At 37.9% G+C, this 144,179-nt stretch overlaps 1 pseudogene; it reads right to left on the bottom strand.

Moving 5' to 3' along the window:
- Positions 1 to 37,312: 37,312 nt before the first annotated feature.
- Positions 37,313 to 134,738, bottom strand: LOC143569899 (uncharacterized; annotated as a pseudogene).
- Between the last annotated feature and the right edge of the window lie 9,441 nt (positions 134,739 to 144,179).

Raw genomic sequence — 144,179 nt, 5'->3', positions numbered from 1 at the left:
CGCACATAACTCCTTTTTATTTAATGCGGGTAGGTGCGTAACCTTCTCGTAGTCAGGGACGTTGAGTTTCATTTGTAGATTCTCCATGAGGTCTTGGTATTTCAACATAGTGATCAGTTATGTTGAAGTCAATTCCATCTTGGAGCTTCAAACAAACTAGCTCTCAATGTTCCCGCCAGGCGGGGAGGTTAGTTCCCTTTTTCCGCGCGCGCATAAATGATTTGGGTCTCAAGTAGGAAATTAGGATATTGTTTGAACATAGTTTTACTTATTGATTATTGAAGAGGTATGCAACCCATTAGACAGAAACGACATAAAATTAAGTTGTCATGAAAACACAACAAAAACCTGTGCGCGTGGCGCATATAGCATATGCCCGCGCGGATCCTAACATGGTGCGCATCGCATCCGTGCATGGCGCATATAACATATGCCCGCGCTGATCATAACATGGCGCGCATCGCATCCGCGCATGGCGCATATAACATATGCCCGCGCTGATCCTAACATGGAGCGCATCGCATCCGCGCATGGCGCATATAACATATGCCCGCGCTGATCCTAACATGGCGCGCATCGCATCCGCGCATGGCGCATATACCATATGCCCGCGCTGATCCTAACATGGCGCGCATCGCATCCGCGCATGGCGCATGTAACATTCACAATCTCCTAATAATTAGGTTGGTTACTTGGTTTATGGGATTGGGAAATTACCGGGTGTCACAAAAACACATGGCCACCCCTGCCCATGCACTCCCGTTGGCATTTAACAGCCACTTTACCCCAAGTATGTACTATGTCTAACACCACATAGCAGTATGTAATAAGTTTAAATGACAATGTGCAACTGGGTTAACATGTTCCGGCATATTCCACCGGGGTTTTCATCAGCAAGAGGGTATTGATTACACAGAGGCATATGCTCCAGTTGCAAGATTAGAGTCGATTCGAATCTTCCTGGCATATGCTGCTTATAAGAATATCAAGGTCTATCAAATGGATGTTAAAAATGCTTTTCTCAATGGTGAATTACACGAGGAAGTGATTGTTTTACAACCTCCTGGTTTTGAAGATCCTGATTATTCGGACCGTGTTTACCGATTAAACAAGGCCATGTATGGTCTACATCAAGCCCCGAGATCTTGGTATGGCACGTTCGCCGACCATCTGACTGATAATGGCTTCAAACGAGGGACTGTCGACTGCACTTTATTTCATAAAACTGTTGGTGATGATCTTCTCCTAGTCCAGATTTATGTCTATGATATTATTTTTGGGTCTACAAACGACACATTGTGTAAGGAGTTCGAGAAGTCCATGCAAACAAAGTTCGAGATGAGCTCGATGGGAGAGATGAATTTCTTCTTAGGGTTGCAGGTTCACCAGTCTGCTCATGGAATTTTTATTCACCAGACTAAGTATGTGAACGACGTCTTGAGATGATTCAAGATTTCTGCCGGAAAAATCCCTTCTACTCCTCTTCCAGTAGGGCACAATTTATCACCGGATGAACTGGAGGATTCCGTTGATCCTACCCTCTATCGTGCCATGATCGGTTCTTTAATGTATTTAACGGCTTCTCGCCCTGATATTATGTTTGCTGTTTGTCTTTGTGCTAGGTATCAAGCAAGTCCACAAGTGACTCACCTAACTGCAGTCAAGAGAATTCTTCAGTATTTGAGGGGAAATCCAGACATCGGGTTGTGGTATCCCAAGGATGATACTTTTGATCTTACTGCCTATTCAGACTCGGACTATGGAGGTTGCAAGATCAACTTCAAATCAACGACTGCAGGATGTCAATTTTTAGGAAACCGGCTTGTTTCCCGGCAGTGTAAGAAGCAGACAACGGTCTTCACTTCAACCGCCGAAGCTGAGTATGTTGCAGCCTCGAGTTGCTGTTCCTAGGTTTTGTGGATACAACAACATCTTCGCGACTACGGTTTGAAGTTTCTTACTACTCCTATTTTGATTGATAATTCTGCTGCAATTTCTATCACAAAGAATCCCGTACAACATTCGATAACAAAACATATCGAAATTCGATATCACTTTATACGGGATTGCTTTGAGAAGAAGTTGATTGACCTTGAGAAAGTACATACTGACTTTCAGAAAGCCGATCTGTTTACTAAAGCTTTTGACAAAACGCGTTTTAAATTTTTGCTTGATTTAAACGGATTGAAGACCCTCGCTGATATCCTTAAACAAGGAAGACTATCTTTATTTTCTGTCATATTTTTCTTTTAAAATTTATTTTGGTTTTAGGGGGTGAAAATCTAGAAAATACAAAAAGAGTGTGTTTTTCGTTTGTATTGATAAAATCCAAAAACATTAAAAAGATTTCAAAATTCAAAAATATTGTGATTTCTATTCTTTAATGTTTTTCTTTTAAATATTTAGAAAAATCAAAAACATTTTAAAATTTTGAAAAACCAAAAAGAATGTGATTTATGTTTGTACAGAAACATCTGAAAATCCAAAAAGATTGTGAAGTTTTTTTGTTTATAAGAAAATTGAAAAAGACAAAAATATTGTGTTTTTAAAGTTTGTATAGAGAAAAACCAAAAAGTTTTTGCATGCGTTTTTAGATTATTTTCTCGCTGAAAATTATGTCGGTTATTTAAGTTTGTGAAGCATGCTTGCATGTCTTGGTCCTATTATTCACTTGTGAATTGATGGTTAGCCATTTATATGTAAACTTAAGTTAACTGGGGCGATTAAATTTATCTTTCTTTATTTTATGCTCCTCAAAATTTTGAGTTTTTGAAGCAAAAAGAGAACATGATAGTACATTAATTATCTTGACCCCAAATCCAGCAAATAGTAAGCTTAAAAGACTATGTGCTTAATTGTATTGGTGCATTGGTAGGTCTTAAAACAACCCAGTAGAGTAAAGTATGTGATATAAACATAAAGAAACGCCAGATTGAACGGGGTGTTAGTCTCCAGAAAAAGTCTCGGTGAGGATGGCAGAAATGTAATAACCAGTCATACTCAAGCCTTATATTTGTTGATCACCCAAAAATAAAATAAAGCAAATAACAAGCGTTAGGATTCTGGTCACTGTGAGTCTTTATGCGGCTTAATCATCTGGGTATTCATAAGCATGAATATTTCACTCGCTTTCTAGAGCAAACCCAAAGACATTAAACTTGATTACCGCTGTACTTAGTACAAACTTCCAAATTACTGACTTGATCAAAATCCGCTGTTAGTCATACATTTGTTCCTCCCTTGCGCGCGTCTTAATACCATTAAGAAACGGACCCCAGGGGATACAATTTATGTAAGCCGACAGATGGACTCGTGCATACTCACTCACAGTAAAGGAAACTTGATGCATTGCTCAAAATTTCAAAATTGGTATCAAAAATTTAGATCAACAATATAATGGTTTAAGTCAAGTTGGGGTGATTTGGCAAAAATCAAATTAAGCTTGAACCGAGATTAGAGGCTGATAGTTTCTGATATTCTGTGCTTTAATTGAACAAATTAATCATATCACAAAAATACTTGAATGTGTGTTATTAGATTTATGTGGATAACAATACCAATGACCGACTTATCGCCAGTCATAATATCGCTGAAATATAAAACTGTGATGGAAGGGCAATTTGGTTAATATGATTCTTTGCTCAAACTCAACAAAAAATACAAAAATATGTTCTGTTTTTGAAAAATTAATGAAAACACAAAAAGATTGTCTATTTTTAATTGTTCGGATATTCTTTTGTAAATACATTCTTTATTTTTTCAAAATACCAAAAATATTTTCGTTTTTCTTTGTACATATTTTTTTAAGTAATGTTTCGTAAAAGTGAAACGTTTTTTTAAAGTATTTAATTATCGGGATAAAAGTTTCTAGGTAATTTGTTTTAAGTTAACTCTATTTATTATTTAATTAATTTTTAATTATTTAAATTTAAAATTAAATAAAGATTTTAATTTGTTAAAAGCTAATTATCGGGATAAAATATTTTATCTTGTTTTCTTGATGTACCCTCGTTTCCTACAGCTTATTATTCAAGAATTGATTCCGAATTTGGATATCGATCAGACAAGAGTGAATGATGTACTTCATCAAGAACACATGACTGCTGATACCGTTCATCGTATGTTAATTTATAGAAAGGAGAAACCACAGGATAAATGGATGATTGGTCATATAATCAATCCGAATTATGTATGTCCTCCTAATGAGCGCTGGATCCATGATGATTCAGATTCTGAGCGTGAAGGGGGAGAAGGTGGGAACGATGATGGTGGAGATGACGATGGTGATAATGATGGGAATGATGGCAGCTGACCGTCATAATCAAGAACGACGAATGATGAGTTATATTTCTTTATGTCAGAAGGAGACTAAGTCGTTGCGTACGATTGTTGAGTCTCAGGGGGTGAAATTAAAGGAACAAGAAGAGTTGATTTTACAATTAACTTGTAAAGAAGATGCCCTCAAGAAACTCAAGAATGACGATGATGATCCTGACGAATCTGGTGCAGGAGGTGAGCCTAAACAATCGCATGGTTCATCCTCTGGTGCTGGTGCTAGTTGCGGTGATGATTCGAGCAAACAGATTTTTATTTATCAAGATCCAATAGCTGCCAAGCCAATTGAAATGACTGCGGCTAACACGGTGATATTTATAGATGTTTCGGGGTTGGTTCGTAGTATGGTGAATAGGGATGAGATAGAGGTTGGGGAGTTTGTAGAAAGATCCTTGACACGGGAGCAGATTTCAATACTGCTTGGGCTGAATGACGATCAATTGAATGTGTTAGAGGCTGAGCCCGATGTTTAGGTTGTTAATGAAGAAGGGTTGGATGAGGATCCGTTGTTTATGAATACGGATTTTATTTATGAGAATGAGGACATTGAGATGGAGGATGTGACTGCTGATGAGTAGGGTTGATCAACAAAACCGGTTCCTGGAACCGAACCGGTGGACCCGAACCGGACCCGAACCGGTTCCTACCCATTTTTTGTAGGAACCGGACCCTATCTGATTCAACCCGATGATCTGTGACCGGTTCTTGCATTTCTGAGTGGGGGCGGGTAGGAACCGGAACCGAACCGGAACCGGTTCTGGAACCGAACCATCCGGAACCGGTTAGGAACCGGTTCTAGCCGTTGGATCGATTATAGCCGTTGGAAATCGTTTTTTTGGCCGTTTTTTGACCGTTGGGTTAAAAATAGCCGTTTTTTGGCTCCCCCAAGCACCCCACTACTAGTATAAATAGGTATTTGGTGTCATGGGTTCATCACAACACTCAAAACGCAAACCCGAACGCAAAAAAATACAAAAAAACGCTTTTACAACGTTTTGAGTTCTCTAATCTCTTTTTTCTCTTCTTCTATATTCATATTTGTTGTTATGGCTGCCTCACAATCATCGGTTGGTCAAGGTTCCAACGCCGAACCAAGTTTCTTTCGTATTGTACCTCATAATCGTAATCAAGAGATTTGGTGCAATTGGGATTTGGTTGAATTGAGTGACCATTCATTGAAGGCTCGGTGCAAGTTTTGTGGGGTTTATTTAAACCCACTTTCGAATTCAAATTTGAAGAAACACATCGAAAAACCGTATTGCAAGGCGTTGAAAAAGAACGTCGATTCGCAACAAACGCAAATGGATAGTGAAGGCGGAATATTTACATACCAAATTGATCGAGTTCAAGATCGTATGGCGAAGTTTGTGATTCAAGAAGCTTTGCCGTTTAGCCACTTCGACAACCCTCGCTTAACCGCCATGATTCGAGATACGCTTCAACCACAATACACTCACGTAAGTCGTCATACTCTTAAACGTTATTGTTTAAAATTGTGGAAGAAGGCCAACGAGGTACTAATTGCATATTTTGAAAATATAAATACGGGAATAAACTTAACTAGTGATGTTTGGTCGGCTCCACATGGTCTACCCGAATCTTATCTTTGTGTCACCGCTCATTGGGTAGACCCGTCATCGTGGGAATTGATGAAACGCACCATTGCTTTCGAACTCTTTGAGTATCCACATACGGGAGATAATTTGTTTGAAATTTTAGATTATGTTATAAAAACTTATAAACTAGAAAATAAAATATTTTCAATGGCATTTGATAACGCGTCGAATAATACATCGGCGGTTGATAAATTAAAATTAAAATATACGCCGATTTGCAATGGTGTATTTTTTCCCTCAAGGTGTGTTGCACATATCATTAATTTAATCGTGCAAGACGGACTTGCTTCGGGTGAGGTTACATCGGTTATAAACGATTTTAGACTAATGATACATGAAGTTTTTAAGAAAAGTAAAAAAAGACAAATGGAATATAGAAAATTTTGTAAAGATACGGGAAGAAAAGCTTTGGGAGCTAATTGGGATGTACCTCATCGATGGAATTCTACTTGCATAATGTTTCAAAGTGCTTTGGAACAAAGAGAAACTTTACAAATGTTTCATTCTAGTCTTGCCGAGAATGATTTGGCAATCCCCTTTTCAAATGAGAAATGGGAAATTATCAATGACTTATCGAATTTTCTTGAAGTTTTTAAAACATCAACTACGAAACTATCGGGAACGTATTATCCGACAAGTCCCTTGGTTCTTTCGGAGTTATTTTTAATGGTTAACAATCTTAAAGAATTTTAAAATAAAAGTCCAATGTTTTCAAACATCATATTACCAATGAAGTTTAAATTAAAAAAATAATTTCTTGAATTGCCACCGGTTTTTACTTGCGCCGCCGCTTTAAACCCAATGTTAAATGATACCGGGGTTGAATGTGTGATAGACGAAATTTTTTCAGCCTTAGATATGCATAAAGTTGACCCAAACTTTTCAACAGAGGCAAAAAATTATTTTAACTTGAATTTTAAATTTATGTATGACTTTTATTTAAATAAATATGGGTCAAACATACACATGCCTATGCCTGGGGGTCTTCATCAAGTTCAAGTGCTACTAGAGTACGAGATCCCATGATTAGCCTTATGAACACCGTTCGCAACGTAACGGCTAAAAAACAAAGGGGTAACACACCTTCAAGCGAACTAGGAAGGTATAGTGCAAATGATTACTCTACCGGTTTATCCGAAGAGGAATATGGCACTTTTGATGTTTTGGCTTGGTGGAAGGTAAAGGAAACCGAGTTTCCGATTCTTGCCACCATGGACCGTGATTTACTAACCGTCCAAGCTTCTACGGTAGCTTCGGAATCCGCTTTTTCTCTTAGTGGCAGGGTAATATCGGTGAGAAGAACAAGACTAAATTCGGAGTCGGTGGAGATGTGCATTTGCTTAAAGGATCACTTGGACTCAATCGATTGTATTCAACACGTAACCACACTCGAAGATGAAACACCACTTGATGTTCGAGTGCACGACGAACAAGAAGGCATTTCTACAAGTAATTCCGAGGAAGAAGTCGCCGCTCAATAATTACGACGAACAAGAAGGCTTTTCTAGAAATAATATGTCACAACTTTATATTTATAAGTTTAATGTTTTGTTAGTTTGTTTTTGAAGATTTTAAAACATGTAACCTTTTTTTTTTTAACTTCATAAAGTAAATAAAATGAATTTTATGTTAATTGTTTTTTTTATTTTTCATGTTATACAAATACGAATCGTAGTTTAGAATCCAAATCGCAAACGAAAAACGACAAAAAAAAAATTTTACACTGTAACCGGTTGGAACCGGTTACAGTACTGGAACCGGGTTAGGAACCGGTAAGAACCGGTTAGATAGGTTAGGGGTCCGAGGGTGGGAGAACCGGTTCGGTTCCCTAACCGGTTCGAGCCTGGAACCGGTTTAAAATGGGGTTTTGAATATAGGAACCGGTTAGGAACCGGTTCCGGTTCCTAGTCCCAAACCGTTTTGAACATCTCTACTGATGAGTACCCGGACTTGTATCAATACACGAACGTTGATCAAGGTGCTCCGGTATTTCAATAAGAGGTGTTTAAAGAGACTGAGGATGAATTGGAAAAGGTTGTGCAGCGAACAGTACCCTCACTCAAAGAAGTGACTGATGAGGACGTAGAAAGATGGTTCAAACGTCATAAAGTGGGTAAAATTATCAGTGCTTATCGTTATGTAGATCAAGAAAGAAAAGATATTGCTGCTGCTTGGGTTAAGGCTAATCAGGTGACTACCTTCAAGACCGTTTCAAAGGTACACGGTGACATTGTTTCATGAGCTTATGATTCGGACCTTAAGGTATGTATAATCAAATGGGAGAAGGGTGTCCAGTATTATGAGTTTATAAGAGACGTTTTAACTCTACTGCGTTGGGATGTACGAACCCTCGCGAGACGTCCGTTTATAAATCGTGGGGGTCACCAGCATGCTGATATGTTTCATCGCATCTTCTCTTTGAGGTCAATCACGGCTTCAAGTTCTTTAAGCCTCAAGTCCCAAGAAGAAAGCGCAGCGACGAGATTGATCCGAGGACGGGCTGGAGGAAACTGGTCTTGAAGGTGAAGCCTCCAAAGACTATGAAGCAGGTTCCCGTGAAGACATTGCCACAAGATATGTATCTGTCTTTCAACCGCTGGTATTATGACAACCACACCAGCGAGGCCGTCATTGTTCTGGGAAGAGGTCTGAAGACTAAGCTTATCAAGATAATCGACCCGATGTGGTTGGTTAACTTATCAGAGACCGACAATGATGAGCTCTTCAGGAAGCATATCTTGTTCGAGCGCCAAGAAGATTACGACCTGGCAATACAATTCCAACGAGTCGTTCGTGTGTGTCATGAACATGGAATTCATAGTTGCAGAGACTGGCAGTCAAAGCGCTTCAAATTAGTTAAAGACAAAGAGCTCAACACGAGGGGGTGTCTGTTAATGCACGATTTTGCGTCTAGAGTCTTTGTATTTATCGTTAACGTTTTATTTATGTTTAATGTAATAAATAGTTTGTTTATTAACTAGTTCGTTAAGTTATAGGCTAGTTCGCTAGGGGATGTTAGCGAACTAGACTGTTAATGTGTTCCCTCCTGATTCGTTAGGGGATGTTAACGAATCAGGGGGTGTTTCGCTATGTTAATGTATGTAACGAAGGAGAGGCTGGTTCGCTAGGGGATGTTAGAGAACCAGATCACCTTCTATATATAGTTAACCATGTTCACTGTTTAATAAAAAGGTTTTAGATAGATTAATTAACGAATGGTTGTCCAATCTCTCTCTCAAGCTTCACACTAATCTTATACAAACACCAATACTAATATATTGATAATAGATACACATATATAACACTGAATCAATGTTAATTATGAGCTAGATCCTTAATCGTATTAATAGTATAAACACAGATCTGGGATCTGTTCATTGTTATTGTTATTGATAGGAGTCATACGGGTTCAAACACCATAGTTTGGCAACACCATACCATCCTCAGACTAGTGGGAAGTAGAGGTCTCGAATCGGAAAATTAAAAGGATCCTCAAAAGAACTATAGGAATGAATCGCAAAAATTGGGCAGAAAAGTTAGGTGACGCTTTGTGGGCCCTCAGGACGGCCTACAAAACCCCCATAGGAACAACACCCTTCAAACTTGTTAATGGGAAAGCACGTCATCTACCTAAAGAACTAAAACACAAAGCTTACTAGGCTCTCAGAGCAATGAACTTTGATCTAATGTCCGCCGGTAAAAAACGGGAAAATCAAATGCATGAGCTAGAAGAACTAAGAGCATTGGCATATGAAAATTCCTGGTTTTACAAAGAAAAGACTAAACGTTTACACGATGCCCATTTAAAAGGGAACAAAAAATTTCAAGTTGGCTATCGTGTACTGTTATATAACACACGCTTACGTCTTTTCCCATGAAAGTTGAAATCTCTTTGGACAGGTCCACACATAGTTGAATTAGTTTTTGACTATGGGACAGTCGAGATCTCAAATTCTGAAGGCCAGAAGTTCAAAGTTAATGGACATCGATTAAAATCATACATCGATGGACTATTCAAGACTGTCTCGGAGGTACTAATCCTCCACCTAGATCAATGAACATTTTGGAAGTTGGGTCTGGCCAAGACACTGATTAAACTAGGCTTTAAAATAGGTTATATATATATATATATAATAAATAAAATAATAATAATAATAATAATAATATTCAATATTAATATGCTTTGGATGTTGGTTGGTTGTGTGCAGTTTTTTTATAACTTAGGTACATTACAGGAGAATGGATGAAAAACAGGGGATGCTCAGTCAAAATTTCGTTAGCCTGTAGGGAAGTTCCTTTACATTTTACCCACCATACTTCATATGAATCTTATTATGAATCTGTTTATGAATCTTTTCACATTGAGGACTATGTGAGATTCAAGTGTGGGGAGGGTAATTACTTGACCAATTGCATGCTCAACTAATTATAAAATTCTCTAATAACCAAAACTTTTGTAGCAAACAAAGACTATTTTTGACAAAACCAAAAGCATATCCAAGAAAATATTTTGCAAATAACCAACTTAAAATCTACGATAACCAAAAAAGTGAAAAAGTAAAAAGAAGTTTTGTAATAATGAGAACAAATTTATGCAAAATATAGTGTTTATACCCAATCCCTCCGTTACTGTGAGATAAACTTCATGCCATATAAATATTTTTTCGGAAGCATTGAGTGAGTCATATGTTTCGTGTGATTTAGAACTTGTCGCAATTATTTATTTCAAGACCACACGAAGCGTTGTATAAGGAAGAAGGTAATATTGTTACAATCCCATCAAACCATTTTCCAAATTACAAATTCCAAAAATCCTAAACCAAAACCTTAACACTTTTATCCCTCTCATTGGTAAAATACAACACTGGTCTTTTACCGGAAAACCCTAAAGAACTGGAAATGCATTCTTTCGATTTCAATTTCCTTTGCTGCATACATTTCGCAAAACCTAGGTTGCCTTCAGAACTTAGGGAGAGAATCTTTCTCTTTAGCAATGAGATGAGGAAGAAGTGGCGCCAATACGAGCAAAGGCCACCAATTTGTGGAGTTTCCAAAAGCACAATTAAAAGAAGAGCAAAAAAGATACGAACGATGCTTAGGATACGGAAACTGGTCCCACGAAGGAAGATGTAGAAAAAGTCAAACTTAGTCTCAACATAAAAATACCGAACAAATGAGGGTGGGGGCTAATAGGCTCAAAGACAAACGATCCATTAGAGTTGGGAGTTATGTTCAGAGTGGGATTGAGGAGTATTGATCCACATCCTCGACAAAACTGGTCTTGACGATCTGACCTTCAAAGAGTCACTAGGTTTAAAAAAAATAGCAATCGGGAGAAAGAGCAAACCGTTGAAGACAACTTAAGACTCCCGAAAATCAGCAGAAGTTGTATTTACCGTCCTCATCCTCATTAGCCTAAACCCTTAAACCACCATAAAACACCAAATCCCTACTCACACAAAACCAACCCATATTACCTTCTGATCTATGCAACCCTTCGCAAAGGTGGAGATTTGAACTTGTTACAAGTTTATTTACCACAGGTCACATTTTGGCTAAGAGTGTTCACATACATACATCACAGGTATGAATAGATATAAAACCGAGTGTGAGTGAACATTGTGAGAACGTGACGTTTTGCATAAACGAAAGCTCATAAAAACAAATCACCTTTTTATATATCACTACATATATTCCTATGATTTAAGGTTGGTTATCTTGTTCCCATTTTCTTGGAACTCTTTTGGAGATGTTTAAGCTATGGTCCTAACTTGCTATTTTTAGAGAATATTTATAAGTAGCTTGCTTGAGGACAAGCAAGGTTCAAGTGTGGGGATGTTTGATGTATATAAAAATATACATCTTTTTAGCATCAAATAATATCTAAAAACTGCAACTTCTATCGTATAATATAGTTTAAAAAACTACTTATCATGTTAAAATGTATTTTCAAGTGAATCCAAGCCTCAAACGAAGAAACGAATGAAAAGGTAAAGAAAAATCAAAGAAAACCAAAGAAACAGCAAAACAAGGGGCTGTGCTTCAGAAAACATGGGGCTTTGCTTCAGAAAACATGGGGCTGTGCTTCAGAGTACATGGGGTTGTGCTTCTAGAAACACGGGGCTGTGCTTCAGGAAACACGGGGCCGTGCTCACCTTTCAGAAAAGACAAAAATCCACAAGAAAAGACAAAATAGTGGACATCTTGACACGGGTCGTGAATCAGAGGACACGGCGCCGTGGTCACCTTTCAGAAATGACAAAAAGTATTAGCACATGTCACTAAAAAGCACGAGGTCGTGCCTCAGGTAGCACTCCCCCGTGCTGAGTCACCATGTACGATCTGACAAAACATTTAATAAGACTGGACACGTTGACACGGTGGCGCGCCTCTTGGAGCACGGGGCCGTGCCTGAGTGCCCAGACATACTATAAATAGAGGATCATGTTGCACTCATTTGGTGTGCCTTGAAGAGAGTTCTATATGGTTTTCACTTATAAAAACAGCCACTAACACTCATATTGAAGATCTTGTGGAGAGTTTGAAGGCTTGGAGATCATCATCATCATCCATCATCATCATCATCATCATTAAGGGAGATTCATCAACTTTTGGTTAGATTATTCTAGTTTTATCATGTGTTTGTTATCTTCATCTCTTTTGATGTCATTAACCATCCTCATTATGAGCTAAACTCCATTCACCATCTAAATTCTATGAAGAAGCTTTCTTTTACTTGATGATTATATTGAACATGTAGTTTAGTTTAGTAAAGTACATGGTTATTTTGCAATTATCCTTTGATGGAAAATGTTTTATCACTTTAATTCAATAAATCAAAGTTGATGATTAACAATCATTCATGATTTACTCATGTTCTTGGAGACTAGAAATGGTAAAAAGAATACTTTTATAGCTTATTTAAGAGAAAACATAGATCATTATATTGTACTTAGAAATGATGAGATATAAGCTATGACTATTTCTCTATTTTTGATAATTCTAAAATAACACCGTTAACACGATCGCTTAGGTTATCATGCTAGTTAAAGAAATCATATGTTAACAGAATGTGTAATTATAGCATACTTAAATCAACCAAGGGGAGGTTGTGTGACTAAACTATAACCACCCGAAGTTGTTAGAATTGGTATTTGAGAAATCAAAGTCAATCCAAATCTTTCTACTTTACTAAACTACTTGCCAACTCAAATTGACATTCTCATGGTAGCATGACATTAGGAAAGGGTTGACTTTAAAATGCGCATGCTACTTTCTTTTATGTCATAGGATATGCTCACTTAGAAATGATGGACTATTCTATCATGCATTATTATGGCAAGTTTATCACATGTTCACTTTATAATCACCAAGGACAAATGGAGTGGATTCTCAGATTTAGATGGTAACCTTCATATAATTGAATTACTCATTTAGAATTTCTCGTCTTGGTCACCTATATATTATGTATATATTATTTTATAAAAGTTAAAAATCAACCCCAAAATGATTAAAACTCTCCGATTAAACTAAAACAAAGATTCCTTATTAGAAACCTTTGTGTCCACGGATCGATACTTGGTTCTTACAAATACTATTCTACATATACGATAGGTACACTTGCCTATTTAATGTGTGTTTAGTTTTAGTAGAAATCACTGTTATAAATTTAAAACACGATCTTGTGCGAAAGCTAAAAACTCCAGTCAGTTAATATTTTACCATCACATGCAGCACACATCAGTGGTCTTTGAGCTCTGAAAGACTGGTAGTTGTGTTTTGTTTCCAGCAGCAATAGCCCTCCTGTTAATGGAGGAGGCAAAGTTCTTGATAGGTGAGAAACTGATGAAGGTATGATTGATGAAGCAGAAGATTTTTGAGAGGCCCTTGATGGTGGTATTGAAAGAAAAAGTTGAAAACTGATAGGGTATTTTTCTGGATTATAACACCAATTTCCCCACGGTGGGTGCCAAATTGTTTTGGTAAAAAATCAACTAAGGATAATGTAACCAAATTCGTGAATGTGGGACTTGGTGTTTGTGATTGAATATGTATTATATCGATGAACACAGAGATTTATAAGAGGAAAAGCCATTGATCTTTAAAGGATTGTCGGCATAAAAACCTCGCGTGATGATAATTGTCGATCACCACTTTATTAATCAAAAATCGGATTACAAATGGTGGAGATTATGACCAGAAATACAATAGTTGCTATGTGTGTATGTGTATGTTGCTAGAGAGAATTATGAGCACTACTGAAGTGTGTGAGGTGATAAGTGTGTAACCCTAGCTGATCACAATCTCGTTATAAACAAAAAAAATAACAATAACTAATGTCCTATTTATCCGCTACCTTCCCACTAGCTTGGTCCATCACTTTTGACCACGTGCTGAAGGAGCCTTGTAGCAAAATCTTAGGTAGACCAGGTCCTGTAGCCGTTTTGTCTATCAAATATTAACCTACACATGAGAAACAATCGTTAGCAATATCAATTACTGAGGATCCTTGATCTTGAAAGGATCTGGAACACATGCTAAGGATAACTGATCCAGACATATGCCAGGATAACGTATCCACAGTGTCAAATTTCCGTGCCCTAACGGCTGGCATCTGAAGATTTGTCAAGATGTTTTGATACTATCTTTTATGTTATGTTTTAAAAGACAATTATGAACGTTTGTAATGAATGGTTGACTATTATTATTTTGCGAAAGTTTTAATTAACTCTGATATCTAGAAATGTGTTTATGAGTAAATCCAACGTCTTAGTAGGGCACCAGGATCGGGGCATTACAAGAACTCATCTTAAAGAGAGAACTAGAGAACCACTAAAGAATTATTTTTAACTTTTTTAAACAAAATATTTTTTTGATTTCTTTTTATTTCCTCCTTCTAACAAGTTGATATTGTTCCAAAAAAAGATGTCGATGCTAGCATATATGCAATAATGTGTATTTTATATATACAATAGTATTTTATTGCATATAATACAATATAATTGCATTATACAATTCACATTATTGAATATATGCAAATACAACACTATTTATTGTATGCAATGCACACTGATGGATATACGTAATACAACATTAATGCACATATGCATTATATCGATTTTTTTTATTTTTGTATATAAGATAACACTATTGCGAATATACAATACAAACAACTGCATATATGTTATTCAACACTATTTCACATATTAAAATACATATTATTGCACATATGCATTACAAAAAATTCGACGTGTTGCATATATGCATTACAACGAGGTTTATTTTTAATTTTTTTATACTTTTATATTTTTTTTTGGTGAAAAATAAAAACATACAAGAAGGATGAAACAAAAAAAATTTAATATTTTTTAATTTAAATTAAAAATAATTTTTTATTAGTTTTTTAGTTCTCTCTCTAACAATGAGTTCTCTCTTGGTTCTTTCCCTATATATATAGGGAAATGATTAAGAGATAACTCCTTGTTAATTATACATACATACATACATACATACATATATATATATATATATATAATTGATTTCTTTTAAGAACTACTTTGAGTTTTAAGAACTCGAAAGGACTCAACGTAACATTTTTTTTCTTTCAACTTTTTACACACATGTAATACGCAAGTGTAAGTAATGTAAAAACAATTACAGTATTTTTTTACACACCGAATCGAATTATTACACATGTGTGTAACTACCATTTAAACTAGTGTAATTATCAAAAATCTTTATTCTCTCTCCTGATTATTTTTTTAATCGGATTATTCTCAGCCACATATTCAACGCACATTTAATTGATTGTGTGGTTCCTATTGAGTTTTTAAGATTTTTATAACTCACAACGTTTTCATATATATATATATATATATATATATATATATATATATATATATATATATATATATATATAAACCCAATCCTATGGAGAGAAAGTGACTCCAGGAGGAGAAGACGTGTTGGCAGCTGACAAAACCAAGTATCAAGCCAAGACACCTGGTCGGTTTAAGCAAACATATAAACCCAACCCCACGGGGTATTGCAATTACCACAAGAGCGCCGGTCACACCACCAAGAATTGTGTTCAGCTGAATAGATTATGGGAAACAACCTTGAGGACCGGACAGTTGCCTCTGCCAACCAAAGAATCTCCCTCTAAAGTAAAAGAGGAGGACGAAGACAGACATTTTGTGGACATGATACGAAGAAGGGACGATGGAGAAAGGAATCCCTGGAGAGCCCTGAAAGTCGGAAGAAGGGAGTTTCCCCCGATAAGTACGGCATGGATGAAAGAAGAAGTATGCTTCCCCGGCATAACCGAGGAAAAGGCCAGGGAGATGCCCCTGAACATATCGACCAGCTTAGCGGGACACATGGTATCCCGAGTACACGTGGATAGGGGTAGCGGGGTGGAGGTAATGTATGAACATTGTTTCCTGAAGCTGCAAAGGGAAATCCAAGAGAGGCTGGAAGAAGACAAATGCCCTCTAACGGGATTCTCTGGGGAGGTAGTGGAGCCGTTGGGATCTCTCAACCTACCATTCACCCTCTGAGATGGGGAAAAAGCCCGGACAGTATGCCTTCGCTTTTCCGTAGTCTGGCCCCGTCATAGTACAACATCATTTTGGGCAGGCCGGGTATGAAAGCGCTCAGGGGGGTTCCCTCCACCGTACATTGGTATATGAAGTTTCCCACTCCCAAGGGAATAGCCACCATCCGGTCGTCCACAGAGATTGTGGCTGGTATTGGCAGAGGAACTAAAGGAAAGAAAGGGGTGGAAGAGTGGGTACTCAATGGGGAGCACCCTGAGCAAATGGTAAGAATAGGATCCCAACTCTCTGACAAGGGCAGGGTAGGTCTGAAAGAGGTACTGTTGCGCAACACAGACGTGTGTGCTTGCACACACCAGGACATGACTGGAGTCCCGCGAAACCTGGTACAGCATACCCTCGACGAGTTCCACTGGATGGAACCCGTCAAGTAAAAAATGAGGAGTTTAGGCCTACAAATAAGCCAAGCAGTCCGGGAAGAGACAGCCAAACTTGTTCATGCGGGGATTGTACGAGTAGTCAAGTATCCTCGGTGGATATCAAACCCCGTGATGATCGCCAAATCAGACAACAACTGGCGGATGTGCATCGATTTTAAAGACCCAAATAAGGCTTGCCTGAAAGACTCCTACCCCCTCCCAGAAATTTAGAAGAATATAGAGTCTATTACCCAATACCCATTACGATGTTTCCTCGATGCGTACAAGGGGTATCACCAGATCCAAATGAACCCTCATAACGAGGAGAAAACCGCATTCTACACCAACGAGGGGACTTTCTGCTACACCAAAATGCCTTTTGGCCTGAAGAACGCTGGAGCCACATACCAACGATTCATGGACCGTTTGTTAGATCAACAAAAAGAAAGGAACATGGAGATTTATGTAGATGATCTGGTCATCAAGAATACGGATGAGGAAAGGATGCTCGACGATATCCGAGAAACTTTCAACATCCTCCGACAAGCTAACATGAAGCTCAACCCCAGAAAATGTTCGTTCGGAGTTGAAGAGGAGAATTTCTAGGAGTTTGGGTCACCAAGGAAGGATTCCGAGCAAATATCGAAAATGTAGAGGCATTGGTTCGAATGGAACCCCCAAGGAACATCAAAGAGGTACAGAGGCTAAACGGGCGGCTAATTGCCCTCAATCGATTTCTCTCGAAGATCGCGGATAGAACTCTCCCGTTCATGGAAGTCTTGAGAAGATGCATTAAGAACAACAAGTTCTGCTGGGACACGGAAGCAGACGAGGCTTTTCTAGAATTAAAATCTCACCTATGAGAGCTTCCTTTTATCACCTCGCCACGACCCGGGGAGGCGCTGACTCTCTACCTATCATGCACAGACAAAACAATCAGCTCCGCACTCATGGTAGAAAGAAAGGAGGCTCAGATCCCTATATACTTCTTTAGCTTGACGTTGAAGGGTTTGGAAGAAAGGTATTCTCCGATTGAGAAGCTGGTATTGTCTTTGGTCTACACGGCATGGAAATTTAGGCAGAACTTCCGGGCCCATGAGGTTCGAGTGCTGACTGATAAACTCCTCCAACGGATATTGATGAAGCTCGAGATATCAGGGCGATTGGACAAATGGGCAATAGAGCTGGGGGAATATGCCATTGAATACAAGCCACGAGCAGCCTTCAAAGGGCAGGTAGTAACTGATTTCCTTACCGAGACTCTGCTGCCCGAAATCAGGGAGTCTCCACCCCCGGACGAGCACCGCGAGAACGGGCAAACCCCACCCTAGGGGAACACGAAAGTGCAAGAAAGCGGCGAAGAACCTGTCTGGAACCTCTACACCGATGGGGGCCTCCAATGAAGACGGAAGCGGGGCACGCCTAATACTCGTTAGCCCCGAAAAGATAGAATTGACATATGCTATACGATTAAACTTCCCCGGCACTAACAATGAATCCGATTATAAAGCTTTGTTAGCCGGTCTAAGGGTGGCAAAAAAGATCCCAGTAAGACGTATCCGAGCTCACGTGGACTTGTTACTAGTTGCCAATCAGGTTAGCGGAGATTATGAGGCAAAAGATCACAAGATAGAATATTTGAAAAAGACAAGGGAGTTACTGCAAAGTTTCCAGGAAGCAAAGGTGGTACACATCTCTCGAGGGTAGAACAAGAAGGCTTACGCATTGAGCAAACTAGCATCGGTAGCTTTCGATCATCTCGCGAAAGACGTTAAGGTGGAAACTATCAAACAACCGTCGATTTTAGAAGAGACGGTCGCAAGCGTGGAGGCATCCAGATTTCGCTGGATGACCCCTATCATCTGATACCTACAAGAGGGGATAGTTCCCTAGGATAACCAAGAAGCCCGTAGGCTAAGAATCAAGGCACTTCAATACGAGGTCATCAACGGAACCCTGTACCAGAGGTCCTATCTAGGCCCTTCACTGAAATGCATTGTTTACGAGGAAGCTAAGTATATCACCCGGGAGATCCATGAGGGTATATGTGGGATGCATATTGGAGCTAAGATGGTCTCAGCCCGGGCTATGCGAGCCGGATACTACTGGTCGGCCATGTTCTTGAGCGCCCTCCAGGAAATACGGAAATGCAACAGCTGTTAGATTTATGCCCCGGTGACTAGAAAACCTAAACTAAACCTCGTACCGGGTTAGCTCCTCCTGGCCTTTCTAGATGTGGGGCACTGATCTCGTGGGTCCGTTCCCGGAAGGGTTGGGAAAGGCCCAATTCCTCATCGTGGCTATCAACTATTTCACCAAGTGGGTAGAGGCCAAACCCCTTACTAGAGTTGTTTGTCTCTTCGGGCTTCCTCACACCATTGTGAGCGATAACGAGAAGCAGTTCGAAAGAGGGATCTTCTGAGATTGGTGTGAACAATTGCATATCAAACAGGTCTTCACGTCAGTAGCACACCCCCAAGCGAATGGGCAAGTGGAAAAAGCAAATCGAAGCATAGTTGAGGGCATAACCAACCGTTTGGGAATAGGACGGAGTTCGTGGGTCGAGGAATTGCCACATGTCTTATGGGCTCACCGAACCATGCCCAAGGTCAGCCACAGGGAAAAACCCTTCATCCTGACCTACGGCACCGAGGCAATGATTCCCGTGGAGATAAAAGTTCCCACCAACCGGATGTGTTTGACTGAGAAAGAAAATGAAAACGACCTCAGGTTGAATTCGAACTTCGCCGAGGAGAGAAGGGAGGCAGCAGCACGGCGAGAAGTTGAATATAAGAAGGCGATGGAGAAGTATTACAACTCAAGGGTCAGAGAGGTCAAGTTCAAGGTGGGAGATCTAGTACTCCGGGAGAATGAGGCAAGCTGACAAGAAAGCCAATGAAAACTAGGACCTCGATGGGAAGGCCCTTATCAAGTCATCTGGGCAGGAGACAAGGGAGCCTATAAGCTGGCATACCATACGGGAGAGGAAGTACCCCGTACCTGGAACGCCATGTAACTAAGGAAGTATTACGCTTAAAAACCCCTACAGGGGGAAGAAGAAAGGGGAAGACATGGGGGGCATACTCTGACATTTTGTGACAATCGGCCACGTATTCCCTTGAGGAGAATTCCCAATTCAATAATCACCTCTCCGAGAGGAAATTTGTGTAATGGGTCATTGATAATTCCCTTTTTGTAATGAATTCATGTAATATGACCTAGTTATAATGATATGGAATGTGAAGTTCGAAATGTTCGCTACACTTTCTCTGAGAAGGTAGATCAGCAAACTTAAGGCGTCCGTCCCCGAGACGACGACCAACTAAAGCTAACAATACTTTTCCGTCACAAAAGACGAGAAGAAGGCCTCGCCGATAGGCTACATGGTTAACCAAAAAAACTCATTAAACTAGTCCAAACGATCAAACAAAGGCAAACTGTCTAACAAAGTCAAAGCAAGACTAATATTAATCCGGTTTAAATAGTGGAACTACCAAGTCATTCCCATGACAAGTTCAACTCCTAAGAGGAAAATAGCGATTACACCAAAAGCATGAACCCTCCGAGGGTAAATAAGTACAATTATCCTTATAAACCACATTAGATGCGAAATTGAAAAAACAAAAGGAGTCATTAAAAAGCTTCAGCCACCCCGGCACGCTAGCGATCATCACGGAGGAGAGGGGTGGGAGGATCAATCACCGAGGACATACCCTGGATCTCGTTCACCGGCATGTCAGGGGTAGCGGAGAGAACGGGGGTTCATAAGCATTGTAGGCAACAAACACAACCTCAGCCTCCGGTTCAGCAGTCTCCGAGTAAGTGGGCACCTCAGTAATGGGGACATCTTTAGCATGATTATCATAGCCGGCCCTCAGACCATTTTGATACCTCGATGAGAAGACCGCCCAACTCATGGCATCTCGGACCAGACAAGTTTCACGGCAAGATCGAGCCCGCCAGTAAACTAGTTTAAACCCCTTCGTCATCATCCAAGTCCAGTCGGTTTTGAGACTGCTGCACTTTTGTTCCAGCTTATCACACTTCTCGTTAAGATCACCAATCAATCGATCTTTATGAACCCGGATCGCCTCAACCTCACACTTCAACCTCTCATGCTCCTCACATACCCGTTTGAAATCAGCTTCCAACTATCAACAAGGATACCAAAGACTAAGCGATTTGTCAAAAGCAGAAATAAGAAAACGAAAAGGGAGGAGATGAATACCTCCAAAGCTTTCTCCCGATTAGTCTGTACTTTAGACAACTCTGTGGTCAGCCGGGCAGTCTCATCCTGTGCTTGCTTCAGACTAGCCTTTAGACCAGGCACCCCCAGAGTTTCCTCCTGAGCCAACAGGACTTGCTGCCTCAGGAGTTGGATCTTCTATTTGTTCTTCTCATTAGCAAGCTCAAGTTTGTGGATCTCTTCTTTTAGTTGTTGATGTATTTGGTCGTCATCAATCACGGTTTGACGGGCAGCCGCACCCAAAGCTAAAGCTCGGTAAAGGTGAGTCCCAAAATCATTGACCAGGCGATTTTAGCTCAAGGCACGAATGTGGGCAGAGTCAACGGGAGGAATGGCTCCAGTGAGGAAATCGTGTGCCTGCTCAGGTGTCATGATGGATGATCCATCACTTAAGCTCCACTTGGGAACAAACACGGGTTCATGAACTGGTTCACCCGTGTTGGGAAGTGGTAAACCTTGAGGAGAGAGAGCAGGTCCCTCGAAACATTCACCTTGAAAACCGAATTGGACCAAGCCTGACTTAGCGTGTTTACGCGTATCAGCATGTGTGACAACCGGAAATTCAAAGTCAGCATCCAAGTCAACAAGCTCTGCAGAAGAGACCACCTGTCGAGACGAAGATGATTGACCGAGATAAGGACGTTTGGAGCTCCTTAAACGGTTTTTCATCAAAGCGTCAAAGACGTCGTCCAGGGGGTTCTTGCGCTTGGGAGTGTTCGATGCATCAAGGATGGGAGCCTGAGTAAGTCGATCGGAAGAAGCTTTTTCAGTCTCTGAACTCGCCACGAGTGTTACAGGAAGAGGCACAAACGCAGCAGTCTTCAAAGGGCATTTCAGCAGGGCCTCCTTCAAACTCATCTATGCACAGAGAAAAGAAACAAAGTTACAAATACCAAAATAGGCAATAAAATACTTATTAAGAAAATAAGAGGTTGGGAACCTCGGTTGCCCTCAAATATGGCCGGACGGGTAGAAGGATCTGGCCATATCTGGCTCAAACCAGCCATGTACAACAAAGGTTCGGGGTAAGTCATGGCCTCGGTTGGGTTGCTAACAAGCAATCCGTATAGATCGTCTTGAGGTGTCGGAGGACAAGGAGTCACGTCGCGAATAGGGAAATCTATGCGGCGACGACTGAGGAGATCTGGAGCAAATTTGGGAGACACGAAGAAAAAGTTGTTCTTCCACTCCTTAGGATGAAATCCTGTCAGCATCTTCGAGCAACATGAAGGATGTTTATTCACAGGGCGACGTTCAAAAGTGAACCAGTCACCGTCCACCTTGAGGCGATAGAACCTGCGAAATAAAGGTATGGTTGCAAAGCCCCCCATAGCCCGGCAGACCACCTCAAAGTGGGTAACCCGCAGGAAGCACAAGGGGTAGACTTGAGCAAACCCTAGCTTGTGAATTTTCAGTAGAGCCATTTGGAAATCGGTTAGAGGATAACGAATGTTGGCACACTCTAAGTTTTTGGTGTACAATGCGAGTAGCTTTGGACGGATGATGGCCGTCTCATGAGGCCCGGGTAAGACAGGAGATAGGGATAAAGGAATACGGTAACGGGTGCATAACTTAAGAAATTTTTCTTGGGTAAGGATGGAAGTTGTCGAAAATAAGCCCTCGCGACTCATGATAGAAAAGAAGAGACAAAGCAATAGGAGGAATACTAACCTGATCGGAGAAGACGGACAGACGGGAAAGGAATAGTCACAGGAAAATATAAAGGAAGAGATAAGGGAAAGTAAATAGGGTAAATAGTTTATGAAGATGGGACGTCTACTACAACACTTAATTACCGTGTGGGAAAATGTGCGGTTCTGTTTAGGCCACACGTTTTTACCACCTCAACAATAAGGACAGAATTGGGCCGAGACCTGGAAAAGAGATATGAGAACATGCCCATTCTAAGTTATCAGCCCAGATAAACAGGGTCCAATGCGAAAGAGGCCAGAAGAAAAAAGATAGGTGGATTTGAACCTAAGTCTATCACTTATGTCATAAATAACACAAGTAATAGACTGTAGGACTTGAAGAGACTACATCGAGTCCAGACCAAGTAAAGCCCAAAGAAGCAGAGCCCAGAGAAGCCCAGTACACTTCAAAACAAGCTCTGGAGTCAACGGCTGACGGGTCCCTATTAATTTTGACGCCACAGAAGACCGAGGATGACGCATTCCTGAGAAAAGGGAAGCGTCAGGCGGATAATAGAGAGTGCCCTGTAGAAGTCAGATGAAGAGAGAAAACCAATGGGTAATAGGGTGAGCTCTAGTTTCAATGGTCAAGAGGGAAAATTCCCTCTTCACCCTATATATGTAAACACTTATTTTATAATAAAGCATAGACAAAAGGAATACAATTGATTATTACTATCTCCTCAGTCATTTCAAACGAAATCCTTTACCAGGAACCTCACGTTCACACTTTATCATCTAACTCACTGATCCACCCAATATTTGAGGTTTCTACATTAACATATTACAAATTTTATTTGATTAGATTTGTGACTTAACCTTCGTTTGTTGAACCTGATTAAATAATGTTTTTATGGTTTGATGAACGACGCAGAGGCGTAGCTGCGGCTAGTACTTACGATTTCTGTAGTATGACGGTCTTCCGAACATATAACGGTCTCGTGATTTGTGACACCGGTAAATTCCCAATCCCTTAAACTAAGTAATCAACCTAATAATTAGGTGATTGTAAATATTATGCGCGCCATGTTAGTCAGCGCGTGCATTTGTTATGTGCGCCCTGCGCGAGCGCGCCATGTTAGTCAGCGCGTGCATTTGTTATGTGCGCCCTGCGCGAGCGCGCCATGTTAGTCAGCGCGTGCATTTGTTATGTGCGCCCTGCGCGAGCGCGCCATGTTAGTCAGCGCGTGCATTTGTTATGTGCGCCCTGCGCGAGCGCGCCATGTTAGTCAGCGCGTGCATTTGTTATGTGCAACCTGCGCGAGCGCACCATGTTAAGAACCAGCGTGAGCATATGTTATATGCGCCATGCGCGAATGTTTTGGCTTTATGTTTTCATGTAACTTGAACGTTATGTTGTCTATGGGTTGACCATCCCGCATGATGCTAAGGCGGGTGCATCCTAAATCGTTTATGCGCGTGCGGAAGGGAACTAACCTCCCCGCATGGCGGGAACATTGAGAGCTAGTTTGTCTGAAGCTCTAAGATGGAATTGACTTCAACATAACTGATCACTATGTTGAAATACCAAGACCACCTGGAGAATCTACAAATGAAACTCAATGTCCCTAACTGCGAGAAGGTTACGCACCTACCCGCAGCAAAGAAATGTCCTTCACGCAGAAAGCTATGCGCACAAAGTGATGCGCACAGAACACTTAGTCTATTCTCCAGACATAAGGAGATTACTCCCGCCCAAAAGGAAACAGTAGCGTGTTTCAGAGATTTTCCACTTTTTACTGTACACTGACAAAAGTACCTGAAAAAGCACACTGTAACATGAAAAGTCAACTGTCAGCCACCCTATTCTCACCAACCCCAGACCTGCATGTCCTGTCCAAATCAAATCAAGATCTTTTGTCCACTCCTCCACTTTTAAATAAACAATAAACAATAATAATTTCCATACTTTATCATCATTACCCCTAGATATGAAAAGATTACAATCCCCTAAAGCAAGGGATTGTGTTCCCTTGAGTTTGCCTATAAATATGTAACCTAAATTATCACTCAAAACACACTCCAAAGAACTGCAAACTTGCACTAATCATCTCCCGAGCATCCGTTATTTTCGATTCCGATCCAGTTACTAGGTAAGCCGAGGTTATAAACTTGAGATCTACTTTCCAAACCTTATATTCTCCTATTTCTTGATCTTAATATATATACTTCTTGTTATTTAATCGTATTCTAGACCTTCGATTCCGGGACCAACACCAAGAAAACCTGAATCTCGATTAATCCCTTAACAAGAACCACAGGTGAGTCTCACAGCCCCTATTTTCACTGTTTTCACTATTTTTAAACTGTTTTCGGGGCGAGGGACACGTACTTAAATAATGTTTTATCATGGTATACTTACAAGCTATGCAAGCGATTATGTGTTTAAGTTATGTTTCATGATGAGTAATGCAAACGGTTATCTAAGGTTTTCGATGTATGTGCGCTAGAACTCGAGTAAGTGATCACTTTACCATTGGAACTCTAAGGGTAGGGACTGCTGGTTTGATCCACCCACTCGTAGGGGTCGCACCTCTTTGCATGGACGAGTGCCTAGTATGGTCATGGGGCAGTACTATGGGTTTGAGCCCGCTCGTAGGGGTCGCGCCTCTTTGCATGGACGAGCGCCTTGTTTTCCGGCACAACGTCCGCGCGTAACCCGCGGGACGGAATTATTATTTTAGCTCGTAGTGGCAGCGCCACTTTGCATGGACGAGCACATGTTCCTGAAACGTTCGCGCGTAACCCGCGGGACGGTATTACTTATTTTAGCTCGTAGTGGCAGCGCCACTTTGCATAGACGAGCACAGTTCCCAGAAATGTTCGCGCGTAACCCGCGGAACGATTTTATCAGAATATGTTGATAAAACTATGTTTTACCAAGCATGTGTTTTAATGATGCTATCAGAATTATGTTTCAGAATGATTTGTATCATGATTATGATACAATACGATTTATCAAGTTACTAAGACTTGTGAACTCACTCAGTTTATACTGATTCAAATGTTTTTACGTGTCTTTCAGGAGATAACTAGGTAGCGCATGGAGTCACACTTAGAGCACCTCATGCTGAACATCTAAACTAGCTTTTTGGAAGATTTTAGTTCTATCCCTTCGATGCGCGTGGTTGTTCCCGCCGCGCATGGGGATATGGCGTGGAAATCTTCAACAATTTTTATACTTGGATGTTTTTATGTAATTTTTAAACAATGTAATGTATTTGTATTAAACATTTCATGCGCAATGAAAATCTTACTTTGAATGTTTGCAATGGCCCGTGCTTAATTATCAATCCCCACTCGCGCGCGCCCGGCTGTTTCCGCCGCTCAGGGCCGGGTGTGACAGATTGGTATCAGAGCACTGGTTATAGCGAACTAGGAAAAGAAGTTTTAACCTAGACTATAACCGTTGGGGAATCGCATGAAATATTTTTCAAAGAAAATATTTTCAAAAGAAACTATACACACACTTAGGAACACGGGTCACACTAGTAAATAATGATAACATTATGTGCTCAGAGTACATGCGCTAAGTCTGATATATTTTCACTCTTTTAAAGCAAGAATGCCTCCAACTAAAGCCAAAGGAATTACCATGACACCCGAGGAACTCGCGGAAATAATCGCGCAAGCAATCGCAACACATGAGGCCAGCAAGGCCGAATCTAGTCAGGGTCGTCAGAACGAGACTCCAGAACCCGAATCAGGAGCCTTGGACAAAGGATGCTCCTACAAGACATTCATGGCCTGTAAGCCTTGGCCATTCAAGGGTACCGAAGGAGCCATTGGGCTCTACAACTGGATTGACAAGATGGAGACAGTTCTCTCCATTAGCGGATGTAGTGAGAACCAGAAGGTCCTTTACGCGACCTGCATGTTCCAAGAGGCAGCTTCGTCTTGGTGGAAGCTTCAAACGAAAACATTGGGGCGAGAAGTTGCTCTCCACAAGACCTGGGAGGAACTGAAGGAGATGATGATGAGAAAGTTCTGCTCTCGCGCAGAAATCCAGAGTCTACAACAGGAATTCTGGAACCACACCATGGTAGGAACGGATATCGACGCCTACAACAACCGGTTCAACGAACTTTGCCAGTTGGTGCCAGACATGGCAAACACGGAGGAAAAGAAGATCGAGAGGTATATTTTTGGGTTACCTCCTGTTGTTAGGGTTCCGCTCAACGCCGCAGCGCCTCCAACCTTTGATGAGGCGGTAGCGCGGGCCATCACCCTTACAAGGGATACGATCCGTGCGGGTATGTTGACTACGCGCGGAATCGAGCAGCGAACCTCTGATCCCAAGAGGAAATGGAACTCTCACCACCGAGGGTCCGACTCCAAGCAGCCACCGTTCAAGAAGCAGGAAAGCGCAAGGGTTTACGAGATTCAGGCCGCGGAGCCACCACGAAAAGGATACAGCGGGCCTCGCCCATGGTGCAACAAATGCAAGTATCACCACGAGGGTGAATGCGCAAGAATCGAATGCGCCAAATGTGGCAGACCAGGGCACAAGACGATGAATTGCCGTGTCAGAGAAGCGGGAGCAAGCGACAACTGCTACGCATGCGGGAAGCCAGGGCATTTTAGTCGGGATTGCCCGCAAAAGGGGAACCAAGCTCGCGGGAGAGCTTTTGTGATCGGCGCAGGCGAAGCTAAAGAAGAGCCGAATGTGGTAACCGGTACGTTTTTGCTTAACGGACATTTTGCATCTGTCTTATTTGATACTGGCGCTGACCTAAGTTTTATATCCGCTGAGTTTAAAGACTCCCTAGGCCTAGCAACCAGTAGACTAGACACGCCTTATACTATAGAACTAGCCAATGGTAGGCAGTTATGCGCGAACGAAAAAGCTGAACAATGTGTTATAGTCATGGGAGGTCACGGGTTCAATATTAACTTGTTGCCAATAGACTTGGGAAGTTTTGACATTGTGGTAGGTATGGATTGGTTAGTCGAGAACCGCGCGGAAGTTATTTGCCATGAGAAGCAGGTTCGGATCCCACTGTTGAACGGAGAAACCTTGGTAATTCAAGGGGAAAGAAGGGGAGTTGCGACGAAACTGATTTCGTGCCTAAAGGCGCGAAAGTGCCTAAGGAAAGGGTGCTACGCCTTCCTGGCGCATGTCGTAGAGAAGAAAGGAGACGAGCGAAGAATTGAAGACTTACCAGTAGTGCGCGAATTTCCAGAAGTTTTTCCTGAAGATTTGCCCGGATTACCGCCGCCGCGACAAGTCGAGTTTCGTATTGATTTGGTCCCAGGAGCTGCGCCAGTAGCTCGAGCGCCTTATCGATTAGCTCCATCTGAGATGCAAGAGCTATCCAATCAGTTACAGGAACTATTGGATAAGGGTTTCATACGCCCAAGCTTTTCACCTTGGGGAGCTCCAGTACTGTTTGTTAAGAAGAAGGATGGTTCGTTCAGAATGTGTATTGACTACAGGGAGCTGAACAAGCTGACAGTCAAGAATCGGTACCCCTTACCGAGGATTGACGACTTATTTGACCAGTTGCAGGGATCCAGTTATTATTCGAAGATAGATCTACGGTCAGGATACCACCAACTTAGGGTCCATGAGGAAGATGTGCCGAAAACAGCCTTCCGAACTAGATACGGCCATTATGAGTTCTTAGTGATGCCTTTCGGGCTAACTAATGCGCCGGCTGTGTTCATGGATCTGATGAACCGCGTGTGCAAACCATACTTGGACAAGTTTGTGATTGTGTTTATAGATGATATTCTGATTTACTCACGGACCAAGGCCGAGCATGAGCAACACCTGAGATTGATTTTGGAATTGTTGAGGAAAGAAAAGTTGTATGCGAAGTTTTCCAAGTGCGAGTTTTGGCTTAGAGAAGTTCACTTTCTCGGTCACGTTGTAAACGAGAAAGGAATTCACGTTGATCCTTCCAAAGTCAAGGCCATCGAAAACTGGGAAGCGCCAAAAACCCCAACTGAGGTGAGGCAATTCCTAGGACTAGCTGGCTACTATCGACGCTTCATTGAGAACTTCTCCAAAATAGCTCTACCCCTGACCGCGCTAACTCAGAAAGACAAGAAGTTTGTTTGGGGCGAAAATCAGGAAACAGCATTTCAAATGTTGAAACAGAAGTTATGTAGTGCGCCAATTTTGTCTTTGCCCGAGGGGATGGATGACATTGTTGTTTACTGCGACGCTTCACATCAGGGACTTGGATGTGTCCTTATGCAGCGAGACAAAGTCATAGCGTATGCCTCACGCCAACTCAAGACCAATGAAAAGAACTACACAACGCATGATTTAGAACTTGGAGCGGTTGTCTTCGCGCTAAAGATTTGGCGCCATTACCTCTATGGTACAAAGTGTATAATCTTTACGGATCACAAGAGCCTTCAACATATATTTGATCAAAAGGATTTAAACATGAGGCAACGAAGATGGGTGGAGTTGTTGAACGATTATGATTGTGAGATTAAGTACCACCCTGGAAAGGCGAATGTGGTAGCAGACGCGCTAAGTAGGAAGGAGCGAATAAAAACGCTACGAGTCAAGGCTCTAAGGTTGACCATTCACGCAGATCTCTCTACCCGCATCCGAGACGCTCAGCAAGAAGCCTTGAAACCAGAGTTTGTTAAAAACGAATGCCTTGGGGGTATGGTTAAGAATTTGGAACTTAAAGAGAACGGCAATCTATATTTCGCTAACCGCATATGGGTCCCTCTCAAGGGAGGATTGCGCGAGCAGGTATTGAACGAAGCTCACAAGACGCGGTATTCCGTACATCCTGGCGCAGACAAGATGTACCAAGATGTTAAAACGCTGTATTGGTGGTCCAATCTTAAAGGCGCCATCGCGACATATGTCAGTAAGTGCCTGACGTGTTCGAAGGTGAAGGCTGAATACCAGAAACCATCAGGGTTGCTTCAGCAGCCAGAAATTCCCATGTGGAAGTGGGAACAAATCTCTATGGACTTCATCACCAAACTGCCAAGGACACCTGGGGGTCATGACACAATATGGGTTATTGTGGATCGGCTAACTAAGTCAGCGCACTTCCTGCCGATCAAGGAAACCGATAAGATGGAAAAGTTAGCCCGACTGTATATTCGAGAAGTAGTTTCAAAACATGGAGTCCCAGTGTCCATCATTTCTGATAGAGATAGTCGGTTCACATCAAGGTTTTGGAGATCGTTACAAGGGGCTTTAGGTACTCGTCTTGACATGAGTACGGCTTATCATCCTCAAACGGATGGGCAAAGCGAGCGAACAATCCAGACATTGGAAGATATGCTACGCGCGTGCGCAATCGATTTCGAAGGTAGCTGGGATACTCATCTCCCATTGGTGGAATTTTCTTACAACAACAGCTATCACACAAGCATTAAGGCTGCGCCGTTCGAAGCTTTGTATGGGCGCAAGTGTAGATCCCCACTGTGCTGGGCTGAAGTAGGTGACAAACAAATGACTGGTCCAGAATTGATCCAAGAAACAACAGACAAGATTTTTCAGATACGGGATCGCCTTAAGACAGCGCGCGACAGACAGAAGAGCTACGCAGATGTGCGAAGGAAACCATTGGAATTTCAAGTAGGGGATAAAGTACTTTTGAAAGTCTCTCCATGGAAAGGAGTCCCCCATTTCGGCAAGCGAGGAAAGTTGAATCCGCGCTTCATTGGACCATTTGAGATCCTGGAAAGGATCGGTCCGGTTGCTTATAAACTCCGTTTACCCGCCGAACTCAGTGGAGTTCATGATACGTTTCATGTGTCCAACCTCAAAAAGTGCTTATCTGACGAAACGTTGATTTTGCCGTTGGAAGAGATTCACATCGACAAACAGCTGCACTTCGTAGAAGAACCTATAGCAGTAACCGATTGGAAAGAACAAAAGTTAAGCAGGAGCAAAATCAAGTTAGTAAAGGTTCAATGGAACTCGAGGCGTGGGCCTGAATTCACTTGGGAAAGAGAAGACCAAATACGCAAGAAATACCCACACCTCTTTCAGAGCATGGCTTCTGCCAGCAACGTCTCCTAAATTTCGGGACGAAATTCGTTTAACGAGGGGAGAATGTGACACCCGGTAAATTCCCAATCCCTTAAACTAAGTAATCAACCTAATAATTAGGTGATTGTAAATATTATGCGCGCCATGTTAGTCAGCGCGTGCATTTGTTATGTGCGCCCTGCGCGAGCGCGCCATGTTAGTCAGCGCGTGCATTTGTTATGTGCGCCCTGCGCGAGCGCGCAATGTTAGTCAGCGCGTGCATTTGTTATGTGCGCCCTGCGCGAGCGCGCCATGTTAGTCAGCGCGTGCATTTGTTATGTGCGCCCTGCGCGAGCGCGCCATGTTAGTCAGCGCGTGCATTTGTTATGTGCAACCTGCGCGAGCGCACCATGTTAAGAACCAGCGTGAGCATATGTTATATGCGCCATGCGCGAATGTTTTGGCTTTATGTTTTCATGTAACTTAAACGTTATGTTGTCTATGGGTTGACCATCCCGCATGATGCTAAGGCGGGTGCATCCTAAATCGTTTATGCGCGTGCGGAAGGGAACTAACCTCCCCGCATGGCGGGAACATTGAGAGCTAGTTTGTCTGAAGCTCTAAGATGGAATTGACTTCAACATAACTGATCACTATGTTGAAATACCAAGACCACCTGGAGAATCTACAAATGAAACTCAATGTCCCTAACTGCGAGAAGGTTACGCACCTACCCGCAGCAAAGAAATGTCCTTCACGCAGAAAGCTATGCGCACAAAGTGATGCGCACAGAACACTTAGTCTATTCTCCAGACATAAGGAGATTACTCCCGCCCAAAAGGAAACAGTAGCGTGTTTCAGAGATTTTCCACTTTTTACTGTACACTGACAAAAGTACCTGAAAAAGCACACTGTAACATGAAAAGTCAACTGTCAGCCACCCTATTCTCACCAACCCCAGACCTGCATGTCCTGTCCAAATCAAATCAAGATCTTTTGTCCACTCCTCCACTTTTAAATAAACAATAAACAATAATAATTTCCATACTTTATCATCATTACCCCTAGATATGAAAAGATTACAATCCCCTAAAGCAAGGGATTGTGTTCCCTTGAGTTTGCCTATAAATATGTAACCTAAATTATCACTCAAAACACACTCCAAAGAACTGCAAACTTGCACTAATCATCTCCCGAGCATCCGTTATTTTCGATTCCGATCCAGTTACTAGGTAAGCCGAGGTTATAAACTTGAGATCTACTTTCCAAACCTTATATTCTCCTATTTCTTGATCTTAATATATATACTTCTTGTTATTTAATCGTATTCTAGACCTTCGATTCCGGGGCCAACACCAAGAAAACCCGAATCTCGATTAATCCCTTAACAAGAACCACAGGTGAGTCTCACAGCCCCTATTTTCACTGTTTTCACTATTTTTAAACTGTTTTCGGGGCGAGGGACACGTACTTAAATAATGTTTTATCATGGTATACTTACAAGCTATGCAAGCGATTATGTGTTTAAGTTATGTTTCATGATGAGTAATGCAAACGGTTATCTAAGGTTTTCGATGTATGTGCGCTAGAACTCGAGTAAGTGATCACTTTACCATTGGAACTCTAAGGGTAGGGACTGCTGGTTTGATCCACCCACTCGTAGGGGTCGCACCTCTTTGCATGGACGAGTGCCTAGTATGGTCATGGGGCAGTACTATGGGTTTGAGCCCGCTCGTAGGGGTCGCGCCTCTTTGCATGGACGAGCGCCTTGTTTTCCGGCACAACGTCCGCGCGTAACCCGCGGGACGGAATTATTATTTTAGCTCGTAGTGGCAGCGCCACTTTGCATGGACGAGCACATGTTCCTGAAACGTTCGCGCGTAACCCGCGGGACGGTATTACTTATTTTAGCTCGTAGTGGCAGCGCCACTTTGCATAGACGAGCACAGTTCCCAGAAATGTTCGCGCGTAACCCGCGGAACGATTTTATCAGAATATGTTGATAAAACTATGTTTTACCAAGCATGTGTTTTAATGATGCTATCAGAATTATGTTTCAGAATGATTTGTATCATGATTATGATACAATACGATTTATCAAGTTACTAAGACTTGTGAACTCACTCAGTTTATACTGATTCAAATGTTTTTACGTGTCTTTCAGGAGATAACTAGGTAGCGCATGGAGTCACACTTAGAGCACCTCACGCTGAACATCTAAACTAGCTTTTTGGAAGATTTTAGTTCTATCCCTTCGATGCGCGTGGTTGTTCCCGCCGCGCATGGGGATATGGCGTGGAAATCTTCAACAATTTTTATACTTGGATGTTTTTATGTAATTTTTAAACAATGTAATGTATTTGTATTAAACTTTTCATGCGCAATAAAAATCTTACTTTGAATGTTTGCAATGGCCCGTGCTTAAGTATCAATTCCCACTCGCGCGCGCCCGGCTGTTTCCGCCGCTCAGGGCCGGGTGTGACATGATTCCAGCCGCGGTTCTCACAGTCGTAATCATCAGATCATCATCAAATCCATAAATATCTTCATTGCCATTTTTCATCGTCAACCCCCACCCCCAACCCAACATTATCACATAACCCACCCACCATTTGTTTTAGCAGAAGAATGACCATATTGATAACCTTTATACTGGCGGCTCCATCGTTGACTCTTACTCGAGCAAGATCCATACACTGATAAAGCTAATCAGCCTCATTTTTCCGACGATATTATGATGAAATTGAAAACAATAACAAGAAACTATAAACCTAAATGTATGAAATCGATAATAGGAATGGAATGGTGATCGAATAGAAACAAGGATCACGATCAAGGTGTAGATGAATCATGGTGATGTTGTTGTAGCTTCGCCGGAAATAGGAGAGAAAGAATAGAGAACGGCTTGAAAAAAAATTGTAAAGAAAGAATAGGGAACTTAACAAGAAGGAATCAGCAAATTATGGAAATCAGGAAAATACCAAGTGTGTCAATTTACAAAGTTAACCTTTTAATTAAAAAGGAAATTTCTAATTGGTTGATAGGAGTTTTCATAGTTTTCACAAAAATAACAGGTTTTCATTTCAACCCTCCCATATATATCTATAATCTATCTACAATATATATAAACGAAAACATAAAAATCCTACGCGTCGCGATGTGGTTGCTCCTCTTTTTTTGGAGTCACCAAATTTGCTTGATTTTTAAATGGAGGCTTCGCATGCATTTGACCTGAATTCACGGGTATGGGTCTTATCAAAGCCAGATATTTTCTTAAACGGATTATAACATCTCATAAGTTAAAAACTAATCTCACCAAATATTTGATATAAAAATCCTATAAAGTAGGAATATACTAAAAATTAATATATGATTTATTTAAAAAAAGATATATATAATTTATAACTAAAAAATCGATTTTGTATTAAAAAAATAAACGGCTTGGGTCTTATTGACGTGAGGTCGAAGACTCACTCAAAAACAAACCGAATATAACTAGATAGATAGCGGTAAGCGGGTATCGAACACAGGGAGTTTGTGGAAAATGCGTTATTAAGTAGCATAGTAATTACTCTATATGAAACAAAATGCAAAAGAAAATTCAAAGATTTGGTTTTTTGATTTGTATAACGAAAAGACTAAAGCAAATAAATGAGTTTTAATCAATATGAGAAAATATGCCTTCCCTCGGTTTCAGGTTTCTATGAATGCCAAAGTTAATGTTTAAACTGAGATGAACAATAAATAAAGTTCATGCTTATGTAAACGATTGCGATAACTGAGGATCAAGTACTTGGATTATACAACGCAAGGTAATCACTCAAAAACCAATTAGTTTATCCAACCCTAAAGCCCTCCCGATTAATCTCGATTACTTAAAGTACCATGAACTGATGGTTTAGAACACAAAATCGAAAAATTAAAAATCTATCAACCAATACACAAACACCATATTAACGAATTCAATAAGATTAAATATTAACTCAGAAATTGTCTAAACATTCAACCAAACAAACATAGTAAACCTTACAATCCGAGGGAAAACACAAGGGAATTTAGCCACACATGTTTCGGTTTGTCATCCCTTCAATTATAATTGTCATACGAATTAAAAACAAATATCTAATGATTACCGCACTCAAAATTGATCAATGATCTCCAAAAATCTCCCTTGGGCCGTCACTAGATGGAAATATGTGATAATCTCAGAGACCGTCCAAAATACAAGTAAATATGGCAGTTACGAAGTGCAGCGACGCGCCCACCGTAAGCTACGGTGGCCACCGTAGCTTACGGTGGACTCCAAAACGCTGACGGTGGTTGTTAACTGCCTTACGGCAGTCTTTTTACTCCAGCGCCCACCGTAGCTTACTGTGGCTTCAATTTTTTTCTATTTTTGTTTTTGCCATAACTTCCTCGTTCTAAGTCCGTTTTCTTTACCGTTTCCGCCCAGGTTCTCGTAATTCTATCTTCTCATACCTGCCATTTTATGAGTCAAGGTAGTTATTTAATTCAACAAGATAAACCGATTAAACGTATGAATATTAACGAACTTAAACCACTTAAGGGTTGTGCCATGGACCACCCATCACATTCCCACACTTACTCGTTGCTTTCCCTCAAGAATACCTCAAACAACAATTTTTTTTATTTTTTTCAACTTGTAGCCACCAATCTTACCACAATTTCGGTTCGGTTAAGGTCCCAAGTCATACCATATTACCTTATTTTTATCGGTTTCACTGGTTCACTTGACGTTCCATTTAAACCAAAGATTGCTAACCAAACCTAACATGCTTTCGGTTTTTACCTATACATAACACACATCTACACGTTAACCTTTCCTTGGTGATCATACATACATTTTCACATTTAATCAATTCTCCTCGCATACGCTTGTACAATCATCAAATCTCCACCTATGTATATGCCTTGACATGAATGCAAATCAAGAGGGCTTAAAACGGGTTATAATGGGGCCAAGTGTAAGGGTATGGAAGGGAATATTGAAAATATCTCAAGCGATCCGATCCGACTTATTACAAACAAATCAAATAAACAATGAAATAAACAACTATATACATCACTAACATCATCATTTTTTTTCATCATTTTTTTAACTTATATAATACTTGAACATTGCATAATTAAACTTTGCAACTCTAATACAATTTTTTTTGTAAGCATGATAAAAATAATGCATAACATATCTAATTGATAAATACCAAAACAATTACATAGAAACCTATTAAGTCGGATCGTTTCGCAATATAACACCGTGGTTGATTAAATAAGAATAGGCCCGGTAAGGTTTTCTAAAGGAACCAACCCCCCGCCCCTCTCATATCCACGATCATATATGTAATGTATGAGGCCCAACCCCCCAAAACCTACACTCTCGCTCATCCAGACGAGGCTTAACCGAAGTGCCTCTATCACTTTTGCACTCATGCCACGCTAAGATCTCGAAATGCACTAATTGTACAAGTTCTATCGGAGAATATCAACCATTTCACCAATCCTTGCTTTCTCAATTTTCAAGTGTAAACGAACATGTTATGCAAGTTAATACACCGAAATCATGCTAACCTTGGTTAGAAAACTACATAATCTCCTTTTAAAAAAAACAACTAGGCACATGTTATTTAGGGAATTGTGACCATGAAAAGGGACCAAAACTTCACCCCGCCATCTTACCACTTTCCGGTTTCTTTTAACACATTTTTTTAATTTTTCTATTTTTTTTTCAAAACAAACGAAATTTTCCTTATCCCCACACTTGGAATACATTGTCCCCAATGTACGGTTTTGAGAGAAAATTAAAATGTAACAAACTACTTCAAAAACACAACCTTCAATTCAACACAACCCTTAATAATGAATCAAATGTACTTGTCCACCACCCATCCACCCTAAAACAAATAAAATCACAAAAGATAACAACTTATACAATAATATACCATAATGTTGTTCACCAGGTAACACGAGATTCCATCAGAAGTAGGGCGGTCAGGCCGGCCCGAAGATGGACGTCGTCACATCCGAGAACTCACTGAATCCAAATGCGCCTTGATCATCACCACCTTGCTCACCTCGTTGTCGCGAAGCGCCATGACTAGAGCCTTGATTTGGGTCCACCCACATGGAATGATGCAATGGTGGTGTCAAGTATAACACACTACTATCATACGGTGGCAAAGTGGTGTAGTCCACAAATGGCAGGTCAGCCACAACCGGCTGTCCCGCATTCCACGCGTCATGTATCCGTCGCTGACGATCATCAAGGTATCGGTTGTTCATGTCATTCTCAAAGGCATATGCATGGGTTCGATTCCACTGCTCTTGTTAATCATAATTTTGCTTTAATGCCCTTTCCATACTCGCCCCCGTGAAAGTTTGTTGATCAAAAATGGTTTGGGAAGATTCGGACCAATTCCCAAACGTAGGCGGTCTTTGTCTTTCTACCACCTCTTGCATCGTTCCTTGATAAGCCTAATTCGAATCATATTGCCTTTGTGCATAGTCAAATGCACTTCCCACATAACCCGACTGCATCCCCGGTTGCCTTCCATCCCAACTCGGTCCTGCTTGATCCGTTTCCATGTGAGCTACATTTGGATCATCTTGATACGCCTCATCACCACTTACCTCATCTTCACTTTCTGGGTCATCCGTTTCACCCGCATTCAATGGTCTTGCATCTTCCTTTAATATTCTCCATCTCCTCCCATCAATTTTCAATTTATGGTACCGTTCGGATTGTGAGTATACCCACCCGGACCCCAAATGTGTAATGTAGAAAGGTTTGAACCTCTTGTAAGAACCTTTATCACCTACACCAATAGCCCCATATTTCTTTAAAAATGCCGCGATCAATCGACAGTGAGGTATGATTTTTCTATCCACACTGTTTTGGCTTATCCATATATTACTCATTACCAAGAAACGGTATCAAACGACATTTTCACTTGAACCCTATTCACAGTACCGATTAACCTGTCCTTTGATGGATGGTTACTGTAACTCGTCGTAAGGTAGCCATCCATTCTTGTATCTCTACATCAAATAAGTTAGTTGATTCGTTGTCCCAACACTTTAAGGCTGCTCTCCAACCCAATGCTCTGAGTTTATCGGTAACCCCAAATGGACCAAAATCCTCTTCTCTAACTTCTTTTTCGCAAATAAACGCATCAGTTCGCTGCCTCAACGAGTTCATTTGCTCATGAAATAGTGTTGCTTGCCATTCCTGAGGCTGATCTGCCAAAGACCCTGACTTCCAAATTGGCGTTTCACTTATTTGATCTTTTTCCTCTTCGTCCATATCTGCTTGAAGAACTAATCTTCTTCTTTTTGGTTGATTAGCAGGTTTGCTTGAGGACCCAACCGGTTCATTCCCTTTTCGACCCATTCTGAACACACAAACAACAACAAAAGAGCAAGTTATTCACTTTTCAACCTTAAACATCCACACACTTGCTTAACATTATGATTGAAGATGCTACTTAGACATATTATTCAATTTTTCAAACAATTTTAAAAATTTAAACATTATATCCACTATACAACCAACAATATGCCCATTATGTTCCAATTCAAGCTAATCATCTTCAACCATAACCCATTAAAACTCATTATTCATATTTTTCAACAATTCAAGCAAGTGTGGATCTATAAACAATTATGAACAACTTACAATTCCATTGCAATACTCCATCAAGAATGAAAATAAATTACATACCTTGGTGTTGTAGAAGATGAAGATGAACAAAGATTCAAAATACACCAAAACCCTCAAATTTTTGGACCTAATTGTCCAAAATCGACCAGCAAAACGAGAGATTATCTCAAATACAATGGTATAATTGAAACCCTTGTGAAATTCTAGCCAATTTAGACCAAAAAATCGATCGATTTGGTTAAAAAGTGAGAAAGTTATGATGGTATGAAGTGAGAGTTAGGGTTTGAGGGTTTTGAGAGAATGAAAAAGATGTTGGTGGAATGAGTGGTGAAAGAGATAGAATATCATGTGTGGTGTAAGTTAATTGTGAAAGTAAAATATTTTATTTATTTATTTATTTATTTATTATTTTTTTTAATAAAACCGATACCCAGCTGCGCAGGTCCCACCGTAAGCTACGGTGGGTACCGTAGCTTACGGTAAACCTCAGGTTAAAATCCCACCGCACAACAGTTCCCGGCCAGCGTGTGTTATTTAAATCCCACCGTAGCTTACGGTGGGTACCATAAGTTACGGTGGCACCTGTAGGTTTTCAATTTTTTTATCATTATAAAAACGCAAACAAAAACTTACAAAAACCAAAAATTACACAAATTACCCTACCCCCTTTGAAAAATCCGAGTTGTCCCCAACACGGTAAAGAAATTTGTTAAAATTTCCCGCACTTGAGTCAAACTTACTTAAAGACGAGAACGGTAATTTTTTTTAAACCAAATTTAATAAAAACTAAGTTAACCTAAACTAAAATATACAACATACCTTGGCCTCTTAATTTGATTCCTTATCCGGTGAGCTTAACAAATAACTCACCTTATCCACATCAAGGACAATGATGTCTTTTCCTACCAAGTAGGGTTTAAGTCTTTGACCGTTCACCATTTCGTTTGGTCTTGAACATCTTCTACCTCCACATCACCAAAATGACCCACTCTTTTGATGATATATGGACCCATCTACTTGCTCTTTAACTTACCCGAAAACAAATTCAACCTTGAATTGTACAACCACACCTTTTGGCCCACTTCAAAGGTCATTTTTCTCAATTTTGCATCATGGACCTTTTTTAGATTGTCTTTGTATGTGGAAGCACATTCATACGCTTCATCCCGGATTTTCTCAATCTCATTCAATTTCAACTTTCTCAATTCACCCGCTTCCTTATAATCTGCATTCACATTCTTGATCGCCCAAAATGCCCTATGTGCCAACTCCATTGGTAAATGACACCCTTTACCATAAACTAACCGATAAGGAGTTGTGCCAATAGGAGTTTTGTAGGCGGTCCGATATGCCCACAATGCATCATTTATCTTAGAAGACCAATCCTTTCTATCGAACTGCACCGTCTTCATCAAATATTCTTTAATTTGGTAATTGGACACTTCAACTTGTCCACTTGTTTGTGGATGATAAGGTGTAGCAATTCGGTGATTCACATTGTATCTTTTTAAAAGTTTCCCAAATTTGAAATTCTTGAAATGTGACCCACCATCACTAATAATAACCCGCGGGATACCAAACCGAGCAAAGATGTTTGATTGAACGAATTTGCAAACTACCGAATGGTCATTGGTTCTTGTTGCTACCGCTTCTACCCACTTGGACACATAATCGACCGCAACCAGGATATATAAAAATCCATTTGAATTTGGAAACGGGCCCATAAAGTCAATTCCCCATACATCAAAAATCTCTAACACCAAAATCGGTTGTAATGGCATTTCATCCCGTTTCGAGATACTACCCAACTTTTGGCAATTCAAACAATGTCGGGCATACTCACTTGCATCTTTAAAAATGGTTGGCCAATAAACCCCACATTGAAGCACCCGGTAGCCCGTCTTTTGACCACTAAAATGACCCCCACACGCCGATGCATGTGCATGAGTCAAAACTTCCAACACCTCGGACTCGGAAATGCATCTCCGTATTACTTTATCTGAACCAATCTTGAACAAATCCGGTTCATCCCAAATATATTGTTTCACTTGAGCCATGAACCATAGCCTTCTTTTCTTCACCCAATGACTTGGCATTTCTCCCGTGGCTAAATAATTCACAAAATGTGCATACCACGGTGTGGTCGATATGGTTAACAGTTGTTCATTAGGAAACCGTTCATTTATCTTTATTGAATTGTCAATACATTCAAGTGAAATCCAAGACAAGTGATCCGCCACTACATTCTCACAACCTTTCTTGTCCCGGATTTCAAGATCGAATTCTTGCAACAATAACACCCATCGAATCAAACGCGGTTTCCCATCTTCCTTTTCCATCAGATACCGGACCGCACTATGATCCGAGTACACCATAACTTTACTTCCCAAAATATAAAACCTAAATTTATCCAAGGCGTACACTACTGCAAGTAACTCTTTTTCGGTAGTGGTGTAATTTAATTGCGCCTCGGATAAAGCTTTGCTTGCATAGTATATTACCACCGGATTTTTCTCCACTCGTTGACCCAATACCGCTCCAACCGTGTTATCGCTAGCATCACACATGATTTCAAACGGGCTTGACCAATCCGGTGATTGCAGAATGGGTGCTTGTACCAACTTCTCCTTCAACCTGTCAAAAGCTTGCATACATTCATCAATAAACTCAAATGGGACATCCTTCAATAAGAGATTACATAAAGGTTTTGAAATTGCACTAAAACCTTTAATGAATCTCCTATAAAATCCGGCATGTCCCAAAAACGATCTCACCCCTTTAACATTTTTCGGGGGTGGTAAATATGAAATTACTTTTATTTTAGCTTGGTCAACTTCCATTCCCCTACTTCAAACCACATGACCCAACACAATGCCCTCTTGCACCATGAAGTGACTTTTTTCCCAACTCAACACAAAGTTTGTTTCAACACATCGTTTTAAAACTTTTTCTAAATCAACGAGACATGACTCGAATGTTGAGCCAAAAATAGAAAAATCGTCCATGAAAACTTCAAGTGATTCCCCGACCATGTCAGAAAGATGCTCATCATGCATCTTTGAAAGGTGGCCGGGGCATTACACAGTCCAAATGGCATTCGCCTAAAGGCAAAAGTACCATATGGACACGTGAATGTGGTCTTATGTTGGTCATCAGGATGAATTGCAATTTGATTGTAACCCGAATATCCATCCAAAAAACAATAATATTTTTGACCTGAAAGTTTTTCAACTATTTGATCAATGAATGGTAACGGAAAATGGTCTTTTGAGGTTGCATTATTTAATTTTCTATAATCGATGCACACTCGCCACCCGGTTACCGGTCGGGTGGCGATTTGTTCACCATTATCACCTTTTATTACCTGGATGCCGGCTTTCTTGGGCACTACCTATGTCGGGCTCACCCATGCACTGTCTGAAATAGGATAAATGATCCCCACATCCAACCATTTGATAACCTCCTTTTTCACCACTTCTCGCAAATTCGGGTTCAACCGCCTTTGAGTCTCCCTTGTGGGTTTAGTGTAACGATTCCGACGAAACCAGGTATACCCTAACCGGTAGACGATAGTTACGTCATATGTAATGTCGGGTACAAGAGTTACCATGGAAATTATACGAGAATACAAGGTTCATTGTATTGATTGTACGTGAATATATAATTCACCGTATTGAATATGCGATCAAACGATCGATAGTTATTGAAACCCGAATGAATCGAGGGTTCAATTATAGACGAGATATATGATATTTAGTGATGTTACGAAGTATTAAAGCTTCGGGATAAGTGGATTAAAGCACAGAAAAAGGATTTCGATTTAATAGTACGTCGGTACGTTAAACGAAACCTTTAATACCAAACCGAGCATGAGACGATCGATCAAGCCGAAAAAGATGCGTAATAACTAATAATATGACGTTTTAAGTTAATAAATGTCATGGTTTAAGTTTTTAAATCGGTTTTATATAAATTTCAATTTTTAGACCAAAAACGACCGTCTTAGCCTCGTTTTAAGCCGAATTAAACATTTAACCGAGAAACGAACTGAACCAGATTATCCAAAACATTATCCAGATTTCGGAAATCCAAGTTTGTGGCCAAGAATGAACTTGTGGGTCCCACCCCACCCCATTAACAATTCCGATCGGCCTCTTTGGCCTCCATTTTTCTTTTTTTTCTTTTTTCAATCAACAATCCACAAGCTTCATCAAATCCTCTCAACTCCTTGATCAAAAACCGAGACTTTTAACAAGAAAAACCAAGGTAAAGATCGAATTATATACGTTTTCATCTTCGTTTCTTGAGTTTGTTTGCAAGAAAATGAGGTTTCAAAGATGAAAACCGATTCTTGCATGATCAAGTGATGTATACGGGTTATACAAGGGATCTTGGTCCAAGAAAGGAGTTAAACGAATCAAAAACGAATTTTTACGGTTAAATCTTTGTTTTAGTATCATAACCGTAACCATGAAAGAAATGGCTAGATCGTGAGTGTAACTTGCTTGGTATTGTGGTATGTTGTTTCTAGGCTCGGTATTTAGTGGTAGATAAGGCGGAAAGATGAGTTTGTAGCTTGTAGTGGCGGAAAACGAAAGGTATATTCGGTTATGTTCGGTTTTGGGAAATTTGGACAAATTGTTGATGCTTTAGAGTTAGGTCATGAAATTTTAGAGAGGTGTTAAACACATGAAAAGATGAGTTCTGTGAATTTTTGGTAATTTTTGGATAAAGGATGAATATTTGGTGAATTTAATGCTCGGTTTTGGCCAAAAATGGTGAAAAATAGTTAAATATCATGAAAAATTCTGGGAAATTTCAGATAAGTTTTTCATATCATGTATAAGTCACACACAAAATTTGAGGTCCATTGGAGAAGTCTAAGTAGGCTTTTCGGTTAAACGAGTTCTAGGGATTTCTAGCTCGGTTTTGGAAAAAGGGCATGTAAAAGAAGGTTTTGGTTCTGGAAAAATTACAGGGGACTATGTGGATGGTAGGGGACATCCAGGAAAAATTTGGGATTTTTCTAAGGTCGTTTGGTATTTACGACATATTTAGTGTTTAAATGATGTTTAAAAATAGATAAATAAATTTTAAATATAAGAATTAATTCTGGAAATAATTTTATAAAATTCCCCACTATTAAAAAGTGATTTGTGCAAAATTTCAAGATCCGAGAGTAAACGGATAATTAATCGTGCTGATTATCAAACTTTTAAAGTTAAAACGCGTAAACCGGTGAAGTTCGCTTAAGCGAGCTGACTGGTGTATAAAAACCTTAAAATGGACTATTTTCATATAATTGAGTTAAACAAGTAAAAATGAATCATCCGAAAATAAGTCGGATGATTTGGGTATTTTTAACCGATTTTAACGGTTTCCGGTACGCCAAAGACGGAAACGAGTCCCGCGGCCAATCGGGACGTCTTAACCGAGCTATAATTTCACATTTTGAATTAAATTATCAGACAACCACTATTTTCGGGTCGTGTGTGACCAAACTCATTTTTGAAAACATAAAACGGATATTCGTGCTAGGCACGCAAAACGAGAAAACGACTAATATAAATTGTGACCATGGAACTCTAAACGACATCACAATCTTAGTCCGGAGAAGTATTTCTGGGTTAACATTGCCCCCGGAACAGGTACAGTACTGGGTTAACAGTGTCCCTAGATGTACCGATTGATATGGTTAAAGATTATATAACCAATAATTGTATAATAACGATCGTAGGGATCATATTACAGATTGGACGTGTTAATTGATAATGATTGTTGTTACCTGCTTGCATGTGCTAAGGTGAGTTTCACGAGCCCCTTTTTATTGAACTGTTTTAAATATTTTCCCGGGGAGGAAAGCATGTTTTTATCAAAGTGTTTAAGTACATGCCGATCGCATGGAAATGAATGTATTTATATAATGTTTATTGTACGGAAATCGTACAGTAAGGTATTAAGATAGTAATTGTCTGAGTTGCTAATATTGAAAGGTCCCGCAACAGTGTTCTGGGTTAACAGTTTCCCCAGAGGTTATTGAAAGTGTTCTGGGTTAACAGTGTCCCCAGAGGTTATTGGAAGTGTTCTGGGTTAACAGTGTCCCCAGAGGTTAGTGGAAGTGTTCTGGGTTAACAGTGTCCCTAGAGGTTATTGGAAGTGTTCTGGGTTAACAGTGTCCCCAGAGGTTATTAAAGGTGTTTATTTTTTTAACAGTGTCCCTAGATAATATTATATTATGATATGAATTTATCATGGTTTACTAAAATTGTGAAGCTCACCAACTATTCGTAGTTGACCCGTTTTCTCACATGCTTTTCAGGTACAACTAAGATAAAGTGATTGATTACGTGCTAAGTGCTTGATGTGTGTAAGGTTTGCGTGCTGGACGTTAGGATACATTATAACAGATAGAATTATGAACCGTATTGTATGATGTGTGTATCACCTAGACGGTAATGAAAGATGTGATAATGTAATTTTGAAGTATATTAATGCATTCGGTTTTCTTTATAAACAATGTGGTTGATATCAGAGGTGTCTGTCGCATCCCGTTTACGTTTCCGCTGCGGTCACGGGGTGTTACATTTAGTCTCCTCATCAGTAATTATTTTATGCGTAAAAATCGAAGGACTAATACCCTTTAAATCCGCAAGCGTCCATGCAATGGCAGCCTTATATGCTCCCAAAACTTTTACCAACGCCCTCTCTTGTTCTTCTTCCAAGTAGAAGCAATGATAATCGGAAGGGTTTCATTCTCCCCTAAAAATGCATACTTTAAGTGACTTGGGAGTTCCTTAAATTCAACCTTTGGTGTACACTCCAAAGACGGCTTTGTGTCCGAATTGATCTCCGTTGGCAAACTCTCAAATTGATGTGTCCATGGTGGCCTTCCCTATTGCATAGCTAAGACATCCTGTTTTTGTTCTTCCATCCTCAAAGCACACACGTGTACATGTTCAGAATCATCAAAATTACGAGCTTCTACACAATCTTCATCATATTCATGAGGAATACAATGGTTCACCAAATCTGCCATAAAACATTCTTCACCACTCAAAGAATTAGAAATGTTAGTAAAAACATTAAGGCGCATTTTACGATTACCAAACTCCATGTCAATGGTACCAAATCTGCAATCAATGATTGCATGAGCAGTGTTCAAAAATGGTCGACCCAATATAACATTTTGTTGTTGACTTGGGTCACCCGAAGAATAGTCTAACACCAAAAAGTCCACAGGATAGTAAAAATCCTCCACTTTCACAATCACATCCCGCACGATTCCACGGGGAAGTTTATGAGACAAATCCACCAATACAAATGTGGTCTCAACACGTTTTAAAGGACCAAAGTCATATTGATCATATAAACCCCCCGCGAGAATTCTTGCTCCGGCCCCAAGATCTAGTAACGCCCTAGACATTTGAAAATTGCCTACTTGAATATTAATTAAGGGCGTTCCTGGATCTTGAAGCTTAGGAGGAAGGTCTCATTTTAAAACCGCACTTACCCGCTTAGTTAAATCAACTCATTTAGGCACTTTTTGTTTCCTCTTTTGAGTGCATAATTCTTTTAAAAACTTAGTATACGCGAGCACTTGTTTTATTGCCTCAAGTAGAGGTAAATTCAGTTTTACCTGTTTAAACACTTCCCACGTCTCCTCTTTTTGAGGAACCCTTTTAACAATTATACTTTTCTTACCCGGGTCAAGCAAAGCCGAAGGAAACGGAACCACACTTGGTTCGATTTCCTTGTTTTTATCATTTAAATTTTGAAGGTTGACCCGGATATTGTAACTGTTTTTCAAAGTGACATATTTAGTGAGTTTATTAGTTTCAATTTCATTATCACTTTCATTACCCGTAATGTCCTCGACTTCCCCATCAACCAAACCCGGTGATAAATCCTTTTTGTATTCTTTACCACTTCTTGGCACACTAACATGATTTATAGGGACATTACGAGATGAATTATGGGACGGGTTTACCTTAGTGTCGCTTGGTAGTTGACCTTTATTGTTCTTCAATTCTGACACTTCCGTTGCGAGTTGACCCATTTGTGTGGTCAACGATTGGATGGCCTTATCTCTAACTTCATCCTTTTGCATTCTCACTTCATCAAGTTGATTTCTTCGTTGCATGTCTTGGTGCATAAACTTCAACATGTCCATAACTTCATTTCCACCTGATGAACTTTGACCCGTTGACCCACTTTGACCGCCACCTCCTTGACCTTGAAACCCTTGATTATTCCCACCATGAAAATTACCTTGGTTATTATATTGTTGGCGAGGAACATAATTTCCTTGATTTCCTTGAAAGTTCGGGTTGGATTGAGTAGCCGGATTTCCATAACAGAAATTCGGATGACTTCTCAACCCAGGGTGGTAGGTTTTGGAGTTCATGTTGTAATTCCTACCACCTCCCCCTTGAAGTGCATTCACCTCCTCCACCGGTGCTTGACCTACCGCACATACCTCCGAAGCATGACCCAACTCGTTACAGTTTGTACAAACATCAATTACTTGATTAGTGGTTTGTACGTTTCCTTCTTCCACGGCTTGCACTTGCGGTCTACCAATCGCCGGTCTTACTCTTCGTCCGGTTTGGGCTTTTCTCTTTGAAGTAACCGCCATTTGTTCCAGATATGCCCAATCATCTTGTGCATAGTTAGTTCCAAATGAACCATTTGTAATCGACATTAAATTTTGTTCATCTTCTACACTCAACCCTTCATGAAACGCATTCAACTACTCCTAAAGAGCAATACCATGATGAGGACAATTCTTAATCATCATATTAAACCGCTCAAACGCTACATGAAACATTTCGCCTGATTGTTGTTGGAAAGATCTTAGACTTCTTCTTGCATCGTTAGTCTTTTGAGCCGTGTAAAATTCTTCCAAAAATCGTTGTTGCATATCAGCCCAAGTGTAAATTGATGTGGAAGGCAATGTGTAGAACCATCTCTTTTCTTTATCTTCCAACGAAAATTGAAAAAGAACCAATTTCACCTCATCCGCCGAAAAACCTTGACCCCAAATTATGTTGCACATAGAATCATATGCCTCCAAATGAAAATACAGTTCCTCCGTTGCTAACCCCTTACGCTTTGGTATACTTTGGAGTGCATTGGTCCTCACTTCAAATGTCCTCCCTTGTTGATTGTGAGGAATAACCACAGGAGACAGATTATTGGTAATTATCGGTCGGAAATGGGCTTCAATCCCCCTCACCATTTCTCTTGCATGCCTTCTTGGTACCCCCATTGGTACTCTTGGTTGACCCATTTGCCTATAAACGGGCCTTGACTGCGCAAATTGTTGTTGAAACTGTGGTTGGGGCATTTGTTGTTGAAATTGTTGACCTTGAGGTTGCCCTTGTGGTTGTTGAACAATCGGTGGCGGTTAAACTTGTTGATGAACAACAACCGGTGGTTGTTGTTGAGCTTGTTGTTGAATCGGTGGTGGTTGAACGCTTTGTTGGAGAAACAGCGGTGGTTGTTGGCGATTAAGCTCTTGCAACGGTTTCGCTTGTTGCCATTGACCATAACTGAAATTTCTCGGATTTACCCTTTGCTTCCATCACCTCCTGTGTAGTAACCTTCCACTTCATACCCTTCAAATTCATTGTCAAACCCATACCCGTAACCGTCACCTTGCGATCTTGAATGTTGAATGAAAGGCGGGGGTTGATATTGGTAACTTGATGGTGGTGGTTGAAATGTTGGTTATTGGTTTTGTTGAGATAATGATGATGCACCAAAGGTAGGAAAAAGGTTGGAAATATATGGCAATGTAGATGATGTTGAGTAGGTGTACTGAGCAGGGATAGGTTCGGTTATATGAGTTGGTCTCAATTCACTTGATGCAGTGAGTATGGTAGTAGTGATTGGTGGAGGTGTGGTTGGAATTGTTTGACCCGAAGTGGGAGCTGGTGAATCCATGGTGCTGTCTAATGTAGTTGGAGAACCAAGAAGCTTGTTCTCCTTGAGTAAGACTCTATTTCTTCGAAGAATTCTGTCAATCTCGAAATCAATTACTAGTGGTGATGACCTGTTAGATCTTCTAGTATGCATACACTTGTAGGTACCTGCACACTAACACAACCAGCGTAAACCCGAAAATAACAAACAAAAACTACTAAAGTTAACACACGTTGCACACTACTCCCCAGCAACGGCGCCAAAATTTGACGTGAGGTCGAAGACTCACTCAAACATAAACCGAATACAACTAGATAGATAGCGGTAGGCGGGTATCGAACACAGGGAGTTTGTGGAAAATGCGTTATTAAGTAGCATAGTAATTACTCTATATTAAACTAAATGCAAAAGTAAATTCAAAGATTTGGTTATTTGATTTGTATAACGAAAAGACTAAAGCAAATAAACGAGTTTTAATCAATATGAGAAAATATGCCTTCCCTCGGTTTCAGGTTTCTATGAATGCCAAAGTTAATGTTTAAACTGAGATGAACAATAAATAAAGTTCATGCTTATGTAAACGATTGCGAGAACTGAGGATCAAGTACTTGGATTATACAACGCAAGGTAATCACTCAAAAGCCAATTAGTTTATCCAACCCTAAATCCCTCCCGATTAATCTCGATTACTTAAAGCACCAAGAACTGACGGTTTAGAACACAAAAATCGATAAACATACACAAACACCATATTAACGAAATCAATAAGATCAAATATTAACTCAGAAATTATCTAAACATTCAACCAAACAAACATAGTAAACCTTACAATCCGAGGAAAACAAAAGGGAATTTAGCCACACATGTTTCGGTTTGTCATCCCTTCAATTATAATTGTCATACGAATTAAAAACAAATATCTAATGATTACCACACTCACAATTGACCAATGATCTCCAAAAATCGCCCTTGGGCCGTCTCTAGATGAAAATATGTGATAATCTCAAAAGCCGTCCAAAATACAAGTAAATATGGCAGTTACGAAGTGCAGCGACATGTCCACCGTAAGCTACACCGTAGCTTACGGTGGACTCCAAAAAGCTGATGGTGCTTGTTAACTGCCTTACGGCAGTCTTTTTACTCCAGCGCCCACCGTAGCTTACGGTGGCTTCAATTTTTTCCATTTTTGTTTTTGACATAACTTCCTCGTTCTAAGTCCGTTTTCTACACTATTTCCGCCTACGTTCTCGTATTTCCATCTTCTATCTTCTCATACCTGTCATTATACGAGTAAACGTAGTTATCTAATTCAACACGATAAACCGATTAAACGTATGAATATTAACGAACTTAAACCACTTAAGGGTTGTCCCATGGACCACCCGTCACTTTTCAAACTCATATATTTTTTATACCGGGTTTTAACATCTCATTTATTTGTGAAACAATTTACCATCAAACCATAAGTATATTATTACCTTTCATACAACAAAAAAAATAAAATTCAAAAATTAAATAAATATTAAAAACAAATAATATAAAGCAACCCCCGTAATACAGGGGATAAAAACTAGTGTATATATATATGTATGAATGTATGTATGTATGTATGTATGTATAGAAAAGGGTTAAAATAAAAATACATAGTTTTGTAGGAAGAGAAGGAATGACACAAACTTTAGAGTTAAGAAACTATGTAGGATAAATCCTTAATACTAGGAAACCATTTGCTACTTTAAAACTAACAATCTCAAACACTAGATCATAGGTTTCAACGGCCTAGATTTATTCTTACTCTTCCTAGAAAACTGTTTCTTATTATAATAACCCACCCACATATATATATATATATATATATATATATATATATATATATATATATATATATATATAATATATATATTGTGCATGTGTGTGTAAGTTCAAGAGAGAAATCAAGTTATTGCGAGAAGTGTGAGAAGTCAATCTAGCCAATCAGAAATTGTATTTTAGTTTTATTATTTATTTAATATTAAAGGTATATTAGTCTAATGATTTAGTGTTAGATTTGGAAACTCATACAAATTAATTAAGAGTTATAAATCAGGTATTTTTAATGGATCTTTTTATTCAAAATAATTCTTAATCGAAATGAATTCAAATTTCATATATACAACTAATCCAAATTCTAGTATACGATCATAACTGGATTTCATTTTTTGATTTTGATTTTAATAAGAAATAAACATATGTTTACTTACACATACAACTAACAAAAGAAATAATCCAGATTCTAGTATACGATCATAGTAACTACTACACATAAGAAATAAATTGTGTTTACCTGTTGGGACTTATATTTTAGACCGACGCATCGAATTAATCTTTGGGTGAAAAATATATTATTTTGGTCTCAACCAAAGGTGGATGGCTTGAAGACCAAGTCATGCTAGGCTAGTATAAATAGATGTTTTTATTCATTTGTCTAGTATGAGTGACTGTATTGTGTATGTGTGAGATTTAGGGTTTTATCCCTTTGAGAGAGTCTCTGCCTCCAGGATGAGCTCTCCTGGTGGCGGCTGAGATATTTCTTAATTAATTGTATGTATGAGTGTTTCATCTTAATGAGAATCATTCGGCTAATATTTCATACTACCGTTTCTATCTTGTTTGTGTTTTGATTACAATTGTTCATCCTACTTTATTGTTGATTGTTAATCAAATCAGGCTCTCTCCCAATACACCTCATCCGTCCAACTAACATCATTCAAGAGTGAATACAAGTTATATTCGATCCTAACCCTAGATCCGAGCTCCACACTGTTGATTGGTATTGACTATTATTCACGCTTCCGCACCGGGGCTCGGTTATCACATTACCCCACATACAACGAACAAAAAATATATTTTATCTATGAATTCAATTATATGCCTACATTTCCTACACAAATCGTATAATATATAAAACTTTCTGTGATAATACCATCATAATGATTAAAATCTCTTTGTTGTAGTCCTACACTAAAAGCACAAAACATATGGTGAAAATGAAGGTGTGTTGGTGAAAAACACAAACAAATGGTGAAAATGAAAGTTATGTGTCGATGAAAAACACAAATAATGATGAACTAACAATTTTTGTACACAAATCTGAGTTATGTGTAAGTTAATATTAGTTATTTATCGGTGAAATGAAAGGAACTATCAATACATGTAGGCAATTCGTAAACCTACACAAAACTAACAACCTGTGTAGGCAATATGTGTACTACCTACACAGTACGTGTATAAACCTACACATAATAAAACAAACTATGAATCTGTGTAGGCTATACATGAATCTAGTATTTGACGAATTATGAATGAAGATAGATATTTAACTAAAATAATTTTTAATTCACAATACTTTTAATTAAAAAAATGGATTAATAAAAAAATGTGATTAATAACTTTTTAGTTAATTAATATGTAATAAATACCAATTAATGTCATTAGTTACCAATCTTGACAATGAAATCATGATCATACTACCCTTTTCATTAAAAACATGGTCAACTAATTTTCAATTAATTACAAGTTTTTCATTTTTATTTTGAACCATTGATTACACTTAATTAATGGTTAAGATTCATTTATCGCATTAATATCATTTCTTTCCTGAACCATCCCCTATATATATATATATATATATATATATATATATATATATGTATATATACTAGTAGGTACCCGCGCGATGCGGCGGCAACATTAACAACACAGTTTTCTACGGTACTTATATAAACGCTTGATACTTGCGTTTGGTTTTCTATTGTCATATAAATGATATTATTTGATAATTCACAAAAAGATAGTGTAAATTAACACAAACTTTATAAATCTTTATATTTCATAGCTAAACATAAAAAAAATATATTCTACAAAGAACTTAAAATCAGCTACTTCACAAACCAAGCCAGATCCTCTTTCGTATCCCTTAGGAGTACCATTTAATTTTGACATAATTGAAATGCATCAAAAATATCACCAATTGCTTGACTTCAACCACAAAACGAATCATGAACATCATTATTAACCTCTTGTAGCGTAGAATCGTTTTTAGGGTGTACAGTCTGAAAGATAAGAGAAATTTGTCAGATATATGATCAGATTATGTGTACCATTGATGATTCTCGAATATTATTACGTGGCGCTTTCACCTTTGCGGCCTTTCAAGTTTCACCATTTTCATTGTCATGTAATTTCGGGAACGAAAGACTGACGAAGTGAACCCTAGAATCAAAGGGAAAACAAGTAACTTACTTTTGTTGGCAACCACTGGGACATCTATGTTCAACTTTTATGCGATCGGACCCTAGTTATAAAATCTAGCCAAAAAAACAATGCAAGACGAGAGTAAGAAGCTCAATTCTGATTCATATGAACACCTATATGTTAGGCCCCGTTACCGGTACCTGACATTTGGACGTTGGATTTACTCATTAACATAGTTCTAATCATCAGAGTTAATAAAAACATTCGTGGAATAATAAAACTTTCATAAAATATTACTTTAATCCATATCTTGTTTTAAAGAAAACATCTTGTCTTTCAAAATAAACAACCGTTAAACATAAAACGTCTTAAGTCTTCGGATGCCAGTCTCTTATTCGTCCACCATGTTCCCGCTCAAGCTAGCTGCCTCATCCTACTCACCTGCGTGCATACTAAAAGTCAGCTACGCTGAGTGAGTTCTAGTTAATCAGGCGACATATAGTAAATACACATATCGTACATACATGCATATCCGCAGACACATATCCATACTAAACCAGTTACCTTTCTATCATTCATACTTACATACTATCACTTACCTTAGTCCACCGAGAGTATGTTCATACTCTGCCGTCTATACCTATACTCAAGGTCGTGAACACAAAAAAGGTCCGCAGTCCTTACCTATGTTCACCATTTATGGTACGTGCAAGGTCCGCAGTCCTTCCCTATACCATCCTACATCCACAACACGTACAAGGTCCACTGTCCTTCCCTATGTTGCAAACTAGTTTATAGCACGTACGAGTTCCACAGTCCTCCCCTATGCTACCACATTACAATTACAGCACGTATAAGGTCCGCAATCGTTTCCTATGCTGGCTCCTATATGAAGTACGTATAAGGTCCACAGTCCTTAACTACGTTCTCATCTATCATCTATAACATGTATAAGGCACACATTCCTTAACTACTCCATTACATGCTAAGTCTATGTCCAACGGAAGTTAGAGAGATTTGTCATCCTAATTACTATGTCAGACGTAGAACTCATTTGACATTCCTATACCTGCATACACTTACTTTGCATATACATTAATTACATCGGAACATAAGAACACACTAAGAGTTCTTCACATCATTCATTTAACAATCATACTCCTTGCCGATACGTGCAATATCCGGAGATCGTTCACGCCCTGAAAAGCATTCGTTCATAACGTTCACACATCATCCTTACATTACCAATAACATTCAGATCTTTAATTATAACCTAACAGTACGCGCAATATCCGAAGATCGTCACACGTACCGACAAGCAATCATTCTTACCTTTCACATATATCACATATGGCATACACTTATAACTTAGGATAAGTGTATTAACAATTCACATCGAGTATGCACACAGCCCCAAAAATATAACAAGGAAGTGGGGCTAGAAACTCACCTGGATCCTGTTTCTTTCTCCGTTAATTGTGATTCTATTCTATAGCTGAGCTCTGATAACTGTATATCGGTTACACGTATTAATACTCGTTCTATTGGTATTTCAATCAAAATAGCTAAGTCTGGTGTAGTCTAGTGGTATTGTTTTAGATGACTTTATAATTAGTTTATTTTACTCCTTTAACCCTCATGTATAAGACTTTGATAACTTTAATTATTCTTTTCTTTTCATTTTTAGGCCCGAGCTTTGGTTAAATCTTTCATTCTTTATATTCCATTAGAATACTTTTATGCGATCGAGTTAAGACATTGTATGCAAGCATACAATACAATCGAATATTAAGCTCGTATTCGAGTCTTAAGTGTAATCGGGTTTAAATGTAAGCGAGGTATACATGCACGCGAACCGATGCATGTGAGTTATACATGATCGATTCCCTTATATTGTAAGCGGTATAAAAGTGATCGAGTATGTTGCTGTAAGCGAGTAACAATTGTGATCGAGTTACGTGTGAACGGCCCGATCAGTTGTATGCGGATATATACATATACATATACATTACATGTGATGCATGCATGTATAAATTACATATGCATGTGAACCATGCATTTATTCAAGTTCTCATATGTAGCCTGTTGTATACATGCAAATGTATACGAGTTCTTGTAATATATATATATATATATATATATATATATATGCGACCGGGTTATAATGTAATTGATGGGATGGTGTGCGAGTCTTACAAATGTATACGACTTCTTGTAAGTGACTAATACAGTAATTAATCGATCATGATTGTAAACGACTCACCATTGCGATCGAGTTCATTGTACGTGAGTCACCATTTGCAATCGATAGCTCAGTGTAATCGAGTTCATTGTAAGCGACCCTACTTTATATATATATATATACATACATATATATATATAAAGTGATAGATTCATTGTTTATGAGTATAGCGGTGTAATCGAACTAACATATTGTAGGCGAATGTAGGATTGTAATCACTTATAATGTAATCGGGTTTTCGAGGTAAACGAGTCTCCTAATCGTATATATATATATAAAGTGATCGAATTCACGTTGTAATCGACCCCATGTATACGGTCCTCATTGTAATCGATTCATTACGTGTACTCGAGTTTGATAGATTGTATGCGTGTTCGTGTGTATATATGTTTGTTGTATGCGAATATATATTCATATATATATATATATATATATATATATATATGTTGTATGTATATATATTAAAGTAATCGAATGGCCTGTATACCTATATTAAAGTAATTGAATGGCATATATACATATATATTACGGTAATCAATGGCATGAATATATATACTAAAGTAATCGAATTTTAAAGTAATCAAGCTTAAGTAAAGTAATCGACCCTCATATGTTCAGGACTTGTAAACGATCTTGATGTGTTCGTAACAGATCTTAAGCTTGTAGTTGAATAAAACCATTGCATCCGAGTCATGTTGTAATCGAATGTCGCAAGACCGAATACAATGTATGCGATCTCGTTGTAGGTGGATTGTAAGCGATGTATGCTAGTATAAAGTGATCGACTGAATCCAAGTTAGCAAGTCCTTCAATGTAATCGAATCACTATATTGTATGCTATATTGAGCATGTAATCGAATAAGCCAATTGTATTCGTGTGGCTCAAATGTAATTGAGCTACAAAGTAATCGACTCGTATGGATAGCTCCCTTGTGATCGGCTGTATATATGTAACTGAGTGTCTAAAAGTGATCGACCCTCCTCATATTATTTAATAAGGCTATTGTAAGCGAATTACAATGTAATCGAGCTATTCTTGGTTTGCGATTAACATGGTTGTAAGCGAACCATGTATGCGACTGGACATGATTGTAAGCGAACCATGTACGCGAGAAACAGTTTAATCGAACCTAGCCATTGTAAGCGATCAATTGTAATCGAGTTTAGCTAATGTAAGCGAACAGGAGCTTGAAATGGACGAGGGTCTTGTAATCGATTTCGAGGGTGTAATCGATTGAGCTGTTGTTCAAGTCCAATCATATGCATGTGTTCACTGTTTCCATCTTTATCCATTCTTTTCTTATATTTATAACATTTATATATTTTAAGCATGACATTTTATAAGTCTTTAACTGTTTCCTAACCCCAATCGGTCAAGACTTAACTCGTGCATTTGTAAAGTTTGGCCCTTTACGTATAAAAACGTTCTTTAAGCTAGATCTAGGGTTTCTTTAAACGAGTCTTTCATGGTTACGAGTTCGTTACGTTCCATTTTAACATCAAGTTTTCAACTTTAATGTTCGTTTATACCCGATCTACTCTCGTTTTAAGTTTCAAGGTTAAACGTTAATGAAAACATAATTTTTAAAGATCAAGAACATACCTTTTCGTGTTCGTTTGTTATCGTTTGGCTTAATTATGGACTTTAAACCTTGGATCTATCTTGCATATGGACGAGCTAATAATATTTAGTGTTCGAGCTTGCTTCTTCTTTCTTTCTTTCTTTCTCTTGACCGTTTATTGTAAGGTGTATGTGTGTGTTCTGAATTGTGTGTAGAGATTATGGAAAATGGAAATGAGAAATTAGGGTTTATGGGTGGCTTAAGGAGATATTTATACTCCTTAAGGACCATGGACCTAAGCTCATCCCACCATATTAATCCATTTTAATTACTCTAAGTCCATACTTCTTTTTATTTTTCATATTAATTAAATCTTAACGCACGATCCGAAGTATAAACTTCTTTTATTTATTTCTAAAATTAGGATGTTACAAGTCTTCCCTCATTAAAGAGGGTTCGTCCCCGAAATCTAGCTTATTCCTTGTAAAAGGAACATTTCCCGTATTCACGTACTTTCTTGGATCATCTTTGCATTCTGGGTTATCCTTCTTACACCTGACTTGTAGTCACTGAGCGGTGTTCATGTTCTTTAGCTATTCGAGGTAGCTTGTCCATGAGGCCCTCAATGCACCAAGTCTCGTATTGCCTTTCCAAGGGACTTTGTTTCGTATCATTTAACGCTATTGTCTAAACGACATTTGTAACATAAATGATCTTTCATAACCAAACTTAATATATTACACGTGATAGATAAACATAAGCTTTAAACCTTAACATAAAACAAGTTCTTAGGCAATCATACTTAAAACGAAGTAAAACTACTACGTAAGCAATTATTCCTTCATCGAGTGTTCCCCTCTGCAGTTTCCTAAGTCTTTACCCTTTCACACCTCCCGCCTCCATTTCCTTGCAATCCCTAGCCATGTGATTAGCTTTACCGCATTTGAAACATTTCGGCCGATCAGGGCATTCTCTAGAGTAATGCCCACTCTTTCCACATCGATAGCACTTGTCCGTTCCAGTCTTGCATTCTCCCTGGTGCACTTGCCCACACTTCTTACATGCATCATTGTTTCCAACCTTATTCTTCCTCCCATCAGTTGTTGCCATTGCCTCACCAGACCGCTTAGATGAAGTAGCCCATTTCTTCTCCCTCTTTTCCTCCACCACCACATCGTCCACAGCCAGGTCATCATAAACCACTTCTGCAAGTTCGACAGCAAAGTCAAAAGTAGCAGGTTTACTTGCCCTGACTAAAGTGCGAACCTTTTGTGGCAATCCTCTCACGTAGCATTTGATCCTCTTAGCCTCAGTGTCAACCATATCAGGCACCAACCTAGACAGTCGGTTGAATTCAGTAGTATACTCACGATGCGTCATCCTACCAGCCTTCAAATTCAGGAATTTCATCTCCGCCCTTTCCACTTCAGCATCGGCACAGAACCTCTTCATCACCAACTCTTTCAGATCCTCCCACTTCATTGCCCTGATCTCCTCCTGGCCTTTCCTCTGTTCAACCGTCTCCCACCAGTACATTGCTTCATCACCGAATGATTGAGTAACATAACCCACAGCTGGTCAGGTCGGCATTCACTAATGCGGACAATTTTATCCATGGCGGTTATCCATTGAAGGGTAGCGATTGCGTCTTCCAAACCAGTTAGCTTCGGCGGGTCACATCCCTTGAAGGACTTATAGTTGCACCCAACTCGGCCTCTTTTCCTGTCATCGACTTTCACAGACTTAACCCCACTCGAGACCTCTCTCTCTCCTTCCTCATCTCTCCTACCATCACCACCTGCCCCTTCAGCAGTTCTTTCACGGCTTCGAGCAGTCACTTCAGGAGTCAGGTTCTTCACAGCAGTGGCTACAGCTTGCACAATAGCTGCTTGAATTGCAGGATCCAGTTGAACCCCTTCTTTGTTGTCCGGGTTTCCTCCAGCTACGCTTCCTTCATCCCCGGTGTTGGAAGCTTTTTCGACCGAAGGTTGTTAGACACGACGAGGCCAGCCACGACGCCAAGTGCGACCTCCAGCTCTCACAATTCCTCCATCTCCCACATTTCCTCCCGTTCCAGCCATCGTATTCTAAAAGGGAAAACATAAATGTCATCACTCAAGGATCTATTTAGTACAAGGACAGTAAGACTAACAGGTAATAACAGTGGCCAGTTGTGATTAGCTGATCACGTTCCTATCCGTGTCCTATACACTTCCCTTTATGAGTCTATTTGTGCTGATTGAAATCATAAACAGTTAAACAATCAAACAATCAAGAAATCCTATCCATATCAATAACGTATCCCTTCTTTAGCAATCAAGATAACATTAACATTTATTATCTAACCATACACTTTACCTTTACTGACCTATTTTGAGTGACACATGGCATTCTTGGACCGGCATCTTCTTACTTAAATCTCATTCTCTATTCGAGTCTAAGCATGTAGGATGCTTAAATCTCTCGAACTTTGCTCTGATACCAACTTGTAAGGCCCCGTTACCGGTACCTCACATTTGGACGTTGGATTTACTCATTAACATAGTTCTAATCATCGGAGTTAATAAAAACATTCGCGAAATAATAAAACTTTCATAAAACATTACTTTAATCCATATCTTGTTTTAAAGCAAACATCTTTTCTTTCAAAATAAACAAACATTAAACATAAAACGTCTATTGTCTTCGGATGTCAGTCTCTTATTCGTCCACCATGTGCCCGATCAAGCTAGCTGCATCATCCTACTCACCTGCATGCATACTAAAAGTCAGCTACACTGAGTGAGTTCTAGTTAATCAGCCAACATACAGTACATACACATATCACACATACATGCATATCCGCAGATACATATCCTTACTAACCACAGTCCTTCCCTATACCATCCTACATCCACAACACGTACAAGGTCCACAGTCCTTCCCTATGTTGCAACCTAGTTTATAGCACGTACGAGGTCCACAGTCCTCCCCTATGCTACCACAATACAATTACAGCACGTATAAGGTCCGCAATCCTTTCCTATGCTGGCTCCTATATGAAGTACGTATAAGGTCCACAGTCCTTAACTACGTTCTCATCTATCATCTATAACATGCACAAGGCACACATTCCTTAACTACTCCATTACATGCTAAGTCTATGTCCAACGGAAGTTAGAAAGATTTGTCATCCTAACTTACTATGTCAGACGTAGAACTCATTTGACATTCCTGTACCTGCATACACTTACTTTGCATATACATTAATTACATCGGAACATAAGAACACACTAAGCGTTCTTCACATCATTCATTTAACAATCATACTCCTTGCCGATACGTGCAATATCCGGAGATCGTTCACGCCCCGAAAAGCATTCGTTCATAACGTTCACACATCATCCTTACATTACCAATAGCATTCATATCTTTAATTATAACCTGACAGTATGCGCAATATCCGAAGATTGTTCGCGTACCGACAAGCAATCATTCTTACCTTTCACATATATCACACATGTGGCATACACTTATCACTTAGGATAAGTGTATTAACAATTCACATCGAGTATGCACACAACCCCGAAAACATGACAAAGAAGTGTGGCTAGAAACTCACCTGGATCCTGTTTCTTTCTCCGTTAATTGTGATTCTCTTCTTTAGCTGAGCTCTGCTAACTGTATATCGGTTACACGTATTAATACTCATTCTATTGGTATTTCAGTCAAAATAGCTAAGTCTGGTGTAGTCTAGTGGTATTGTTTTAGATGACATTATACTTAGTTTATTTTACTCCTTTAACCCTCATGTATAAGACTTTGATTACTTTAATTATTCTTTTCTTTCTTTTCATTTTTAGGCCTGAGCTTTGGTTAAATGTTTCATTCTTTATATTCCATTAGAATACTTTTATGTGATAGAGCTAAGACATTGTACGCAAGCATACAATACAATCGAATGTTAAGCTCGTATTCGAGTCTTAAGTGTAATCGGGTTTAAATGTAAGCGAGGTATACATGCACGCGAACCGATGCATGCTAGTTATACGTGATCGATTCTCTTATATTGTAAGCGGTATAAAAGTGATCGAGTATGTTGATGTAAGCGAGTAACAATTGTGATCGAGTTACGTGTGAACGGCCCGATCAGTTGTATGTGGATATATACGTATACAGATACATTACATGCGATGCATGCATGTATAAATTACATATGCATGTGAACCATGCATTTATTCAAGTTCTCATATGTAGCCTCTTGTATACATGCAAATGTATACGAATTCTTGTAATATATATATATATATATATATATATATATATATATATATATATATATATATATATATATATGCGACCGGGTTATAATGTAATTGATGGGATGGTGTGCGAGTCTTACAAATGTATACGACTTCTTGTAAGCGACTAATACAGTAATTAATCGATCATGATTGTAAGCGACTCACCATTGCGATCGAGTTCATTGTACGCGAGTCACCATTTTCAATCGATAGCTCAGCGTAATCGAGTTCATTGAAAGCCACCCTACTTTATATATATATAAGTGATCGATTCATTGTTTACGAGTATAGCGGTGTAATCGAACTAACATATTGTAGGCGAATGTAGGATTGTAATCACTTATAATGTAATCGGGTTTTCGAGGTGAACGAGTCTCCTAATCGTATGTATATAAAGTGATCAAATTCCCGATGTAATCAACCCCATGTATACGATCCTCATTGTATATTATATGGTCGTAGAAGAGTGAAAGATAATCTCAGCCATAGAAAATACTTAATTAAATCTTAGCCGTATAACCATTAGTTTTTAGCAGTTTTCAGGGCAGTTTTATGGTACGCTCCCACTCCGCTTCTCACGCTTCTTCTTCCATTTAACTCCCACTCACGACATCTCAATTTCATCCTTGAAATCGATTAATCGTTATGCACACCATCACCTGCAAATGCGAAGCCCTAGATGCCATTATATCTGTTCTAATTTTCTGAAGTCAAAATTTGTATTCACAACTGTCGGTGTTTGGAGGTAATCGTTTCTGCCCTAATTTGTTTTCCTATGTTTCAGTTCACGTTCTGTTATGGTTTTGAGATTGTTCAAACTTTGATTGTGGATATAGGACCCTATCTTGCTCCAATCTACCATTTCAAATTCATAAGGTATGTTTTTGATTTTGAATTTTGATAAGAAACTAAACGTTAGACAAAATTAGTACCTATTCACAGCGTTACTTCTATAATACATGATGATTAGGCTTTTATTTTGAATTTTGAATTTTGAATTATATTAGTTCCTCTTTTGCATTTTGAAAGTGAAATTCAGGTTGTATTATAAGAGAGTGGAGGAGGAATGGAAACAATGCCATATATTCTATTAACAGGTCAATATCATCATCATCATCATCATCGTACTCAGTATATCCCACCAATAGCAAAGCTATGGTAGGGTCTGAGGAGGGTAAGATTGAAGGCTAAATTACTGAAACCATGGTCCAGGAAAAAGGTTTGTGTCTGTTTCGTTTTGTTCATTTTTTTTTTGTGGATTAATGTTTTGTATTACTACTCATCTTCCTCTTTGTTTAATCACAAATCCTAAAAAGGTTTCGTTCTTTACTTACAACTATTTTCTTGCAATTTTTATGGCTAAATAATGTAAGTTTAATCATGGATGTTTGTTCATAACCATTAAAGGAAAAAAGGTTTCAAACTTCAATGTGTTTGTGATCATTTGTAGGTTTTGGTTGTGGGAGGAGATGGTGGTGTATTGCGTGAAGTAGCACGTCATTCTTCTGTTGAACACAGATATTTGTGAGATATGTGAGTATTCATGATCTATTTTATTTCTGAACATCATATTATTCAAAATATTTAATAACATAATATGGGTTTTCAGGTTTCTAAAGAGTTGTTAACTGCAAGAGCTTTGAGTTGTTAATTTAAGCAGAAAGTCATTGAAATCAACAATTGAAGCCGGAAAATGCAATTTGGAACATACCCAGTTGCAAATAAGGTGATAAAATACCTTGAACTGTTACTTAACTGTTCATAGTATTCTGCAACCATTGATATATGGTCAGCTGGACTAATAATTCTACTGTAATTTCGGGGTTTTTTTTCAGGTTCATTTGAGAAGTCATGGGTATTGCTATAATTTGTTCTATGGTTGCTATAATTTGTGCCTGGCATGGCAAAATTGCAGGATGGCAAGTACCCTTTGCTAACCCTTTTACAGCCATTGCAGTTTGAGGTATTTGACCAAGTAAGGTCATCGAGTTTGATTATTTGGTCTAATGTTTGAGCAGATCTGACGTGGCGATGCAATGTTTGTTTATCAACTATATGATCCATTGTTAATAAAGATTTTGATTTGGCCTGTAAACGAACGGAATAAACACGAACATGGGCATGTTCGTGTTCATCCATTTTACTTTAAGCGAACACGAATAGTTAATCAAACAATCATTTGTATTCATGTTCGTTCATTTAGTTAACTGAACATAACTCTTTGTTTGTGTTCGTTCGCTTATTAAATAAACGAACTTCCTGCCGAGAGGTTAACACACGGTTCACTTAGCATATCATTCGTTTACAGGCCTAAATTTAAATATAAATAACATAATACAACTTAAATTTTAAAGAGTTCATGGTTATTATTGGTTTACTCAATATATAGCAGAAGGTAAAAATTTTGACACAGAGTAGGAAGCTTTCTACAGTTTTGGTAAGCTCTTGCAGTAGAGAGATTGAGGAATGACAACTTGACAAGTTACTTTTGGATGTATACGTTTCGATCATTAAGTTTGTTTTAGTCAACACTAAACTATTACCACTCTTTGTTACTCTCTTTAATTAACCTTTTTTTATTAGAACAAAAAACAACATAATTCATATAGTTATTTATAAATAGCTTTTACATTTTTTCAATTCTTATTGATTTTGTAAATAAGTTAACCTTTCAGTATTTATAATCATATGGAATACCTTTTCGTTATACATTTCTTTTTATATGCTTTTAGTTCACAAAAACATTAATTAAAGATATAATTATTTATTATATTATTATCGATTATTATTGCCTGCATAAACCTATTAACCTATAATTTTACCATGTAGGTCAAACTGTTTACTACTATGAAACAATCCACAAGAGATAGCAAAATCTGTAGACAGCCAACCTGTTACTTTTCTTTTCATCCAATAGACTAAAGGTAATTTATACATGAACATGACAGAATAACGGGTTTGGGTTGGTTAGGGCAAAAAAGGTTTTTTTTTCTCTTTTCTTTTTAAAGAAATGGTAATTTTTAGTTCAGATCATAATGGGTTCGGGCCACTACGGTGCTTTAAGAAAAATGACGATTTGGGTTTATGACAAAACAGGTCTTTTTAAAAACTGGTCATCTCGGTTTGGGCCGAAACGGGTTTTCACAAAATACTAAATTTTGTTCATGTTGCAACAACTTTACGACTAGAGGAGATGCTGTCGTGGTGTTAGAAAAAATAAATTAAAAAAAAAACTCTTGAATATGTTTGATTTAAATTGTTGAAAATGGAAAACACTTAAATGATGTCCGTTCGTATCTTATTCTGCTCATTTAGAAAACGGTAAAAAAAAAATTTTAATGTTTATATTGGTTTGAGTCATAATGAGTTTGGGGCACGAGTCCTTTTAATAAAATGGTGATTTGGATTCGGGCCAGAACGGGTCTATTATTGGTTCAAGTCATAATGGATTTTGACGAAATATATAATTAATTGCCGACTCACTTTTATTTTTCACAGCTTTAATATCATGTTTGTCATTGTAGTTTTAAAAAATGTTAAAAGGAAGAAACGCATCTAATCATGCAAATGGATGTTCATAAGAAAAGCATCAGATCGTGTACACAAAAGTGTTTATAAACAAGGGAGAACACCAAATTTTATGAACGACATCCACGGTAGCAATGCATGTAATTAGCTTAATAGTTGGTAACTTGACCTGAACACATTTAGTATATGGATGTAGCATGTATATCGCTTGACCCATGTACTGCTGGAATGATCAACCCAAACATACTTTTTGGTAACTTTATGTAATGTTGAATATAAATATTCAGGTTAAGTGTGTAAGCGTATCATAAGATGTTTCTTTTTTTTTCGAAAATACCGCAGGGAATAATTTGAATCCTTTCAACCAATCACATTTTGTTATACTTTGAATCTTGTTAACCACTTTGCAATCGATTGATTATTAACCTGAATAAAAATATATGTTAAAAGCAACACGTTAGTTGGGAGTCACTTGCAGCTCTGCGTTCTGTTCATTTTTGTTACAAAATTAATGTGATCGTCACATTCCTGCGATGTTGTTCCCGTCCACCGGATGGGTCAACTACTAGTTGTAATCGATTCATTACGTGTATTCGAGTTTGATAGATTGTATGCGAGTTTGTGTGTATATATGTCTCTTGTATGTGAATATATATATATATATATATATATATATATATATATATATATGTTGTATGTATATATATTAAAGTAATCGAATGGCCTGTATACCTATATTAAAGTAATTGAATGGCATATATACATATATATTACGGTAATCAATGGCAGGAATATATATACTAAAGTAATCGAATTTTAAAGTAATCAAGCTTAAGTAAAGTAATCGATCCTCATATGTCAGGACTCGTAAACGATCTTAAGCTTGTAGTTGAATAAAACCATTGCATCCGAGTCATGTTGTAATCGAATGTCGCGAAACCGAATACAATGTATGCGATCTCGTTGTAGGTGGATTGTAAGCGATGTATGCGAGTATAAAGTGATCGATTGAATCCAAGTAAGCTAGTCCTTCAATGTAATCGAATCACTATATTGTATGCTATCTTGAGCATGTAATCGAATAAGCCAATTGTATTCGAGTGGCTCAAATGTAATCGAGCTACAAAGCAATCGACTCGTATGGATAGCTCCCTTGTGATCGGCTGTATATATGTAATTGAGTGTTTAAAGTGATCGACCCTCCTCATATTATTTAATAAGGCTATTGTTAGCGAATTACAATGTAATCGAGCTATTCTTGGTTTACGATTAACATGGTTGTAAGCGAACCATGTATGCGACTGGACATGATTGTAAGCGAACCATGTACGCGAGAAACAGTGTAATCGAACCTAGCCATTGTAAGCGATCAATTGTAATCGAGTTTAGCTAATGTAAGCGAACAGGAGCTTGAAATGGACGAGGGTCTTGTAATCGATTTCGAGGGTGTAATAGATTGAGCTGCTGTTCAAGTCCCATCATATGCATGTGTTCACGGTTGCCATCTTTATCCATTCTTTTCTTATATTTATAACATTTATATATTTTAAGCATGACATTTTATGTCTTTAAATGTTTCCTAACCCTAATCGGTCAAGACTTAACTCTTGCATTTGTAAAGTTTGGCCCTTTACATATAAAAACGTTCTTTAAGCTAGATCTAGAGTTTCTTTAAACAAGCCGTTCATGGTTACGAGTTCGTTACGTTCCATTTTAACATCAAGTTTTCAACTTTAATGTTCATTTATACCCGATCTACTCTCGTTTTAAGTTTCAAGGTCAAACGTTAATGAAAACGTAATTTTTAAAGATCAAGAACATACCTTTCCGTGTTCTTTTGTTGTCGTTCGGCTTAGTTATGGACTTTAAACCTTGGATCTATCTTGCATATGGACGGTCTAATAATATTTAGTGTTCGATCTTGCTTCTTCTTTCTTTCTTTCTCTTGGCCGTTTATTGTAAGGTGTATGTGTATGTTCTTAAGTGTGTGTAGAGATTATGGAAAATAGAAATGAGAAATTAGGGTTTTAGGGTGGCTTAAGGAGATATTTATACTCCTTAAGGCCCATGGACCTAAGCCCATCCCACCATCTTAATCCATTTTAATTACTCTAAGTCCATACTTCTTTTTTTATTTCATATTAATTAAATATTAACGCACTATCCAAATTATAAATTTTCTTTTATTTATTTCTAAAATTAGGATGTTACACTATATCAACAAAAAAAACAATCATCAAACAAACTCTAAAGCGCTAAATAAGAACATATTTCCATTTTTAACTATTTGTTACAACAAAACAAAGCAACTGTTATATGAACCAATAAATAAATTCTAGTTTCACACACATCTCTGATCAAGGTTTAGCGTTGCGTTTAACCAAAAAGTCAGATATGCCATTTTTACACAAGTTTCTAGTTTTCTTCATATTTTAAAAAACTATTTTATGCCCTTGGCAATGGCATACACAATTTGCCTCAACAACGAATATATCGAAAAAATTCCCAGCCTTGTATAACCCAACATCCTAAAAATTAAGTGATTTTTCAAACTGCTATAATGCATCCATGTAATGTAAAAGTAACTTACTCTGCAGATCATATAATGAGATTAACAAATAACTGGATGAGATGATTCCATGGATTTAATGCAGCCATGTAAAAAATTGCTTCCTCTCTTTTCTAATCACATCCATACCCGAAAAACAAATTTTCCTACAAATTTTTGAGAAAAAGTGTGTGAAAATATACAAATATAAGTTTTATATGATGGTGGTGTATACAGATATAAGTTTTATAGCGTTAACAAATAAACATAAACTAACACAAACTCGTTAACTTTCTTAATAAACATCTAAGTTGCATTCGACTCAGAGTTTACTTGTGCGCCTACTCTAGAACACATTGCAGCTATTTCAAATCATTCAAAGCTTAAATCATCCATTACACTATTAAAACCCAAAAATTGCATGATTTTAATTCTAAAAGGTGCAAAATTTCAACTCAAAACTGTGCCGAATTTTTACACACATACTAACAGCATTTTAAGTTTCAACCCATATAGTGCAGAATTTTAACCCAAAACAGTACAGAATTTTAACCCAAAACAGTGCAGAATTTAAAACTATAAATATGCAAAAATATGACCATAGTAGTGCAGAATTTAAACCTACACAAGTGCAGAATTTAACCCTTAGTAGTGCAGAATTTTAGCATACATAGTGTAGAAGTTTTACCCAAAATAGTGCAGCATTAGTTTTTAACCCAAGCTTGATTAAAGAAGTTGGGTCACGCTCGTTTATTAAACATGCTTAGTTTAGGCTCGGGCTTTTTTAAGCTCGGCTAGATTCAAGCTCTTAGCGAGCCAAACTCAAGTAGCACACGAGCGCCTTAACTCATTTACACCCAACTACATTTCATTATATTATATTTAGTAAATAAAGTAATGTCAGCTACTTATAGCATAAAACTGATTTTGTATTTACCCATTTTATAGTAAGTGAAACAAAATTAGTATCTTAAAAAACGTATGCAAAATAAAGAATGGCAGCTCTTTCAATACTTGGTGGTGAATTGAGCCGCTACAATACTATGAACTGAGCCGAGCATGATCTCTATTTCTAAAGCTCGAGCCCTGCTCGTGAGCAGTTTTTCAAGCTTGAAATCAGCTATGGCTCAGCTCGTTTATTAATTAATTTAGATACATTTAATATATAAAAATAACTGGCTAGTTTAGGCTTGTGAGCTCTTGAGCTGGAGAAGTGAAACTCGCATTCAGGTTCATTGATTAAAAAAAAACTTAATTTCAGGCTCGAGCTTGTTAAGGCTTTGCAGGATTCGAGCTTTTAGCTAGTTAAAAGTGAATAACTTGATGTTATTGTAGAAACAACACACAAATTGTTGTTACCAACTTGGAAGTATTCTCTTGCGACACCAAACCATATCATAATTCAATAAAAAAACAATCGTTTAATGTCTATAAAAAAATATATTTCAATCTCTATAAATAAAAATCACCTTGTTTGGAGGAAACGCCATTAGGATGCAGCAACTAGCCAACCACCATTTTTTCTTTGAAGTACTGAAAATAAAAATTACCTAAAAATTACAATAATTACATAATGTGTCAACACTTATGAAAGATCTAAATTTTGGACGGTTGTTGGTGCAATAAATGATAATTTAGAAACAATATATAAATTAGAATGTCTACTTAACCATTTCAATGGTATAACAAATATACTACTTTATGACTTACTGTAAGGTTCATCAGAACAACTGATAATATAAACAATTGCATATTGGAATTTGGAAACCACTTCAACAGCTGGAAACAATAGAGATAATATAAGTGTGTGATTATAGATTTGTAGCCTATAGGTAGATAACTTTATAAAGTTATAAACACAAACACATACCAACATTTGCAGGAACAACTTGGAAAGAAATTCATCTACTAATCCATCTTTAGTTCGAGTATTTAATAATTTGAAAATTGCATACATGCTCTTTAAACCATAACCTTCATCATACTGTATTAAAAGAGCAAACATGCCTTATTTGTTATTTATTTATGAATATTTAATATTGAACAAAACAGAAAGGTTATTGATTAACTTACCTCTACCTCAGCCTTTGCAAGAGCAGTGTGGGATGAAGAACTCTAGCGAACTGGCTTTCTCCATTGATACATGAACCCTTTAAAAAACCATTTGCCCAAACATTTTGATCTAAAAGGCTGAAAGAACACAATAGATTTAAACTCATAGGAAATACTAATTTAGCTTAATTACCTGAGCAGAAATAAACATAATATGAATAACTCAAACTTCACACACAGAACCGTCTGAGAAATTAAAAATCAGACTAAATCAGATTAACATAAAAGGCTTCAAACATCAAATTTTGAAATAAGTTAAACCCAAAGTAGGGTTTTAGTGGACATCAGTTAGTTTACCTGCTACGTTATCCTTAACGACCCTTCAAAAATTATTTTTTTGCTATGATGCAGCCCGTGTGTGAACCCCAAATGTTGCATACCCAGATAATGCCTAAAATTGAGATCCTAGCATGAATCAAGAAGACCAAACAATTGAAATTTGAAATGGAATGGGGTTTTGATGGACTTCTCTCGTGTTTTGAATTTTAGTTTCGCATCTGGCCGCCTATTTTCAACTTAGAATTTCTTGTGCTTAAAACACTTGCACACTATGCTTGAATAAGTTGTATCTCTTAATTTTAAGAGTTTTTCATAAATTACCATTATACCCTTTCTATATGTATTATAATATAGTATATATATATATATATGGTTGATTTTTTAGAACCACTTTGAATTTTAAGAACTCAACGTAACAATTTTTTTTTAATTTTCTTTTTACACATATGCAATATGTAGGTGTAAGTAACGTAAAAAAAATTACAGTATTTTTTTACACACCGAATCGACTTTTTACACATGTGTAACTAACATTTAAACTTGTGTAATAATAAAAAATCTTTATTCTCTCTCCTGATTCGTTTTTTAATCAAATTTAATCTCAACCACATGTTCTATACTCATCTATACTTACTATATATAATATACCAAACAAGGGCAAATTAAGACACCATTTTTAAGTAATTTACAACACTTAAAGCATGAGGTACATGTGTTAGTAAGAGTAAACATGTCTTTTAAACATGTGGTTAAGTAATTTACAAGGGCAAATTAAGACAAGGGCAAATTAAGACACCATTTTTAAGTAATTTACAACACTTAAAGCATGAGGTACATGTGTTAGTAAGAGTAAACATGTCTTTTAAACACAATCCATTCAAATTACAAGTTTGGTCCATCATCTTTATCAATATTATGTTTTAATTTAACTTGTAAACTAACTTACCACCCATGACTTTTAAACGACTATAGCCTTTTCATACGTTAATATTTTTATAAACAAATTGCACCATAAAAACGAGCATTTTATTCTCTTTAATTTGGATATGAAATTGTTGTAATTTTTTTTTTCATTTTAAATAAATTAATATGTTACGTGGGGTGTTCAGTGTCGGTTTGGATGTTTTTAAGTTAAATTTGTGAGTTCAACCGTTAATACAAATTTTTTGTCGTCCCAAACCAAACTCAACCATTGAAAGTTGAAACCGAATCAATACTAACGGCTTGGATCCGCTTTGGTTTCACATTTTAAACTTAAATAATAAATTTAGTTTAAAATAATTAATAATTTAAATGTACCATCAATTTTAACTAAAAACCAACATAATATGATACTTGAGATTATCATAAATAAAAAATGATAGTTTTAGCCACATAAATGGTAAATATTAATGGAAGATCTAGGACGTGAAATAATAACAACAAATATTACAAAAGGAATCATATTGCAATTGGGTTAATTTGAAGTTGTATAACAAAGTTATTTCTAATAAAAAGATTATTTTCAATTAAATTTTAACTATATCTAATATATATTACAAAACATATCTAATAATTAATAATAAAAAAGATTAAATTGCATTCAACATTTACAGTCTGGTTTGGTTTCATATGGCTAGTTGCCGATATAAACTGCGAACCAACCGTTCACTGCGTTTTGAAAATTTTGAAAACGACCAACAAACCGAAAGTAAAAAAAGAAAAAGAAAAAAGTAAGTCAAACCAATGACCGATTTAAACGATTTCAAGGTTTTAACCGAACCATAAACACTTATATTTGTACGTGATTAACAGGCTTAAACACCCGCTGCATCGCGCAAGTACCCATCTAGTTTAATTAAATGTGTGGTCCATATTGAGTTCTTAAAGTTCTTACAACTTATCAAATTCTCAAAATATCCCTCCCATATATCTATACTATCTTATAATACATATAGCATGGGCAAAAACGTCATTTTACCAAAAACTCTTAAAATTAAGAGATTTACAACTTTTATAGCTAGATGTACAACCCATAAAGCACTTGAATCGCACCCCCACCAAACTCCCGCTTCAAACACCAGCTTGAAACCCTAACACATGTCACACCCCAACCTACGGCGGAAATGCCGGGGCGCGAACTGATTGTCACAGCTCTCAAGGTTACTATCATGCAACATTATTTAAATGACAATATCTATTAATTAAATTAAGTTTTCAAATAAATCAAATACATAATCCATAATCATACAACATTACAACATATATTACAAATGATCTTGATTAATTATTTTATAACTTAAATTCTTCACTAAGTTTTCACCAACCTGCATTAACTTTCTATGATAACTTACATATGCGTATAAAATATAATTTTGTCAACAACACATGTTGTGTGAGCAACACACCAGTTTAAAAGTATAAATAAAAATAAGTAGTTGTAACAAGTCATATGTGAGTAACAAATTAACCAAATGAGCAAGTATAACTGAGATGTCGAGAAGCACTGTGACAATCGTCAATTTCAGGTTAACTCCTTTAACTCAACTCTGTCAATTCAAACTTAAAGATCACGGAATCTATAACGCACACCTCATTACATTTAAACTAGGGTTTAAATGACGCTTAACACTTACTACATGTGTAGTCTTTCGGGAATTGCACCGAAACGCAAACGAGTTGACGCAAATGATTGGTGAATAAATGAAAAACGTCAAAACAATAATTATGTGATAATTATGTGTTAGACTTATGTGTTATGTGATAACATTGTTATAAACGTTAACTCAATGTACTAGAACTAGTTAATTAAGCTAGAAAAACAACAATTGAAAGTTGAGGGACTTGAGTGTAACATATTATTATTATTATAAATAATACTAAACCTAAACCCTAACTCAATTTTCTTTTCCTTTTCCTCTACCCCGATCGGCAGCCCCTTTCTCCCTCATCCTTGCGATCGGCAGCTCACACACAACCACATATCACCTCGTTTTGATATTGTTCGTCATAATCGGAGCATCCTACACTCGTTTCTAAGCACCCCTCACGTTTCCCTTGGTTTATTTCTGCGTTTTAAGAACGCTAGAGAGAGTTTTTCTGTGACGCGCATCTTGGTGAATTATTTTGGGAACACTTCGCAAACAGTGAGTTTCACTTTCCCCTTTTTAAACTTTTTAAACGCTTTTCACTTGGGGGAGATAACATACTCCGAAAAAGCATTTAAGATTTTGTTAATATAGATTATATATCACTTGTAAAGACTAAGTGGCAAACGCGTTAACTGAAGTCCTTCATTCACATCGAACCGTTTAATATTGGATAATAGCGAGTCATTGTTGAGTAGTACTACTGGGTTTGACAAACCCCACCCAACGCTAAACTCGACTGGAGGTCGAGTGGGTGTAATCTTGGCTAAACACATACCATGGTCTGGATGACCTGGTGGCAAGGCAAATGATAAACAGTCAGCTTCGGTGTCGAACACTTAGTGATACTTGTTTTATAGGCTAGCTACCTATAGATATATAATTGACATAACACTATCTGGTAACGCAAAACGCTGTAACGCAAAACGCTTAACGCAAAACGTTGAACGCAAACGCTTTATTTTATATAAACTTGTGAACTCACCAACCCCGTGTTGACACTTTTAGTATGTTATTCTCAGGTAGCCGAGGCGGGCGCGCGGTTTAGGATCATGCATTGCTTGAAACACTTTTAATTATGCAAACTTATTTTAAACTGTTATCATTGGGTTTTAAGTCGTCCTGCGTGACGCAACATTGGTTTCTATGGTTTTACGTTTCCGCATTTAATTACTCGTAAACGTTTTCATGGTTTTGAAACTTTGTTTTATGGTTAGATTATAACTAATGAATCCGATCCTGTTAGTTCACACCCTCTGACGGTAAAACTCCGTTAGTGGATTTTGAGGGTGTGACAAGCACAAAGGCTAACGACTGGCGTATAATCATACTAGACTGAGATTATGTTAGACATCTCAGAATGCGGAAGCATACAAAGCAAATAAGCACATAAGCAAGTAAGGTATAAGTTGTTAACACATAAGACAAAGTTGCAGGTTTTGAGTATAAGTATATATAAGAAATATAATTTACGCATATGTCCCCAAAACGTGGAAAACGAGTAAAAAGAGAGGAATGTGGTACTCACCTTGATCGGGTGAACGGATTAAGGAATGATGAGGAAAGTAAACCCTTCGGGATATACCGTCAATGATTCCTAGTTAGATAATGATAATATGAATTATTTATAAAAATGTGTCTTGAATTATGTTATTGATTAGAATATTATTGATTGAACGTTTTATTTGTATATGGATTATTATTGTAAGGATTAATATTATCGTTTCACGTTTATTCATTAGAGTAATTATTTTTAATAATTATTAAATTAATCTCGTTTATTTGATATGATAAATATATAATCAAATTTATAAATTAATAACTTAAGTAACTAAATTTGATATAAAATATACTTATAATTATCACCATAGACAAAATACGACTATATAAGTAAACAATCATAATAAAAATGAAAAATCGTTTAGATATAATATAAGTAAAAATCTTATTTAAATCCCTTAATAAGTAACTATTTAATATGTTTATTATATAATATATATAAACATAAACAACTTTATAAAAATATTCAACGGCGAGGAACATGAAATAAAGAGTCGGGTTTTAAAATAAATAAAAAAAATAAGAACTACTATTAATACATACTTTTAATACATACACATACATACATATATATATATATATACGTAAACAAAAGATTTTAACGTGATTTGACAAGAAACAATGACTTAATGGTGTCGGTTTAAATAAAATAATGTTATATGATCATTAATAATAATTATATTTAATTTATAAAACATTAAAATCAATATATCAATTAAAAACCAAGAAAAGCAAATAATTAAAAAGGTTGTGTGCTGGTCGGGGCTCAAACTCGCGCCCTGGCCGGCTCACAGTGCTAGCACCAACACAAGCAAGCAGCTAGTCTGATGGTTAAAGATTAAGAACAATAATTTAAATCTAACAACCCAGATTAACCCCAAATTGATATAAATCCTAGAGTTCTACATTCGTTCAATCCATTGCTTTTGATCCAATTAACGTTAGGGTTAATAATCAGTGATGAATAACGATCATACAACATATAACAATTACCAGAGATAGTGATTGATTGATGGTGAACGATGACTACGTAGACGCGGCTCAAACGACGACTATAGGGATCATTGCAGGCCATGATAGCACAGTTGAATAGAGGGGTTAGGCTCGCGATGGCTTAAGGAGGATTAATTGAAGAAAAATCGATGTTTAATATGTTTATGGTTTATGAGTTAAACCCGATTTCGTAAATAAGTAAATTCGAATCACATTGGTCATAGTTTCCTAATTATTTACGTCGGTGAGGTTCATTTTACGCGTATAAACTATCTAAACAAATCAATTCCTAATATAAAACGAAGATTATTGATCAAGACATCGATTTGGGTCGCGGGTTGGTTCAAAAACGAGTCTGGGTTGTTGGGGTTTGAATGGGAATATAATATTCTTTTGGTTAATTACATATTAGTCCCTGAATTTTATGTATTGATACAAAAATGAGATTGAAGCTTAGTTTAGGGTAGTTTTTGCCAATCTTGAAAGGTATAAATATATATATATATATATATATATATATATATATATATATCTTACATAAGTATATAAAATAATATTATAATGATTAGTTTACTCGATAAACGCGGTAATTTATTGATAAAATTTCCCGAACATATATACGGGTCGGGTAACGATTATTAAAATAATAATATAAAAATCCGATTTGTTACAACACCCCATTTCAAAATTCAAACACCGAGTCTATCTTCTCTCTGTCATGATAACGGCCGCTCTCACCTCCATCGTTTCTCACTTCTTATTCGATGCATCTCTCTCTCTCTCTCTCTCCCAATTCTATTGAGAGGTGTAAGAATAATAGATGACGGAGACGGATCATGTGGAGCCTTTGAAGATTGATTGTGACGATAGCGTTCCAGTAGTGTAATCGTCATGGTTCAGCGAATCAGGTAAAAACCTATACCAAGATTTATTTTTCTCAGTAAATCAATAACTATTAAGACCCGATTCGAAACTTTGTGTTAGTTTTCTGGCCTATCTAGGTTCAAGCCACGCTCCCGCGAGATGGGTTCTGTGTCGGTGTTGATGGTGCATCTCAGTTTCATCGAGGAGATTATTCGATTTCTTGAGGTAATATGCATTTGAATGTTTTGATTTCGTTTTGATTTGTTCGATTTGAGGGTCTTTGTACGGTTAAACTTTGATTTTTGAACTTGATTTTCACATTGCAGGACCATTGTAGGTGTACTTCAGGTAATTCATTATTTTTACATTTATTATCATTACTGCATTACTTCAAGCTTAATACAATATATTATTTGATCTATCGTTGGTATTGCCATTTTTGTGGTTTATATAGAGTGCATCAATTTTTAGGCGGTCTGAATTTCTTCTCAAGTCGAAAATTAAGTTATTAATTGAGATTTACGAACAATATAACATCATGATTCATATTGAAGATGTATCATGTATGCAGTTGGTTTATATTTCCCTTTTCATTTTGCCATGCTATTTCAAGTTATGATTTGGAGGCTAATATATCCTTTACCGGTCCTTTACTTATGCAGGATGCTGGAGTACATCTTTTGTCAAATGTTTGTCGAGTAGATGCAGAATGAATAAGCGAAAGGAAACTTGATGAATTGGTAATTTGCATATAAAGGTGAGTTTTTTCTATGTTTTTTTAATATGACTATTTGATGTATCTTAATATTATTAGATTTAGGCCAGTAAATGAAGCGACAGACACTAACAAGTAGGGATCAGCATGGTACCGTACCGATACCGGTACCAAAAATACCGATCCCGAAAATCCCTAATTCTTGGTACCGGTACCGGTAACGAAATATACCGGGAGGGTACAACTCGGGAAATACCGGTACCGTACCGATCCCGAAGCTTAAAAATTTGGTACCGGTATCGGTACCGACGGTACCAAATCGGTATCGGTACCGATTTTACTCATCCCTACTAACAAGTGCATGTTCGTTTTCGTTCATTTAACTTTTATCGAAGACAAACAATTAAACAAACGGATTTTCCTTTCTACGTTCATGCGTGAAGAAGATGATCATGTTTGTGTTTGTTTATGTTCGTTAATTAATATTCTAAACGAACAATTCATGAACACAAAATAATAAATGAACAATCAAAACGAACATAATACAACAATTGTAAATGAACTGACTTTTGATAAACTTATATGGAACAAGAGAGGCAAAGAGACAAGAGGTTGATTACAAGGTCCAAAGAATGAAGACGTGGCTATGGTTAGGGGCGGGCTACTAACATGGTTAATTATTTTAGAAAATATAAAACTACATAGTTAAATGTGTTACACAGTTACACATATGTAAATGATTGGACCAATATGATTGGACCTATATAAATGAACGTTAATGAATGAAAACGAACGAAATGTTCGTTTGTTAATTTAATAAATGTGCATAAATGAACTTCTGGCTGAATGGTCATTAACAATTCACAAAGTTTTGTCAAAAATGATAAATGAACTCCTGCCAAGCTTTTCTACATTTGAGTTTGTTATTTTGTGCTTTTAATTTTCATTTTGAACTTTGAATTTGATGTAATATATAAAAAAAGCTTATAAATAGTGTAACTCAAATAATTTAGCCTATATGTATAATAATCATTTAACTACTAATTAACAACAAGATTTTTGCCGAACCTGTTAACCAGTTTAGCTAAGCAAGTTGTGTTTGGGTTGACCTGGTGTTGCATATAAATTCGCGATAGAATTTATTTATGATGATCATTGTTGCTCTTGAATATATTTTGTAATCTAAAAGATTCAAAATTTTATATCTCCATCCAAGTTTAGGTCAATGATTCAGTTTGAACATAAATTTCATCTCAAATGTATAAAGGAGAGGTCAAACTATAGTCAAAGCTCTAAGGTTGGCTTGTGCGTCTTCTGCTGCAAGTGTGGTGTATGATTAATCATATGTGGTATTGGATTCTAGATAATCCAAAGATATGGCTTCATCTTAGTATTTCTCTTATTGTATATATTTTATAATATTATTTTCTAATTTCAGGAGTCAGGAACATTGATCATGAGGGAGTTTATTTTGATGTTGTAATTACCAAGGGAATCAAAGTAAATGGACTCCAATGGAGGTTGCAGAAATTAGTGATGTTGTAATTACCATGTTGCCCTCACCGACCATCATTCAATGTAAGCTACACATTCTAATTTTTAGCTTCTTAGTTTGTTATAACATGTCGATTCGTTTGTTGAACTTTATCCAATGTAAGACCTCACCGAACATGCGGATATGAACGCCTAAGCGAACAAATGAACGCACATGAACTGTTAAACGTACATACTGTTTGTTCTTGTGCGTTCCTTAAAAACTTGAGCATGTTCGTTTGTTGAACTTGACCGAACACATAAACGAACACGAACACTTAAACAAATGGATTTTTTTTGTTCGTGTTCATTTGTAAATAAAATAAACGTTTTGCATTGTTAAAAAAACATAATCATGTTTGTGTTCATTCGTTAAGAAAAGAAACTTGTTTGTTCGTTAAGGAAGTTAACATGTTCGTGTTTGTTTGTAACAAAAAAGAATGTGCTCGTGTTTGTTTGTTACGAAAAAGAACGTGTCTGTGTTCGTTTGTTAAGAAAATGAACGTGTTCCTGTTTGATCTTTTAACTTTAACCGAACACTAAACAAATGGTTTTACTTTGTTTGCATATATTCGTAATGATATGAATGTGTTCATGTGAGTTTATGTTCGTTTGTTAATTTTCTAAATTCAATCCTATTGTTCAAAAAGAAGGTTAAGGTGTTTAATTTTGTGAATAAGTATTGTTGTGTCAATTTTGTTGAAATGAATTTACAGGAATAACTGATGTGTGCGTGCGTGTGGTATAAAATATAGAAGGATGGAATGATTTGCTTTTGCACAAGATCGTGTTTTGAATTTATAAAAGTGATTTCTACAAAGACTAAACACACACAAAATAGGCAAGTGTACCTATCGTATATGTAGAATAGTATTGGTAAGAACCAAGTATCGATCCGTGGACACAAATGTTTCTAATAATAAATCGTTGTTTTACTTTAATCGGAGGTTTTAATCATTTTGGGGCTAATTTTTTTTTTGAACTTTTTATAAAATGTAAATACTTATATATAATATATAGGTGACCAAGACAAGAAATTCTAAACGATTTGTTCAATTATGCGAAGGTTACCATCTAAGATCAAGAATCCACTCCATTTTAACATTGATAATTAATATTTGGACATGTGATAAACTTGCCATAGTAATATATGATAGATAGCTCCTTAAACCTTAAGTGAGCATCTTTGGCACTAAGGAGATAGCATGCGCATTTTAAAGTCCACCCTTTCCTAATGTCATGCCATCTCAATGATGTCAATTTAAGTTGGCAAGTAGTTTCGTAAAGTAGAAAGATTAGGATTGACTTCGATTTCTCAAATACCAATTCTAACAACTTCGGGTGATTGTAGTTCATCACACAACCTCCCCTTAGTTGATTTATGTAGGTTATAATTACACATTCCGTTAACATATGATTTCTTTAACTAATTTGATATCCAAAGCAAAGCCATTTTCAGATTACCAAGGTTTAGCAAAATATATCATAACTTATATCTCATCATTTCTAAGTACAATATAAGGATCCTGTTTCGATAATGTATCAAAGTATTTCTATCTTTCAAGAACATGAATCGATCGTGAACGATTGCCAATGGAATTGACAACCACCAACTTTGAATTAGTGATTTAAGATGGTGAAACATTTCTCATCAAAAGATAATTGTAATATAACCATGTACTTTACTAGACTACATCACATGTCTTGATTAATTATCAAGTAAAACAAAGCTTCTTCATAGATTTTAGATGGTAAAAGGAGTTTAGCTCATAATGAGTATGATGATAGACATTAAGATGATTGATGATAACAAATACATGATTAAACTTAGAACAATCTAACCAATTATAGATGAATCTTCATTCTTAATGATGGTAATAATGGTTGATGATGATGGTTGCTGGTAGTGATCTCCAAGCCTTCAAACTCATCACTAGATCTTCAAAGTGAGTGATAGTGTGAGTTTTTATAAGAGAGAACCGAATAGATTTCTTTTCAAGGCACACCAAATGAGTGCAACATGAGCCACTATTTATAGGCAATCTGGATAGTGAGGCACGGCCCCGTGCTTGATGAGCACGCCCCCGTGCATTTTTATGACATGTGCTAGATTTGTTTTGTCTTTTTGGTGAGGTGGCAACGGCCCCGTGGTTGGTAGGCACGACCCTGTGATTTTTAGTGACATGTGCTCAATTCTTGTTTGTCTTTTCTGTATTCTCGTCCACGGCCTCGTGCTTGATGAGCACGACCCCGTTCTTTAGCTTCCAGATTTTGTCTTTTCTTGTGTTTAGAAGCATGGGGGCGTGTTTCTTTGTTTACTTGTGTTTTCTTCTGTTTTTCTTCGACTTATTGCTTGTTTCTTCGTTTGGGGCTTGGTTTCACCTGAAATTATCTTTTATTATGATAAGTAGCCTTTTATGCTATGTTATTTGATAGAAATTGCAGTTTTTAGATATTATTTGATGCCGAAAAGATGTATATTTCTATGTACATCAAACATCCCCACACTTGAACATTGCTTTTACTCGAGCAATCTTCTTATAAACATCCTCTAAAAATAGCAAGCTTAGATTATAACCATCCCTTAAGTGAGCCCCAAGAAAACAAAACAAAATAACCCATCTTTATGTTAGTGATAAATACGAAGGTACTTTTGTTTTTGTGAGCTTCCGTTTATGCAAAACGTCACGTTCTCACAATGTTCACTCATACTCGATTTTATATCTGATCATACCTGTGATGTATGTATGTATGTGAGCACTCTTAGTCCAAATGTAACCTGTGATAAATAAGCTTGTAACAAGTTCAAATCTCCACCTTTCAAAGGGTTGCATAGATCAAAAGGTAAAAGGGTTTGGTTTTGTGTGAGTAGGGATTTGGTATTTTGTGGTGGTTCAAGGGTTAATGAGGATGGTAAATACAACTTCCACTGATTGTCGGGGGCCTTAAGACGTCTTCAATGGTTAGCTCCTTTTCTCCGAGTTTTTTTTTTATTATATTCCTAATGACTCTTTTAAGGTCAAATTGTCAAGACTAGTTTTATCGAGGATGTGGATCAATTCTTCCTCAATCCTGTTCTGAATATAACTTCCAACTCTAATGGATCGTTCGGCTTTGAACCTAATAGCCCCCACCCTCATTAGTTTGGTATATTCATGCTGAGACTGAGTTTGACTTTTTCTTCATCTTCCTTCGTGGGACCAGTTTCCGCAACCCAAGCATCGTTCATATCTTTTTGCTCTTCTCTTCATTGCGTTTTTGGAAATTCCACAGAATGGTGGCCTTTGTTCGTCTTGGCGCCACTTTTTCCTCACCTCATTGCTAAAGAGAAAGATTCTCTCCCTAAGCTCTGGAGGCAATCTAGGTTTTGTGAAGTGTATGCAACAAAGGAAATTGAAATCGAAAGAATGCATTTCCAGTTCTTAGGGTCTTTCGGTAAAAGACCAGTGTTGTATTTTACCGGTGAAAATGGATAAAGTGATCGGGTTTTTGGTTTTTGTAATTTGGTAATGGGTTTGATGGAATTGTGTAAATATTACCTTCTTCCTTATAATTGCGACAAGTTCTAAATCACACGAAACATATGACTCACTCAAAGCTTCCGAAAAAATGTTTATATATGGCATGAGGTTTATCTCACAGTAACGGAGGAATTGGGTATTAACGCCATATTTTGCATAAATTTATTCTCAATATTACAAAACTTCTTTTTACTTTTTTCACTTTCTTGTAATGATTGGTTATTTGCAAAAATTTTCTTAGTTTTCTCTTTAGGTTTTTGAATAATCTTTGTTTGCTGCAAAAATATTTGTTGTTTTAGAGAATTTTTATAATCAATTGGACAATCAATTGGTCAAGTAATTCCCCTCCTCATACTTGAATCTCACATTGTCCTCAATGTGACAAGATTCATGAAAATATAAAAATTCTAATAGAGTATTATGGGTTAAAATGGAGAGTTACTTCCATACTGGTCAACGAAATTTCGACAGAGCGTCCCCTGTTTTTCGTCCGTTTTCCTGTTTTTGTATATGTATAATATAAAACTGCAAACATCCACAAACAACCAAGCATAAACTGCTGAAAATCGGGTATGGAGTCATCCATCCCTTGCCCTATCGGGCTAAATTAGTACCTAGCATAATGTATTTGGCTCCCATGGCCATAAAAAGTATCCAAACCAACATAAAAACAAACAAATAAGTACGCCATAAAGTAAATTGTTTAAAGCACACATAATAAGTTCATAAAATACTACCAACCCATGCCCGTATCCATGCCCAACCTACCTGTGTCGCCAATCATCAGTTATCCGTGTCCGGGTCAAACGGTCCCCACTGCCTGTCCATGCGATAGCCCAATCGTTCAATCTCTCGCCTCGTTGCTTCATACTCGGCTGCTCACTGTGCATCGGAGGCAGCCATTTGCTCGTTGATCCTGTTAAATGAGGCGGTAGTGTTAGTTGAGAATTGATCGATCAATCCATATATACCCTCCAAAGAGTATCGGCTATCATGTGATGAACTGGGGCCGGCCCTTGATGAAGATGGGCCTCCTCTCTGATGGTAAGTTCGGCGTCGGCTCTGTCTGGGTGGTGATTGTCGTCTTTCGGGCACATCTTGTATCATCATTTCAGCTGGGTCTTCCGGATCCCAAATCTGGTTATTCTTATCACAAAACCTCCACACATCGGGGTTCATTCCTATTCGTTGAATCATCTGCATGCTTTCACAGTAATCAAGATTGAGAGCTATCGGGTCTGGGCTTCGAGTTCCTTCTGTATCTGCACCATAGGCTTCATAAAGGTTGCGGATCCACGAACCACCGAAGATCGGAGTTTTTCCTCGGGCACTCGCATTTGTCATGAATAGTTTGCAAAATAGCATTGTGATATTGCATGCTAGATCGTTTTTTATGCAGTATAATGCCCAAATATCCCTCATGTTGACAACCCATTCACTCTGTCCTCGGGCTATGACGGTGTGACTGAGCAAGCGGTGGATGTGCCTCATGAGTGGGTCACGCAGTGCGGTGCTTTTTGAAAGGCTTGGTTTTTTACTCTGTTGTCCCATAACTCAACCGTTCCCAAGCTTCTTCCCTTATGTCACCTGCTTCAGCTTCATCATCATCACCTTCATCGGTAAACGTTGTTTAGCCTCGAACCAGATGTCTGTGTTGGTGCATTTTGTGACCGTCACTATGCAATTTTGACCAGCGGAGACGAAGTGGTAAAGTTAGAAAAACTTCACCATAGGCGAAGTTAGAACAACATCGCCATTGGCGAAGTTAGGACAACTTCGCCTACAGGCCCAAGCCCAAGCCCGCAAAGTTGGTTTGTCTATATATATGTGTGTCATGTTTAGGGTTAAGTAATCCAGAAAAGTGAATGTGTTTTATGTAGTTGTCATTGTCTAGAGAGAAACAGAGAGGGAGAGTCGTGTGGGACGGCCTGAGGTAGAGCTCACCTCGGGTCGGCCGTGTTTTTGTTTTTGTTCGGTATGTAACGTGTTATGGTTATATTATAAAGGATCTGCAGATTCGTTTACCCCATTCGTGTATTTGTTTGTGTGTAATCGTGTTCTTCGTCTCCAACACCATAAACGAGTCTAGGAGGATTCTGCACTCCTAGACCTCGTGTGGATCTCGTATCGATCACCAGTGACTCCCTAGGGGACTTACAAGTGGTATCAGAGCCTTAGGCTCTTATGCTATGGTTCGAGATATGTGTTTTGGTGTTTCTGGCCCATTTCTGATGTGTTTTTGGCCGAACAGCCGTCGTCGGCGAAGTTGCCGCTGAAATTTTAGGGTTTTGGCGAAGTTGACTTTTCTGGCGAAGTTGACTTTTTGGCGAAGTTGACTTCTGGCGAAGTTAAAAAAAAATTGTTTGGTGTTTTCGTCCGAATGGCCAGGTTTACACGATTATTGTGAGACCGAAAACGTTGTTCCGACAACGAGTGAAACTTGATATCTCTTGGTCTTACGTGTGAACAAATATGGGTCAACTCTGGATCTAGAGTTGAAGTTGCGAATGGGATATTGATTGAAACTGGATATTGACACATTTGGGTGTTTTTGGGCCAAGAAATAAGTGTTGTTCGAGGTTGACTAACTGAAGAAAGTCAAATTTTGTTCGGGTTTTCTTCATTACTGGATTGCGGTCAGAGTATATTATTTATGTTATTTTCAAGGCGTTCGAGAATTGGATCCTGAAAATGTGGGATACGAGCATCCGAGATGCTTATTTATTAAGGTGAAAATTTTGGAACAAGTTGGATTTAACCGGGAATCACATTGTTTAAGTTCTTGATCGTTATCCCTGGTGATTGAAGATGCTTCGGATTTATTAATGGTCATGTGTGTAAGATTCTGTCAAGGTGGTTTTGTGATGAAACTGATCACTTGATGCTGAGTAGTTGAAGATAGAACCTTATCTTACTATGCAATTCCGACTAGTTGGGTGAAGTTGTGGAGGGAGCACAACTTCACGTGTTGGTGAAGTTAGAAGAACTTCACGTGTTGGTTAAGTAAGGAACAACTTCACGTGTTGGTGAAGTTAGGAACAACTTCACGTGTTGGTTGAGATGATCGATTAGGCACGGGGATGCGGGTCAAAGATCTCGATAGATATAGTTCGGAGGAGCTTACACTAAAGGGGAGATCTGATATGGAAGACGCCGGGTGATTGGTAGATTTGTGGAGCTACAAGACAGTTTCAGACACGGCTGGTTGAAGACAAGATGGATGTTGCATGTATATGTGAAATTCAAGTTTGAAGATCACAGTGCAATCGAGTCCTACCAGAAGAAGAAAAAAGAAGATCATCAGTTAAGGGGGTGTCTGTTGGTGTATGTTTTGTAACAGATGATCTTTTGTGTTTGTTAGAATTGAGAGCAACGGTCAAAGGGGAGTCTGTTGGTGCATTTTGTGACCGTCGCTATGCAATTCTGACCATCGGAGACGAAGTGGTGAAGTTAGAACAACTTCACCATAGGCGAAGTTAGAACAACTTCGCCATTGGCGAAGTTAGGACAACTTCGCCTACAGGCCCAATCCCAAGCCCGCGAAGTTGGTTTTTCTATATATATGCGTGTCATGTTTAGGGTTAAGTAATCCAGAAAAGTAAGTGTGTTTTGTGTAGTTGTCATTGTCTAGAGAGAAACAGAGAGGGAGAGTCGTGTGGGACGTCCCAAGGTAGAGCTCACCTCGAGTCGGCCGTGTTTTTGTTTTTGTTCGGTATGTAACGTGTTATGGTTATTTTATAAAGGATCTGCAGATTCGTTTATCCCATTCGCGTATTTGTTTGTGTGTAATCGTGTTCTTCGTCTCCAACACCATAAACGAGTCTAGGAGGATTCCGCACTCCTCGACCTCGTGTGGATCTCGTATCGATAACCATCGCACCGCGGGGACTTACAGTCTGAGTCGGTTTCCTCGGTCGTGTAAATTCCCAAATCAATTCCGAGCTACGTGACAGAAGTTTTATGCCATATACCCCCACATCGGAACTCGATTGCCTCATTATCCCACATGTCAAACCTTTTCTTTTTCATATTGAACGAGGCCAGGAATTCCTTTGTAAGTTCCGTCATCGCTTCCCCTGTTTGGCCTAAAACCTGTCTCCAAGGTCCCTTCACAATGTTCTCATAACGGTTCCATTGGTTGATGTGTCTCAGAGTGTCTTCAAAAGCTAGAAGTTGGCTTCTGGATACCTGTTGTTGAGATACGTTAATCTCGTGTTTGCTTGTCGGTCCTTTGCTTTGCGGTTTCCGAAGACTAGGAACGCATGAACTTCTTCTCCATACTCGACCATCTGCAATTTACACCCAAATTAGTCAAAACTCATGAAAAAATTTTCAATTTGCTGAAACAGAGAGCAAAGCACGGCGGCGTGCTTTCAGAAGCACGACCCCGTGCTGTTGCTTCTGGTTCAGTTTCCTTTGTTGTTTGACTTTTGGTTGACCACGATTCGTGTTTTTTTGGGCACGGCTTCGTGTTTCTAATACTGATTTCTAACTTACTTAGAATCGAACCCTCGTTCTAACAGGTTATATCAATTAGGTTTAATGGTGTGTCGGGTATTTTATGCCAAACCCGAATTGTCTCTTTCAATTAAACCCTAACCATCAAACATTCAATAATCTATTCATTATATGCAAGCAAAATAACCCATATCCTCTTTGGGTTTTGACCCTATTTGGTTTAATTGAGTGATTTTAGGGTTAAACTAAACCTAAAAATGACGATTTTGAACAATGCAATCAACATACCTTAGGTTTAGAATTGAAGATTTGATGAAAAACTTAGCGAAATATTGGATGGTCGGCGGTTTATTTTGGTTCAGAACGCAGTGAATGTTAGGGGTTGGTGGTTGTAAAAAGTTATTTTGTTAAGTTAGAACTTGTAACTGTCCTGTGATGAAAAACACGGCCCTGTGCTTCTCGAGGCACGGTACCGTGCTGCTTAGTGCAGACAGTATTGTTTTTTTTTTGTTTCATTTGTCGAACTGGTTTGTTTTTAACTGTGTTTTATTTTCTGGTTAGTTTAACATGGTAATTAAAAATTATAAACTTCATTAAAACATAGAACTTAAAACTAAAGACATAATTAAACATAGATGAAATGAAAAGTACAACAACAACTCTCGATCCTAACATATAGTACTAGCGGAAACAACTTCAACACGAAACAAAGTTACAACTTCAACGGCCACCACTTCCGAACAAGTCCTGAATGTGTGGTGGTGCTCGTTTGGCTTCCAAAAGTTCGTCAAGCTTTTTGTTGAGCATAACGATTTCTCGGTTGAGAAAGTTAAGTTTGGAAGTCACATCTTTGTGGTGGCCATCCACAACATGGAAGTTCTCGAGCCTAAGCAGGTCGACTTTGTTAATTAACTCGACTACTCAAGCCTCGGTTTTCATATTGCTCTCAACTTGATCTCTTATTATGCATTGGAGTCTCATGACCTCCTCCTCAAGGTATGAGGAGGATTCATGTTGTTTCCCTTTTTTCACTGGTCTTCATTCAACCATTTTCCCTTCCATTTAGGTAAGTTGTGTTTGGTGTGAATGGAATAGTGAGTTTATGCATGCATTATATAAAGACTGGAAAGTTGAACACGGCACCGTGCTTTTAGAAACATGGCCCCGTGCTGCTAGAGGAATGAATGTTTCTGAGTCAGAGAATTGTACGGAGTCAGCGCGTATCATGCTGAAGATTCTGGGGTGACCACGGCCTCGTGCTTAGGAAAGCACAGCCCGTGCTTTTTATCACAGTTACTTTCTTTCTAATTTCCAGCAAGATGCAAGATCGGGAATTCTTAGAATGACGTTTATTATGATAATTTAAAAGTTTGGTCATCTAAAAATTACTTTTCATTAAAATAAATGTCCTAGAACAATTACGGGATAAGCCCGGGTTTTCCTAAGAAAAGAAAATGTTCGGGTTAAGCCCGAAGTCCTAACACATTGTGCTTAATGCACTTGTTTACACATAAAAACAGAAAATTAATTTTCTTAGAGTTCCCCGAAAGGCTCTCCTCCTCCGAATGGTCATGGTGGTGGAAAGTACGTGAAACCGAGAACTTGAAACTGGAGTTGTTCGTTGATGTCTCGGAGTTCCATTTTCATGTTTTCCACTGATTCGGTGAGTTACACGAGACGCATCTCAGCAAGGAGATTCATTTCGGTGAGTTGTTTCACGAGTTCTTGAAGTTTCAAGAGAAGCTCGGTTTTGGAAACATGGCGGGCATCGTTTCTCGGATGTCGGGAAACGGGGATTGTTTCACTCATCTCAGTTGGCATGTTAAATTTTTAGAGGTTATTGGTTTGGTTTTGGTTTGTGCAAAGAATGCAATGACACAAGGTGCCTTTTATAACCAACTAGTAAGCCAAGCACGGTACCGTGCTTTTTGAAGCACGCCCCCGTGTCTTTGTTCTGACAATTCTGTTACAAGCCAGTCTGACTGAGATTTTTGCAGCGAAGATGCCGGTCCGCATTTCTAGGCACGGGACCGTGCTTTTGAAAGCACGCCCCCGTGGTTTTTTTAGCTCATTTATTTACAAGGCCTAGTTTTGTGAAGGTCTTGGCCAGACCTTGTTTCCTTGATTTCTTATTCAAGAAGTTTGGAGGGTTAATACCTCCAAGACTTCTTTAAGTGGGTCGTCGATATATGGATTTAATCGATGTCCATTTACCCTGAACTTTTGGCCATTTGAATTTGAAATTTCGATTGTCCCATAGTCAAAAACTGATTCAACTATGTATGGTCATGTCCATCGGGATTTCAATTTTCCTGGGAAAAGACGTAAATGATCGCCAGTTTGAAATTTTTTGTTTCCTTTTAAACGGGCGTCGTGTATGCGTTTAGTCTTTTCCTTGTAAGATCAGGAATTTTCGTAGGCCAATGTTCTCAGTTCCTCGAGCTCACGAATTTGATCTTCCCGGTTTATTCCGGCGGACGTTAGATCAAAATTCGCTGCTCTAAGGGCCCAGTAGGCTTTGTGTTTTAATTCTACTGGTAGATGACATGCCTTCCCGTAAACGAGCTTGAAGGGTGGCGTTCCTTTGGGAGTTTTGTAGGCCGTCCTGAGGGCCCACAAAGCGTCATCTAACTTTTCTGCCCAATTTTTGTGATTCATTCCTACAGTTCTTTCTAAAATTCTCTTAATTCCTCGATTTGAGACCTCTACCTTCCTACTGGTCTGAGGGTGATATGGTGTTGCTAGTCGGTGATGGACCCCATATCGTGCTAAGACTTTTTCCATCAGAGCGTTACAGAAGTGGGTACCTCTGTCGCTGATTAGGGCTTTTGGAGTACCGAATCGTGAAAATAACTTTTTCAGAAATCGTACAACTACCCGAGCATCGTTAGTGGAAAGAGTTGTGCTTCTACCCATTTAGACACGTAGTCGACTGCTACAAGGATGTACTTATTCCCGAATGAGTTAGGAAATGGGCCCATGAAATCTATTCCCCATACATCAAAGATCTCACAAATTTGAATGCCCTTTTGAGCCATCTCATTTTTCGATGAGATGTTCCCGGCTCTTTGACAAGCATCGCATGCTTGGATCAAAGTATGTGTATCTTTGTATATAGTGGGCCAGAAAAATCATGCATCAAACACTTTCCTGATCGTAGTGGCGGTACCATGGTGTCCACCTGTTGGTCCTTCATGGCAGTGTTTGAGAATGTCTAAGGCCTCCTTGCCTGCTACGCACCTACGAATAACTTGATCCGCACCTATTTTAAACACGTATGGATCTTCCCTGAAGTAAAACTTAAGATCAGAGAAGAATTTCTTCCGCTGTTGATGGTGAGCCCCTTTCTTAGGATTCTACAAGCTAGGTAATTTACGAAGTTGGCATACAAAGGACTTTCGTCGTTTTCTTCTATGACTTCTTGAATGCGCATGAGAATTTCATGTGGGAAATTATCATTGATAATTTCTTTGTGAAGTTCTTCAGGAGTTGGACATTCTAAGCGTGATGTACATTCTCTGCCCCCTTTTTGTCCTTGACCTCGATGTCAAATTCTTGGAGTAGTAGGATCCATCGGATGAGTTTGGGTTTGGCATCTTGTTTGTTGAATAGGTAACGTATTGCGGCATGATCGGTGTAAACTATGGTTTTGGAAAGAACTAGGTATGATCTAAATTTTTCAAAGGCAAATACTACTGCTAGTAACTCTTTTTCTGTTGTGGTTTAATTTTCTTGTGCGTTGTTCAGAGTTTTACTTGCATAGTAAATTGGGTGAAAGTGTTTTTCTTTGCGTTGTATGAGTACGGCTCCAACTGCAAAGTCACTTGCATCGCACATGATTTAGAATGGAAGGGTCCAATCGGGTGTGGTCATGATTGGTGCGTTGACAAGTTTGACTTTTAATGTATTGAATGATTCAACACATTCCTGAAAGAAGACGAATGGTGTGTCTTTCTCCAGAAGTTTGGTCATAGGTCTTGAGATTTTTGAAAAGTCTTTTATGAAACGACGGTAGAAACCTGCGTGACCTAGAAAACTTCTAATGGCTTTGACTGAAGTTGGAGGTGGAAGTTTGGATATGGTTTCTATTTTGGCCTTATCAACTTCTAGTCCGTCTTGAGAAATCTTGTGACCGAGAACAATGCCTTCCTTTACCATAAAGTGGCATTTTTCCCAGTTGAGCACTAGATTTACTTCTTCACACCTAGCTAACATTTTCTCTAGGTTTTTCAGACAATGATCGAACGAATCTCCAAAGACTGAGAGGTCATCCATGAAAACTTCCATAGAGTTTTCGATCATTTCATGAAATATGGCCACCATGCAATGCAGGAAGGTGGCTGGAGCATTACATAGTCCAAATGGCATTCTTCGGTAGGCGAAGGTTCCGTATGGACATGTAAAAGTGGTTTTCTCCTGATCCTTAAAAAACAGTAGAACATTTTTCCAGATAATCGCTCAAGCATTTGATCTATGAAAGGAAGTGGAAAATGATCCTTTCTTGTGGCGTCATTAAGCTTCCGGTAATCAATGCAAACTCGCCAGCCTGTGATGGTTCTCATTGGTATTAGATCGTCCTTTTCGTTTACTACGACCATCATTCCTCCCTTCTTGGGTACTACTTGAACGGGCCTAACCTAAGGTGAATCCAAGATCGGGTAGATTAATCCGGCATCAAGCAGTTTGATTACTTCCTTCTTCACCACATCTTGCATGTTGGGATTGAGACGTCTTTGATGTTGGACCACGGGTTTGTATTCTTCCTCCATGAGGATTTTGTGAGTACAGAAAGAAGGACTGATGCCCTTGATATCCATGATCTTCCATGCGATAGCCTTCTTATGGTTTTTAAGAACCTTAAGAAGTTAGTCTTTCTCTTCTTTAGAAAGGTGAGAAGAAATAATTACTGAGAGTTGAGAATCTTTTTCTAGAAAGGCGTATTGGAGATGTTTTGGTAGTTCTTTTAATTCTAAGGCTGGTGGTTCTTCGATTGATGGTTTTTATTTTTCATTGTTTTCAATGATTTCATATATCATTTCTGATTCTTCATGGTAGTTATTTTTGAGATTTTCGTTTTCTAAAATGGGTTTGTTGAGTATTTTGTCTAAGACTTGTGTTTCTAAGGGAGTATTGATGGAGGAATCTCGCATATAGCAACTTATGATGGAATCTATGAAGTCAACACAGTATAAGGGGTCATCGTGCTGTTGCGGATATTGCGTAGATTTTCCTATGTCAAAAGTGATTGCCTCGTCATTGACCCTGAGAGTGAGTTTGCTGGTGCAAACATCAATGATAGCCTTTGCGGTGGCAAAAAAGGGTCTTCCTAAAATTAGAGGTACACTTGTTTGATCCCGTGTTTCGTATCAATAACAATAAGAACGAACAGATCCCAGATCTGTGTTTATAATATTAATACGATTAAGGATCTAGCTCATAATTAACATTGATTCAGTGTTATATATGTGTATCTATTATCAATATATTAGTATTGGTGTTTGTATAAGATTAGTGTGAAGCTTGAGAGAGAGATTGGACAGCCATTCGTTAATTAATCTCCCTAAAACTTCTTTTTGAATTGTGAACAGGAGTTCACTATATATAGAAGGTGACATGGTTCGCTAACATCCCCTAGCGAACCAGCCTCTCCTTCGTTACATACATTAACATAGCGAAACACCCCCTGATTCGTTAACATCCCCTAATGAATCAGGAGGGAATACATTTAATGTCTAGTTCGCTAACATCCCCTAGCGAACTAGACTATAACTTAACGAACTAGCTATTAAATAAATTAATTATTACATTAATTAATAAACAAAAACGTTAACGATAAATACAAAGACTCAAGACGCAAAACCATGCACTAACAGACACCCCCTCGTCTTGAGCTCTTTGTCTTTAAATTATTTGAAGCGCTTGGACTGCCAGTCTCTGCAACTATGAATTCCATGCTCATGACACACATGAACGACTCGTTGGAATTGCATAGCCAGGTCGTAATCTTCTCGGCGCTCGATCAAAATCTGCTTCCTGTGTAGCACATCATTGTCTGTCTCTGATAAATTAACCAACCACATCGGGTCGATTATCTTAATGAGTTCAGTCTTCAGTCCACTTCCAAGAACAATGACGGGCTCGCCAGTACGATTGTCATAGTACCAGCGGTTGAAGGAGAGATGCATATGTTGAGGCATCGTCTTCACAGGAACCTTTTTCATCGTCTTTGGCGGCTTCACTTTCAAGACAAGTTTCTTCCAGCCGGTCCTTGGATCAATCTCGTCAATGCGCTTACGTCTTGGGACCTGGGGCATGAAGAATTTGAAGCCATGATTGACCTCGAACAGTAAGTGTCGGTGAAACCACTCAGCTGTTCGGTAACCCCCACGATTGATAAATGGACGTCTCGCGAGGGTACGAACATCCCACCGCGGCAATGTAAGAACATCCATTATCTTCTCGTAATACTGGACACCCTTTTCCCACTTGACTATACATACTTTAAGGTCTGAATCATAAGCCCATGAAACAACGTCACCGTGTACCTTTGAAACGGTCTTGAAGGTAGTCACCTGATTAGCCTTAACCCAAGCAGCAGCAGTATCTTTTCTTTCTTGATCTACATAACGATAAGCACTAATAATTTTACCCACTTTATGACGTTTGAACCATCTTTCTACGTCCTCATCAGTCACTTCTTTAAGTGAGGGTACTGTTCGCTGCACAACCTTTTCCAATTCATCCTCAGTCTCTTTAAACACCTCTTCTTGAAATACCGGAGCACCTTGATCAACGTTCGTGTGTTGATACAAGTCCGGGTACTCATCAGCAGTCACATCCTCCATCTCAATGTCCTCATTCTCATAAATAAAATCCGTATTCATAAACAACGGATCCTCATCCAACCCTTCTTCATTCACAACCTCAACATCGGGCTCAACCTCTAAAGCATTTAGCTGATCATCATTTAGCCCAAGTAGTATAGAAATCTGCTTCCGTGTCAAAGATCTTTCTACAAACTCCCCAACCTTTAACTCATCTCTATTCACCACACTCTTAACCACCCCTGATCCATCAACAAATATCACTGTGTTAGCTGCAATCATTTCAATTGGCTTGGCAGTTGTTGGATCTTGATAAATAATAATTTGTTTGCTCAAATCATCACCGCCACTAACACCAGCACCAGAGGATGAACTATGCGATTGTTTAGGCTCACCTCTTGCACCAGATTCATCAGGATCATCGTCATCATTCTTGAGTTTCTTGAGGGCATCTTCTTTACAAGTTAATTGTAAAATCAACTCTTCTTGTTCCTTTAATTTCACCCCCTGAGACTCAACAATCGTATGCAACGACTTAGTCTCCTTCTGACAGAAAGAAATATAACTCATCATTCGTCGTTGATTCTCCATGAGTCGTTCTTGATTTTGACGGTCAGCTGCCATTTGATTTTCATATAGATGTAGCAGATTTAGCAGCATTTCAGTTTGACGACTTGGCGGCAAGTTGTATAAAGATGGATGAACAGGTTGAACTGGTCCTTGAGGCCGAGTAATTCTCATAAATGAGATATCATTAGGCGGAGGTGGAGAAGGAGGAGAAGTAGTTGTTGGCGGAGGAGGAGGTCTCATTGATGTTGTAGGAGATACCGTAGACAATGCAGCAGGAGGTCTCGGTATCTCGGTTAATGCCATTTGAGGAATAAGACCGAGCCTCTCGTGTGACACCAACGTCGTCGTCAAAGTACGCATCGGAGTGCTAGTAGTTAGCGGCACCGCCGAGCTTTGAGGCGTTGTATGACGTGGTGGTGAGGTTCCAATGATTACCCCAGCCCCAGCAGACACACGGGACTTCTTTGATGGTTCACCAGTAGCTATAGCTTTACCCTTTCTTTTTCTTTCCAGCTGAGCTTTCATGGTGGCAGCTAGAGCAGCATCGACTGCAACTTGTTGTTCTTTAAGAGCTCGTTCACCAGCTCCACCATCACCATCATTCCCATCATCATCTCCACCATCATTGTTCCCACCTTCTCCCCTTCACGCTCGGAATCCGAATCATCATGAATCCAGCGTTCATTAGGAGGACATACATAGTCCGGATTGATTATATGATGTAACGATCCCGACGAAACCAGGGATACCCTAACCGGTAGACGATAGTTACGTCATATTTTATGTCAGGTACATGAGTTACCATGGTAATTATACGAGAATACATGGTTCATTGTACTGATTGTACGTGAATATATAATTCATCGTATTGAATATGCGATAAATCGATCGATAGTTATTGAAACCCGAACGAATCGAGGGTTCAATTATAGACGAGATATATGATATTTAGTGATGTTACGAAGTATTAAAACTTCGGGATAAGTGGATTAAAGCACAGAAAAAGGATTTCGATTTAATAGTACGTCGGTGCGTTAAACGAAACCTTTAATACCAAACCGAGAAAGAGATGATCGATCAAGCCGAAAAAGATGCGCGATAATTAATGATATGATGTTTTAAGTTAATAAAAGTCATGGTTTAAGTTTTTAAAGTTTTTAAATCGGTTTTATATAAATTTCATTTTTAAGCCGAAAAAACGACCGTTTTAGCTTCGTTTTAAGCCGAATTAGGCATTTAACCGAAAAACGAACTGAACCAGATTATCCAAAACATTATCCGGATATCCGAAATCCAAACATGTGGCCTAGAATGGAGAAGGTGGGTCCCACCCCACCCTCTTGACTTCCGATCGGAATACCCAACATTCCCCTAGCCTTCATTTCTTTTTTTTCATCAAGATATCCAACATCCATCTCTTCCTCTCAAGATCATGATCCAAAACCGAGATTTTGGAGCAAGAAAATAAGGTAAAGAATCGAGTTAATCACGTTTCCATCTTCGTTTCTTGAGTTTAATTGCAAGAAAATGAGGTTTCAAACATGAAAACCGATTCTTGCAAGATCAAGTGATGTATACGGGTTATACAAGGGATCTTGGTCCAAGAAAGGGGTTAAACGAACCAAGAACGAATTTTTACGGTTTAAATCTTTGTTTTTGAATCATAACCGAAACTATAGTGTAAGAGGCTTGATCGTGAGTGTAACTTGCTTGGTATTGTGGTATGTTGTTTGTAGGCTCTGTGTTTAGTGGTAGATAAGGCAGAAAGACGAGTTTGTAGCTTGTAGTGGCGGAAAACGAAAGGTATATTCGGTTATGTTCGGTTTTGGAGTTTTTGGACAGATTGTTGATCATTTAGAGTTGGGTCATGAAATTTTACAGGGATGTTCTATATATGAAAATATGAGTTCTGTGAATTTTTGGTAATTTTTGGACAAAGGATGAATATTTGGTGAATTTAATGCTCGGTTTTGGCCAAAAATGGTGAAAAATAGTTAAATATCATGAAAACTTCTGGAAAATTGCAGATAAGCTTTTTATATCATGTATAAGTCACACACAAAATTTGAGGTCCGTTGAAGAAGTCTAAGTAGGCTTTTCGGTTAAACGAGTTCTAGGGTTTTCTAGCTCGGTTTTGATGAAAATGGCATGTAAGAGAGATTTTGGTTCTGGAAAAATTACAGGGGACTATGTGGATGGCAGGGGATATCCAGGAAAAATTTGGGATTTTTCTAAGATCGTTTGGTATTTACGACATATTTAGTGTTTAAATGGTGTTTAAAAATAGATAAATAAATTTTAAATATATAAATTAATTCTGGAAATATATTTATAAAATTCCCCACTGTCAAAAAGTGATTTGTGCAAAATTTCAAGATCCGAGATTAAACGGATAATTATTTGTGCTAATTATCAAACTTTTAAAGTTAAAACGAGTAAACCGGTAAAGTTCGCTTAAGCGAGCTGACTGGTGTATAAAAACCCTTAAAATGGACTATTTTCATATAAATGAGTTAAACAAGTAAAAATGAATCATCCGAAAATAATTCGGATGATTTGAGTAATTTTAACCTATTTTAACAGTTTCCGGTACGCCAAAGACGGAAACTGGTCCCGCGGCCAATCGTGACGTCTAAACCGAGCTATAATTTCACATCTTTAATTAAATTATTAGTCAACCACTTTTTTCGGGTCGTGTGTGACCAAACTCATTTTTGAAACATAAAAACGGATAACCGTGCTAGGCACGCAAAACGAGAAAAACGACTAATAGTAATTGTGACCATGGAACTCTAAACGATATCACAATCTGAGTCCGGAGAAGTATTTCGGGTACAGTACTGGGTTAACAGTGTCCCCAGATGTACCGGTTGATACGGTTAAAAGATTATATAAACAATAAGTGTATAATAACGATCGTAGGGATCATATTACAGATTGGACGTGTTAATTGATAATGATTGTTGTTACCTGCTTGCATGTGCTAAGGTGAGTTTCACGAGCCCCTTTTTCCAAATTGATTTTAAATAGTTTCTCGGGGCGGAAGCATGTTATTACTGAAATGTTTAAATACATACTGAACGCATGGATTTGCGTGGATTTACATATATTTTATTGTACGGGAATCGTATGGAAATGTACTAAGATGGTAATTGTCTGAGTTGCTAACATTCTAAGGCCCCGGAACACGAGTGATTAACTGAAAGCCGGTAGAGTGTGGATAGTACTATTGGTCTGACAAACCCAACTGGTCCAGCATGGATTTGCTGATGTTTCCCAGCCAGTTGCACATGTCTATATTGGTTGTTATATTTATTTTGCTATGTAATGTTAGGCATAGCGGTTTGGGGCAGTTCCGTGTGCGGGGGATATGCCACGGGTCCGTGGGCGGGGGATATGCCACGGGGGGTTGTGACTGATAGTCAGAGGTTTCACTTGTGGGCTCAGCATAATTACATCGATAATAATATTATTTTATGATAATGATTTATCATGGTTTACTCGAATTGTGAAACTCACCAACTATTCGTAGTTGACCCGTTTTCTCACATGCTTTTCAGGTACAATTAAGATGAAGTGATTGCTTACGTGCTAAGTGCTTGATGTGTGTAAGATTTGCGTGCTGGATGTTAGGATACATTATAACAAATAGAATTGTGTATCGTATTGTATGATGTGTGTATCACCTAGACGGTAATAAAATTCAAGATAATGTAATTTGAAGTATATTAATGTATTCAGTTTTCTTTATAAACAATGTGGTTGATATCAGATGTGTCTGTCGCATCCCGTTTACGTTTCCGCTGCGGTTGCGGGGTGTTACAGAAGTTGGTATCAGAGCCATTGGTTATAAAAGAATTAGGATGTCTTTAAAAGATACCTAAAATATAACCAGTAGCTCAAGTATTATAGGATCTGAATATCAACTAATAATTTATAGTGACGAGAGCTGGATGAACTTGGATGGACAAGTGAGTTATTATGGTCCGGAACATAATAACAGACTTGTCCGCACGAGGGAATTCAGGGGAAGTCACGGGGTACATTAATAGGTAAAAATGGCAACATATGTGTAAAGTATATAATAATATTTATACGTGCTAATGTGTATATATATAGATGTACATATCTTGTGGGTACATGTATTGAGAAATAGGACCCGGATAAGGAACCGGGGGATAAAATAATAAAAGTACCGAGGATGCTGAAATTTCTAGAGCATCGGTTGATGATAATGAGTCTGACTTATCGGGCCATAGTTATGATAGTACCAAGTTAGATTTCCCGTTTGACATTAACCAGAAATATCTAGTAACCGTCACTCCCAACCAAAATTGATGAATCCCTTACCCTACCAACACCGGTACCGTATATCTTAATAACCCCCTATGTTCACCCGAACCGACGACCCTCATGTACGGATGGACTTGTACGTGAACCCATTCTTATTCCGTTAAAAAAAAAATTGATAATAAATTAGCAGATAAAAATAATATATGGAAATATATATATGTATTCTCACTCCCAAACATATGAGTCATACCATCTCCAGATCGAGAATTACCGATTTTAGCGAACCTAGAACGCCGGAGGACATTGACTGAGCAAGCGATAGAGTTCCCCATAATAGTAATTAATAATATTTGAAGGCAACCCATGTTGCGTGATTACCTTGAACCTTGCAACTCCCTATGTTAACCTTACATCCGTTAGATGCCTATACCCATGTATACTCGAATAGAATGATTACCCACACAAAGAGGTGTTGGAATCATTATAGCATAGTTGGTTATTCGTTCGTAAGTGGTATACCGTGTATACCGGATATACGAATGGACACGGATATTATAACTCCGTGGTACGTAATCGTTTGGTGCTCACGGTGAGCATGTATCGGTTATGCTGACACGCAGAAGGATATTGAAATCAAGTATATTAAACATTAATCTTTGTTGAGAAGGATCTATATGTCAGTTGGTGACAAGAGTATGAAAAATATTTAAACGTTAACCGACGTCAGGTTAAGTCCATATGTTATTATATTTGTGGGACATATATACTAGATACTAGTATGTGTAATATGTATGATAATACTTGGTGTGTATGTGTACTTGCTGTTATAATTGAGCTGGTAACGAGTTATACGGTGAAATTAGTATTGATTACTGCGTACGGGATGAGTACAGCAGAATGACATAAAGAGAGTAACTCCAATGATGGAGATTGATATGATTCAGTTGATTGCTCAAAGATAGCAGATGATGATACTGAGTGTCGTATCACAGATCACTGCTAGTGTTGATGCAAATGTGATCGTAGACTTATAGATCGAGCAATCACATGATTATGAATATTTCAATTCTTAGTGTTATTACTAAGAGTGTTAATGTCTCACCGAATACTATTATGACTACAAGTATTAGTTATAAACTAAACATGAATAGTAGTCGTAATGAATTAGATCCGGTATGAAGGATATGTTTATCGGTTGTGTTAAGGGGATTATTAATTGTTTACTGATGGTAAAGGGAGGAATAGATTAGCGAGTGGATAGAAAAGACCGAAATGGTTAAGGATATTGGTAAGAGTCTAGAACATTGTGTAGTGAAATATGCTACAGATATGTTGGTAGATTATGTTGTATCGTGATGGAACACGATGGTACGAAATTATAGTTAGAAAATTATTACTCAGATGATATGGTCGGAATTTAAAATTCTTGGGCTAGAGCACTTTTATTCAAGTAATTAAGTTCAGAGATTGGAAACTGAGCTATGGAAGATAGAAATGTTGTATGCTGATCACTTAGAAAACGCTAATCGTTTGAAGGAATTGTCATGTCTGGTAACATGGCTAATTACTCCTGAAACTAAGCGAAGTGAGCGCAACATTGGGGACTAACTCTGTCGATAAGGAGCATAGTCAATCCTGTAAAATATACAACCTTTGGAAGGGTTGTGTCACAAGCCAGCATTGATATATTTGACTCTATGGGAAGCGGACTGGAAGGACGTTAGGTGAGACGTCGAGTAATAAAGAAGAGAAATGATAAAGGTATAGTGCAAGATAGACTTTTGAATAAGTAGGCATGTCCTACAACCCAGAATTATACCAAGACTAGTTCTGGTGTGAAAACATGAACCGCATGAAGGGTCCTTCCCTAAATGTGGAAAATATGGTCATCGGCAGGAAGAAGAATGTCGAGTGATAGTAGGCCACGGGTGTGGTAAAGATGGACGTAATGCCCTAATTGTAGAACCAATAGAAGCCATGTGAACCGGCAACCCCAACCCATTCGTGTACAACCACTCCGAACCCAACAACCTCAATAACAATCCATCCAAAGAAATCTAATTATGCCAAACAGTTGTACTTGCTATGAATGTGGCAGTACAGAACGTATCAAGAGAAATTGCCCAAAGTTGAACCAAGGTGTCGTTGGAAGACGAACCTTAAGACAAGCATCAACCTCGGATCAAGCAAGGAGCCGTGCTTTTGTGAGTAATTCGAATAAAGCACGTCATGATCCAAAGGTGGTATTAAGTACGTTGTAGTTTTAAATCAATAGGCTTCAGTGATATTTTTACGGTCGCCGATAGAAGTTAGTTCCTGTTAACCTCCTATCATTTGGAAAGATACCGATTAGTGAAACTATAGAACCCTATACTGTAGAATCGCCAACGATAAACCCCTAATGGTTAACTAAATTGTTCGGAATTGTCCTATTATTCTGAACGATTAACCTTTCCTTATTGACCTACGACCAGTAAAGTTAAGAAGTTTTGACGTAATAGTTAACATGGATTGGCTAATTCAACATGAAGCTGAAATCAAATATGAAAAGAAGATGATTAGAAGCTCTCTTTCGGACGATGAAGCGATTAAATACAGAGAAAAGTGTACGGTATTATGTTACCACTCTAATCTCATCTTGAGATGTTATAATATTTACGACAAGAAGACGTGGTGTATTTAACAAACGTGATTGCCAAAGTATTTAAATGAAGACATATAGAAGATATCCCGATGGTACGCGAATTTCCACAAGTTTTCCCAGAAGAACTTCCTGGATTACCGCCAACCCGACAGGTCGAATTCAGAATCGATTTAATGTCTCAAGCTGGCCCTGTTGCTAAAGCACCCTACCGACTTGCACCGTCCGAGATGCAAGAATTATCCAATCAGTTACAAGAATTGTTGGATAAGATTTTATACGACCTCGTTAGTCACCATGGGGTGCACCAGTTTTAATTGGGAAATGAAGGACGGAAGTGTTAGGATATGTGTTGATTAGGGAGAATTGAATAAAGTGACGATCAAGAATAGGTATTCACTTCTTCGAAGTAAATGATCTGTTTAACCAACTGCAAGGGGCGATTTATCTTTAGAAAATTGATCTTATATATAGTTATCACCAAATGAAAAATCCAAGAGGAGGACGTTGCAGCAACAGCGTTTCGGACTCGCTACGGCCATTATGAATTCTTATTCATGCCGTTCGGGTTAACAAATGCGCAGGCAGTATTCATGGAACTCATGAATCGAGTCTGTAAACCTTACTTTGACAAATTTGTCATAGCATTCATTGATGATATTTTGATATATTCGCAACGTAAAGAAGAGCACGAACGACGGTTAAGGAAAATTGTGGAAGTGTTAAAGCAAGATGAGCTATACGCGAAATTTTCGAAATGTGATTTTGAATAAAGAAGGCATAATCCCTTGGTCATGTTGTAAAGCAACAAGGATTTCGCAAAGATCCAAATAAGATAGAAACCGTTAAAATTGTGCCAAGCGCCGATTTTAAGTCTCCCCGATGGAGACGATGGTTTTGTCGCGTATTGTGACACATCGCGTAAAGGGTTAGGATGCGTGTTGACGCAGTATAATAAGGTTATAGCCTATGCTTCCCGACAGTTAAAAGTACACGAGAAAAATTACACTACTCACGACTTAGAACTGGGAGCGGTTATCTTCGCACTTAAAATCTGAGACATTATCTCTACGGTACGAAGTGCACCATCTTCACCGATCATAAAAGTTTGCAGCACATATTCGATCAGAAAGAACTGAATATGAGGCAACAAAGATGGGTCGAGTTGTTAAGCGATTATGACTGTGACATCCGTTATCACCCCGGCAAGGCTAACGTCGTAGCCGATGCCTTGAGTAGGAAAGATCGGGTTAAGCCATTGCGAGTGAAAGCGCTAGGGATGATAGTCCAGTCGAACCTTTCGGACCTGATTCGAGTCGCTCAACGTGAGACGTTGAAAGAGGAACAATTGGAAAAGGAGGGACTTTACGGCAATGAGAAGAATTTCGAACAACGCGTGGACAAAATTCTCTACTTCAAAAATCGGGCTTGGATCCCGACCCTCCATGACCTTCGTGATTTAATCATGGACGAAGCGCATAGATCGAAATATTCCATACATCCGGGGTCGGATTAGACTATTGATGATGCGAATATCTGAAAGGATCTTATTAATGGCTGAGTTGGAGAAAGATATGGATACGTATGTTGGAGGATATTTGAGTTATGCGAGAGATAAGGCTGCACACCGAAAACCCTGGGGAACGCCACAACGACAGAAAATTCGCCAATGATAGTGGGAATAAATTACAATGGATTTCGGGACGCAAATTCCCGTGATATATCAAAGGCATGAGGTAAATTAGGTAATCGCGGATCGATTAACCAATCCTCGCATTTCATCCCAATCTATGACGATTACCACAATGAACTCTCTCCCAAATTCATGATGATGAAATGGTATCTCGTCGTGGAGTACCATTTTCAATGATCTCAGATCGAAATAGTCATCCTACTTCCATTATTGGAAGGAGGGGAAGGAAGCATCGAGAGCTTGAAGCTTTCTATGGGTGAAGTAGTTATCACCAATTTGTTAAATTGAAAATGGGCGTCAATCAAGCCATAAGATTTGAATTGATTCGAGAACCAACCAATCGGATTTATAATATTTAAGATAAGTTGAAAGCAGCGCGAGATTGGCAAAGGATTTATGCCAACATTCAAAGGAAACCATTGTCGCTGGAAAGAGGTGACAAGGTATTTTTAAGGCATCACCTTAGAGAGGTGATATGAGGTTTGGCAAAACCGAAAATAGCTCCTTAATATACAGGACCTCATGAGACTATCTCCAAGATTGGTCATGTAGTTTATCGATTAAAGTACTCCAGGGGCTAAGTACTATACATAATGTTTTGCCATGTATACGGATTGAAAAGTGCCTAAGCGATGAGGCAACGAAAGTACTAGTAATAGAGGTACTCATAGAAGACATGCTTGATATCATAACTAATTCCGTAGAGATAGTAGACGGGAAAACTAAACAGTTTGGACATACCAAGCTTTATTGATTAAGATTAAGTGGAATTCACAGCGAGGACCAAATTATACCTGGTAACGCGAGGGTGAATTCTGAAGGAAAAACCCCCCACCTTTCTCTCGAAAGGGGATAGTGGGCGTGTAAAATTTCGAGGACGAAATTTCTTAACGGGGGGAGAATGTAACGATCCCGACGAAACCAGGGATACCCTAACCGGTAGATGATAGTTACGTCATATTTTATGTCGGGTACATGAGTTACCATGGTAATTATACGAGAATACATGGTTCACTGTACTGATTGTACGTGAATATATAATTCATCGTATTGAATATGCGATTAATCGATCGATAGTTATTGAAACCCGAACGAATCGAGGGTTCAATTATAGACGAGATATATGATATTTAGTGATGTTACGAAGTATTAAAGCTTCGAGATAAGTGGATTAAAGCACAGAAAAAGGATTTCGATTTAATAGTACGTCGGTGCGTTAAACGAAACCTTTAATACCAAACCGAGCAAGAGATGATCGATCAAGCCGAAAAAGATGCGCGATAATTAATGATATGATGTTTTAAGTTAATAAAAGTCATGGTTTAAGTTTTTAAAGTTTTTAAATCGGTTTTATATAAATTTCATTTTTAAGCCGAAAAACGACCGTTTTAGCTTCGTTTTAAGCCGAATTAGGCATTTAACCGAAAAACGAACTGAACCAGATTATCCAAAACATTATCCGGATATCCGAAATCCAAACATGTGGCCTAGAATGGAGAAGGTGGGTCCCACCCCACCCTCTTGACTTCCGATCGGAATACCCAACATTCCCCTAGCCTTCATTTCTTTTTTTTCATCAAGATATCCAACATCCATCTCTTCCTCTCAAGATCATGATCCAAAACCGAGATTTTGGAGCAAGAAAATAAGGTAAAGAATCGAGTTAATCACGTTTCCATCTTCGTTTCTTGAGTTTAATTGCAAGAAAATGAGGTTTCAAACATGAAAACCGATTCTTGCAAGATCAAGTGATGTATACGAGTTATACAAGGGATCTTGGTCCAAGAAAGGGGTTAAACGAACCAAGAACGAATTTTTACGGTTTAAATCTTTGTTTTTGAATCATAACCGAAACTATAGTTTAAGAGGCTTGATCGTGAGTGTAACTTGCTTGGTATTGTGGTATGTTGTTTGTAGGCTCTGTGTTTAGTGGTAGATAAGGCAGAAAGACGAGTTTGTAGCTTGTAGTGGCGGAAAACGAAAGGTATATTCGGTTATGTTCGGTTTTGGAGTTTTTGGACAGATTGTTGATCGTTTAGAGTTGGGTCATGAAATTTTACAGGGATGTTCTATATATGAAAATATGAGTTCTGTTAATTTTTGGTAATTTTTGGACAAAGGATGAATATTTGGTGAATTTAATGCTCGGTTTTGGCCAAAAATGGTGAAAAATAGTTAAATATCATGAAAACTTCTGGAAAATTGCAGATAAGCTTTTTATATCATGTATAAGTCACACACAAAATTTGAGGTCCGTTGAAGAAGTCTAAGTAGGCTTTTCGGTTAAACGAGTTCTAGGGTTTTCTAGCTCGGTTTTAGTGAAAATGGCATGTAAGAGAGATTTTGGTTCTGGAAAAATTACAGGGGACTATGTGGATGGCAGGGGACATCCAGGAAAAATTTGGGATTTTTCTAAGATCGTTTGGTATTTACGACATATTTAGTGTTTAAATGGTGTTTAAAAATAGATAAATAAATTTTAATTATAGAAATTAATTATGGAAATATTTTTATAAAATTCCCCACTGTCAAAAAGTGATTTGTGCAAAATTTCAAAATCCGAGATTAAACGGATAATTATTTGTGCTAATTATCAAACTTTTAAAGTTAAAACGCGTAAACCGGTAAAGTTCGCTTAAGCGAGCTGACTGGTGTATAAAAACCCTAAAAATGGAATATTTTCATATAAATGAGTTAAACAAGTAAAAATGAATCATCCGAAAATAATTCGGATGATTTGAGTAATTTTAAACTATTTTAACAGTTTCCGGTACGCCAAAGACGGAAACGGGTCCCGCGGCCAATCGGGACGTCTAAACCGAGCTATAATTTCACATCTTTAATTAAATTATCAGTCAACCACTATTTTCGGGTCGTGTGTGACCAAACTCATTTTTGAAACATAAAAACGGATAACCGTGCTAGGCACGCAAAACGAGAAAAACGACTAATAGTAATTGTGACCATGTAACTCTAAACGATATCACAATCTGAATCCGGAGAAGTACTTCGGGTACATTACTGGGTTAACAGTGTCCCCAGATGTACCGGTTGATACGGTTAAAAGATTATATAAACAATAAGTGTATAATAACGATCGTAGGGATCATATTACAGATTGGACGTGTTAATTGATAATGATTGTTGTTACCTGCTTGCATGTGCTAAGGTGAGTTTCACGAGCCCCTTTTTCCGAATTGATTTTAAATAGTTTCTCGGGGCGGAAGCATGTTATTACTGAAATGTTTAAATACATACTGAACGCATGGATTTGCGTGGATTTACATATATTTTATTGTACGGGAATCGTACGGAAATGTACTAAGATGGTAATTGTCTGAGTTGCTAACATTCTAAGGCCCCGGAACACGAGTGATTAACTGAAAGCCGGTAGAGTGTGGATAGTACTATTGGTCTGACAAACCCAACTGGTCCAGCATAGATTTGCTGATGTTTCCCAGCCAGTTGCACATGTCTATATTGGGTGTTATATTTATTTTGCTATGTAATGTTAGGCATAGCGGTTTGGGGCAGTTCCGTGTGCGGGGGATATGCCACGGGTCCGTGGGCGGGGGATATGCCACGGGGGGTTGTGAGTGATAGTCAGAGGTTTCACTTGTGGGCTCAGCATAATTACATCGATAATAATATTATTTTATGATAATGATTTATCATGGTTTACTCGAATTGTGAAACTCACCAACTATTCGTAGTTGACCCGTTTTCTCACATGCTTTTCAGGTACAATTAAGATGAAGTGATTGCTTACGTGCTAAGTGCTTGATGTGTGTAAGATTTGCGTGCAGGATGTTAGGATACATTATAACAAATAGAATTGTGTATCGTATTGTATGATGTGTGTATCACCTAGACGGTAATGAAATACAAGATAAAGTAATTTGAAGTATATTAATGTATTCAGTTTTCTTTATAAACAATGTGGTTGATATCAGATGTGTCTGTCGCATCCCGTTTACGTTTCCGCTGCGGTTGCGGGGTGTTACATATGACCAATCATCCGTTTGTCCTGTGGCTTTTCCTTTCTATAAGTTAACATATGATGCACTATCTCAGCTGTCATATGTTCCATATCAATAACATAGTTCACCAACGTCCGATCAATCACAAAATTCGGAATCAAATCTTGAATAATTAGCTGTAAAAAGCGAGGATACATCAAGAATTTCTTTGACTGAAGAGTTTGCTGAACCTGTTCCTTCAAATGATCAAATACTAACTCTGAATAATTATACGGCTTGTTCAGAATCAAGGCAACAAAGGCCGACTGCAAACTCAGTCTACACTCATCAAAACCACCGCGACGTCCACTCATACAATGAAGTAGAACATGCAACAGATACTTGTATGGTGCACACACCCCATTCTTATTCAACATGGACTAAAGAATATTTCCATTATAGGGCAAACGGGTGAATAGTCCTCTAACTAATGACCTGTCAAATTCACCCGGGTAATCGTCATTATCATCGAATTGAAGTACTCGGCGAATCACAACAACATCAATTTTAATTGGAGTTTGATTGATTGTAGCCTTGATGATCTGATTTTCTTCAACATATGTAGCCGTGTTCCAAAATTGTCTGATAATACTTAGATACACCTTTGGTCTAGCAGTGATAGCATAGTGTATCTTTGATCGTCGTAAGAAAGTCAACAAATCTCTAAATGTTTCCAAATCAGCTACATCTTGATCAACATAAGCACAAATGTTGTGCTTTTTATCAAACGGCAATAAGATCACTTCAGCTTGTTGATCCTGTGGAGGTTGTTCTGGTGGTGGTTGATTTTGTTGTTCTTGATCAGCCATGTTTTACTGTATAAATAAAATCGAATATGAGAAGAGATATCAAAATATATCAACATATCTATAGATGGTGTATATACGTAATCAAAGGATATGTATAATTAATATATTTACGCGTTTTAGACGTTTTAAATTCTTTAATTAAATTAATTGAACATCTAGTTAATATATTAAATTAAAAAAAAATGAAATGTCATTCGTTAACTTCTCACTGATTCGTTACAATACTGTAACGAATCATGCGATTCGCTATCAAGTAAATTAACTAACGAACTGGACATAGCGAATTACTATATGATTTTGACGAACTAACATCTAGTTCGTTATATTTTAAGCGAATCCACAACTGATTCGTGGAATGCCTTATTCGCACAGCTAGTTCGTGTAGAAACTTAACGAATTGGACACAAAACAGTCCCAATTCGCTCAGACTAACGAATGGTCCAAAATTAAGACTTTCTCTGTGACTCGCATAGTCAAGGTCAAAATAAGGAAGAACAACAACAGTCAACATTATAAACCCATATTCAATTAGGCCATAACTATCTTTGAACCATCGAGATAATGATCTCGTTGTACTCGGAATCACGCTCATAAGCTAAGATCGATGAGATTGAGGCTCAACATCTCTAAATACCTAAGTTAAACTAACTAAACATAAACACCGAGACCATGAACACATAATTAACCCAGCAAACAATAATCAAATGTTGATTAGAGTCCACCAAGGGTATCGAAATCACATTCAGATCACAATGACATCTAAATCATCAAGTTATTAACATAAATTATACATAAATAGGTTTAAAAACTCGGAAACCCTTAAACCCTTAAAAAATCAATAATTTAGCTAACAAATCACAACCATTTTTGACGAAAATTAGATCGCAATGATCGTCTATACCTTAAAAATCCAAAGATATCTTAGAAATATCAAAACGTGAAGGTTGAAATTTCAGAGAAAATTTTGAATAAGGTTACATTAAGGAAGAAGGCGAATAGTGGAGAACTGTTCGTTTTCTTGTCTTTTATAACCTTGCACACAACCCGAGGTACAGCTGGCACGAAGTAGGCACTTCGTTTGAATTAAAGTTAGCGAATTAGCCCATTCGCTAATTCATTCGTTACCTTAGGTTAGCGAATCACTTCCTGATTCGTTTCATTAAGTTAGCGAATCAAGATATGATTCGTGGCTTGATTCGTTAAATATGCATAACGAAGGGATGATTTGTTACAGAGTGCGGAAGCGAATTAGGTGAGCGAACCAGAAGCTAGTTCGCTAAAGAATCACCTAGTTCGTTATCCATAATTAACGAATTAGATTCTAATTAAAAAGTCTTTTATTTAATTTTAAATTAAATAATTAAATTAATTAATTAATTAAATAAATAAATTAGGTTATCGAGAATCTTTTTATCCCGACAACCAAATACCTTAAAAAGCGTTTCATTTTTTATGAAACATAACTTAAATTAATATGTACAAAGAAAAAGAAAGAAAATCTTTTTGGTATTTTGTAAAATAAAGAATAAAGAATGTATTTACAAAAGAATATCCGAATCATAAAAATAGACAATTTTTTTTTTCATTAATTTTTCAAAAACAGAACATATTTTTGTATTTTTTGTTGAGTTTGAGCAGAGAATCATATTAACCAAATTGCCCTTCCATCACAGTTTTATATTTCAGCGATATTATGACTGGCAATAAGTCGGTCATTGGTATTGTTATCCACATAAATCTAATAACACACATTCAAGTATTTTTGTGATATGATTAATTTGTTCAATTAAAGCACAGAATATCAGAAACTATCAGCCTCTAATCTCGGTTCAAGCTTAATTTGATTTTTTGCCAAATCACCCCAACTTGACTTAAACCATTATATTGTTAATCAAAAATTTTTATACCAATTTTGAAATTTTGAGCAATGCATCAAGTTTCCTTTACTGTGAGTGAGTATGCACGAGTCCATCTGTCGGCTTACATACATTGTATCCCCTGGGGTCCGTTTCTTAATGGTATTAAGATGCGCGCAAGGGAGGAACAAATGTATGACTAACAGCGGATTTTGATCAAGTCAGTAATTTGGAAGTTTGTACTAAGTACAACAGTGATCATGTTTAATGACTTTGGGTTTGCTCTAGAAAGCGAGTGAAATATTAATGCTTATAAATACCCAGATGATTAAACCGCATAAAGACTCACAGTGTCCAGAATCCTAACGCTTGTTATTTGCTTTATTTTATTTTTGGATGATCAAACAAGTATAAGGCTCGAGTATGACTGGTTATTACATTTCTGCCATCCTCACCGAGACTTTTGCTAGAGACTAACACCTCTTTCAATTTGGCGTTTCTTTATGTTTATATCACATACTTTACTCTACTGGGTTGTTTTAAGACCTACCAATGCACCAATGCAATTAAGCACACAGTCTTTTAAGCTTACTTTTTGCTGGATTTGGGGTCAAGATAATCAATGTATTATCATGTTCTCTTTTTGCTTCAAAAACTCAAAATTTTGAGGAGCATAAAATAAAGAAAAGATAAATTTAATCGCCCCAGTTAACTTAAGTTTATAAATAAATGGCTAACAATCAATTCACAAGTGAATAATAGGACCAAGACATGCAAGCATGATTCACAAACTTAAATAACCGACATAATTTTCAGCGAGAAAATAATCTAAAAACGTCTGCAAAAATCTTTTTGGTTTTTCTCTATACAAATTTTAAAAACACAATATTTTTGTCCTTTTCAATTTTCTTATAAACAAAATAAACTTCACAATCTTTTTGGATTTTCAGATTTTTCTGTACAAACATAAGTCACATTCTTTTTGGTTTTTCAAAATTAAAATGTTTTTGGTTTTTCTAAATATTTAAAAGAAAAACATTAAAAAACAGAAATCACAATATTTTTGAATTTTGAAATTTTTTAATGTTTTTGGATTTTATCTATACAAACGAAAAACACACTCCTTTTGTATTTTCTAGATTTTCACCCCCTAAAACCAAAATAAATTTTAAAAGAAAAATATAACAGAAAATAAAGATAGTCATCCTTGTTTAAGGATATCAGCAAGGGTCTTCAATCCGTTTAAATCAAGAAAAAATTTAAAACGCGTTTTGTCAAACGCTTTGGTAAATAGATCGGCTTTTTGAAAATCTGTGTGCACTTTCTCAAGATCAATTAATTTCTTTTCGTAGCAATCCCGTATAAAATGATATCGAATTTCGATATGTTTCGTTTTAGAATGTTGTACGGGATTCTTGGTGATACTAATTGCAGCAGAATTATCAATCAGGATAGGAGTAGTAAGAAACTTCAAACCGTAGTCGCGAAGATGTTGTTGTATCCACAAAACCTGGGAATAGCAACTCGAGGCTGCAACATACTCAGCTTCGGCGGTTGAAGTGGAGACCGTTGTCTGCTTCTTACACTGCCAGGAAACAAGCCGGCTTCCTAAGAATTGACATCCCGCTGTAGTAGGATTGAAATTGATCTTTCATCCTCCATAATCTGAGTCTGAGTAGGCGGTAAGATCGAAAGTATTATCTTTGGGGTACCATAACCCGATGTCAGGATTTCCCCGTAGATATTGCATACGCTTGACCGCTGCCAGGTGAGTCACTCGGGGACTAGCTTGGTACCTAGCACACACACAAACAGCAAACATTATGTCGGGTCGAGAAGCAGTTAAATACATTAGAGAACTAATCATAGCACGATAAAGGGTCGGATCAACAGTATCCTCCAATTCATCCAGTGATAAATTGTGACCCGCTGGAAGAGGAGTAGAAGGGATTTTTCCGGCAGTAATCTTGAATCGGCTCAAGACGTCGTTCACATACTTAGTCTGGTGAATAAAAATTCCGTGAGAAGACTGTTGAACCTGCAACCCTAAAAAGAAATTCATCTCTCCCATCGAGCTCATCTCGAACTTTGTTTGCATGGACTTCTCGAACTCCTTACACAATGTGTCGTTTGTAGACCCAAAAATAATATCGTCGACATAAATCTGGACTAGGAGAAGATCGTCACCAACAGTTTTATGAAATAAAGTGCAGTCGACAGTCCCTCGTTTGAAGCTATTATCAGTCAGATGGTCGGCGAGCGTGCCATACCAAGCTCTCGAGGCTTGATGTAGACCATACAGGGCCTTGTTTAATCGGTAAACACGGTCCGGATAATCAGGATCTTCAAAACCAGGAGGCTGTAAAACAAACACTTCCTCGTGTAATTCACCATTGAGAAAAGCACTTTTAACATCCATTTGATAGACCTTGATATTCTTATAAGCTGCATATGCCAGAAAGATTCGAATCGACTCTAATCTTGCCACTGGCGCATAAACCTCAGTGTAATCAATACCCACTTGCTGATGAAATCCCTGCACCACTAAATGTGCCTTGTTTCTCACAATTACTCCACGATCATCCTTCTTACACTTATATACCCACTTAGTCGGAATTGCCTTCTTGACTCTAGCAGGTTTATCAGTAAGATCCCAAACACCTAAACGAGCAAATTGTTGTAGTTCTTCTTGCATAGCTTCTACCCAAGAAGGATCTTGTAAAGCCACACGAGGAGTTGTTGGCTCGACTTGAGATAGAAAACAGGAAAACTTAGCAACAGCTGCAATTTCAGATGCATGTAAGTCAGCATGAACACAGAGAGCATTATTATCACTTGAAGAGGCGATTTGATATCGTGTCTGAACCCCTACATCAAGGTCTCCAATAATGTTTTCTTGTGGATGATAATTATGAATCCTGATAGTCGGATTTCAAACACAGTAACATTTTCAAATAAGTTAGTATAATGTTCACCCAATTCAGGAGATGAAATATTATTCCCAATTACTGAAGCATTATCATCAGATGAGGTAGAAGCAGTATCAAAATGAACAGGAGCTTCGTTTGGAGCAGCAATTGGAGCTTCAACATCATTTGAACTTGCAAATCGTGGAATTTCCAAATGTTTTTCAAAATACGCCCGAAGTACATCTTCATCTGGATGATCAGTTGATGGGGTGAAAGAATTAAATAGGCCGTTTTAATCAAACATCCATTCAGGACCTTTCCCTTGTGAAGGAGTAGTGTACTTCTGACAATCAACATGGTACCACTCTTCGACACAACCAGACGTAAAATTGAAAACTCGTTTCTTAGGTGACGCATACCCTAAGAAATAACCCTCAACGGCCTTCTCTTCAAATTTACGCGCATCCCTCTTCAACATAGTACAAGGACACCCAAAAGGTTCCAAATACTTTAAGTTAGGCTTACGATTGCTTAATAATTCATAACTGGTCTTCTTTCGTCGTTTAACCGTCAGAACTCGATTAAGAGTATAGCAAGCCGTATTCACAGCCTCATTCCAGAATTGCACAGGAAGCTTAGAATCAACGAGCATGGTTCTTGCAGCTTCAATCAAGGTTCTGTTCTTTCTTTCAGCAACTCCATTTTGTTGAGGTACATAGGGTGCACTATATTCTCGGTGAATTCCCTTTTGGATACAAAAGAAATCCAACATAGTGTTCTTGAATTCTGTTCCATTATCACTCCGAATTCTCCTCACCTTTTGTTTGTAAAGTGATTCGATTTTCGTGATAAGGTTTTATACCAAACAGGCGTTTGATCTTTTGAGCTCATGAATAAAACCCACGAATATCTCGAATAATCATTAGTCACGAAAAGACAATACCAGTCTCCAGAAATACTCGCACGATTCACTGGACCAAACAAATCCATATTAAGTCGTTCAAGAGGAGTATCAATGGAATTCAATAACTTAGAGGGATGTGTCGTCTTCTTCTGCTTGCCCTTTTTGCATGCAACGTAGTGATCGGATAACTTAAAATTCTTTAACGAGACACCCTCAACTAAGTCATTTGCCATTAAATAATTCATATTTTTGACATGTATGTGACCCATTCTACGATGCCATAGAATCGAGTCTTTCTCGGTTGCTTTCGAGACAAAACATGTTTCGATCGATGTGGATACCTTAGAACTCATATTTAAGACATAAATATCATTTGATCGTGGTGATCGCATGACAACCATGTCCTTGGGAATAACATAACCCGGTTTCAAGATAAGACATTCTTTGTCAGTAAATATCGTAGTGTACTTTTTATCACAAATCTGCGATACACTCAATAAGTTATGATCAACTTTGTCGCAATAATTCACTTTCTCAAACGTAATGTGACCATTTGAAACTTCACCCTCTTGTGTGATCATGCCCCCAGAATTCCCAGCAAACGCTACATAACCCCCTTCAATATTTCTTACGTTGGTTAATAGGTCGAGATTCCCAGTCATATGACGAGAACATCCGCTATCCATAATCCAGTTTTCACCAGATATGGTCTTGGATGAACCCTACACACAAACAAAAGTGATTAGTTCAAAAAGGCAGCCCAGGCCTCGGTCTTGGTCACCTCTTGGTTTTCTTGGGAAAAATTAACTTTACTTGCATTCATTTGTTGTTCAGCAACTTGTGAATAAGTTGCAGGTTTCTTTGACTTTCGTCTTAGATACGCTGCCTGAACCACATTTGAATTTTCATTCTTACACAGAGGAGCAGTTGGAATAAACTTGGGTTTAACTTGACCATGAGTCTCATTAACATGAACCACTTTACGAGGATTCACATTAGAGAACATAATATGAGTATCATCAACATACGACACAGGTCGTTTCAAAATCTCCTTTACCACAGGAATCGTTTGGAATGGTCCTGTATAAAAGGATGAAGATTCTGCTGATACTTCTGACTACAATCCCTCACAACGTGACCAAGTTGACCGCATAAGAAACAACTTCGCATGTCTACACGATGTTGTTGCGAGGTATTTGGAATGAATGACCCAGAAGTTTGATGATGACTCACATTTTTAGTCATGCTCTTAGCAAACTCATCAGATAATTCAGATTTCTTCTTTAAGTAAAAATCTAAATTAGAACAGTTCGAAAAACTTTTTAGTGTATCTGTCCCAGTTGACTTCACAAAGTTAATTTTCTTAGCTTGTTTTAAAAGTTGTTTTGCCTTAGTCAATGGGTCAGATTGAACTGATGTTTTTGCTTGAGCATACACACGTTCAAGTTCTTGAATTTTTGAAGCTTCATTGACAAAAACACTCTCAATAAGTTCAGGTTTGATAATACTTATTGGAATATCTTTTTCAGTGAACATCGTATCCATTCCCTTTAACTTAAAAACTCCAGCCGATGAGGACTTAGAACTCAGAGGATTAATGAAAAGCATTAAGTCCTCGTCAGAAATCATTGGTTTAACTGACTTCTTTGCCCTCACTGGTTTGGTTTTCACAGTTTCTTCCTTGTTCACTTGAGATTTGAATGAACCATACACAGCTTCCTCAAACTCTTGAGGTTCGCAAAGAATATGATTAGAACTAGGAATGTTCTTATTCTTGTGTATTATCTCAGGTTCAAACACATCTTGAATAATCATTTTGTCAACATTTTCAACAAAGACCTTTTTACTTTCCACTTGAGGTTTTTGAGGAGCAACTTGGGGTTTGACAATTTCTGGTTTAACCAACTTAGGTTTTTCAGAAATCACAGATTCTTTTTGAATCAAATCCTCTTCTTTTCTTGCAAAAGGATTAATTTTATAATCATTATGGAAAGGTGGTGGAATTTCAACAAAACCAATACCTTTCTTGGAATCCTTTTGTTTTCCAGATACCTCAATGATTTCATTCAATAGAAAAGATGAATTTCTAAATTTCCCCAATTTGTTCTTCAATTCAAGAACCTCATTCTCAAGCTCAGTTATCTTTGAACGATGTTTCAAAATCTCTTGAAATTTTTGTTCATTAATTTTTATCTTCACATATAACTCAGCCTTGAGATCGTGGTTACTTGTCGACAATGCTTCAATCTTTTCTCGAGATCTCATTTGAGACTCAAGAGATTGTCGATAAGTATCCTTAAGAGAAGCAATTTCACTTATTAGACTATCATTTTGATTTTTCAATGCTTCTAACTTAGATTTGTTAGATTCACAGTCAACACATGATGCTGTAACAGATGAAGTAGAAGAAATAGAATTACTAACCTCGTTAATCTTGGCCATGCAAGCAAACATTGATTCGGAAGGCTTGTCGCAAGAGTCGTCAGAATCAGATCCAGAATCATTATCGAAAGACATCTCACTACCAGTTTAATCTTGACAATCTTTATGTAACCCAAACATAGCCAAATTTGCTTGAACATCATTGCATAGTAACCGTTGTGACCAGTCGGTTCCATCTGCTAACATTGCTTGTGTTGTAGAAGAAGATGGTTTCTTTTCAGCATCACTTCCTCGTGGTGTAGAAGCATTTTGACTTTGACCACGAGGACCAGTGTATTTTTTCCTTAGTTTGTCACATTCCTTCGCAAAATGCCCAAATTCTTGACAATTATAACACTTTACTTTTAATTTGTCAAAACCCAACTTCTTGTTTAAAGCTGGAAGATCTTTTCCAGTTCTCTGCATGAATCTTTTAACTTTACGGACGATCATAGCCATGTTCCATTTTAAATCCATGATTTCTAGATCATCTGGATCTATCTGATCATAGTCCTCATCTGTTAAATCACTTGTGGCAATCTTATTACTCACTAAGTTTTCATATGAAGACATAAAAGCTGTCAGAAAAGCAAAGTTTTGCTCAGCTTCCTTCATATTAACACTAGGTGGTGTAGCAAATGGATTTGTATTAGTTGAACTTCCAGAACCACCAGAATTACCACCAGAGTAGAAACAAACTTTTGGATCATTAACCATAGTTGATTCTTGTTCACTTGCAGCATGAGTAAGAAAAGCAGTGATTGGAGAGATCGTTGAACTAAGAGGCATACTTCCACCATAGAAAGCTGGATCTTGATTTTCTTTGGAGGATTTTTGACACTTAAGATCATACTCTCTGGCTTCGATCTTTTGTAAAAATTCAAGTGCCGTCAAGTCTTCATTCAAGAAATAGTCATTTTCTTTCAAGACCATTAGAAATGTTGAGTAAGAACTTGGAAGCACACTTTTAATAGTATCAATTTTATCCCTTTCAGAAATTTCCATTTTCATCTTGTCCATTTCAGCAATTAAATGACTAAATCTTGTAGTCATCTCTTCAACTGTTTCTCCCTTCAATAGATTAAAGTTTCGAAACTGAAACTTGAGCATCACTTTCTTACTCTCAGCTGTGTTTCCCATGCTTCTCATACGCAGATGTTGAAATAAAGGCGCACATCTCTTGATAATACCAACTTGATGAAAGATATTTTCTGGTAATGCCATAGTCAGAGTAGAATAGGCTTTTATCTCGATTTCTAAAGCTTTCTTCTCTTCTTGTGAGTATTGAGAAACAGCTTTAGGAGTATACCCAATAGTATCATCACCAATCATTGGTGCCACATAAACTTCATCAAGACAGTAAAAGCAATCAGGATGAACAGATCCCAAATGTGCACGAAACCGAGGTTCCCACTTGGCAAACTCACTGACCTTCATCAATCTTAGACATTTAGAATGCGAACCTATCTCGGTATCAAGTTGCAACATCTGTTGCATTAACATGTTTTGAGACGCTAATGCATACATACCGGCCATCTTTGAAAAGTTTCAAAAATTTAAAGGGTGTAACAAATAAAATTTAACAATCTGTGAACAGTTATAGCGAACTGTGAACAGTTATAGCCAACTGTTAACAGTGTTTAACGAATCAACTCTTAACAAGGTTAAGATTGACCAAATGGCAAAACAGATAACGAATGAGATGAAGGTTTAGCGAATCACAAGTCAACTTAACGAATTGACCAAAAGAATCACAAAGGATTAGTTTAGCAAATCACAAAGGATTAGTTTAGCGAATCAGATGATAATCAGTAACGAATCACTAAGGAATGCTTAGCGAAATAAGATAACGAATCAGCTACAGTTGATAGCGAATCAACTATAACGAATCAGGTTGTTACAACCGTTTGTAACAAACACTGACACCTTATGCCACGTGGCAAAGGTTGTTAGGACACAAATCCCAAGTTGGACGCGTGTCACACGAATCAGATTAGGCGAATCATTCACTATAACGAACAGGCTAGCGAACTACTTAAAATGGGTAACGAATTGACAAATTCAAATAACGAATCAAGATGAAACATCTAACGAATCACCATACAGATGATAACGAATTACGTTCATCTTCAAATCTTCAAACATTCAACAAAATTTTCCAGAAATTATGAAGATCAACCCAGAAACCCAGAAATACCAAATCTGTAATACTACCTCGTTACTCAACCAAATCGCACAAATTACCTATCAAACTCCTCGTAATCTATTTCCAAATCCAGTACACACAACCTCGTGACCGAACGATTTCAATTACTCAACCAATTTATCCAATAACAATACTCTGTTTCGGACTTAAACCGAAAGCAATACCAAACAACACAAATCCAAATCAAATCTCAATTCCTCTAATCCGAACCTAGCCAATACCTTAACCAACACAAACTCAATCCAATCCGTCGATAATTCAACCAATTCAAACACAAATTGATTCAAAACCTCTTAAACAGAAAATTTAATAAAAACGATAACAAAATCAACATGAAATCAAGTGTATGAGCACCAACAGCTCTGATACCACTTGTTTGATATTTAATTCGTTATAAATTACCTTAACGAATTAACATTTAATTCGTTACAATTACCTTAACGAAATACACCTTAATTCGTTAAATATTCCTTAACGAATTAGCTACAGTGACCACGAATCGCTACAGTAACGAATCAGGTTGTTGGATCTGTAACTGCTTCGCCGGAAAAACGTTTTTCGCCAGAAAAAGCTGTTACATCGCCGGAAAAGCTCAGATCTGGCCGGAATCTGGATTTTTTGAACTTCATCCATGGTGAAATCATCAAAACACCATAAATTACCATGAAAATCACACCGAACCCTCAGTTTTTCACCACGATTCCGAATCCAACAACAATTTACCTGAACAATTACTTATTCATCTCCAAATAACTTAAACCATAACATGCTCTTCAATGGTGAAAACTTCAATTCACCATAATTAACCACCAAAATTGACAGGAACATGTGAATTTCAATTCTAAACACGAATCCATCATCCAATTAACTTAACAATCACTAACTCATCATAAACTGAATCATAAGTTAACATGCTCTTCCATGGTGAATCACTCAATACACCATAACTTAACCTCAAATTACACAAGAAGTTCCCTCTTCCATCCATAAACACGAATTCAAACTCAAATCCACCAATAACACACTAATTTACTCCAGATCTGACCAAAACCCGAAGAACACGAAAAATACAAAAAAAACTCAGATTCATACCTTAATCGAAGTATCCAGAGCAGCTCCTGCTCTGATACCAATTCTGTAGTCCCGTTACGGATCTAGCCGCTATGATACATCGATTATACAATATGATATAGATACTTTAAATACATAGTTTATTGATAAATAGTGTGAATAATTACGTAATAAGTTATAGAGAGTATTAACCTAGATCTAGATCTCTTTCTAAATATGTACATACCTAATTATGAGCATGGAACAACCTATTTATAGGCCACATGCTCCATTTACAATAAATATTCAATCTAGACTATGTATAAATTATTCGAATGCTACGGACAACAATTTCGTGCACTAACAGACACCCCCTTTTCTGTAGCTATCGATTAATTTAACCTTGAACACTTTAACTTTTGTCTTCCATGCACTAACAACACTTTTGTCTTCCTCCATGTCTAGAATTACAAAATCTACTGGGAAAACAAACCTGTCACGTGATTAATCCGGAAGGGATTACCGTGGACCCAGCTAAGATTGAGGCAATAACGAATTGGAAGACTCCACAGAATCCGACTGATATACGAAGCTTCTTAGGGTTAGCTGGCTACTATAGAAGATTCATCGAGGGTTTCTCCAAGATAGCCGCGCCGCTGACCGTTATGACCCGAAAGTCGATAGTATTCAGTTGGGGAAAGTTTCAAGAAGAAGCCTTTGAGGAACTAAAGAAGAGACTCACGCAAGCTCCAATCCTTGCTCTACCCGATGGTGACGAGGATTTAGTTGTTTGTGCCGATGCCTCGCATCAAGGGCTAGGTTGCGTGTTGATGCAGAGGGGAAAGGTGATAGCTTACGCGTCTAGACAGTTGAAAGTCCACGAGAGTACTTATCCGACGCATGATTTAGGGTTAGCAGCTGTAGTGCATGCTCTTAAGATATGGAGGCATTATCTGTACGGTAGTAAGTGTACTATCTATACAGATCATAAGAGTTTAAAGTACTTCTTCGAGCAGAAAGAATTGAACATGAGGCAGAGAAGATGGTTAGAATTGATAAAGGGTTACGACTGCGATATTAAGTACTACCCTGGTAAAGCTAACGTGGTCGCCGATGCACTAAGCCGTAAGAATGAGGAAGTCCTTGCAACCGTGAAGTCATACCAATTGATTATGAATTCAAGCCTTTTCGAAGAAATCATCAAGGTGCAGTCAGAGGTGCTAGTAGACGAGAAGTTGGTAAAGAAAGAAAGAATTTACGGCCAGCAAGACGAGCTAATGGAAAACACTCATGGTATTAAGACTAGGTTTGACCGTATGTGGATCCCACGCCATGGAGATCTCAGAGGTCGAATTTTAGATGAAGCTCATAAGTCAAGATATTCGATTCATCCAGGAACTACGAAGATGTACCAGGATTTGAAAAGAGATTATTGGTGGCCAGGAATGAAGAATGATGTGATAGATTATGTCAGTAGGTGCTTAACTTGTTTACAAGTCAAGGCAGAGCACCAGAAGCCTTATGGAAAGATGCAACCCTTGGAGATACCAGAATGGAAATGGGAACACATCACCATGGATTTTATAACTAAGCTACCTCGTACAGGTAAGCACCATGATACCATCTGGGTGATTGTGGACCGTTTGACCAAGAGTGCTCACTTTCTGCCTATACGAGAGGCTATCTCATCATAAACGTTAGCAAGCTTGTTCATTATAGAGGTTGTATCTAAGCATGGAGTACCGTTATCGATCGTGTCTGATAGAGATACACGGTTTACTTCGAGGTTCTGGAAGAAGTTCCATGAAGCTATGGGAACAAGATTGAAAATCAGTACGGCGTATCATCCTCAAACCGATGGACAGTCGGAAAGGACGATCCAAACCCTTGAGGATATGCTACGTGCTTGTGTTTTAGACTTTGGAGGAAGTTGGGATGATCATCTGCATCTAGCAGAGTTCTCCTATAACAACAGCTACCATTCAAGTATTGGTATGCCACCGTTTGAGATGCTTTACGGTAGACGATGTAGGACCCCGGTGTGTTGGGGAGAGATTGGTCAGAAGGAGATGGGAAGCCTATAAGTTGTGCAAGAAACCTCTTCGAAGTTCGATCAGATCAATGCAAGAATGAAAGCTGCTCAAGACAGACAGAAGTCATATGCTGATAAGCGGCGACGACCGATTGAGTTTAACGTTGGTGACAATGTGATGCTCAAGGTCTCGCCTTGGAAAGGAATCATTCGTTTCAGGAAGAGGGGAAAGTTGAGTCCAAGGTACATTGGACCGTTTAAGATTATAGATCGTGTAGGTGAAGTGGCTTATAAGCTGGATTTGCCAGAAGAGTTAGAAGGAATTCATTCAACCTTCCATGTTTCTCATCTGAGAAAATGTCTAGCTGATAACACATCCCACGTGCCGTTAATGGACATTGAGGTTGATGAACAGTTGAACTACATTGAGCAACCGATCGAGATAGTTTACCGCAAGGAGAAGCAGCTTCGTCACAAGGTTATACCTTTAGTGAAGGTGATATGGAAGCATCGCAAGGGATCGGACGCTACATGGGAAGCTGAGGATGAGATGCGCAAGTTTTATCCGAATCTGTTTATGTAATAGTAGGTTTCGGGGACGAAACCTCTTTAAGGAGGGAAGACTTGTAACATCCTACTTTCGGTTATATTAATAAAATAAAGTTCGTTTATTTTATAGCGGGTCGTTATCGGTTTAGTTGAATAGAATACGAGATGGACTTGTGTTGGGTAAATGGATATGGGCTATGGACTTGGGTTATGGAGGAATGAAGGAAAGACCATGGGCTTAAGCCCATGATCAAAAATATATATACCCTTAATCCTCCATTTAATTCATTTACACATATCCCTTACACCATCCAAAACACACACTTAAGATTCTCTCTGTAGTTTCTCTCTCACTCTAGCCGAAATATAGAAGAAGAAACGGATCCCGACCCAAGTTAGTCGTGCACAGCTCAAGAAGGGAATAACCGTAAACGGTGAACGCAACTGCATTGAGGTGAGTTTCTAGCCCCACTTCCTTGTTATGTTTTCGGGGCTGTGTGCATACTCGATGTGATAGTGAATACACGTATCTTAAGTGATAAGTATATGCCTTGTATGATTTACGTATGATGATTGCTTGACGGCGCGTGAACGATCTTCGGATATTGCATGAACCGTCAGGTGGTAGTTAAGACATGATTGATAAGTATGATGAGAGATATGATGTATGTATGAATATATGATGTATGCATAATGTATGTATGTTATGATGATGGTACGTGAACGCTCTTCGGAGATTACACGTATTGTCAAGGAAAGCATGTATGAACAGGTAAGGTGCAGTTACACGAAACAAAGGGACCAGACCCTTATAATATCTGTGATGTTAGGGACCAGACCCTTATAATATCTGTGATGTTAGGGACCAGACCCTTATAATATCTGTGATGTTAGGGACCAGACCCATATAATATCTGTGATGTTAGGGACCAGACCCTTATAATATCTGTGAGGTTATAGGGCGAAAGGCTCTTTAAAACGTATGATTATGTATGTATAGAAAGTATGAAAGTAAGAATGAAAGTATATGCACTTATGTGTGTATGAAAGAAAGTTAAGAGGTTAAGTATGAAATGTAAGAAGGTATTGTATGATTATGTGATTAACTAGAACTCACTCAGTGTAGCTGACTTTTAGTATGCACGCAGGTGAGTAGAACGAGGCATGTAGCTTGAGGAGGACACATGGCAGAGTTGGACAAAGCTGGCATCTGAAGATTTTGCTATGATGTTTTATTTTAAAAGACTATGTTTTGTTTTTAAATGACTATGAATGCTCGATAAGACCAGAATTATGGTTATACAATGTAATGGTTTGAATGTTTTTAATGTTCCGCGTATGTTTTAATTAACTCTGATATTTAGAACCGCGTTTATGAGTAAATCCAACACAAAAGTAGGGCTACCGGTAACGGGGCCTTAGAGGTCGTACCGCTCCTGAGTGTAACAGCATTAGCTGTTGCATTCGGGTTGGTGATTGTGTTGCTTGGAAGAGTGCCACGTGGTCTTTCGGATAATTGTCGGGCAATTTGTCCGATTTGGGTTTCTAGGTTCTAAAGTGATGCTTGTTGACTTTTGAGATCGGCTTCATGTTTTAATAATACTCCGCTGATATCAACAGCTCTTGAGTCGGCCTTCTTTTCTGCTTCATTTGTTTTGGTCATCAGTTGGATTAGCATTTCTTCGATCTTAGAGTAGCTTGGGTTTTGATGGCTACTAGAACACTGATCTTGGAATTGGGGTTTAGGCTAGAAGGGTTGATTCATCGGTCTTTTTTCGAATCCGGGTAAAGGTTGAGTGTTACCTCCATCTTTCCAGCCGAAATTCAGGTGGTTTCTCCATCCTGGATTGTAGTTATTGCTGAAAGAGTTGTTCTGTCGAGCGATGAAATTGACTTCTTCCATGGCCATGATGGCTTTTTTACAGTCACTCGTCTTTTGATTTCCCCCACAAGTGTCACAGGTGAGTCTGGTTTTTGATAGTTCGGCTTGAAGCTGTTCGAATTTTTAAGAAAGGGCTTCAAGCTGTGCTATGACAAGAGTGTTGGAATCGACGTGGTGTATTCCTTTATGGGTAAGTGTAGATCTTGGTGGGTTGTAAGCGAAACTCTTCTTTGCGGCTTTCTCCAGGACTTCAAATGCTTCGTTAGGTGATTTGGATCCCAGGTCTCCACCAGCGATTTGGTCGATGGCCTGTTTGTTTTGACTGGATTGTGCATCAAAGAAAGTTTGAACTTGTAACCATACACTCAGTCCATGATGTGGACATCTTCTTAGAAGACTTTTTTATATCTCCCATGCTGCGTGTACCGACTCATCATCATCGGTCCGGAATCCGGTAATGCTGGCTCGGTATTTGGCAGTTTTATCGGGTGGAAAATATTTGAGGAGAAACTGTTCAACCATCTGGTCCCAAGTGGTTATGGAACCAGAGGAAATAGATTCTATCCATTCTAGGGCTTGGCCCCTTAGAGAGAAAGGAAAGAGTTTGAGTTTGATTTGATCGTCTGAACAATTTTGGATTTTAAAAGTTCTGCAGATTCGTAAGAATCGAGATATGTGAGAAAGAGGGTCTTCGTCGAGGAGACCATGAAATTGAACTGAATTTTCCACCATATGAATGGTGCTTGATTTGATTTTGAAATTTTCGGTGATTTTGGGTGGAGCCACTCCATTGCCGTAGCCTTCGAGAGTTGGCTTAGCATACTGTCTCATGTTCGGCTCATTATTCTGGGCCGCCATCATTTCTTCGGTTTGATTTTCTCCTGATGTGGTGGCGTCTACTGATTTGTCTTTGATTCCTTCGGAGGTTTCTGTAGTCCGTTTACGTGCTCTTCGACGAAAGAGTCGTTCCGGTTCAGAAATTGGAGAAACAAGCTAAGCCTCAAAAGTAGAGGACATACATGGGACTAAGTCAAAAGTAAACACTAAAGTAAAAGTTAGCTAAAGTTAAACTAAAGGTTAGTCTAAGTTAAACTACGAATTAGGCTAAGCTATTCTAAACTATCTAAGGTCTAAGTTAATTAAGCTAGAGTAAGGTAAATAAAGGTAAAGAGTAGGCTAGCCATAAAATTATATATTGCCATAAAATTATATATTTTAATATTTAGTAAAAAGAGTAAAGATAAAATAGAAGTTTTTTTAAAAAATTTGTACAATTATAGACATTTATTAAAATAAAACTTGGATCGTTCTTAGAAACGTACCGTGTCCCCGGAAACGGCGCCGAAAAACTTGATGCGTGCGTGCGTGTGGTATAAAATATAGAAGGATTGAATGATTTGCTTTTGCACAAGATCGTGTTTTAAATTTATAAAAGTGATTTCTACAAAGACTAAACACACACAAAATAGGCAAGTGTACCTATCGTATATGTAGAATAATATTGGTAAGAACCAAGTATCGATCCGTGGACACAAATGTTTCTAATAATAAATCGTTGTTTTACTTTAATCGGAGGTTTTAATCATTTTGGGGCTAATATTTTTTGAACTTTTTTATAAAATGTAAATACTTATATATAATATATAGGTGACCAAGACAAGAAATTCTAAACGAGTTGTTCAATTATGCGAAGGTTACCATCTAAGATCAAGAATCCACTCCATTTTAACATTGATAATTAATATTTGGACATGTGATAAACTTGCCATAGTAATATATGATAGATAGCTCCTTAAACCTTAAGTGAGCATCTTGGCACTAAGGAGATAGCATGCTCATTTTAAAGTCCACCCTTTCCTAATGTCATGCCATCTCAATGATGTCAATTTAAGTTGGCAAGTAGTTTCGTAAAGTGGAAAGATTAGGATTGACTTCGATTTCTCAAATACCAATTCTAACAACTTCGGGTGGTTGTAGTTCATCACACAACCTACCCTTGGTTGATTTATGTAGGTTATAATTACACATTCCGTTAACATATGATTTCTTTAACTAATTTGATATCCTAAACAAAGCCATTTTTGGATTACCAAGGTTTAGAAAAATACATCATAACTTATATCTCATCATTTCTAAGTACAATATAAGGATCCTGTTTCGATAATGTATCAAAGTATTTCTATCTTTCAAGAACATGAATCGATCATGAACGATTGCCAATGGAATTGACAACCACCAACTTTGAATTAGTGATTTAAGATGGTGAAACATTTCTCATCAAAAGATAATTGTAATATAACCATGTACTTTACTAGACTACATCACATGTCTTGATTAATTATTAAGTAAAACAAAGCTTCTTCATAGATTTTAGATGGTAAAAGGAGTTTAGCTCATAATGAGCATGATGATAGACATTAAGATGATTGATGATAACAAATACATGATTAAACCTAGAACAATCTAACCAATTATAGATGAATTTTCCTTCTTAATGATGGTAAGGATGGTTGATGATGATGGTTGATGGTAGTGATCTCCAAGCCTTCAAACCCTTCACTAGATCTTCAAAGTGAGTAATAGTGTGTGTTTTTATAAGAGAGAACCGAATAGATTTCTTTTCAAGGCACACCAAATGAGTGCAACATGAGCCACTATTTATAGGCAATCTGGATAGTGAGGCACGGCCCCGTGCTTGATGAGCACGCCCCCATGCATTTTTATGACATGTGCCAGATTTGTTTTGTCTTTTCTGGGAGGTGGCAACAGCCCCGTGGTTGGTACGCACGGCCCCGTGATTTTTAGTGACATGTGCTCAATTCTTCTTTGTCTTTTCTGTATTCTCGTCCACGGCCCCGTGCTTGATGAGCACGGCCCCGTGCTTTTGCTTCCAGATTTTGTCTTTTCTTGTCTTTAGAAGCATGGGGCGTGTTTCTTGAACATGGGGGCGTATTTCTTTGTTTTCTTGTGTTTTCTTCTGTTTTTCTTCGACTTTTTGCTTGTTTCTTCGTTTGGGGCTTGGTTTCACCTGAAATTATGTTTTATTATGATAAGTGGCCTTTTATGCTATGTTATTTGATAGAAATTGCAGTTTTTAGAGATTATTTGATGCCGAAAAGATGTATATTTCTATGTACGTCAATAACTAACATTGAAATTTCATTCAGTTTTTCGGTTATGTGTTTTTATGCATTATTAACTATCATAAAAGTTTAGTACACACCATTCTTAGTTTGAGTTGACATTTAATTTGGAAACCAACTATGAATTTCCTTCTGTTTTTGTATTCGCAGATGGTGTTTTTAGATGAACTTGAAGAAAGTTCCAGGCTGACTATTTCCCTTACATAAGTAAAAAGTTAATTTTAACTTTCGTTCAGTTTTGATTTAAATAAACATGCTGAATCATTCTTTCAATTTTAACTTTTGTTCTATGTTTACTTCAATTCTGATTTCCTGGTGTCACCATTTACATCCACACTGATTGGTAGGAATGATGAGATGATGATATGTACACGTTAATGGAGGGACATAACATAGCTACACTACATTTCATTCTATAAAGTAAGTTAAATGATCATGAAAGACCAATTTTTCTTCTCTTTTTGTCATAATTAGTCAAATGTTATGTTGGGAGGTTGTAAAGTTTGCATTTTATGGCAACAGATTCTATAATATTTTGATTCTATGTGGGTAAACCTTTCACGATCTCACTTTGTTTCTATCATTGAAGATTGAAAATGGAAGAAGACCGGGAAGAGAATTGCACAAAATGAAGGCCTAAAGAACCTGAAAGAGAGCTTCTTATGAACCTGACCTGATGCTGGACCGTTTCAATCGTTTCGACCCGTATGGAACCTACAGGAAAGCTTTATATGTTGAAGAAGATTTAGTGGGTGTCGATGGTGGTAACCGTCCAAAGCCTGGTAGAAACGGTCAAATGGGTGAATGCTGAGTTTGAGTTTTGAGTTTATAATACTAAATAACATAATTGCAAACAATGAATCAAAGGAAAGCAAGTCTTGAGGCTACATTGGCTGAAAAAAGAATATACAAGAAACGAGCACAGGAAAAAGTAGTGGAATACAAAAGTTGTTTCGGAAGACAATTTAGTTACTTTGTTGAATTGTTGTATCTAATTTTTTTATCAATTCTAATCATGGTTACGAACTAGAGAACTAACTGTATTTCCACCACCACTTAAAACAGAAAAATTTTACGCACGCGGATGTTACATGCCCGTGCGCTTCAACGTGCGGGTACAAAACTTTGTTCAATTTTTATTAGGAGTTGACACCTTGGAGAAAGTGTGTAGCAGATAACAACTTTAACATAATAACTTGCGCTTTCAATGTATTCGTTTATGTAAAATTTTTGTTGCTCTATAGATTTCATAAACAAATTATAGATTTCATGACATTAGGCTACCCGACTATCAGACTGTATAAATCTAGAAACGATTACCGCATTGTATATTGTTATCTTCGAAGTACCGTGCGGGTTACAAATATAAGAACTTGGTGGTGTACTACTTTTGTAAGTAAATAACAAATACTCTTATGTAATAATGAATCATTACATTAACACATTTTGTTTTGTGACTATTGATAACTTGAAATAATATTTCTAGACTAATAGTATTTTGTAGAAGTTTTGGAATAATTTTACGAGAGGATTAATAAACGAACTGGAAACGAGTACCACGATGTAAATTATTTATGTCGCCGCATCGCGCGGGTACCTACTAGTGTGTGTGTGTATATATATATATATATATATATATATATATATTAATAGAGTCAAATAATTGTAGACATATGTCAGTTTTTTGTTAATCCTCACAACTTTTTTCCCTCCAAAACTAATATATGTCATGGATCAATAATCATTCACTTTCTTTTTACACTTCATTTATATTATATCTATAACATTATTATATTACTAACTTTTCTTTAAACACTATTTATATTATATTTATAAACTTTTATAAAAATAAATATTTACATATTATATCATTATACATTGTTAGAATATATATCACAACATACTTGGTGAAATCCAAAAATCAACAACAAATCGTGTATGAGAAATATTGAAAACAATATAATTTTAAATGTTTTCATTAATATATTTACTATGTATATTGTAGAAGATTGTAAATGAAAAAACCAAAAAACACTCTAATATGCTTTCAATTTACGAAGTAATTAACATATTACACTATGTATATTGTAAAAGATTGTAAATAAAAAAACCAAAAAACACTCTAATATGCTTTAAATTTACGAAGTAATTTTTTTTAGTCATTAAATTATAAATATATGCTTAAAAATTAATCCATTTTTTTAAAAATAAATCAATTTATCTATTGGTTTCTTTATACATTGTCATATAAATTTATAAATTATAAGTATATGATTTAAATGTATCTGCTAATTTTTTCAGTTTATTTAGTAAACTATACATGTATGTGTTAAATTGTAAGGATAATACATATCAGTCACTTTCAAATATAATAAAGTTTATCATATTTAGTTTATTGGGGTTTTTTTATCAATGATTGCTTCGGGTTTTTGGTGGAACTTAAATTTGATTGTTACGGGTTAAAAATTGGTAAATAGATCGTTAGATACAAATTAACTACATTTGGCTAAAATATGTTATGAGTAAAAAATGGGTGATCAGAATATTTTTAAAAAATTGAGAATGCAAATAGATTTATCGTCAAACTTCTTACAGGTTCAAAGTTTTAACTTGTAAATGTAAAACAAATGAAAGTTAGAATTTATAAATGTTATTGTTTTTTAAATTTATTTTTAATGACATTGTTGGAAATAGTCAAAAGATTCTGGATTTTGCCTATTGAGTATTTATCGATGATTATTAGAATTTAAGAAAATGACAAACACTTTTGACATGTCACCTCCAGGCGTATCAATGTTTTTATTTTTATTAAATTAGAAACATTTGTTGTCAGCATTGACTTTTCTTTAAATAATGATCAGAATGTTGTATGTGAAGCATGTCGTATAAAATTATGCTCAAGTGAAGCAAAATGTAACACACCGAATATCTTAATTTAAACAGCGGAAGACTTTGACCAAGTCTTTCGGGGGGTGATAGACACCGTTTCATGCAATTACATTTAAGTATATATTTCAAACGAAAGTTGAACTTTATTTAACCATCAGAGTTATTACACGTGTCATATTACACGATTTTTATTCAATTTACAAGTTCAACATATAGTCAACATTTTTCATTCAAACACACGTCACTCTTTTCCCGCGCTCTTCATGAAGCTTCCATACTTTATTTAAATTACCTGAAAAGCATATTAAAAAATCGGTCAACACAATGTGTTGGTGAGTTTCCCTTTATATCAAAATAGTCCATATATATATATATATATAGTGATGTGCAAAAATCGTATATAATATTAAAAACCAAGTTTTACCGATTCACCTAAAAAAACACACACAATCGGCAAGTGTACCGGACACAATGTAGCTAGCAAGTAAGAACGGATATCGAACCTTGGACACTATGGGTAAACTCTATTTATTAAACCTAATGATTACTAACCTAGACTTTCTTTTGATTTTTTAGAATTTTTTTATATTAATTAAACTAATAAAACTTAAATAATTAAAATTTAAACTAAAAATAAAACTTTATAAAAATTGGGTTTTACTAATAATGCGAGAAACGACTACCTAGGTAAAGGAATCCTACTAGTTAAATTAATAGCTAACGAACTTGACTTGGTTGAAAAATAATATATTAAAAATATGACACTAAAAATCACTACAAATGCGCTAGATCGCCTCCCGGCCTCACCAACAACACCCTAGAACTCTAATGACATGTGAAGCTCAGTTGTTAAAGGGTTAGATCACCTCCGGTCTCACCTTACCTAATAATACTATGGTACCCCAAAACCCAAATCACCTCCCGGTCTCTTTGGATACAATATATATTAATATAAAGGTGGTATTTTTAATTAATTTGAACAAAACTTGTATCACAATAATCTAAGGGACCTAGGATAACTCACTCCCTTGCAATTATTACTCAAACCCACAAAAGACAAAGATGACACAACACTAAATTACCTCCCGGCCTCTCTAGTGAAAGAATAATAAAAATCTAGTAAAATTTTATAAATAATTCCTACGGTTATTTCGACCATAAACCGCAAACAAGTTGAAAACACAAAGTAGACAACCTAATCAAGCGCCTAACAATCTCAAAAAAAAAACTATTAAACACAAGTGGAATAAATATTAAAGTATTAAACTAGATTCTATTACGCAACAATATTATGACCAAACCAATTAAAAACTTTTACCAAAGTATTAAATAAACCAACGTCAAATAATAGTAGTTCGTCAAACCATCAATATAAACTAGTACTCAACCAAAACATAGGTAGTACAAAATATTTAACTACTCATAGAAAAGTACAAAACAAAAGATAATATATATGTTATTAAAGTTCATAATATAATTAAAATAGACTTGACCTCCTTTTCTTGTTTTGTTCGAAATCTTCATAAGAGCCACACCAAATAATAAAAAGTGTATTCTTCTTCTGCTCGTCCCTCTCTCTCTCTATTATTATATATATTTCATTTGACTTGTTAGCTTTGCAAAAGATGAGATGCACAATAGCCTTCTTTCTTTCTTGTTTTTTGACCTCACGTGAACTCCACCCTCCAAAGAATTGTGTGTACAGGAGCTTCAATATATCATCATCATCATCATCATCATCGTACTTAGTATATCTCACCAATAGCAAAGCTATGTTAGGGTCTGAGGAGGGTAAGATGTAGACAGCCTTACCTCTACCCCATAGGGATAGAGAGGCTGCTTCCGGTGAGACCCCCGGCTCGATAGTAGTTTTGCATCAAGCCTTGGACATAAAGCACATAGCACTCAATCATCGGGATACCGGCTGATTGGTGCATGTACCCTCGTCTTTCGGCTATCAACGCCACCACATGATGCCTGATTAACCTTCCGCCACTTTTAACGTTATTTTCACGAGATTAGTAAAATAACGTCAAAATTAGTGCAATTTCACTTTTGCCCACCCGAGGGTTTACACATATATACATAATATGCGCGCACCTCAAGCAGGACGTAGGAGCTTCAATATATAATAATATTAATGATGTAGCAAGGTAGCCGCCAACAAACCTCTTTCTTTTAGCTCTCCCAACTATAATATATGATGATAGGGTTTTCTTTCGTTTATTTCTTGTGGGCCCCCATTCATATATTTTTTTTTTCTTTATTTGCTTCATGACCACTAACTTCCTTTGCAGGCCTACGTAAATTGGTTTGGTTCTTTGGTGCAGCCCATCAATATCCATTAGTCTAGTAGAATTATGTTTGTTACCAAATTCTACTTCACGTATCTGATCATGTGCACTTCCTATAGGTAAAATAAATAGATAAATTAATGATGATATATCAGTTAAACCATTTATTCAACCAATGTATTTAAGTCTACGTAGTAGATTTTAAAAAAAGATTCTAATTTAGCACATATAATTATTTTATTTGAAACTCAAGATATTATGAATTAAACGATAGTGTAAAAAAACAACGATCAACTACAAGTGATTAGTATAAACCGCTTAGTAGTTATCGTTAGTGTGATTTATTAGTTTTTAGCTCATTGTCTTTTTAAAACCATAAAATTCAAATATTAACCAATTAAGGGAATTATTAATAAATACATCTTTAAAGCCATGTAAAAGTGTAGGAAATAGTTATAATATTTATATATAATTTAGCTCATATCAAATATCCTCATACTTAAACCTTTTTCGTCCCTGAAAAAGTATTTTCCAATGGAATCATAATTCGAAACCGATCTTTAAAACATATAGGTTATCTTTTAAGCAAAGATAAACGTAAAAACTACGATTGCCGATATTGTTGTCCACTTAAACCCAGCCACCAGCCTATCAAACCCCCAATTCCATTAAGCGTTTTAAATTCAAAAACCACGGCTACACCTACCCCATCTCAGACAAAGAGAGCTAGAAAAACTAGAGTAAAAACAAACTGGTTTGACAAATCACCATAAGCCAAAGACTCGTTGATGGTACTAATTAGATGCACTCGGTGAAATTTGATGGATGAATGGTCCCGTGGAGGCCGTACGAGCTATTCCTAAATATTATTGGACTTTGTCCTATAAATTCCTAATTTGATATTTATTGACTAAGAACCTTCGAGCCCCAATAGTGTATCCTAAGAGTCACTATCCCCAAGGTAACACGTAAACTCTAAGTCCCGTCTAGTATGTGTATCAATGGCCTCTTTTACTAAATTTAAAGAATGCTCATTTGGCATTTTACAATACATAACTTTCTTCACAAGCATTTTGCAATTCTTGAACAACTTTTGATAATACAATACATAACTTTCATAACAAACTTTCAAAACATACTTCTTTTTTTTTTCTTTTTTTTCATATTTTTCAATCTTTTATATCACCCTAAAATATATAACTATTTCTAAGCTCGTAAAAAGATGGACATGTGGTGGTGTGCTGATTTGAGTGCATTTCATTCTTACTATCTCAAAGTATTCAGATTATGGTAATCCTCCCTAAGTATCGAAATTCGGCTTCTCCGATTTCAAATTATGATATATATAAAAACTGCTAAAGGGGACTATCAAAACTAGTTGGGCCTACCGACACATCCCAAGTTTAGTGCGCTATCTTTTATTTAATCTCATATATAATAGTAGTTTTAAAAACCAATCTCAAATTTTTCTATCATTTTCCATTATTTGCAAAAAAAAAAATCATTAAAAATTCGGGACACTTTTTTTTACTTTTTTTTATATATTCTATATTTTTTTTTCTTTTTTTCGTTTTTTTTGTTTTTATAAAATTTGAAACTGGTTTTATTTTTTTAAAAACTTTTTTTCTAACCAAAAGAAAACGTCAGTTCCCATCCCCACACTTAAAATCTACATTGTCCCCAATGTATGAATAGAAAAAGACAGAAAATAAAGCAGAATAAAAATAAAATGTAAGCAAATAAAACAATAAATTGGAACAGACTCCCCTGGTAATAATGTAGTTATCTTCAAAAGTCTCGTTCCAAGGCGACCGTATAGCATTTCATTCGCGGCCGCAGCTTATGGGTGTCTTCTACAATATGATAGGCTCAGATAATCCTCACCCGAATGGAGATTGCGTACGAACAAGAAAATCCAATCCTGCAAAATAAAACGCAAAACAACCCAAAGCAGACATCAAACAGACTCTAAGGACTAAAAAGACTCAAAGAAAAAGAAAATAAAGCAGAATAAAAATAAAAATAAAAGAAAACCATGCAACTAAATTTTTATACAGACTATACAACTCGGGCAAGGTCCCGAGTGCTCTCCTCGTCTACTCACCAGGCGGATCAAGGTAGATCGCCTCCTCCTCGAGATCACCAAGTGGACCTACAACATAATGCTTCAGTCTATGCCCATTCACTTTCCAAGAATGTCCATCATCAGCTTCTATCTCAACCGCCCCATACGGAAATGCCTCATTCATAACGAACGGACCATCCCATCGGGATTTCAATTTACCCGGAAACAACTTCAACCGGGAATTATACAGAAGCACCTTATCCCCACACTTAAACTCTTTGGGACCCTTAATATTTTTATCATGACGTTCCTTTGTCCGCTCCTTATACCCCCAACTTCTTTCATACGCCTCATTCCATAACTCCTCAACCTCATGAATCTGAAGAAAACGACTCTTTCCCGCCGCAGATAAATCAAGATTTATGGCTCTTAAAGCCCAATATGCACGATGTTCTAACTCTACTGGAAGATGGCACGCCTTTCCATAAACTAGCCGAAAGGGAGTGGTCCCGATAGGCGTTTTGAATGCAGTACGAAAGGCCCAGAGTGCATCATCAAGATTTTCAGCCCAGTCCCCACGACTGTTCCCAACTGTTTTCTCTAAGATCCTCTTAATGCAACGATTGGTGTTTTCCACTTGACCGCTAGTCTGAGGATGGTAGGCCGTAGAAAGGCGATGGGTGACCCCATAACGTTTTAGAACCTTATCCATATGAGCATTACAAAAGTGGGTACCCCGATCACTGATCAGGGCCTTAGGAATACCAAATAGAGCAAAGAGTTTTCGAAGGAATCCCACTACAACCTGCGCGTCATTTCTAGGTAAGGCTTGGGCCTCCACCCGTTTGGACACGTAGTCGACAGCAACGAGGATGTATCGGTTCCCTCTAGACATAGGAAACGGACCCATAAAATCAATGCCCCATATATCGAAGATCTCAACCACCTGGATGGGGTTCTGGGGCATCTCATTTCGGGATGAGATGTTACCAGCTCTTTGACACACGTCACATGAACGAACAAACTCATGCGCATCACGAAAAATAGTCGGCCAATAGAATCCCGCATCATACACGCGTTTGGCGGTATAAGTCGCACCAAAATGACCTCCAGTTGGGCCTTCATGACAATGTCGAAGAATACTACGAGCTTCATCACCAAAAACACATCTTCGAATCACCTGATCCGAGCCAATACGGAATAGGTACGGATCCTCCCAAATGTAGAACTTAATATCTGCAAAGAACTTCTTCTTTTGCTGATATGTCAGTCCGAGCACTAACTCACCAGAAGATAGATAATTAGCAAGATCAGCAAACCATGGAAACCCCTCATCACTCGCCTTTACATACAATAAAGTTTCACCCGGGAAATCATCACCAATTCCCTGTTCCCGGGTCCTGTCCAAGTCGGAATTTTCTAGTCGTGACAAGTGGTCGGCGGCAACATTTTCAGCTCCTCTCTTATCTTTAATTTCTAAATCGAACTCCTGAAGCAAAAGGATCCAACGAAGGATTCGAGGCTTAGCATCTTTCTTAGCCAACAAGTAACGCAGAGCCGCATGATCAGAGAAAATGATAGTCTTAGAAAGCACGAGATATGAACGGAATTTATCGCACGCGAAAACAACCGCAAGAAGTTCCTTCTCTGTTGTGGTATAATTCTCCTGAGCATCGTTAAGGGTTTTGCTAGCGTAATAGATGGGATGAAAATGTTTCTCTCGACGCTGTCCAAACACGGCTCCAACAGCAAAATCGCTCGCATCACACATGATCTCAAACGGAAGAGTCCAATCGGGAGCAACAAGAATAGGAGCACTCACTAACCTCTCCTTAATCAACTCAAAGGCCCTCAAACACTCCTCACTAAAATCAAACGGCCTATCTTTCTTTAGAAGTTGGGTCATCGGACGAGAGATTTTCGAGAAATCTTTTATAAATCGGCGGTAGAATCCCACATGACCTAAAAAACTACAAATAGACTTCACAGAAGTGGGCGGTGGAAGTTTGGAAATGGTGTCTACCTTAGCTCTATCTACCTCAATCCTCGCACTATAAATCTTATGACCTAAAACAATACCCTCACGAACCATAAAGTGACATTTCTCCCAATTAAGCATAAGGTTCGTCTCTTCACATCTAGCGAGTACTCGATCTAAGTTACGCAGACAGTCATCGAAGGAATTCCCAAAGACAGAAAAATCATCCATAAAGGCTTCCATGGAATCCTCGATTAACTCATGAAAAATGGCCACAATGCACCGCTGAAATGTAGCAGGAGCGTTACATAATCCTAATGTCATGCGTCGGTACGCGAATGTGCCAAAGGGACATGTAAATGTGGTCTTCTCCTGATCACCCGGGGCGATGGGGATCTGGAAATAAACAGAAAAGCCGTCAAGAAAACAGTAGAACTGTTGTCCTGACAAACGCTCTAGCATCTGATCGATGAATGGAAGCGGGAAGTGGTCCTTTCGTGTGGCCTCGTTAAGTCTGCGGTAGTCGATGCAAACTCGCCACCCTGTTACAGTCCGTGTCGGTATGAGCTCATTATTTCATTCGTGATAACTGTCATACCGCCCTTTTTAGGGACCACCTGGACTGGACTAACCCATGCAGAGTCGGAGATCGGAAAAATCAAACCAGCATCAAGCAACTTAATAACCTCCTTCTTAACAACCTCCTGCATGTCCGGGTTAAGCCTCCTCTGCGGCTGTACCACAGGTTTAAACTCATCCTCCATAAAAATTTTATGCGTGCAGAATGACGGGTTTATACCTTTGATATCCATAAGCTTCCATGCGATGACATGCTTATGAGATTTCAAAACAACCATCAACTTCTCCTTCTCCTCCGTCTCCAAACTCGAAGAGATGATAACGGGAAGTTGAGACCCCTCCCCTAAAAACGCATACTCGAGGTGAGATGGTAAATCTTTTAGCTCTAAAGATGGGGGGTTCTCAACAGATGGTTTTTTGATCGGAAACTCTCGCTCTTCAACAGCGAGGACATTAGAAAAGATTTGGGAACTCATGATCGACTCGTGTCCTCCTGTCTCAGGTAAATGTTGCTCCTCCTTATCCTTCAACTCAAAATCAAATTCTGTCATATCGAATGACTGATTTTCCACATCGATGATCTGGGTGTCGGACGTGTCTCTCTGGAAGACCTTCGCAAGATAGTCGCCTACGCGCATCATGAAAGTGTCGATGAAGTAGAGAGTGTCATCATGCTGCTAAGTATGCCTCATGGATTTAGCACGTCGAATGTGACCGTGTCATCATGAACTCTAAGAGTCATTTTGCCATCAGCAACATCGATAAGAGCGCGTGCGGTGGCTAAGAAAGGACGGTCGAGGATGAGCGGAACTTTTGAGTCCTCATCCATATCGAGAATGACAAAGTCGACCGGAAAAATGAATTTGTCCACCTGCACCAACATGTTCTCCACAATGCCCCTTGGGAACTTAACAGATCGGTCTGCCAGCTAGATACTCATTCGGGTGGGAAGCAGCTCTCCCACGTTAAGTTTGGCAAACACAGAATAGGGCATGAGGTTAATGCTTGCACCGAGGTCGGAAAAAGCATTGCTAACATGAAGATTACCAATCAAGCAAGGAATGGTAAAGCTGCAAGGATCTGTCATCTTCCTAGGAAGCTTTTTCTGTACGGCGGCAGAACACTCCTCACTAAGAGTAACAGTAGAAAGCTCCTCAAGTTTCTTCTTATTAGTAAGAAAATCTTTCAGAAACTTGGCGTGTTTTGGCATGTTTGCGAGAGCTTCAATAAACGGAATGTTCACATGGAGCTTCTTAAGCATGTCGAGAAACCTAAAGTACTGCTCCAAATCATTCTTCTTCACTAGACGACCGGGATATGGCGGTTTTGGCTCAACCTGCTTCTCCTTCTCAACTGACGCACCACCTGACCGTGAGGTACTTGTTGGGCCTCGCCTTTGGTTCACCTTATCAGGCGGTGTTTCCATCTACAACTCCTCGTCAACTTCCTCCTCACTTGGTGTATCTCTAACTACACCTCTCCCACTTCGGGTGGTCACTACCTTGGCCTGAGCATTTTGAAATGGTTTAGAACAGGTGGGGCCGGGATTAGGGACGGTGTTACTTGGAAGACTCCCCGAGGGTCCTTGATCAATCTTTGCGGACAACTCACCAAACTTAGCCTCGAGATTCTGAAATGCGACCTGTTGTCCCTTTATAAACGTCTCATGCTGCAAAAGAGTGGATTTGGTGTTGGCATCATTTTGTAAAAGCAGATTTAACAATTGAGATTGGTTAGCCAACATCTCCTCGATCTTAGAAGTACTATTTGGTACAGGAGCAGGTTCGGGGGCGGGTTCTTGGAACAGATTCTGGCGTTGCTGATAACCGGTGTTACCTGCCCGCCAATTAGAGTTAGAATTATTGTTTCGCCACCCAGAATTGAAAGAACGGTTTTGATTAGCAAGAAAATCTACCTCCTCCTGAGAATCAATGGGACAATCGGCTGTCTCGTGATTTCCACGACATATCTCGCACCTACGAGCTTGCCACCTAAGCTCTTTAACTTCCCTTTTCAATGCCTCCAAATCTGCCAACATACTCGTATTCTGATCAACATGATGCACTCCACGTGATGCTGAGATGGCTGCGGCCTTGGCAGCCGAGACGGACCTTCTACTCGGTGTATGTTGATCCCCAAATGCAATGCTCTCGAACATTTCTTCAGCCCCCTCTATGGTGAGTTTATCGAGCATGTTTCCCCCGGCGGCGGTATTGAACCGCTGTTGAGTTTCGGGAGTAAGACCGCTATAGAATTTTTCAACCTCAACCCAATCGTTTAGGCCATGCTGAGGACAACTGTAACGATTCCGGCAAATCCAGGTATACCCTAGCCGGTATATACTATTTACGTGTCATTTAATATTGATTATATGAGTTATAGTACGTATGTACGAGTATATATGATTCATAGTACGAATCATACTCGATTATATAGTGAATCGTATTGGAATTACAATTTACCAATGAACGATTATTGAAACCCGAACGAATCGGGAATTACATTATAGACGAAGTATATAATGTTTAGTGATGTTTACGAAGTATTAATGCTTCGGGATAAGTGAATTATAGCACAGAAAAAGGATTTCGATTTATTAGTACATCGGTACGATAAACGAAACCTTTAACATCAAACCAAGCAAGAGACGATCGATCAGGCCGAAAAAGATGCGTAATTATTAATAATATGATGTTTTAATGTCATGGTTTAAGTTTTTAAAAGTTTTTAAGTCGGTTTTATGTAAATTTTATTTTAACCCGAAAAACAACCATTTTAGACTCGTTTTAAGCCGAATTACGAGTTTAAACGAGAAACGAACTGAGCCAGATTATCCAAAACATTATCCGGATTACGGAAATCCGAATATGTGGCTAATATTGAAGTTGTGGGGCCCACCCCCACCCATTACTTGGACCGATCGGTCCTATGCTTCACCATATCATTTCATTTTTCTTTTTTTTACAACAAAACTCTCTCAAATCTCTCAACTCTTTCAAGTGTTCATCCAAACTCATCAATTTTAACCAAGAACACAAGGTATAACCATGTTATAATGCATGATCTTTGGTGTTGATTTCTTTATTTTGAGTTGTTTTGCAAGAACAAGAGGTTCCAAGTGAAATATGGGTGAAAACCCGAGATGGAACCGATCCTTGCTAGGTCAAGTGATGTATACAAGTTATACACGGGATCTTGATCCGAGAAACAAGTTAAAAGTGTCAATAACGAATTTTTACGGTTAGAATCTTTGAAAATGAATTTCCAAGTGAAAGACGGGTGAAAACCCGAGATGAAACCGACTCTTGCATGATCAAGAGATGTATACAAGTATACAAGGGATCTTGGTCCGAGAAATGAGTAAAAAGAGTCGAGAACGGATTTTTTACGGTTAAAACCTTTGTTTTTATATCAAAACCGACACTATGAAAGAAATGGTTTGATTGTTGGTGTAACTTGCTTGGTATAGTGTTATTGTGCTTGTAAGTGTTGTATCTAGTGGCTAGCAAAGGCTAGAAACCAAGATCTTTGCGATCTAACGCTAGAAAACACAAGATAGTTCGGTTTTCGTGTGATTTAGTTATTTTGGACAGATTGTAGCGTGCTTAGAGTCGGGTCATGAAATTTCACAGAGATGATCTACACATGAAAATATGAGATCTGTGAATTTTTGGTAATTTTTGGATAAAAGATGAATATTTGGTGAATTTAATGCTCGGTTTTGGCCAAAAATGGTGAAAAATAGCTAAACTTGATGAAAAATTCTGAAAAATTTAGGATAAGGTTTTTATAACATATAAAAGTCACACACAAAATTTGAGCTCAGTTGGAGAAGTCTAAGGGGGCTTTTCGGTAAAACGAGTTCTAGGGCTTTCTAGCTCGGTTTTTGTGAAAATGGCTTGAAAAATGAGTTTTGGGTTCTGGAAAAATTCCAGGGATTTATGAGGATGGCAGGGATCATCCCGGAAAAATTTGGGATTTTTCTAAAGTCTTTTGGTATTTTTGACATATTTAGTGTTTTAATAATGTTTAAAAATAGATAAATAAATGTAAATATAAAAAAATAAATCTGGAAAATTTTTATAAAATTTATTACTGTCAAAATAAGTTTTGTGCAAAATTTCAAGACCCGAGACTAAACGGGTAATTATTTGTGCTAAAAAGGACATAAAAACAAATTTTTAAAGCTTAAAACGTGTAAACCGGCAAAACTCGCATAAGCGAGCTGACTGGTATATAAAAACCTAAAAATAGACCATTTTCATAATACTAAGTAAAGTAAATAAAAGAAAATCATCCGAAAATAATTCGGATAATTTGGGTAATTTCACCCGATTTTACTGTTTCCGGCACCTAAATGACGGAAACGGGCCCCGCGGCCAAACGGGGTGTCCAAACCGAGCTCTAATTTCATCACGTTAACTAAAGTAACAGTCAAACACCATTTTTGGGTCGGGTGTGAATAAACTCATTTTTGAAACTAAAAACGGATTACCGTGCTAGGCACGCAAATCAAGGAAAACATAAAAATGATAATTTTGACCGTCCGACTCTAAGTAATGGCACAATCTGAGTCCTTAGGAGTGTCACGGGGTTAACATTGTCCCCGGATCGAGTACAGTACTGGGTTAACAATGTCCCCAGATGTACCGATTAACACGGATTTAATTTATGGGAATTATATAGTAACGATTAGATATTATATTACAGATCCAGGCTTATAGCAGTTCATTGTACCACGTCCCGACTCACAGAAAGGTGAGTTCTCACGAGCCCCTTTTACTGAACTGTTTTAAATATTTTCCCGGGGCGGAAAGCATGTATTTAGTAAAGTATTTAAGTACATACTGATCGTATGGAAACACTTGTATATTTAAATATATATATGGTTTGATGCATAGAATATATAAATTGTTTATCGTGTGGGATTGTTCTGGGGTAACATAGTTCCCAGAGGTTATTATTATTGTTCTGGGGTAACATAGTTCCCAGAGGTTATTATTATTGTTCTGGGGTAACATAGTTCCCAGAGGTTATTATTGTTCTGGGGTAACATAGTTCCCAGAGGTGATTATTGTTCTGGGGTAACATAGTTCCCAGAGGTTATTATTGTTCTGGGGTAACATAGTTCCCAGCGGTTATTATTGTTCTGGGGTAACTTAGTTCCCAGAGGTTATAAATGTTCTGGGGAAACATAGTTCCCCGCATAATTACATTGTTTAATAAATGATTATTAAAATGATCTGTCAGTGTTTATTTAAATTAGTGAAACTCACCAACTATTCGTAGTTGACCCGTTTTCTTTACATGTTTTCTAGGTATGCCCAAGTTGGAATGATTGATATGTGCTTAATGATCTGTGCTACTTGTTGGAAGCTTGCTGATTTATATTTTGTAATGAATATATTAATGTCTTATCGGTAAAACTCGTGTGTAACACCTAGACAGTAACGAAACTAGCTACAATGTAATATGATATAAATTAATGTAGTGGTATTTTCTTTATAAGCAATGCTGTTGATATCAGATGTGTCTGTTGCATCCCGTGTACGTTTCCGCTGCGGTTACGGGGTGTTACAACAACGGCTTATAAGAGTTTGGAAACGCTCCCACGCGGAATAATAGGACTCATTGGGGTCCATATGAAAAGAACGGATTTGTTCGCGTAGACGCCCGGCCTTCGATGGAGGGAAATACTTCCTAAGGAACTTAGATTGCAAGTCGGCCCATGTGGCGATTGAGGCGTTCGGAAGAGAGTCAAACCATGTGGCTGCACGACCAGAAAGTGAGAACGGGAATAACTTAAGATGAATGACGTCGGGCGAGATATTATTAATATTAAAAGTTTCGCAGATCCGTACGAATCGGGACAGGTGTCCCAGAGCATCTTCGTCATCCAAGCCGTGGAACTGAGCAGAATTGGTGATAGAATTCATGACGTGAGAGGGGATTTGCCAATTTTGGTTATTAGCAGCAGGTCGGACAATTGCAGATCGGGCTCCCACGATGCCATCGTTGGCTCTAGCATGAACGGTTTGTCTCGGTGGTGGAACGGCGTCGCCCATATCTATTCTAGGAGTAGAGACGCTAACCTGGATGTCGGGTGAATCGCTCTCGCTATCAGTAGTCTCCTTAATTCGCTCTTGAAACTCTCTCTCAGGCTCTTTTGATGCAATGAATAAAGGTGGGCCTTGAGAACGGGTATTATGCATAAACTAAAATATAAAAAAAAATTAGAATTTTTTTTGTTTTTAAATTAACTAAAACTAAAGGCAAAAATAGCAAGTAAAAGCACCTAAAGGAAAAAAATAACAACTAAAAAGCAAATAAACAATTAAACAGATCAGATAATCAAGTTGGTTTAAACAAAGAATTTTCCAGTGTCCCCGGCAACGGCATCAAAAACTTGATGTACGAAAATCGTATATAATATAAAAAACCAAGTTTTACCGAATTCACCTAAAAAACCACACATAATCGGCAAGTGTACCGGCGCAATGTAGCTAGCAAGTAAGAACAGATATCGAACCTTGGACACTATGGGTAAACTCTATTTATTAAACCTAATGATTACTAACCTAGACTTTCTTTTGATTTTTTAGAATTTTTTTTATATTAATTAAACTAATAAAACTTAACTAATTAAAATTTAAACTAAAAATAAAACTTTATAAAAATTGGGTTTTACTAATAATGCGAGAAACGACTACCTAGGTAAAGGAATCCTATTAGTTAAATTAATAGCTAACGAACTTTACTCGGTTGAAAAACAATATCTTAAAAATATGACACTAAAAACCACTAAAAATGCGCTAGATCGCCTCCCGGCCTCACCAACAACACCCTTGAACTCTAATGACATGTGAAGCTCAATTGTTAAAGGGTTAGATCACCTCTCGGTCTCACCTTACCTAATAATACTATGGTACCCCAAAACCCAAATCACCTCCCGGTCTCTTCGGATACAATATATATTAATATAAAGGGGGTATTTTTAATTAATTTGAACAAAACTTGTATCACAATAATCTAAGGGACCTAGGATAACCACTCCCGTTCAATTATTACCCAAACTCACAAAAGACAAAGATGACACAACACTAAATTACCTCCCGGCCTCTCTAGTGAAAGAATAATAAAAATCTAGTATACTTTTATAAATAATTCCTACGGTTATGTCGACCATAAACCACAAACAAGTTGAAAACACAAAGTAGACAACCTAACCAAGCGCCTAACAATCTCAAAAAAAAAACTATTAAAAACAAGTGGAATAAATATTAAAGTATTAAACTAGATTCTATTACGCAACAATATTATGACCAAACCAATTAAAAACTTTTACCAAAGTATTAAATCAACCAACGTCAAATAATAGTAGTTCGTCAAACCATCAATATAAACTAGATCTCAACCAAAGCCTAGGTAGTATAAAATATTTAGCTACTCATTGAAAAGTACAAAACAAAAGATAATATATATATATATGTTATTAAAGTTCATAATATAATTAAAATAAAGTTGACCTCCTTTTCTTGTTTGTTCGAAATCTCCATAAGAGCCACACCAAATAATAAAAAGTGTATTCTTCTTCTGCTCGTCCCTCTCTCTCTATTATTATATATATTTCATTTGACCTGTTAGCTTTGCAAAAGATGAGATGCACAATAGCCTTCTTTCTTTCTTGTTCTTTGACCTCACGTGAACTCCACCCTCCAAAGAATTGTGTGTACAGGAGCTTCAATATATAATAAGGCTGAGGGGTGTGGAGCGCTAGAGGGGGCGCGTGTGCCCATCCGCTCGCGCCCCGGGGCGCGAGCACCACACCACCGAGGCGCCAGAGGGGCGCGAGAGGGGCGCGAGCGCGGAAAAAGAGGCAGGCGCAAGGCCAGTAGCGGCTGGGAATGGGCGTGAAGGGGTCTTGGGTTGCGTAAATAGAGCCGTTGGGCTCTTTGTTTATTAAAAAAAAAATTTTTTTTTCTCTATAAAACCAATATCACATATCACATACCATCAACCCATTTTAACCATATCAAACACAACTTCAATCTCCAAACTCATATATAATATCCCAAAACCAATTTTTTTTTTTAAAAATAATGTCGTCGTACTCGTCTGATTCCGACTCCTCCGAAGAGGATGATTTGCTTCTTCATGTAGGGGGAGTTTTGACCGCAACCGTGGTCAATCTCTTGCAAAATCAAGCCATCAACCCCGACTCCCGAGGGTTAGAGCACCACCTCGTGATCGTGATCGATCGGGTGCTAACGATACTTTGATGAGGCATTATTTTAGCCCTCAACCGGTATACGCGGAGTCGGATTTTCGAACTCGTTTTCGAATGAGCAGGCAATTGTTCACGCGTATAGCGAGTGATTTAGAGGCACGGTATCCCTTTTTTCAACAAAGGGAGGATGCTAGGGGTCTTCCCGGTTTTACCCCTCTTCAAAAATGCACGGCTGCTATCCGTCAATTAGCGTACGGCATCTCGTCGGACGCTTTGGATGAGTATTTACAGATGTCGAAAAGGGTTGCACGTGAATCCCTTCATTTTTTCTGCCAAGGTAAAAAACATTAATTTTACTTTTTATTAAATATTTATTACATTTTGTAATATATATTGTACGTAGGAGTCATATCGACTTACGCTCGGAGATATCTGCGTAAACCTACAACGTATGACATCCAACGCATATATGAGGTGCACGCAGAAAAACATGGTTTTCCTGGGATGCTAGGTAGCATCGATTGTACGCATGTTGGATGGGCTATGTGTCCAACGGCCTGGCGAGGTCAGTTCCACCGTGGTGATCATGAAGGGCCGACCCTCATACTTGAGGCGGCGGTGTCACAGGATCTTTGGTTTTGGCATGCTTTTTTTGGTGTTGCTGGGTCAAATAACGACCTTAATGTTATCGATCAGTCACATTTGATCAACGACCTTATCGACGGGGTTGAACCACCTCAATCTTTTCTTGCAAATGAAGAACTCTTCAAGTACGGGTACTATCTGGTCGATGGTATTTACAACGAATGGGCTGTGTTAGTTCAAGCTTTTACAGATCCAATCGCCGACAAACGGAAGTATTTTAC

The sequence above is a fragment of the Bidens hawaiensis genome, unplaced genomic scaffold (genome assembly GCF_021521415.1).
Source record: "Bidens hawaiensis isolate Kalapana, Puna unplaced genomic scaffold, B.hawaiensis_p1.1 tig00024798_1, whole genome shotgun sequence".
Classification (NCBI taxonomy): domain Eukaryota; kingdom Viridiplantae; phylum Streptophyta; class Magnoliopsida; order Asterales; family Asteraceae; genus Bidens; species Bidens hawaiensis.
Note: the sequence above shows the minus strand (reverse complement) of the source record. Positions and strands in the feature narration are given on the sequence as shown.